Raw genomic sequence first — 142,617 nt, 5'->3', positions numbered from 1 at the left:
GATGGAGAAGTAAGCAATACATGGATCACTCTAAGTTCCACATTAATTACAAATAGAGGAGATACATTTGCCTTTACAAGAAGTAAAGGCAGTGAGTAAAATGAAACATGGCTCCACATGGATAAGCACAGCCTAATGCCAGCACAAAAAGCAGTGAAGCACATCCTCTTCTGTGCTGTATGCATAGGGAGGGCACTCTCACCAACATTTATTTTCGTTCCTAGGTAGTTAGTGAAGGGTAGGAAAAAAATCAACAGCAATAAATGAGTTGTTGCAACCTGCCCTTTCTGCTCCAGCGATTTCCTGTTTTTGTAAACAGGAAACGCTGCACAACTTGGCGAGGACTCAATGTGATAACGCTGAAGAGTGATCAGACAGTCAACTATGAAACCGCGGCGGCGGCTGCTGAGGAAAACCCACAAGCTGTCAAGAAAGCTGCGGGATGTTTTGCGACACAATCTATCAGCTATCCAAGGTGAATGCCTTTATTTATAGATGGATTTCTTTTCCTGTTGTAATTCCATGCCTTCTCAGTCTTACAGTAAGCCACCTGGCCAGTGTGAATATGCACGTTAATTTCAAGGTAATATATTATTCTGTATAATAAAAACAAGTTGTCTGGCTGTTTTTAGTGGAGTTGTCTAAGCCTGTTCCCATGGGCTTCCAACCTCCCAGGGAGAACTTGCAATCTGCTCTGTTTCATCATCACTTTTGTGTCATTTCCTACTGAGATGAGTGGCACCAAGACAATTTCCAGACGTGGTTATTTGTTCTCCTTGACCTGAGTGACTGCTGTTTTCTAAGTCATTTGCAGTGTCAGTCCTGGGATTTGACACTTGGTCTTCTCCAGTTGGGGATTATAATGCTGTATCTTTCATTCAAGCTCCTTATTAATTTTGAGAAGGCAGTTACAATGGAGCTGTTCCAAAATTTTTTTCCTTGACAATACTTAATTCTGCAAATCAGGCCAATTTTACCAATTTCACATAACTTGATAATTCAGTTTATACCAAGTAAAAAACTTTTCCCTGGACCAGCAACCCTTATTCTATACAGTGTTCAACAACAATGGCTACTTGTAAGTTTGTTTTTTCACCCACACCTAAGGAAGCTTTAGCACACTCTGTTCCCGACTGTGCCTATAACCTGCAGAGATAGACTGAGAGCAGCTTACAACTCCAAATATTTCCCTCCTTTGAATTCTGTCCATTGTTTCCTTGTTGGTTCCCCTCTCAAAGTAAACAGTTCCATGAAAATTTAAGCAATCTTGAATGAGGTCTTTGCAGTGACCTTATGGTTTAGAAGCAGATGAACCCAGAGCTCATTGGGCAATAATTTCCTATTGTTCATATACAATCTCAGCCTGAAAATGGGATGTGTGTCCCTAAAGCCAGCTTCTACTGTGGTTGAGCAATGTCTTGTCAGGCCCCTCTTTCAGCAGCTGTCATCTGTAAATTCACGCATAAACTCAGATGACCTGAGCAGTTCAGCTCTTCTGGGTTACCAGAAGAGTCCCACAGCCTAAGTGAGGCACCACAAAAATGTCTGAAAGTGAGTCTAGAGATATTTTGAAGTCTTGCACCTGGAAGGCTGTTGATCCATTCTTGCTCTCTGTGGAAATTTGCATTTCCACGTGCCTGGTTACATTGCAACCCAGCCTCTAAAATTCTGGATAAAAGCCCTTCAACCAACAGATAAGGTGCTCCTCTTGTATCACTATTTCCCCACTGATGACTCTGTAGGGATGTACCTCATGGAAGAACTACTCCTTTAATCCATCCTTTGCAGAGGCAACTTTTGGGTGGAGAAGATTAGGACTCAGCCCCTGAAGGCACAGTGTCCTGAATCAGAGTCAGTGTTCTGTTATGTTGAGTCAGTGATTAAAAAGCATTTTTCCCAAAGGCAAAACAATGCTCTGAAAAGAGCATCAGGAGAGCAGTGGTCTTTCCACCACCTTCATCTCTCAGTTTCTTCCAGAGATATTGTCCCACTTCATCAAGGCCACAGCAGAGGAGCAGATTAAAACATGGAAACCTGTTGTTGCCAGCACGAAAATTCCAGCCAGCGCCCTTATGTCACCACTTCCTCCCTAATCCCCACATTTCTCCTCTCCTCTGCTCTTGAGGAGGCAATCTTGTGCTTGCAGATGCCAAGGAGCCTCAAAGGAAGGAACAATAACAAGCACATCTCTTCATGCCAGCAGCCTCTGGAGGCAGCCTGCATCCCTTGGCAGGGCAGGGCTGGCCCGTGGTGAGCCCAGAGCAAACATCTCGGCGCTGCAGCGTGTTGAGCTGGGAGGCGTTTGGCTCCCAGTCAGGAGGCGAGGCTTCCCAGCACTGCCTGGACAAACACACCTGCTCAGCCAGGCTGCCAGGCGTGCTCCCTCACGAAGGCTTCCGCTGGATGCAGCCGCCAGCCCCGGCTGGACTGACAGCACCCTGGTGGGGCTGGATGTGGCTGATAAAGATCTCCAGGCGTCCCACCAAAGCATCAGGAACAAGCCCAAGTGAGTCAGCAGAAAGGTTTGATTCCACACGGGACCTCTGGCCATGATTTGTTGGACTCTCACCCACCGAGAGAGTAGGAGTGTAATCTTATTGTTTCTAATGAGTTTGGGATCAAGGTTTTGTCGCAAGGAAAAGAAAATAAATAATGTCGGTTACAAAACGCTCTCCTCCCCTAGCTTCATTTTTTAACATGATTTAAGAGCACCCAAGGAAAAACATTTAATCCCAAACCCATTTTGGATTTGTATTTTAGGAACATGCAGGAAAGATGTGTGAGTGGCATGTATTGAGCTCCTAGCAATTCAAAGGCAGAATTTCAAAGGTGGAGTGAGGACAGCCACATGAATTCCTTTAGCCAGAGCAGGAGAAATACCTGCATATCCCATGCACCTCTACATAGAGTCAACAGGATGTAAGAGAATGTAAAGCTTTTTTTCCGTAGTATGAATGAGAATACACAGCACAGATTTATCAATGGCAATTACTTAATTTGTTGGAAGTTAAGTCAGACAAATTTCAACACAGGAGTGTCAAGGATGGGGATATGAAAATCATCATACTTCCCAAGAAGCTGTAATGTAATTGCAATTTCAGTCCACCCAAACTGATTGATATAAATAAATTTCAAATGTAGCCATCTGGTTTGATGGTAGAGCCTAATTAATTGACTTGGTGCGCTCCCAAAACATCAGGATCAGCAGCCTGTTGGGTGCTGCAAAGTTTTATGATGTAAAGAAAATTGAAAACAAAAGCACACTGGAGATGAAAGATGACCCCAAGGCTGATGGACTGTAGCATCCATACAAAAGAGGACTCCAAAGGAGCCAGAGGGGTCATCTGGTCCATCTGCCTTTTCCAGGACAGGGTCTGACTCCCTTGCACTGTCCTGCAAAGGCTGCAGAGAAGAAACCCCTTGAAACACTATGCAAGTGTTCAGTCACAAAGAGCTCTCTTTTCCTCAGTTAGCTTACTTCAAGGGAATACAACACTCCCTACCCAGAATTCCTGCCTGCACGCGCAAAAATGAATCTTTGTGAGGGGAGGAGGTTGCCACACTCTCATTGCTCATCCAGCCCATCTGCTTCAGGAGTGCAATCACTTTTGCCTCCAACAACACAGGAGACAGAAGGGAACCCCCAGCAGTGACCCCAGGGCAGGGGGGAAGGATCAAGTGAGGTAAGCAGATGAGATAACCAATACTGATCTCTACATTGAGATGTTACTGTAATGCACAGTGACAGGGAAAGCAACTGAAACAAAGAGACATTAAATTTTTGATGGGCCCAAATTAAAGCCCAGTGTTGTGGATAAGGAATTCTGCTGCTGCTCTCAGCTGGGTTTGGATGAAGCATCCCAGTCTCAGATTAACATGGGGAGGTTCAGCTGCACAAGACTGAGATCAGTATGGTAAAAAATTGTTCGTGATAGTGTGTCACATCTTTCCCATCCTGAACTTCAGTGGTTCTGGCCTCCCTAACGCTCTGTGGAGAACAAGCTAAAAATAATTGTATATCAGCACAATTTTAGCAACACACTTCATGTGATGATCCTTTGGCAGAAGCAGAGCAAATGAAAACCTCACTGAAACCAGGGACAAAGACCCTATTGACTTCCCCATCATCTGCCTGAGACCACGATTCATCCCCAGCTATGGGATTCCACAGCACCTCCTGGATAAATGCAGATAATCCCCTCTTATAATTCTTATTATTTCTGATGTTTTTCTTCCACACTGACACATGCTATATTGACAAAGGAAAAAAAGCTAAAGAGTGTATATTTTTAAATGCCCTATAGGGAGAGGCTGTATTTTTTATGTGGAGTTTATGTGGTTTGGATCAAAAATCAATGAGGCAAGTGGTTTTGAAATCAGAAAAATTACTATGTTGCCTTAAAAATTATATCTTTCCCATCTTTAAAAATGTGCTTGTTTCTCTTTATCGTTTTCCAGTTTTTCTCTTCTGAGAGTGTAAGAAAAATTGACATGAGATTTCTGGCCAATATAAAGATATATTGTCCCAGAAGGACACTATTTTCTTTGTTTTTTAACTTGGTCTATATTTATCTCTTTGGTCAATATGGGTGAGCACTGAACTCAACCACAAGTCAGTACAGGTTTATGCTGGCAACTCAGTGTAACATGCTTTGAATTAAGTAACTGAAGGTTTTTTTATTTCCTGCAATGCAGATTCAGGGGGAAGGTATGGTTAAATCATAACAATGGAGTTAGAGTCTGGAACCACTTCAAAAACAAATTAAAATACTTCATGTCAGGAACAACCTCAAATTACTTCACTACCTGCTAACATTTTTGCAAACAGAGATACTATTTTAGGAGGGTGTAATCATAATCCAGCCCAGTAAAGGAAGATATTCCCCATTTCTTAGCATCAGTTACTAACACAGCACAGAATGGCAGGGTGAGGACTCTATCAGGTACAAAGGTGCCCCTTTCCTCTGCAGAGAGGTGGGGCAGAGCTGCAGGTAGAGACCTGACTGCATTGTGGTTGGCATTTTGAAATCAACACTGGGAGAAGACAGCCCATCACAGGAGGAGGACAGCAGTTTACACTGGATGAGGCAGCTGGCATCTGAACAAAAGACCTCACATTTTGTGGCTGGTGGGAGGAGCATCGGTGTGGATGTGGTGACTCCAAAAGCTGAGACAGCTGCCTGCACAGGACCATATAGACCCTCTAAGTCCTCCTCTGGTCCAGAGCCACCATCAGTGCATCAGGATGCACCATCACAACCCACGATTTGTGTTTCACAGCTCTTATGGTGTAATCTGCATCACAAGGAGCCCTCAGGATGTTTACCATCAGGTGCTCCATATCAGTGAATCAAGTAAGAGCAGATTTAGATTGGGTATTTGGAATAAATTCTTTAATGTAAAAATGTTGAGGCCCTGGCACAGGTTGCCCAGAGAACCTGTGGCTGCCCCACCCCTGAAAATGCCCAAGGCCAGATTGGATGAGGTCTGAGCAACCTGAGTTAGTAAAAGATATCCCTGCCCATGGCAGGGGAACTGCAACTAGATGATATTTAAGGACCCTTCCAACCCAAACCATTCTAGGATTCTATGACTCTGTGATTTATTTTTTTTTTTTAATATCGGCTCTTTTGGCTTATGCCTTTGGGCAATTTTTAGTTATTTTTTTCAGTGAAGGTTGAGCTTTTCATGTAATTGATTACCTGTCATTCCTCAAGTTTTAAAGGAAACACTGAATGTTGCATGATTCATAAGAAAGGCACCAGAACTGGCAAACTGATTTCAGACACAAGAGTCACCCTATCAAATGGGATTTATCGGCAGGATCAGAGCGCAACAAGCAGTGACAAACCATAACAAGCAGGAGTTCAGTGTGAAAACGGCTCACAACACAAATTCCAAGGAGAAGAGAAATTATATGATTCAAACACCTCGTTTGTGGTTGTAAACACATGGTAATCACTTCCATTAGCACTGTAACAGTTTCCAGCCCCAGGAGGACAAAGCCCTTGGTAGCTCGATTCATTTCTCCCAAAAAACTTCAGCCTGCCCCTGCCAAAAACCCTTGGCTGTACACGGTCCCTGAACAGATACAATCAGAACAGGCCCTTATTGTATCCCGGGGCTGAAAGGGCAGCTCCTGCTCCAGAGATGAAAAGCAATTAATCTTGAATGCCTGTTTGTACAGTAACTCTCCCCCTTCCCACCTCCTGGCGCTGATAAGTGGCTTTGTATGGAGCGGACAGGAGCACCTTTCACACAGCCCATCAGCCCCAAAGTCCCTCCTGGCAGCCCTTGACCAGGAAAAAGAGTGGTTTGGCATTAACTCTGCTGGGGCATTTCTTTGCCCTGCACAGTGGAAGGAGCAGCGGCATGATGGCCAGGGGATGGTGGCAGGACCTCTGCCACTGCCACAGCATGGCCAGCAAGGCACTGTCACCCAGCAGAGGAAGGCTCCTGGCTCCTTTTCAAGCCCCCGGGGTTGCTAATGGCAATTCAGACACTGGAGTGGTCCCTGACACCAACAGCCAGTGCTCAGATCAGCAGCTTTCCCTCTGTGGGTGTGCAGGTGCATTTATATTTAAATATGAGCTGTGCTCCTTCTCACATGAGGACAAAAGTCCTCCCATGGGCACACAGATACTGAGGGAAGTATATTGCAGTCTCAGGTCTGCAATTTCTATATTTCTCTCCAAAAGCTGATGGATCCTCTGGGTCCCTCATCATCATCATCATCATCATCATCATCATCATCATCATCATCATCACCATCATCATCTGTCTCCTATACTGTGCATGCTGCTGCACGGTTTGTCCAGGGCAATCACCATCAGCCCAGACCTAAGCTACTCTTCAACACTGCTCCAGGACCAAAGGGTGAAATTATTTTTCCTCATATCTCTCTGCATCCACATTACCTTTGTCAGGATCTCAGGTGTTTGGTTTCATAAGGACAAGTCCATCCTAAGGTGTGGCCTCTAGGTATCCAGCAATAGCCTTTCATAAAGCAAGAGAGGGAACCACATTAATAGCATACTTTTTATAGCATACATTTTGGACCTTCATCACTCTAAGGACCTCCAGGAAGAAAGGAGGGTTGGAGCTGGCCTCTCTGTGCCTCACACCTGGGAATGAGAACCACAGTTAGAGCTAGAGATTTCATGATTCAGATATTTCTCATTTCTGAATTCTCTGCATTTTACCCCAGAGATCTAATCTGGGTCACCAAATCTATGTTCCCAAAGTCTCAAACATTTCCACCAATCCCCATGCTGTCGTGATGGGAGGGCACAAAACTCTGCCAGCAGGTCACCCCTCTCCACAGGCAGACAGAGGTTGGACAGGGTGTCTTATTTGGGGGCTACCACATCCATTTCCATGGAGCCAAGACTTGGGAACAGCAAAGCATCAGTTTGGTACCCAGAATTTCCCATGACTTCCACATGTACTTAGTACACATCAGAAAGTGGCCCTCAGATACTCAAAGCAGGTAATTTCTATTGTTTTTACCAGCATTTAAGCAGTATCACAAGTACCCAGAATCAACATCCAGTCCTGAGGACAGAGGACAGTAAAATTAACCAGGGCACAAGCCCCTTAACCCACCAATCAGACTTTCTAAATTATTTAAAAGATAATAAATAATATATATCCTTGCTAGGTGAATTCTGTTTGGCCAATGGAAGGGATGTAAGCAGCATCCTCAGTACAGATTCTGCAAATTCTTCACACTTCAGCGATGATAAATATTGACGGGCATGTGGATTTTGTCACCTTTCTGTTTGCTGATGACAAATTTCTTGAGGAAGGTCATACAGCCACCATCTAGATTCAAAGTGATTTGAGTGTGAAATGGATGAAACTTGCTATTCCTGGGAGTTTACATCTCCAGCTACCATTTGCTTGCCAGATTTCTTGCCCTGATATAAAGGAAAGTCATATATGCAATGGTGAGATGTTCCAGGTGAGACCCTATGGCTTACCTGTCCAGGAAATTACATTTAGAAAGGGGTTTACAGCCAATCATAGATAGGAATTGGTCTGCCTCCAAACTAATTTATTTCCAATCAGTCCTTCAAGCTGTGTGGGAGAGTCCACTGCTGTCTAAAATCACTTATTTTGTGCCTTTAGACTGAGGCCTCGTGAACACCACCAAAGCATGAGCTGTCAGACCTGCACTGCCTCTCCCACAGAGATGGGATACCCCAGATCTCTTGGGCTTTGTGCCTGGAGGTGGCACTGGCCTTAACAAGGGAGTGATCTATGATGAGTCTCATCAGTCCACAGCCTGGGAACCTGAAGTGAAGGTTCTCCTCACCTCTCTGCTGATTTCTGCTGAAGGGTATTAAATACCCATCAAAGAAGCATGACCCCTCCTGCTCTACACCCTCCCTAGCTATGTTTTTTCCAGAGTACACTCACATTTACATTTTTCTTCTGTTTATATCATCTTTGCAGCAAACTAAAGAAACAAAAGATCCAGAAGGTTAAAAAGTCGTGTCTGTAAATCTCCTTTCAGGATCAGATAGCTTCCAGCAACTTTTTCACTCTGACTTTGCTATCTCTGATTCCCAATTCCTGCAGCACTGTTTTAGGATGGGCTTCAGCAGAGTCACTTCCATGACTGGCTGAGAAAACTTAGCTGAAGTCATGGAACCCAAGTAGCCCCAAACCAGAGGAATGGGGGAAATCTGGGGGAAAAGGATTCTGCTTCCCTTAGGAGCTGCACATTTTAGGGGTCAGGTGAACCAGGCTTCCCAAAGCAAGAGATTGTGCATCTCCTATGGGGAGAGAGAGGAAGGTACTTAGGAATTCTACGATGTGAGGGTCTGCCCAGCCAAGAGGGAACTGGCTTCACTAACCATGCAGAGACATTATCACCCACTGTAGGAGGATTATTCCTCAACATGCCTTAGGCAGGTGGACTGGATTCCTCCACTTCAAGTTCTGCACTTCAAATGAATGCAGAATTAATTACATGTGTGGCTCTTTCCAGCCAACAAATATTACCAGGAATCACTGAATCCCATTTTATTTCTGTCCCCAAGATATGAATGGGAATTTTCTACCAGCTTCAACAGATCTTGAGCGTTTTATATCCCCATAACAATCACAGTTGTTTCTCTAAGATTTTGAACTACAACATCACTTGCTGTCAGCTCTCCAAAATTTTACTACCACCTGCAAGCCCCAGCAAATCCCAGCCACAGCAGCCTTTCACAACATCCGTCCACGCATCAGTGAAACCTGCAGCTTGTAAAGAGCAGATGCAGCTCAATACAGGCAGATGAGACATCTGAGCAGTGCCCAGGGGCTCTGCCATTTCCAAAATGCCTGGTTTCCCTTTCCAAGAACTTGTCTCTTCTGCACACTCCCTCTGCGTGGGTCGGCTTGGGATGGACGGCTTCCAGCTCCTGCAGAAAACAAAGGACAGGCACATCTGGCAGAGGAGCTGCCAGACACTCATAAATCATGACTGATCATGGTGTTGCTGTGACGTGCCACAAGAAGCCTTTGAAGAGCTGTACCCAGCTATAAATTGATAAACCCAGCGCTGCTTCTGTCCCTCATGAGCAGAGCAAGGACTGCTTTGGCGCCTCATAAGAGCTGTGCCTTGCACTGAATCATGGAGCTTTCCTCGTCCTCCCTCCCTTCTGATGAACTTCCCACAAGGCAGGAGAGGCATCCTTCCTGCCCACCACCATAAAAACACGTGAGGTATCAAAAGAAATCAAGATGCCAGCCACACCAATAAACACTGGGGCCTTCTGGTGCCTCTGACACTCATTTTTCTGGTGCTCAGGCAGACAAACCACGCTTGCTCACAGGTTGAAAAACAGTGTCCAATTCTGTAAAATGCTGAGAGAGGAATGAAATATGTCAGCAAGACATTTCCACCACAACTTCTGAGCTGGGACTGTCTCTGTAGAGTCTAAAGGGCTGAAGGCGTGAGGTGGCCCATGTTTAGCACAGATCTTCTTCAATTTGATCTACACTACAGAAAGATAAATAAATAAATACACTTGAAGCTTTGCTCTTACAGAAGTATAAAACCCCATCTGCCTGCCTTTTGTAGACTGATATCAAAGATTTCACTTGAAATGGTACTGACATGTCTCTGTCTTCAACCCCAACCACATCCTGTACACGGCTGGTCAAAAATGAGGGGGAATTCAGTAAAAAAAATGCACAGGTTCCTGGGTTTTCTTGGAAGTAAATTCAAAATTTGTGATCAATGTTAACAATATTCTGGAACTGGAAATATTGGAACTAGCTGCCACACCCATAGGTTTTTCTCTGCTTGAAAAGGAATAATTTTTGTTGTGCATAAAGGTGAGAAGAGTGGGTCAATGAAGAGTAAAAAAATGTCGGGAAATAAAAGATAGGTAAATAAAGTTCATTCTCATGATTCAGGCATTGAAATGGAAACCAACAGATGTGAATCAATACCAACTGTACTGAAATCTTACTGGGTAACTGAGGGAAATCATCATCCATTTGCCATCATCCTTTGTAGCCTTTAGAAACACATTTTGTGACCCCATTCCTTACTGAATTGCTCTGTGAATAAAATAATTTATTGATTATAAGATGCACAGGACCTGAAAAATTAAGACATAAATATATCCTAGGGATGGGTGCTGATGTTGACACAATCACGATAGCCATGAAACCAGAACATGCACAAAATTCAAGGCTTTTGGCAAATAAAATACCTTTTCTTTTTTTTTTCTGACCCTGGTGTAGCAAGGTCTGAAGTGGTGTTCTCTCTCAGTGGCTTTATATATATGTTTTCAGTGGTCTATAAAACAGATATGACATTTAAAGTGTCAGTTCCCTTCACCTATACCATGTCTCTGATGATATAACCCTGCTGACTGCAGAAAAGTTTCCCAGAGTTGCATCCAGAGCAGAGAAAACTGGAAATGTCCCACATTTTACATGAAACAAACAGCTGTCATTATTTCTCTTTACAACACTTGTCCTTCTCCGAGAGTAACACTGTGGATGTCATGGGGGGGTGACTCCCAGACCTTCCCTTTACACATGAGCTTCCACCCCATTTAGCTCACTAGGGTGTGTTTTTATTCAGATTCAGTTAAGCAAATATATATGGATAAACCGTATTTTCCTCTGCACCAAGTTGTATTTGAGTCATTGGAGTGTTGTACCTTGCCCAAGACAAGGATGTTAAAAATACAGACATGTTAAGAATGGCTGCTCTGTTCTGTGATACTGAATCCCAGCACTGGAGCTTTCCAGGTTTTATAGACCATGTAGGCTGTGGTTAAGATCAAAGATACAGACTTTTTTTCCCCCCACCAGAAAGCCAATAATGGGGGGTTTCCATAGAGAGGTAAGAGAAAGTTCTAATAAAAATTTTAAAAGTGGAAATCCTCCAGGTTGGACCTGACCCTTGCAGTCACTCCTCTACTGCAAAAGAAAAGTTCTACAGCTCGGCTGAGGAACACCAGAGGAACCGCTCAGCCATATGGTCTAATTATAGCTTTTGTGTCTACTTTCTGTGTATAAATGACTTTCAGGATTGCTGTCAGGGACAAGCAGCACACTGCACTGTAGCAGTGCCAGTTCTCATCATTTCATTAAGTTTTGTCACAACTGGCATTCTTCCCAAACATCAGCTCTTTGACTCGGCCGATTAAGCGAGGATCTCGGCTTCCACCAGAAGCTGCACCTCTGGACCCCAGCCTTGCAGATCACAGCTTGCAAGCATGACCTGATCAGAGCTCCAGCGGGCTCAGAAACAGAGACACAAGCACACAGTGAAGTTTTCTGCAGAGTGGCATGTTTCCTGGGCCCATCCCATGGCAGAGGGTGCTGAGGCAGGCAGCGCTGCTGCATGCACATGTACCATGGCAGGAAACACTGCACTGGGGCAGCATGCAAGGCTGCATTGGTGTGCACAAACACACCATCCACACTGCTTCTGCAGCTTCAGTATCCACAGTGCCTGACTTTTCAGCTGCTGGAAACAGCTCTCAATGGCTGACATGGAAGGGGTTTCCATTGGAACATTTTTAATTAAAAGTGCTGATTCCAATCAACCAGCTAATTTGGGACTAATTTTTTTTCCCCAATGTGTTGCTTTCACAAAGCTATTAAAAAACTGGGCTAAACAGAGAAATACTTTATTTTGATGATTTCAAAGGAAACCTTTATAAAGTTTTGCTTTCAATGCTTTGCAACAGATGGGGTGATTTATCCTCAGGAGCTGTCTAACTTTAGATGGAGTATGAAAAGACCTTGTCTTCAAAGTAATTAAGTTAAATTAAATTATTCTCACTTTAAACAGATTAACTGAAATTAAATCATTCTCACTACGTAGCTACATTTAGATAATTCTTAAGACATTTTAAAACCTAAATCATAACACTACATGTAAACCAGGGCAAGTGCTTTGTCACAATATCTTTTGTGAACAAAATGAAAATTTCATTCAAGTCAGTTAAATTAATATCAGTATTTTAGTTTGTCTGCAGAACAGAAGAATCATCTCATCATGCAGCCCCTTTCCTTTAAGGGCTATTGGCTGTGTGCTTCCATGCAACAGAGTAAAAAGGCAAGATTGAAATCCATTTCCTTTAACAGACAAGCCTGACATCTGTTTGTATTTTCCAGAAACTTTTGATCAGCAGGAAAGTAAGTTGGAGAGGCCATCAGTATTCTGAACAACTAAAGGTCTTTCCCACTGTTCAATGTATCTGTAATTATCTCAGAAGACATGTGCTCAGATCTGAGCAGAGATGATGCAGCCAGAAATCTTGCAGGGAACATTCCCCATGCAACAAGATCTGCCATCTAAAGAGAGAATAAAAGTTTGCTGTGAGTGTTGAACTGCAGCAGTTGACCATGGATAGCCACAGGGCACTGGTCACATCCAATACTGCACCCTGTACAGCCAGAGACACCTCCCTGAACAAAACAAAGATTTCTGTGCCTCGACACACAGCATAGACTCAGACATTCTGTTCCTAGAAGTTGCCCTAAATGTTACAGATTCAAATCGTCTGCACTGAATTTCTCTGGAGGCAGAGGTTGCTCCCTGGCCTGGGTACCACTGTCAGTAGAAATTGATCTTATTTAAGAGGCTGACATTTGTCTTCATGCCACATTAAAATACTTCATTTCCACTGCTCAGTAAATGGAGAAATCTTCTTTGGTGGAAGAAATAGCATTTAGGATTGGTTTCACAGTGTCAGTTGGTTGGGATATTTTTTCATTTTCAAGTACATAGCTTTAAATTCCAAACCAAAACATAATTTGTGAACAAAAAAAAAAATCATGTGTTATTCTGTCTCAGGTTCATTTTGAAAATCTGAGAACTTGGTCCTTCCTCCAGCACATGACTTTCAAAATTACTGTGTGCCCTAGTTAAGTACTTACATTGTAACAGGATTTTATTTCTCAATGAGAACACGCTGCTGGCAATTGTCCAGCCAGTTCTAATTACTCCTGCTTCATGTGGCCACGGAGGAATTCAAGTCTGTACATCCTTTCTGTGCTGTGTCATTACCAAAGTTTAATGTCATTTAGCTTTCTATTGTTTTTCACAGCCTATGCTGAATAAATAGCAGTGAACAGACCTGCAGAAGGATCGTGTTTCCACTGGCATTCCTTGGTATGAGTGTTTCGTTGTTCAAAGCTTCTGATGCTGTTCTCACTGTTTGTTCTTTTCCAAACCTGGATTACCTGACAATGATTTCTTCTGCCATGTTTTGGGTATGTCATTACTCCTGGAAAGAAATGCCAGGTTATGAGGTATAAAATAGAAATCCTAATGTTGCCTGTGATACTGCAAAATTCCTCTGCTTTCCTCAGAATTTAAGACTTCTAGGATCCAAGATGGATGGTGTGAAGTTTCCTTTTGCCTTCACCTCCTTGTTAACTTGTGCATGGAAACAACCTTGCTTCCAGTTTCTCTGTGAAATTAAACATTAATCAACACTCCTCAGTTAACAATTTGAAAATTGTTTCTTAACCTTCAGTAAGGTCCAAGCTTGGGTTTAAAGCATAAAGAAAGGGAAAGCAAAACTCAGCTCAATTTCTGCCCAGGATTTGTCCTGTGATGCAGCCCAAGCCTCTGTACCTGTTTCCAAATCTCTGAAGCCCGGATAAGTATTAGATCAAGATCAAAGAAAAGGAAAACATGAAACTGAGCTTTTCCTGGCTCTTTCCAATGCAGAAACATCAACATTTCAGTGAGATGGCAAGGCTTGAAGCACATCTAAGACTCACTGATCTCCTAAGGCTTGGTAAACTTCACCTCACTGATGTTGATATGCTGCTCTATGAGCTGTGAAAGAGCTGTGAAGAGATGTACAGTTCCTTTTCAAGCCACAAACTGATCATAAACAAAAGTTTCACTCTTATAAAAGGTAATTTAAGGATACTGCTTACTGTCTCAAATGCTGTGCAGTAGTTTCTCAAACTGCAAGTCAAGCTTTGGAAGGCTGGAAAAGGAAGGAAAAGCATAGAAAAGGATTAAGAGTTATAACACAGTGGCTTATCTAAATTTTTAAGTATTTAATTATTAGCATGTTAATCATTAAAAAAAAATAATTTTAGGAGAAAAAACCCAAGAAAAATAAACAGTAATAATTCTGACCTCCTGCAGTTCAGAGAAGTGGGGCAACTGAGTTCATCACCTGCTGGTTTCCACAGCTACTGAGTTCCAAGAGACAAATCAGGAGGTGCTGGAAACTTCTAAACTCAAGAGTGACATAGGGAGGCTCCACAATAAGTAGACCCCCTCCTGACAGAAGAACAATTAATGACCACACAAAAATATCAGGTTCTAACAGAAGGAAAGGCTTCTCTGTTAAACATTGGAGCTCCTTGACACTGGGTGCCCTGGATATCAGACATATGTCTGGGCTTAAAGAAGTCACTAGGCAAATTCATGCAAGAGGAAGCAACACAGAGATGTGAAACACAAAAGGTAATTTGTAGTTAAGCTGCAAGTCAGTGATAGGAAGGGAGTCACTTTTGACAAGCAACACTATATTTGCCATTTTCATGTGCTCTTCCCTAGATCAGTAAGACACAGGCTCCCAACCTGAGGATCATCTCCTCCAACAACTTCCATCCTCTTTTTCACAGGAGCCACTCTGTGCTTCCTCAGAGTGGGGGGTGAGAGTTTGCATCTACAGATGGGAATTATCCAGCTCACGTCCTTCACTCTGAGATTATTACACGGACAATTAGAGGTATTTAGCAGTTCTTGGATGGTGTAAAGACTTTCACAGATGTGGAGGAAGCAGCTGTTGCTGCTCTGGAGGGAAGGAGCAAGATGGCAGCAATAGACAGAGGAGCTGCTGTTGCTGACAAGCAGAGGGCACCTGAGTGAAGACACAGCTGAGCTGCATTCAGAAAGGAGTTGAAGGCAGGTGTGTGCTTGGGAGAAGCTGAAGCAGCTCCTGATTGCTAAAACTAAACAACCCACCCACCTTCCCTGTGATGAAGGTATGGTTTCATGGAGGAGTTGTCATGGGGAAGAGGGGAGGTCTCTGTGCAGGGACATGTTTTTATTTGGAAACACATCTACAGAAGCTGCTGATCACTGTGATGTGCCTGAGCTGCTGCACACCCTCACTGGATCAGAATTTAGCACAGCAGTATTTCATTTCTGATTTTAGCATGGTCTCTTGGTCTTGTGTCACTGAGTTGCTTAACATTTTGAGGCTACAATTTTTATGTGAGCAAATCAGTTGGAAAATGTGTGGTGTGGTGTTCTGACTATGAAGGTTGCATGTGCCTTGTACTGAGTTTTGGCTGTCAATCTCTCTCTGCAGTGCCCAGCACAGCAGGGGCTAAACTTTATTTGGCATGGTTTGCCACTGCTGCAGTAAAAAATCAAATTTCCTATGGAGATAGCTTCTCATGGTTGGGGTTTATTTGGGTGATTTTTAATTGCTCCTTTCATTTTATTGTGGAAGACGAATTTTAATTGATTTTTATATGAATGTGGCTGTAAAACCCAACAGCCTAAGGAACAACAGGCAACTTATACCTATTCCTTGTCTATGTTTATAGCATTTCTGTTCCCACTTGACAACCTTTGCAAAACCTTTTCCTCCCACGCAGGAAAGAGTTTTTCAGCTCCTCAGAGGCTCAGGCTTCTCAAGAGCTTTGCACCTGGGTAAGATATAGTTTCCATACAGCACATGTATTTCCAGCATCTCCCAGGACCTTTTCCCTGTGGTCATCAGGGATCTCGTAAGAAATGTACATGTGCATGCTCTGAGCTGCCAACAGACTGAGCACGAGGGGAGAGACTGAAAGAGAAATTAAAGTGTTCCTTCAGGAGACCACAGTCTGACTTTGGATTATGCTGAACTAAATCAGAAGGTGCTCCTGCAAAATCACTCCCTGGGAAATGAATCTACAAATTGGAGAAAAAATGGGCCTCCACAACAGTACAGCCTAATGGATTTAAGAAAAATGCAGTGGAATTGTGTTAATGGCCTGCTTGGGCCTCGTTGCTCTGTATGGGAATTCTCTACAATTCCATCAGTCACACTAATGAAGGCACCAAACCCTTTTGTAGCCAGAGACTTCTGCCAATCAAGTGTTATGCTCATCCTAGAGCTAACTTCATAATGTTTTCTTTTTGTCGTTCGCTTGTTTGTTTGGGTTTTTTCCAGGGAAATTGCCTTGAGCTGATCTGATCCCAATCTCATATTGATACCATTTTCTTTCTTCCAGTAAGGTTACTCCTGATGGGTGTGGGGTGAGGGCATGCCAAACCAGCTCCTACATTGTTTGGGGGAAATTCCAGATTCTTGGCACCAGAGAGATTTAGAATCAAGGGAGGCAAAATGTTAGAAAGGACGTGCTGGAACAAGAAGAAAACATCTTGGATTGTATCCGATCACAAAGATATTAAAGGTATCTGGTCCATCAGAGCTTGGAATCAAGGACAAAAAATGACCCCTAAAGTCCACAAAGTACTGATACTCTTCACCTACTGCCTGAAACAGGAAATTAGTGTTGAGGGAAGTTTGCAAAATCATTAATAATTGGGGGTTTTTTTGGAAAACCTATTGGCTATCTATCCATCTCCCTCGCTGTGTGCTATTCTATGCTTGCATGAAAGCATTCATGCTGTGGTCATGTCAAGAGCTCAGCTCATCTATTCACATCTAGTGCAGGATAAGATGGTCTGGTAGGTACTGGAGGAGAGTAAATATTTTGAAAAAGTAGGTAAATGGCAGCCTGTTCTCCCCACAAGGCTTTCTGTCTGGATTTGCAAACAGACACTGGAGAACAGCTCCAGAAGATGCAGGAAGTTGCCACCTCTGTGTTTCTTTCACAATTGCCATGTCAAGAGCTGGACCTTTCCATCCCTGCTCTTGGAGCTGCCTCTTGCCCTGGGAGCAGTGCCCAAATGTTAGTGGCAATAGTCATGCAGAGAAACAGGGCAACATCTGGCCTTACATGTTACAAGTCGTGTATGTTTTGCATTGCTCAAGCTTTCAGACAGCAGAAGTACTGAGAAATCAGCCTCCTGCAGCCAAAACTCGGCAGTTTCTGTTAAAATGGCTGCATTATAAAAAACACTTGATCATCTCCAAGTAGTCTCTGAGATGTTAATGCTTCATATAGTTACTTGGAGGAGAACAGGGATAAATCTAGTCTTTAGCCTGGGAGGAAACATTAATTGCTATTCCCTGTGGTAAAACCAGCCTGACTAGACCCCAAAAGACTGAGTAACAGAGGAAATATGGATAATAGTTGTATTGGTGAATGGACATGCTGGATGTCATGACATTACCCAAGGCATTCGTTTATCCATATGTAAGTGTAAAACCATCCCCTAGCAAAAAATACCCTTCTTAATATTATTCTGCTTCTTACTCCATAAATATGTTATACGGCTTTTGAATTTGACCTGCAGAGCAGAGCAAACTGGTAGCAAGAGCCCCTGAATAATGGCACATCATAATGCAGACTTTATTTCTGCAAGTATTTTAGACAGGGTTATCATAGCCAGGGAAGTCCAGCTCCATCTCTTCCTTTGGTTACAACTCCAGTGATTTAAAGTCAGCTCTCAGCTCTGGGAAAGTGCCTGCTTTAAATGGGTCTAGCAGAGCTTTATTAACGCTCCATTCATGCTCATTTTCTTCATGCAAGCTGTCACTATTTGTCAGCAACTGCTGCTCGTACAGGACGTTCATCAGGTTCAAGTAGGCAGAAAAAAAATGAGTTTGTTATATCAAACCTGGCTCTTTGAAGCCATGTGAAACGCAGTTGTTGCCACCTCGGGGAGCTTGGAGCAGCCACGTCAACATCCTAAAGCTCAGCCGAGCCTGCCAGAGCCTGGGGACTGCTGCGTGCTGAGGTCCTGCAGGGCCACTGTGCTCCTGGCCACGGCGAGGACACGTCACCTCCTCCAGCCCCACCGTGGTGAGCAGCCACCAGCGCTGCTTCCACAGCTCCTAATCCCTTCCTGGCCCCAGCAGGTCACCTGCAGCCTCTGGGCCAGCGGGCCTGACCCTGTCCCAGCGAGGAGCTGAAATGCCTCGCAGCAGCACTGGCTGCTTCAGCGGCTTTCACAGGGCAGGCTTTCCCCACAGGCAGTGAGAGGCTGCTGAAGTTTGCTGTGTGCATTTACCCAGAGGTGCTGTGGATGCCCTTTCCCTGCAAAGACTCAAGCACAGGCTGAATGGGGCTTTGAACAACCTGCTCTAGTGGGAGGTGTCTGTGCCCATGGCAGGGGGGTGGAATTGGATGATCTTGAAGGTCTCTTCTGACCCAAATAATTCCATGATTCTGTTACTGATCACCAACCCATTCTGACATGCTTCTGCTCCTCCTGCTCATTGGGTGCAGTCAGAGCTCTGCAAACAGCACCACTAAGCCAGGCTTTATCACCAGGGACAAAACCCTCCTACTTTATTCCAAGCCTTTATCTTCTTTGCCCTGATGACAAGGCATACTAATATTACCCTAATAGCTAGTGCTGCCCAAATATAAGTGAGGTTTGCCAGCCAGACAAGGCTAACATCTCTGTCCCTCTCCATTCACCCAGCTGCCCAACTGCTTCAGCAGCAGTTTTAAAGCCCATGTGGAAGCACAAAGATCCCAGCAGCAAGGGGGTATAAGGAACCAGCTTTCATGTGCAGATGCTCACCTCTGCCTGCATCTGTGGAACGTCTCTGGGCCAGGATGGGACAGAGGCACTGTCAGAGGGTCACTGCACTAACTCCTTACAGCACTGATCAGGATAAAAATGAAGTGTGGGATTGATTAGAGTATAAATCTTCCAGCAAAACTGATCAGAATGGGGAGCAATAGTAGATGGGTCCTTAAATTCACTGCTGAATCCCTACAGCTATGCAGAGCTCATCTCTCACTGCTGCCAAGATCCCTGCAGACAGCAGGGGCTGTGCAGACCTTACAGGTGTGTGTCTGTCTGTCTTCCAAAGCTGACAGGACACACTGTGATCTGTACAGCACAAGAGAATGAATCTCACCCACCCATCGTGCACCAGTTGCTCCCCTAATCAAAGCCCTGGGTAGATTCCCAAGGTTAGAGGGGGAGAATTATTTGGATGGGAGTCCCATAGAATAAACCCAGAAAATGTAAAAAATAGCAAGAGAAACTTTGTCCCTGAATTAGTGCTCCTGCAGTTGCCCTGCACAGCATTAACTTGGAGACCAGCAGGCTGCCAGAAGTGACAACTTTCCTAAGAGATTTAAAACCAAAGTTCCCTCTGACAGCTTAATCCCTTGCATGTATATAGCACTTCACATGCCCAAATATTAACTGATTCATGGTTAATTAACTTGTGGCTATAAATTTTCCCTGGCACTTTTTGCAAGACTCAGGATGTAAATGTTAAACCAAGTGTCCCAGGCAAATTGCAGCACTGTAAGGAAAATAATAGGGCAGATCATCACCTGGTCTAGTGCAGTTATGGAGATTTACTAGAGCCCAGGGCCTGACACAATTGCTCTTGAATTCATTACAGCAAACTGCAATGAATGAAGTGCAGAGCTCCATCCTATATTGAGCTCCAGTCATTAATTCCCTGCTAACACGGGGGACATGTTAAAAGAAAGTTCTCTTTATTTACTCAGATGAGTATTATGACACTGTAATGAAGGAGCTGAGGAAGACAAGGTGTTTCAAGGCAGTGGAATTGAGGGAACATTGCAGAAAGCCCTCTGTATGAAAGCTGATGTTCACAGCACAACCTACTGAGCAGCACCCAAAGCAAAGGGAAATTTTACCCAAAAAAACTCTACAGGGTAGCTCTTTCACCTCTGCATTTTTCAGAGCTGGTGAGACATTTCATTAAAGCTCAGGTTGACTCCCCAGTGGCCTCTGGGAGGGAACACATACATCCTTAGCTGCCTCCCTGGGAGGATTGTGAGCAATCCTCCTTCCGCTTCCATCTTGTTCCATGTCAAAGTCTTTGGGGACCCTCAAAAATTTTCCACAGAGCAGCGCTACTCCAGCAAAATCAAAATTGTTCTAAAAGATTCTCAATCCATGATTTTTGACATGGTAAAGAAAGTTTTCAGAAATTAGACAGCTACACACACACACAAAGGTCTCCTCCTAAGTCTCTGTATGCATATCAGCCACATTTTGGCTTACAGCTCTACACTACTAAACCTAGTATTTCATGAACCTTATAAACATTTTGCAGTATTTCAGTGGTTTCCCTTTCAAGAAGAACTCGTGGAGGGCTCTGATTCGTTTCCAGGCATCTAGCTTCTCTGTAGAGTGTTGCTGCACTGAACTTAAAGCCATTTCTCTGTGGAGAAAAAGCATAAAGAAATATGGTACAAAATAATGAATGGTGCAGACACCCTCTCTACAGGTGCAAATGCATGAGAATAAGACAAAACAAAGGCTTTTACAGGAAGAAACCCCTTCTTTTTTCTGTATGGATGTTACTAATCTGAGGAACCTGCTGTGTGATTTTACAAATTAAGGTACAAAGAGATTTGAGGTGAGGAAAAAGGACTCTAATATTTTTATGGCAGGAGGAAGCATCTAGCACTGCTAAGAAATGAAATGGTATTGACTAAGTATCAGCTAAGGTGTGTCAGGAAGAAACACATCCCCAGGGCAGGTTGTTCCATAGGATAGTCCCATTTAAAAGAAAAAGGGTTCTTCTGGGCATGGGGGAAGGGTGAACACTAATAAGACATAAGGAATGGAACTGTCTTCTGCACTTAAACCACCTAATGGAGCATGCTTGTGTGGGTCCTCAAGTGTCTAATGAGGCCTCAGGCCCAATTGCGGCCTATGAGCAAAGGCATTAACAGAACTGCTTTTCTCCAGCCCACAGCTTGTTCACACTTGTAAGGGCTCAATACCTTTGAAATTTCTGCCTTTCAGTTATGTTTAGTTGATGTCAGCTTGTGAGTTCCAAACCAGTTAGGGAACAAACCTGCTAAAACCACATATGTGCAGTACCCAACATGCTGTGTGATGGCACCAGTCTTGTTCTGACACCAGGCTAAGAAGGGGTGTGGGCACAGGAACATCACTCTTTGACCCCTTCCCAAAACTGCGACCCAAATTCACAGCAGCATTTTACACTTGGGTTCCCAGAGGGCATTTGGAGACATGCTTAAACCAGGACCAGGACTAGGACGGTAGGCAGGGCCCAGACAGCTTCTGATGCCCCAAACCACAGGGCTGAGGGCACAAGAGAGACAGGTTCCCTCTCTTCTTTTGCACATGAGTGTTTCTTTAAACTGAACAATCTGAGAGTGAGGGACTTCAGTAACATCTCAGATCCCTGAGAAGAACATTTTGGCCCCGTGTGCTCGGGGGCATGTGCTGGAGGACAGAGATTGTGGTTGCCAAACCCCAGCACCCCTCTTGCCACACTGCACAGACAAACCTCTGAAGCTCCTTCCCCATCGCCCTCCCATCCAGGCTGCCAGCCTCCACCTGATCCACTGGAGCCATCACTCAGTGATTTGTGATGTACTGAAACACAATTTACATTGCAAAAAGCTCTAATACGTCCCTGGAAAGCAATTAAGAGCTGCACACAAGTGTTAAGGGTTTTTTTCCAAGCAGATGTCCTCTTGGCAGATACACCACCGACCTCTCGCTCCAGCAAGCTCTGCTCTACCTCGGAGACGAGGAGAGGGACAGTCCCGCTCCTGAGCGGCCAAGCTGATTTTTATTAGGCCTTCCTCCGGAAATAAGAAGTATGGTGAGGCGAGGTGATCTTCCCCTGCGGCTGCTGGTGTGGATTATGGAGCTGGCAGCAGCAGGAACGCATTAAGGAAAGCTCCCAGCAACGGGTAGGTTTTAAAATGAAAGCTGGCTCAGTGTTAATGCGCAAGTAATGTGTCCCAGCTGCCTTTAATAAAACAGCCAGCTGAAACTCAGCATCATAATAAACGGAGTAGGGATTTCACAAACATCCTGGCTGCTCAGAAAGAGACTGACTTTTCTTCTTCTTTTTTTTTTATTTTTTTTAAGTATTTTTTTCCCCTCAGAGCTTGATTAAACATTTCCTGTTTTCAGCCTTCCAGAAGGGTCCTCATGAGCCTTCCCCTGCTGGCAGCTTCAATTTTCAACGCCTTCTCCTGATACCAGTGTGACACAGAAATGGGAGGATTTGTGTGGACCTGGTACCTGGGCAAGAAATGTCTCTGCTGCAGCTGCATCCCCATCCTGCTTGTTGCAGACACGGGGTGGCACAATGCTGACTGCAGCCCCAACACCTGGTAGGCTCACAAGACCCCAGGGAGGAGCCTTATGACCTGTTGCTTCTTATCTGCAGACAAGGTGAGGAGGAAGTTGTCTACAGCTGGGAAATAAACCTTGGGTTTCTGCTTTTGCTGCTGATTCAGGCAAAATCACCCAAAGGCTGGACCATCAGAGCTGATGGAAGGTCAATAACTCACAGAGGGACAAGCCCCTGAAGCAGAACCTGAGAAAGCAGCTGGTCTGGGTTTCATCCCATTGAACTCAAGTCAGCCTTTTGTCTGTCTCAGCCAGTGGAGAAAAACAGGCACCTTTGGGAACTATTAATTGGTAATAATTTTAGTTTATTTTTAAAATAAAATTTAAAACATCCTACAAACATACAGACATGACAGTGTACCTCTTACATGTCCACAGCCAAACCTTGCATCTAGCCCAAGTCTGGAGGAGGGGAGGAGATTCTTCTGGCCATGCCAGTCCTTTTGATCATCCAGGGGCTCTTTCCATAAACTCCCCTGAATCAGGGAATTGGAAGAAATAACGTGCTTTTTCTCAATAGTTCTCCCCCCCACCACCAGCTCTAAAGACTCATCACAGCGTTTCACCCAAAATGAAGGATGGAGGCAGCACTGAAATTCTCCCATCCTGCCTCTGCCTAGCCAGGGAGCAGGATGGTACTTCTGACCTCCAGCTGAGGTACACCGGCATCTTGCCAGCCTATAAAATCAAGTTTCACCAATTAACTTTCAGTAGTGGAGGGTCTGGCTAGAAGTACTCAGCTCTAATCCCAGATAATGTGTGACAACTTTCAGTGTGCTCATTCCAAGTGTTGAATGGGCTTCAGTGTTTCCTACAGCTCTGTAATATATGCCACAAATATATAAATCTTTTCTGTAGCACAGAAGAGAGAAAATTCTCAAAATGCTGACTGCAGCAGAAATAGAAATATCTCCTCATCATCTCTTGGTTTTAGTGGTTTGTGTCTAAATATCTCTAGAACTCCAGCCTCACCTATTGTTTAGAAATGCCTGTGATTTCTGTGCTGTTTTCTTGACAGACAGCTAGGAATCCCCTTGTGATCTGGAATTTAACTTCATCTCACCTTAACCTTCCCCATCTGACAAAGGTGTTGCCAGGATTAATTAATAGTGTAAGGTGGTGATTAATGAGTAGAAATTACAAAACACAACGTGCCACCGGATGCTGAGGATTTTTGGGGAAGTTTGGAGATCAGCATTCCTAAGGAGCTAGTCTGAGCTTGACCTCTCTCAATTAAAAAATCGTCATACATACTCCACGGAATGGAAATGTTCTCTCATGTTCACTTTTGGTAACAGGCTGGTGAATGGTGAAGGCTTCAGTTGATGCTTCTGGCTACCCATAAATTTCTGCAGGATTTGTAACCTTCTGAGATATGTTCCAAGAAAACAGATTAATTTTCTTTCCCCCGCAGTCTTATTTTACTTTGAATCCTCAGCATTTTCTTTTCCTAAAACAAGGTATCAAAATATCTTGGATGGAATTTTTCAATGCATACTGTGAAACACCTTGCCAAAAAACATTCACTTCAAATGGTATTTGTTTGGAGTACCTGAGTTTTCCTTCAGCCTCAGGAATTCTGCTTAGCACAACTCCGTAATATTTCAAAATGGAAACAAAATAACACTGAAATTTATCAGCCATATGCAAAGCTTTTTTAAACTTCATGCATTGATCTTGGTTAACTGAAAATAAGTTTTTCTGGAGTATTCTCAATTTTTTACTTGTGTTCCTCTTTTTTTCTTATTCTTGATCATCTTGCTTTTATCCTCTTACAAGTTTTCAGAAAGGTTACTTCAGGTTGTGAACAGAGTGTAACACTTGTCTTGCCTACTATCAATATGTCAAAAATAACTGTTAGTGAACTATTTTACATTTTCATGGGTTTTCTTCCAAACACCAGTACAGTCATTCCACAGAGGTAGTTTAGAACAGCTCGTGTTCTTTATGATTCTGTAATCTAAGCAATAGGCCAACCCACAAATGAAGGAGAAAAAGGTATTGCAACAAACTGCCAATTATTTTTTAACATCTCTTTATTTCAAAAATGTAAGATTCTTTAAGAAAAAGGTAAAAAAATAATGAGAAGAAAACCCTCTTTGGAAAATTTTCCCTTTAAAAATTTAAAGACAATATTCTTTCTCACTGTGGGAACCACTTCCATTTGAGAACTAAATGAAATAAATATTTTTCCTGTTGTAAAAATTATGGTGGAGAAAAGAGTGAACTGATTTTTTGTCTCTACCTTAGTGGTCCTCTTACACAAAACCAAAATTAAATACAAAATCAAGAACCAGAACTCATCCTCTCCTTTTCCATTATATCACAAGGTATAGGTTATCTTCCCAATTGGGAGAGAATTTCTCATGAAAATAAGGCCTGGACAAAATTACTTAACCTTAAAATTAAATGTTGTCCCTTAAGGAAAATTAGGTTTTGCTGAGCTAAAACTCTTAGAGATTTGCTAATCAAGCCACTGTTTTGCTCTGCAAATTGCCATTGAACTCACATCTCAGACCTCAGGCAAAACCATCACGGCCATACAGTGCACACCACAAACCCAGCCTTCCCAGAACAGGTGGACAACCTGACCTTTTAAATAGTTGTGTCTTTTCATTTTTTGTTTCTAAAGCCTAGAATTAAATACTGGTCTCAACAAAACAACCTTGAAAGAGGCCTTGGGATAGCACAACCTGTGTCTGCTGCACAGCCATGATGAAAAGGAACAAGCCTCTATTGTGCTTGTTACAGCCCCTTCCCCCAGGATTGCTGTTTTGACACATAAAGCCGGGATAAAGGAAAGGGGCTGTTATTATCCTCTGCCACATCTCCATTTAATGGGCTGAGAACCAGGGCAGGAGGTCCCATGACTTATTCTTGGGCACACACCCAAAGCCTGCCCCAGCAAGAGCATTTAACCCAGCTCTTTGTCCCTGGCCAATGTTTTATCAATAATACCCATTTTTCCCTCCATAGATATTTTTTGTCCAAACAAATACACATGTTTAGGCTACCCCTGCTCTTTTTCCATGGCACATCATCCCAGTAAACCATTCCTTGGCACCTGCCCAACCATCGTGGCCATCGTTTGTTTGTAGCTTCGTCCTTCAGAGCACCATGTCATTGTCACTGTCATTTTCATGTCATTGTCATAGTGCTTCACTGAGATCAAAGGTCCCAACCACAATGGAGGCTTGCTTGTTTTAAACATTACCTAAATTACATTTTGATAAAATCAATCATTTCGTAAAGTGAAAACTCTTCTAATACAGTTGACACATAACCAGATTTAGGTACAGCACGTCCTTGGCCGTGGATGAGCAACTGCTGTTAACACAAGTCATCATTTCTGGGAAGGAGGATACAATTCCCCATGGCACCAAACAGTCATTCTTGGAAAAAAAAGCTATTTGTGATTGGGACAGACAAGTTGCCTTTGCCAGGTTGGGGATGACTGGTATGGGCACAGCCAGCTCATTTAGAGCACCGTGAAGTGTAGCAGAATCAATCTCTAGTGGAGACCTGCTTTGGCAGAGCCAGAGATTAAGTTGATGTCTCCCAACCCTGTAATAAATAAAGGCAGATATGAGTGTTGTGAGTACTTTATCATGTTGACAATTTTAACCAAGTTTTTATTGCAGGAGAGACTGCTGATTTTAACCCCATCCATATTAATTAATGGTCAAACATGTTTTTTTTCCAGATTCCCCAGAAGTCTAAATAGAAAACCTCATATATTTTCAGGAAATTAGGTGATTATTTTGAAAATTCTACATTCATTTGTGTTTCTTGTGAGTTTAGGGACAGAGTATTGGGCTATGGAGGAAAGCCCACCTCCATCAGTAGGGGCGGAAGACATGGAGAAGGCAACGTCCCTTGTGCCACCCAGAGTTAACCCCAGGAGTAAGAGTCATGGCAACCAGCAACATCCATACCAGGGACAGGGTCTGGCTTCAATGTCAAGGATAAAAAGTTTCAAGTAGGTCCTCCTGTTGACTCTCAGGCTGATTTTACCTGATGTATCTAGCCACAAGGCCTTTTATTTCTTTGCACGGTTGTGCACTTCCTAAGAGTTGTGCTAGAAGTGGGAGTAAGGAGACATTACACACAGTGGTGCCCTTAAAGCTCTTCCAGCCATCAGAACAAGGGAGGGTAGGAAATCTAGCCAGAAGCCCAGTTTTTCAGAATGGAAGTGTTTGGATAAATACTGACTGCTTTGAGGTTTAACCACTCTGGAGCAAAATGGAGAAAACAGGGATGGAAACTGCCTCTAAGATCACCCAGGCTCATTTGTCTGCCAGGATAGGGTTATGCTTCTTCTCCACTCTGTCCAGTCCTGGCATAAAATCCCTTGCCAAGGAACCAACCTGCTCATTTTGGTAAGGCAGGAGAAGTCCTCATCCTGTCAGGGAGGGTAGTTGCTCAAAGCAGGGGTTTTATGCCTTTGTGGCAGCAATTAGTGCTGGCAGTGCAACCTCAGAATCACATCACATGGTTATTTTCTTCTAGAAAAGGACTCATGTTTTACTTGTTTTCTCCTGTTCTTCATTTTATACCCAAGTGAAACCAGCACCCATTGAACCAAAATGCCTTTTCTATTACTTCACCATTTCCATCTCTTTTCTTTTCCCTCTGCATGTTGCTGAGAAATCATCATCAGGTCCTCATGGGGAAAGATTAACACCTCACTTTACTAGCAGTGGCCGCAAATTTTCCTTTCTCAGTTTTATCTCATTGCTCCTCCATGTACCTCCACAGCTCCCAAGGGAAGCTGTAAAGAGAGAAACATTCTTTTCCTCCCAGAAAGCAGTCCAAATTAACATTTTCCTTTGTCTACATAATCCATTGTCCAAAATTTAGGTCAGATTCTCAGCCAGTATAAAGCTCACAAATTCATACTCTCTATAATTTTATGGCAGCTGAGAATTGATGTAAAATGTGTCTGAGGAAAGAAATGAGCCTCTGTTTTCAGACTATCCTGGCTTCACAAACCAGTCATTTCCAGTATTGCTGAAAGAAACCATCCCTCAGGTAGGATGGGAAAGGAGACTGTCCAGTGCAGAAAGCAGGTTATTGTATATATTCATATAATCTTTGCACAAATGCAGCAAAACAGGATGCTGCTGTATCCAGGCTAAAAAGCTCTAGGGTTAAAAGCACAAGCAATCAGTCTCTCAGAATTTTTTTTTTATTTATTTTTCATGACAGCTTTTGTGGCCACATTTATCTTTACACACTATAAAGCCATTGACAACTTCCAAAAGCATTTCCTGCTGTGCTGTCTCTAAGCTCACACATTTCTGCCTGCAGTGGAAACCCTGCAATGAACACGTGCATCAACTGTTCTGAGGGCTGCATAAGACATACAAGAAATATGGAAGCCAGGAAATATGATGGATAAAACAGGCCGGATTTTCATCGCTGGTGGCCACAACAACAGCCATAGAAAGTGCAATAAGAGCAGTGTTTCCAAGAGGATGTGAGGTTATGGATCCAGCAATATCGGTAAATGGCATCTGCTCTCCAGTTTGACCACATAATAGCTAAACTGCTGTATTTTCCACACTGCTCAGCTAAACAGCTTAAATTGGACCCTCTCAAAGGCTAAAAGGAATCAATTTCATCCTAAACAATTCCAAGGCCAACCTGAGCAAAGCCTTTGATTCATGCCAGTTAAAGTCAAAGACTTTATGGCACTGGTTATTGTTCAATATTCACCAGCAGAGTGAAGAGCAAGGGCTGCATTCACCTTGTCCTCCCCCTGCAGAGATGACCAGCAGCTGGTAACAGGGATTGCTCAGGAGTGAGGAGCTCCCTGGCTCAGTCCTCTGCTCCCAGCTCCATCTCATTGTACCTTCTCCTTACCTGGAAGCCATTAACTCCCTGGTCTGTGCTCCCCTTCCAGGGGCCACTCTGCAGAGAATATTGCTGACCAGTTCCTGGTATGTTCTTTCATCTGATGAAAGAGCTTATTTAAACAGAAATCCGAACACTACTGCTGCTCTGCCAGGCACTGGCTGAAAATATGTTAGTAGATGCTTTGTCATGAGCAAATCCAGGCCATAGTTTCCTTCTAGGTTCCTCGAGTTCCAGTTATGAGGTCCTCAGTTTTCAGCCAGGTAGGTAAAAATCTTTCACATTTTTACAGATGGGGGAACTGTGGTGGAGCAGAGAGTGAAAGAAACACATCCAAGATCAACAGTGACATTTTTTTGGTGGCAGAGTGAAGAGTGAAGCTCAGATCTCCTGCCATACAGTGGGGGTACTTTCACCACCACACCACACTCCTTCCTTTGCAAGCCTGCTAGAGCTGGGTTAAGGGACAACTCTCCAAACCCAGTGGCACCAGCCATCCCACAGAGAGAAAAACAGCGCCCACGGTCAGCGTCTGGATTGCTAAAATGCAGAAGTAAGACACATCACACACATCTCCTGCAGAAAGGCAAGCACATGGTCATGGCTGGAGTGTCCCACCACCATCTAAGGCACAAAAAGCTAACTTTTGCCTGCAAAGAAAACTACAGGGAGTCATGGAAACCACTTGCAAACAGCCCTGTCATTCAGCTCAGGGCCGGAAAGAACAGACCACAGGAGTTATGGGCAACGTACCTGGTGATCAGTGGGGAAGGAATTAATTTCACCTAATTGAGATGCCTACAAGGTAGAACTGGTCACTGCCAGGTTCGTTGATAAATTGTCTTTAAGGGGACACTTGTCTCACCTACTCTAGAGCTCTGTTTTAAGATAAGTAGAATTATACCCTGGATATTAAAAAAAAATCAGAAAACGTAGCCCCAGAGTCTGGCTTAGATGAAAATATCTGTGTCCATGCATCTACTGTTGATCACACATATGTCACCCAACATGACAAATGGGAATAAACTAAAATTGAAGCAGGATTCTTTCAAAAAGCTGTGAAGTGATGCTTAGTCCAAAGTGGCTTTATTAGATATACATATGTACTTCATGTGTATGCAAATACAAGTGCAATTTGCACTGCAATATTTGGCCATAGCAGAGAGCTGATAGTTCTGATCATGGGAAACGTTTCCATTATAAAAGATGGCAATGAAGCTGAGAATTGAGTGCTTTTGACTCAGTCCTGTTTATCAGCAGAGTAAGGCCATGTTCTTGTTTTTCTCTGGGCATAATGGGAATCAAAAAGTAAAGAGCCTCTCCCTTTCTTCTTGGTCTCTTCTTCTGGTCACATCTACACCCAAAACATCCTCTTTGTGGTCAGCTGGGGTTACATGCACAGCTGATTCTGGCAGCTTGGGGTTTTCTGTTACTATCTCCTCTCTCCTTCTCTGGTGTTCCTGGACATTTGCTTTTACACACTCGGAATTCAACCAAAACAATATCCTGACTCCAGGTTTGCCTTCTGCTGCCAGTGAAACACCACAGGCAGTACATCTGGGTTTCTGAAGGGCCTCGGTACAGCTTCTGCTTTGGTAAACAGCTTCTATTACTTAAACTCAGACCTATCTTTCTGGAGTGGAGAATGGCCATAATAGCCAGAAATTCAGTGACATTCTGCAGAAGTAGCCAGACATGGGTGAAACAAGTAGCAGAGCTTGTCCCTTTCAGCTCAGTCCCCTCCTGAGTGATCTTGGACAGATCCTGCTTTCAATTGCTTCCTATTTTGCCAGATTTAACTGTGTGGGCTGAAATGTTATGCTCTGAATATCTGCTGCACACTAAAAGTTTCAAACCAATTTGAGACAAAACATTTCAGGAGATTTCGTGCACAAGACAAGGGAAAAATACATTCTTTTGCCCACGTTCAGGAAGCTGTTTCATGAACAGTGAGACTGAGGAAATGTGGTTTCACTTCAACACACAGGCAGGTCTGGTAACTCAACTCCTCTGCAACTCCCCTTGTTCCCCCCATGTCCTCCTGCCTGCCCCATGGACAATCAGCAAAACAAACCATGGTTGTCCTGAGCCACCTGCCTATGAGCAGACTGGGCATGACAAAATTCAGCCTCTTCCCACCATTTTCAGAACACTCAAATGCATCTCAATTCTCAGGCATTAAGTTTCAATGAACTTGCAGGAACTATACTGTATTTGGGTTCTCCCTTCTTCCCTAAAAATTGGTTTCCAATTAGCCAAGTGATTAAAAAATGAACACAGACGGGCAGAGGGAATGATCACATCTTTTCACCGTGAATGACCCTTCTTTTCACATAGGTTAATATCTTTATTGGACCTTTACTAGCGGCATGACCAGCTCTGCTTAGAGCCCATTTAATATATGTTCTGTGTATTAATGTGTACCTAAACACTGTGCAGAAATGAAAATTCATAAAGGACCTTATCCAAAGATTTCCAGGCTCCCCTGTGCTGCTAAGGCCAGAAAAAATTCTTCCTCTTCTTCTTTTTCAGTCATCTGGCTGCACCTGATCTTTTTCAGAAGTGCATGAAAATGAAAAAATTCAATGAAAGTCTACTTTCATAATAAGAAATGTTATCTAAAACATGAAATGCCTGGTAGCTTAGGAAAGAGAGGTTAGTGGTCACTGCCCAGATCAGGACAAGTCTTACTGTGTAAAACACCAGCTAAATGATATCTTCAGGGCACTCACAGAGGAGGCACCAGTATGATAAGATTTTTTTTACCATTTTTCTGATGTGACGATTTGGATTTAGTTCAGGTAAATAAAGTGCCATGGAAAAATGTGTATTGGCCACTCTTTCCCTTGCACTATTTGTAAAGGATGTCAAGAAGACAACAAATCCCAGCTAGTCGTCCAAGTAGGCTAATGAGCCACAGACTCACACTATGCAAAACCATTGTTCTGCACACAGTATTTTGGCTGACAAAATACCAGCAAATTAGTACTAAAACTCTTAGAGATCAGAGCTGCAGTGTTATTATCAATTCTTCTTCCACCAGTCCTTCCTCCATGACAAGAAGGAACACACAGGCAGGCCTTTTCATGTGCCCCAAAGTGTCTGAGATGCCCATCAAAATGAACAATTCATTCTCCTGGTGTTGCATGAAGAAGTCCCCTCTCCTTGGTGACTGCAAAAGCTTCCTGAATACAAGAACATGCATGTAATTACCAGCAGCTCTAAGGTTAGCATAAATCAAAGTGAGAAGTCAGCTGCCAGGGGCACTTCAGAAGCAATGCCCACATCTCAAACAGAGCTGAGCTAAAGCAATAACCCCATCCAAGTCCCTGAATGGGCCATGGCTTGTAATGGGCTGGCACAAAGCTACATTATCCCACAAGCTGCACCTGCTCCTGGAGCTGCTGTAGCAGCAGCACATAGAGGTGCCACCTGGCAAGATGGCGTTTCCTGAAGCCTGCAATGATGAGGCAAAAAAAAGCTCCCAACAAACAGATGGTGCCCACAGAAATGGGAGTTATATGGAAACAACAAAGGGCATTGCAGCAGCCACCAACACACTGCTCTCAGCCCTCTCTAAACTGTCACGCACATCCTTAGTGGGTGGTAAAGACAGGCCTAAATTCAGGTGCCTTCTCTCCCAGGAAAAAAGGGATCTTGTTTTTCAAGTTCATTGCTCCTCAAACTGTATGAAAAAGATTAGAATCACAAAGACCCACTGAACAGTGTCTGTCCCTCAGCATAAAGACAGCAAAAAATAAAACCCAGGGACTGACAGTGCTAGGAACAGGCCATCTGCAAAGGGATGTAAATGTGACTGTGCCCCCAAGTCATGTCTTATGGTCTTGGAAAGCTAAAACACGCTGACGGAAAGCACGCAACTAGTGCCAAGAAGAATATAAAGTATGGGAATACAAGGAGTGGGGAGGTGGTCAGATTTGCAAGAGGAAAACAAAAGCTTGTTTATCCCAATGAATTAATTGCAAAACATGGAAGTAACAAACAGAGGTGCCTCTGCCATGGGTTATTGATTCTGACAGTGTCCAGCCCCTGTTGCAGCCACCAGCTATAGAATAAACGGCCTAAAAGGAGAATAACTTCCTGACTCACAATAGTTACACCCTGAAACATAAGAGTTTATGTCTTTCCCATAGCTGTTGTTTATCTAGTCTTTAAAATGTTATTATTATAATGCTGGATAGTCCTGTCATCTGCTGAAATATCTCATCCGTATTTCCATACAGCCAATTTTTTCTTCAGTCACGACCCTCAAGATTTCACAATAGTGTTGAAATAATAACTGTGTTTCAAGGATCTGAAAGAGCTTTGCAAATCATGGACAAGATCCTGTCTCCCTTCTCAGGAGATGCCCCAAGTTCATACTGGAGCCTCCAAAACTGCAGTGCTCTTGGAGACTGAAGTTACCTTTCCATGGGAAGTAAACTTAAAAGTCAATATCAGCTCATAGGTGACAAGATACACCAGAAATCCCTGGACCACCATCCTGAAGAAGCAAACCATTACTTGTTCACTGCTGTTAGTTTCATTTCCCTACAGGGATTCCCTGTCTCACACCAAACACTTGCAGGCTTTGTGTGCCAAAGCAGTGGCAGACACAGCTCAGCATTGTTCACCTCTTGATCCAGTTTCCTGAACTTTGGTAGATCATTTGGGAATATGGCAAAAGGTTACCTTCTTTTTTTGTTTTATGTTTTAGAGAAGAAAAACATCTCAATAGAAAAATCTGCAGCAGCCTGGCCTGTTCCAAAGACTCCAGATCATGTATGAGTGACAGTGTTACCTGTTCAGAGGGGCCACTCTCCCTGCCTCAGGCAGGAGCTCTTTTCTCCCTGATATCCCTTTTGTGCAGCAATTGGAGAGGAGCAAGGAGACCCAGCTCCACTCCCCATGCCACATCTCTTGCATCTTGGAACATTATTTTTTTCCCCAGTTTGCTTCAAGCCCTGAGAAAGGCCAAACAATTGGGAGAAACAATTCCAAAATAAATCTGCAGAATTGTTGGGCTGGATCCAGGTGAGCAGTGCAGGCAGGGTGGTGCTCTGGTGATGGCTCTGTGCTGTGCAGGGAAGGGACAGTAAATCTCCGTGGTCCAGGACTCTGGGGGCACTTTGTGCTGCCCCTCTGTGATCACTCCATTTCCAACCCATTCTGGCCACTGGGCACTCATTTTGGTTGTGTCTTGTCTGGTGTTTGGCTCTGTCCTAACCACAGACACATCTTCCCTGAAACAAACAATAAAAGTGAAACATTTATGCCATCATCTCCACAGGCATTATCTAACCCCATCTCACACTCATCTGGGCAGAAAATCCAACACTGAAGCATTGCTCTTCCCAAAAGGACACCAAAATTCCTCCTGAGGAAGTTTCACATCCTTCCAGAATAAGTGCAGAGTGCTGAAATCTCAGTCTGACCAGCAGGTGAGCAACCTCACCCATGGCTTGATCTTCTCTCCAGGCAAGGCTAAACCTAAAGATAGCCTTTGTCTTCTTTTTTTTCCCCTTTAGAACACGGTGTCCCACTGTTGCTGTGTTTTAACTGCAGAAGGTTCAGCCATCAGTACCTGTTGTGAGACCAGAGTGGGTGACATAGCTGAAGTTAACAAAAAAGAGAAGCAGAAAGATGCACAAGTGGAAAGATGAAGATGAAAACAAAACAATTCAAACAAGAAACACGTGAAATGACAAAAAAAAAAAAAAAAAATTAATCCATGCCTGTAGGGGGAAAAAAATAAGATTTGAAGACAGAAAATTTGGCACAAGGGCAAACACAGAATTATCACATTCCCAAAAATGGATCCAGCCATAATGCCAGATGCAATGCAAAAATAGTTCAGATCCAGAACATAGCTTTCCAGTGCCTATCTATTTCTGGGATAATCAGTACCACGGGGGAAAGGGAAATAGAAACACTATAAAGTTTATCTAAGGGATGGAAACACACCCAGCATTTGATGTAAGAAAAGAAAATGTGCTATTATCTAGCATGTGTGCTGCAGGAATGTACTACACTGCATGTGTACTGGGCTGGGGTCAAGGTCTATGGAGCTGAGCTGCCCAAGCACACACGGAGGCTGAAGTGAAAATACTCCCTCACCATCTGCTCTGACATCATCTGAGCAGAACATGTAAAGACTGATGGTTTAGGGTTTATCTCAGACAACCCAGAAATTAACAAAAAGCCTCCTATAATCCATAAAACAAAACTTAGCAACCATTTTTGTGTTTTGCCATCTTTCGCGGAAGTACATCACAAAAGGTAAAATGCTTCACCCTCAACTGATCTAAAAACTTTTTGAGGTCAGGTGAAATGTTCCTATTTGCCACCACTGGAGAATTTGGTTTCTAAAACTTGTTGATCTGTTCCAAAGATGTTGGAAACAAGAAGTAAAGTGTCTTGTTAGAATTTTGGGGAAAAGCTGCAAGAAAGAAGGGTTTGCGCTTCACATAATCAAAACAACTGAGCCAGAGAGCAAGAGGAGAGAGGAGAAGAGTATCTGAGAGAAAACCAGACAGACCAAGATTTCAGGAGTGGCTAACAATTTCAATTGTCACAGCTTGTGCCAACTCCTGGCTCTGCTGGCTGGGCCTTAATTCACCGCCTCTGCTTTTCACAGCCCAGCTGCTTCGATTATACAGCATCGTGACCTCTTTGGGGAAGGAATTGCCTTCCATTCTGAATGGGACACCTCCTAACTAAATTTAGATCCCAACAACATAAATGTAACTCCAACTTCCCTTGCAGATGATGAAGAGAAAGAGACTTTCTCAGAAGATCAGTTTTATGATGACAAAAAAGGACACCTACTTCATGATGTCCCACTCTACAGAAACTGTATTTTCTGTACTATTTCCATTGTCTACGGCTCTGCTGTGGCACCCACACCTTAACACTAAGCTTCAACACTTGGCCACTTAAATCCCAGCCTGTGTGTCCCTGTCTCTATCTCCAGGAGCCCAGACTCCAGTCATGATCTCAATATACAATAACACAATAATGTTAGATACAACTGAACACACAGACTGGGCTCACAGCCACCAGTTATTTAGGGACTCAGCTCCTAACCTGTGCCACGGCAAGGAAACCACTGGGAGTCAGGGACCTAAATGCCTTGTGGATCAAGATCCAAATTCCAGACTTACTGGAAGTGGAAGGGCAATGAACTTTACTCACCTTTCATGGGCTTCAGCAGAGTTGTTGTGGTTTCATACTCCCTCTAACATCCACTGCTGCTGATCTGCTGACCTCAGGGGTCCTGGGATGCAGCCCACATTTGGGGCAGGATGATAATTGGTCTGTTTCTTGTTCCCAAGAACCAGCCTATAATCAGAAGCTGGCAAGCCTCAGAGAGGCCAGTGTGCCATCCAAAAAGTTCATATGAAACATTAGAGCCAGGAACTGGGATCCAAATCTGCAGAGACCAAATAGGGTTTCTTACCATAGCAGGGCAGAAAGTGCTGGTAACAATAAGCATTTTGTGGTGTTTCACTCTGAGCCCCAACTGGAGCCAAGGAGAGCACACACCATCTGCAGATGTATTTTAGACTGCAATGAACCTTTTTTTTTTTTCCTACATACTGGAGTGGAAAAAAAGGCTGGGAAAAGGCTCTGGATTGTCACTTGCATCTATTCAAATATAGCTAGCCAGTCACTAATGACAACCTACATTGAGACATGTCCAAAACACAAACCAACCCTTTGATGGAGGTTTTTAAAAGTCTGAATAATAGAGGTTGGGGAAGGCGGGGGGTGTTCTTCTCCTGTCTTTCTTTTCCCTTCAGTTCTTCAGGGTCCCCGGATCAGAAGCAGGAGTGCCAAGATACAGGGGGAGCTGCCCATCCTGCCAGGTTCCCTCAAAGCAATGAATGCTGCTATTCTTCCTGTCCCACAGCAGGCTTTCCCCAAGGTCTCTGCCTGCTTTAATTCCCTGCTGTGAGCACGGGCCCCTCCCTGGTAATCAGTGCAAGTCTGCCATGGGTAAACTTCTGACAGGTAAAGCTGGAATTAAACATCAGCTTGCAGAGCACACAGCCCTTCTTGTGCAGCTTACCTGATGTGTTTTGGGGAAATTTATGCCCTTTGGATTTGCTCTGTGTGCCAAAAAAATTGTTGAAATATTTCTATCTAGATAAAGGAATCTAAAAAGTATCTTTTCATTCTATGAACTTGTCTCTTCTTTTGACACCTTGACAATCACCTCTCAAACTTCCAGCACAGAGGGACCTTGATTAAAGCTATTGAGGCACTGCAGGTTTGGACACTGTACTGCATGCAGGATTTTTCTCTCTGCTGACAGATCTTCGGTCCTGTGAGAAAGAACTGGAATGTCTAGAAATACTGAGGATTACTCATTTTGCTTGTCATTCTTTGATGGAGATAAAATTCACGGAAACACAGAATTGCCACGTTTATTAAGAGGGTCCTGGATGTGAGTGGAGCACCGAAGTCGTGATCCCAACAGTGGTTCCACAGGCTCCACTGAAGCCAGGGAAAGCCAAAATCTTCCCCTTTGTGGGTTTCTAGAGAATAAGGATCACCTTCAAATCCTGCCTGAATTTGAAGGTAAAAACTGAGGGGAAGTGTAGGATGGTCTTTGACAGCCAGCTCCTCCTGTGACTGCCCTGCTAGGATCATCTCGGAATTTCCACCGCTCTGGCTGTTTTCTGTAATCGTGTGAGGGAACACAAACAGACACAACAGACATTCTGGGTGGCCTGATAAGATTAAGCAAATGTCTAAACATCATCATTCCAAGAGATACACCAAAATGCCAGAGTTTGTCTTCTTCTTTATACCCCCTCCCTGATTCTGAGTAGGAAAAGCTAAACAGAAAGCCTCTGCTATTTCTAGATATTTCTATTTTAAACTTTTTCACTATACCAGCTAGGAAATGCTGCAAAACTGTCCTACATACTTGGAGATAATTGAGCCATTGAGTGCAGGAGAGTTCATTGAACCACACTGAGCTAAGGAACCAATTACAGTCTGACCTACTGAAGAGTCTTTTCATTTCTATCATTTTAATTCCACTCTTCTTTTTAATTAAACAGTTTATTTTCCAGCATAAAGAGGAAATCCCAAATGCTATTACTTGGGAATTGTCAAGTGATTATTGTCTTGCAAAGTCTATTCCTGGACACTCGAGGATTTATTATAGCTCTATACTAACTAATGAATGCTTGTAGACCCATCTGTAGAACAAATATAAGTTTGTAGGAAGGTCTTATGGGCCTAAAGAAAGGCTTGCATAGACACCAGATCATTTAAAATCAGTAATAAGTGGACTTCAGGCAGATAAGGATTAATCCTACTGGGTTTTTTCCTGAGAGTAGAGAGCTCTTCTCCTTCAGCTTTTCCACACCTGTCAATTTCTCATCAAAGATCTCACATTATCTCAGCACCTAAAATGGTATTTGGGTAACTACAATTAATAACACTAACATAAATCATTCTAGTAGGCATCAAATTACTCACAGACTCATAAAAACCTCTCTCAAGCTGGAAAACAATGTTGCACCAGCCAGGTAAAGACTCAGAAATATTGTCCATCCAGCAGATGTTCATCAATTCTGATCAGCATGGAAAACATGCCTTCTCCTCACATCTGGATATGGGTAATGGCTGTAAGTTCAGACAAGCAGAGCTTTGGTATAAAAAGCCATTGGAGTCTTGACAATTCAATGAGAGGTTTTTCATTCTACTCTCTATTGCTTCTGTGTGTGATGCTCTCCCTACTTAATGGTTAGCACACTTAAAAGAACTGGAGAATAACCTTTGCTTATGCCCACAAAATAAATTCAGAGGAAGTCAAAAGGCTGATGAAGAAAACTGTGCAAGTCTGTGAAGGCAGCAGATCTTGCAAATCAAAATCAAGAATCAAGAAGTTTGTTGGGAACAACAGATGCATGGCATGAATGAACTTCAAATTAAGCATAGAGAGGAACATTTAGGTGTTAGGCACAGAACATACATCATTTTGGTAATCACAAAGGAACTCATGATTACAGATTACATATGGATATATTTCCACCTTCCTCAGCCTACATTATGACAAGAGAGAATAAGACAATCACTGGAACCAGAAGTAGAGAAAAAAATTTCACCCAGCTGAAACTAGGGAAAAAGTCCTTGGTACAAAATCATTGAAAAGGGCTGAAAACACCCCCAGGAGTCATGTACCGCCTTCTGCTAACCCAAGAGAGCCCTCTGGAGAAGGACTTGGGGTGCTGGTGGAGGAGATGCTGGGCATGACCCAGCAATGTGCACTGGAAGCCCAGAAAGCCAAACATGTCCTGGGCTGCACCAAAAGCCCCATGGGCAGCAGGGGAGGGAGGGGATTCTGTCCCTCTGCCCTGCTCTGGTCAGACCCCACCTGCAGTGCTGCATCCAGCTCTGGGTCCTCAGCATAAGAGGTACCTGCTAGAACAGGTCCACAGGAATGCCAGGAAAATTATCAGAGGGCTGGAGCAGCTGTCCTACAAGGAAAGGCTGAAAGTGTTGGGGCTGTTCAGCCTGGAGCAGAGAAGGCTCCAAGGAACCCTTATTGTGCCCTTCCAGTACTTAAAAGCAGCTTATAACAAAGGTGAGGACAGAAGTTTCAGCATGGCCTGTCGCAGTAGTTGAAGAGGTCATGGTTTTAATCTGACAGAGAGCAGCTTTAGACTAGACACAGGGATGACATTTTATACATTGAGGATGGTGAAACACTGGAATGTGTTGCCCACAGAGTCAGCTGATGACCCATTCCTGAAAATATTCAACATCAGATTGAACAGGGGCAATATGATCCAGCTGAAGGTATCCCTGCTCATTGCAGGGGTTTGGACTAGATATCCTTTAAAGGTCCCTACTAACCCAAAGCATTCCATTGTTCTATGAAGACAAAATTTCATCTGTTGCCACAGATCTCCATGGCAGATCCCACAGCCAATGCTGCCACTGCTTCACTGCCTTTTTACAATTCCTAATGTCTATATTGTTTTTCTTCTCTAATTTATGCTCATTGCTTCATGTCTTAGCTTCATATATTGAATATATATAATTAGGAAACCAAACCCTGAGATCTTCATAGTCCTGAATTCTGAATTCTGGAGTACCAGCCAGCCTAGAGCTGATTTTTTTTTTTTTTTGTACCCACAAGTTAAGCTAAACATGGGATCTAAATGTCTCCACTTGCCCTCAAGGGAATGCAGATCCAGGATCTCAGGCTGGGAGGAAGCAGTCAAGCAACAGGGGAAATTTTACTTCTCTTTGTTCTGGCAGGAACCACTGTGGAAACGTGAGTAAATGTCACCCTTGGTTTTATATTGCCTAAGAGAACAAGAAATATAGACTGGCTCAGAAGTAAAATGCTTCAGAGGAATATTGCTGAGCTGTGGGGCAAAGTCCTGAGCAAATATATCCCAGGACCTCAAACAAGAGATTGCTGGCAGGAAGGAGGAGAGGTGGGCAGGAGAGGTGCTGAAGCCTCCTCTATGAGGTCTGGGACTGATGTGGGATTTTGGTCTCTTCAGGGTTGAGCTTTCTTGGGACATTCTTTTACAGGCAGTTTTGCTTATCTTAGTTTTGTGTCAGGAAGAATACTTTAAAGGTTTGTTAGGTTCTTGTTTTTAGTGTTTATTAATATATTATTAAAAGACTTGGCAGGCTTACTTAGATGCTCAAGTTCAACTCACTATTAACTAGCTCAAATTGGCTCAAATGGCACAAAACAGCCTTGAAATGTGCAGCTCTTTTATCTTTATATACATTTTCACTTAATTAACAATAGACACATGTATTGTTTTTATATTTTAACTAATAATTTTTTTATATCTACTTGCGTAACTAAAACTGCAACTAACTTCTAACTAATCACTCTGTGCTCTTAAAAACTGCAGAATTTTGGAGGAGAGGAAAGAAGGAAGAAGTGTTAAGAACCACACCATTTTTCTTTTAACTTTATTCTATTTATAAACACTAAAATTTATATTTTTTATTTCAGTGATATACTCTATACTACTTTCTATCTTTTTTTTTTTTTATATAAATTCTGGTTTACTCAGGTATATTTTGAAGCTTTTCTATCAATGAGAAACAAAATTAATGCTTTTTTTTTTTTTGAGGGTAGGACAAAGAGAAATGTTTCTGTTTCTGGATTCTTACATGGGACTTTTCTCAACTCAGCCAGAGCACCCTTTTGGCAAATATTTCAGGGCCTCAGAAAAGATCAGACACCTGCTTAGCCCTCTATAAATAGAGTGGAGCAAAGAGAGGGAAGAGGGGCTGCTCCATTCAGCTGTGCCTCTTGCAGAGTCCTGGCCTGGCCCTTCTCAGCCTGTTCTATGATTTGGCTCCATGGATGATGACAGTGAATGATATTTTGGAAGCATTCCTAATTTTATCTTCTTTCAGAGGTCCTGTTCAGAAATCTGCCCTTTTGTGGCTTCACCAGTTCAACTCCCCTCTGAACTCTGGCCCCCAAATTGTGAAATCACAGACAATACAAGAGGAAGCTTGGGAACCAGCAGAGGTATTTTGGCTGCCCCAGCAGAGAGCTTTTGGACCAGCAGCTAATCCTTTTAATAATTTCTCACCACCTCATTTACTGACGTGAGCAGAGTGTCTGTCTAATAGCCAGAGCAGGGTCTCTCAGGCTGTGCACTTCCTAGAGCCTGTGAAAACACAGTGGTTCAACCTGCTTAAAACTCCACTCTCAGGCTGAAGAGAGAGACAGAGAGACATCCCATGTCATCATCAGGCCCATCTATATTGAGGGACACAAAGGAGGTGGCTGTGCCTGTCCGGGAAGATTTGGTGATGACTTCTAACTCATGCAAGAACATTCCTCTGTTTGGGGATTGATGCCCAGAACAAAAGTCAAAGCACAGTTTGCTTTGCTAGTGTAATCCAAACTTCTCAATTTCCCCTTGTATTTTGGCCTCTGCTTCATCCTCCAAGCTCAGAATGCTCCTTCAGGAATGCAATAAGGCTTGAAATGGTGACTGTGGCCCCAGGACTGTGAGGCTGTGGCTGTGTTGGTCAGATGGGGTGGGCTCACTCAGCTCTTGGGCTGAAGTCAGCAGTCACAGACAGAGCACGAGTCCCAGCTCAACCTCAGCACATAACCAGGCTGGGAGAAGTGAACTAGGAGGGCTTGGAAAGGAGTAAGTGAAGGATGGAACCAGTTCTTCACCTCTGTTTACAGATGTTGCCACTTCAGTTGATTCATCAGGTACCAGAGTATCTCTCTGGTGTCTGCTCCTCTCACTCCATCACTCTGGACAACTGCATCAGCCAGTTTTTCTCTCCAGCTCCTGCCAGGACTGCTAAAATCAGCAAGATGTCACACCTTTCCACAGTGTCTCAGATATCTCCTCTGGAGAAGTGACAGCACCCTGGGCAGGCATCACTCACAACATTATTGATTCCTCTGCTTCTCTTCCTTTAATACTTCCACCCATGAAACGAGTTTGGACAGGATACAGATTTGGTTTACTGCCCCAGCAGGTGCCTGTCTATCCCCCTGGCCAATCCTGAGAGAGTGATGGGCAATTTGGGGCACTTATTACCCAGATTTTCTGCCCCAGCTGCCTCTACAGAGAAGCTGCTGTGCTGCTTATGCTGCATGCTGAGACTGGGCAGTATGAACATGGCCCTTCACCAACACTGTCTGGAGGATGTGATGCTCCCTTCAGTCTTTGAAATAAGAAAGACATTTTTGAGCTTCTCTACAGTGGTCTGCATACCAACCCACTTCACTCCCAGGGCAGTAAAACAGAGCAATCTGTACCTTTCACCTCAGCCGTCTGCTTTTCATTTTCCCCTTTAATCACAAGCAGATTTTGGCTATCAGTGTGAAAGTTTAGCAGACCCAGAGACCCCTGCAGAGGAGGAGATCCAAACTCAATGCGAAATTCATTTTATGCCTGCTGATATACCTGATCCCTGGTTTGAAAAGGGGGATTTGCTGAATGTTTTACCCCCACAGAGAGAAAGAAAGAGAGAAGATTTACACTCGCAGGAAGGTAGTTAAACAAATACCAGCAGTACTATAGACAGTCTCCCCCTACTTCAGGAACAAAAACCACCTTCCCTGTGATAAAAAGAAACACAAACCACAAAGGAAAATGTGCATGGTGACTGATTCACCCAGCTCAGTGACAGCTGACCTCTGCTCATTCTCTGATGTGTTCTGCATTTTCAAAGTTCCTTGTATTGTGAAAAAAAAATAACTTCAGCTCCCACAAGATGGGTCCAAATAGCTTAAAGCCCACCAGCAGGAGGGATGAGGGAGTAACAGAGATGCACACTGACTGTAGGGGCAGGCATACTCCAAGTGTGGATTCACATGGAGGTTTCTCACTTGGGAAGGATCTCCAGCTGAAGGATGTACATGGATAGTCAGTGAAACCTCCAAGAGGCACTGTGTGGCTTCTCAAAGCCAAATCTACCACAAGGAATGATGCAAAGTGCAGCAGGAGCAGCTCCCCAGGTGGGACAGTCTCTTCTGGAGATGTCTCCATCACCCTGTGGACTGCTCAGCCTGTCAGGCTGGAGTAGGGTAAAGTGCATATGGAGGAACAGGTCGGCTCTGAATCACACACAGAGCACACTGGGAAAGCCAAAGAAACAGGGAGCAAATTCCTCAACACCTGAGGGAGGAACAGCTATAGTAAAAGAAATATTTTTTAAGTTTCTTTCACAGCCATCAGCTTTGCTTTCCCCACTCTTATTTATTTTAGTGGATTTATACAGTTCCAAGCACTCAGTTCAGCTGAGCTTATCCATACACACATTGTGGAGGAACACACATTGTCAAGACTAAGCATTTGAGCACAACCTTTGACATGCACATCCAGTGCCTGTGAGAGTGGGGGGAGCAGAGGGGCTGTCCTGGAGAAGGTTTGTGTGAGCAAGACTTTGGGGGCTCACCGTTCATCTCCCAGCATCTGGTTCCCTTCAGAAAATCTCACAGACAGCAATAGCTGCTACTACTTGTCCCCTCTCTCCATACCTGGCAACATCCCACACATTCACCTTTTGAAGTGTGTTCCCAAGGCTATGTTGGCCATGTCAGTCATCCCCCATCCCTGGGCTCTTTGAATTTGTTGACAAATTTTTTGTGCTTAGCATACCAATATCTCATCACTTGCATCCAGCTAAGAAGCCATCTCTCCATTCCTCTTATTCTTGTAATGTGTATGGTGTTCTGATGGTTGAACTATTTGCTATTTTTGTATCTGGGGAGCACACTGAAACTCAAATTCTAGCAGTCTCAAGACAAACATGAAAACAAATCTCCAGCAGCATTAATGAGTGACTTCTATTAATCTCCTCTGATATGTTTCCCTTCTCTGAACCATTAGTTAATGTTAATTGTCCAGAAGTCAATCAAGATTAGTCTCTTATCATCTTAGATACTGATTCTTGCACAAAGGACAACTAGTTCTTTGCTACAGAATAGAAAAAATGTAGGAAAAAAGGGGAAGTGACTTGAAAGGGGCTTAGCACAACCGCTTTTCTCACTGGCTGCACCATGGCAGCAATGGGCTCAGGATGTGTGTGAAGCTGCTGTCAGCAGACTCAAGTTCCTCAGGGTCACATATTTATCAGATCTACCCTCCTGGCCCTACCACACCTGAGTTGAGGATGAAATCTCCCTATGCACAGGCAATTTTGAAGAAGTTTAATTATTCTATGTAGAAATGTTTGTTATTTTGTGCTTATTCTAGCATTAAGGTACTTTCATACCATAATATTTACAGTGTGGCTACTTAGGCACTGTAGCACATGTTGTATTAAAACAATACCACATGGTGCATTTTAATGGGGATCAAGGCTGAAAAAGGTTTTAATAGTTTGGTAAGTCTATGCCTCATGTTATTTTGCCATGCAGTGAAATAATCCCACATGACTCCATATTTTTTCTGTCTGACATTTCCTACAGTTAAATGGTCCCAAGAACCAAAGGGATTGGAACAGACAGGTATAAGCTCATCCCTGGAGTAGATGGAAAGGATTATTCTAGTAAGCTGAAGTGGTTGGAGGGAGGGGGCATTTCTACTGAACTTGCTGTTCTGGCTAATAAAAGAGCTGAGGCTTCATGTCAATTGTCAAACTTGCACCGTTCCTGTGTGATGTGCAGTTCCCAAGCCAGCACCTCCCCTGCACACAATGGCATTTGTGAAAACTGTGTTTGCCTGCTCTTCTGCAGAGACAAGACAAATGGCTTGTCTGCAGGCAAACAGCTTTGTCACCTGCTGGCAGGATGGTCCAGAGGGGACACTGCTCTCACCACTTCAAGAAAGCAGGCTGCAGTTTGTGGGGACAGGGATGCTGTGGAGACCTGCATGGAAGGCATCACCCTGAGCCACCCAGCCCGGCACTACCAGCAGAGCCCTGGCTTGCAGCAGGTATTGCTCCTCCAAAAGACACTCTGGCTTGTCTCCTTGACCTGGACACATCACCTTCCCAGCTCTTCCCCTAAGTAAGTTGTCATTTCTGTGATCAGTTCCTCAGCAGCCACAGCCACCTGGGGACAGGCTGTTCTCTCTATCAGCCTGCAGAGGAGGGCCCACAAGCAGTTGTACCTTTTGGAGACACCCCAGTCCCTTCTCAGGGCCCACACCCAAAACCACTCACTCAGATTACCACAGTATTGGCCCACAAATCCCAAATTAGATACACAGGAAGCACAGAAATTTTCAAGAGATTCTGCATGTGTGAGTGTATTCAAAGTCACTTGGAAATGTCACCTCTCCAGACTTGTGGTGTGGGGCCAAGCCCCACCAAACACACAAAGATCCTGCAGTTCATGTCCCTCTGTGTCTCCCCACGATCACCTCATTGTAAACACTGTGTTTATACCTGGGATTTTGTTCTGATACATAACATTTTCCTTTCCAAGTACAAACATAATAAACAGGCTTCTAATGTGCTGGAAATGCTAGGGAATAATCTGTGCTCAAGATAGCAGTGCTCTTGTGTTGAGTGCCAGCCATCCTAAATTGTTCCCTTGGCTCCAAGCTGGGAAACACTCACTGGCACTGGATAGCTCCAATCCTGGAAGAGTGGCAAAAGCAGGGAAACTAGGTAGCATCAACCCACCCAAATACCACAGACACCCCCAGATTTACCCCCTTCAGAGGAGCACCTGCACACTCCAAACACAGCAGAGATGCAGAAGTTTGAGTGGGCTATTGAGAGCTGGAGATATCATGGCCCTGTTACACACATGCTATTTGCTGTATGGAGTAAAAGGAGTTTCTTGCTGCTCGGTTTCAGGGGGGTTTAGGGTCCTTGGCTGATGGGAAAGGCATATGCTGGAGCAAAAGGTCACATCTCAACTTACTAATATTTGTAGACATTGAGGCAGAACAAAATTAAAGTTTGGACCTCAAACTGGGAATCTTAGGAGGCAGACAGACTAAACCTGCCAAAAATGCCAGCAGCTCGTAAAGTCCCAGCCTGGTGTTAATCTGTTGCCAAGCAAGGCAGCAATAAATTTACCAGCCACGTTACTGGAGCTGGGCATCAGAGAGGAGAAGGAAGAGAGCCACAGGTGAGTGCCAGGGCTGGCGAGCACCTTGCTGGCCAAAGGCAGCCTTCCCTCAGACCTCATTGAATGTGAATTCTGCCCCTGTGCAAGGCTTGAAATCTGAATGTTTCCTGACGTCCCACGCTCCTATTAAAAATAAACCCAAGAGGTTTCCAACAAAGCACCACATTTTATATATGCCAGGAAGAAAATGAATTAAAAATGCATATCTTTGTTTCTTCCTGACAGTATCACATTGATTCAAAGCAGTGAGCAAAACAGTGAGCAACAATCAGCGCTCTGCAAAGAGGTGCCTGTAACCACAGAAGGAGGAGGTTTTGTTCCCCACCCTTGGACTATGCTCACTAATAATCTGGATTTCCACACACATCTCCCTTCTCACCATGGGGAAATCTCAAGGCCTATTTGTGTGCAATGACTCTTGAAGGAAGAAAGCTCTGTAAACCATCCCTGACACTGTGGAAAAATCAGGAAACTTTAATTAAGGGAGCAAAAACAAAAAACCACCCGCAAGGCATTTCTGTACTTACTTTCACTAAGTGCAAAAACGAACTTCACAGGAATTTCATCCCACAGGAATTTCCAATATTTTAGTATTTGTTTCCGTTATGACTGGGGACAAAATGTTGAAATATCAAAGCATTTTCATAGGATGAAGTGTTCTGGGAAGCAGTGTTTTTTTACGTCATTTTGACGTGTTTCAGACTTGAACTTGCACCTGGCTGAGCTTCCTGGCTGTCCCCATGCAAGTGCCTTGTGGTGCCAGGCTGCTTCTTTGACCAGCTCAGAACATCCAGGACTTCCCACCCAACATTCATCACCAGGTCCCAGGGTACCACACAGAAATCCAAGAAGGCAGAAAGCAGTAGTTCAGCACAGAATTCCTAATCCAGCCAATGGCTTGGTCTGTGTAGGAGAAGGGGCCATCAGGTCTCCATCCTGTGCGGGCTGAGCATACGCAAATGCTCGACACAGCTGAGCCCAAATGTTTCATTTCAGCATTGTTGGCCTTGTTTATTTTTTAGCATAAATGATGGAGAACTTTTAGCCAGCTGTATCAGTTTATTGGTCTGTCAGCACTCCAGGGACATCCTCACCTCGAACTGCACAGCAGGACCATACCCCTGTTGACACAGATGGGCAGGAGAGTGGTGGCCAGTGTTGGGAATGTCTGTCCACATCAGCATGTCCTTGGCCTGGATCCATTCTGGGGGCTGGAGCTGTCCATCTATTCCCTCCATCACCATCTTCAAGACATCAGGCTCTCCCACTGAATCTGTCCTCCTCTTGTGGTCATTTGTTCCAGCCCTGCCCCAAAAACTCCTCATTTTCTCTAGAGGAGAAAACTCCTCTAGAGTTTTCTAGATGAAATCAAGGTCAGGGAGCATTGCAGCAGGTAGGGCCATCAGGAAGAAAGTCATCTTTGGAGGAAAGGGGAAAACCTCCTTCTCAACACAGATCTGTAACAAAAATTCCCAGCAGTACAAGAGCTCCTGTGTCTTTTTCTGCTAGCCAGTCTCAGCATCAGGTTTTACCTCACCTGGCAGAAAAGGATGGCAGAATTGATTGTGAGCCTCAATTTTTGAAACACGTCTGGCTAAAAGACTGCTATTGTACATTTTCCACTTCTGATATTTTCTCACATGTTGTTTTGTGCTCTCCAACCATTGCCTTTCTGGGAATTCAGGTGATGTGTGGCTTTTGCAGGCATTTCTTTGCCTAACTTCATTTTTCCAGACATTTTTGGTATCAAGAAAAATAAGCCCCACTCCACACACACACTTTTTCTTTCAAACCTCAATTTCTCCTGGAGCAAGCATGGATCAGTAGCTGGCCAGGACCACACACAGCTCTTCTAATATCCCAGCCTGATGAACAAGAAGGGGATGGAAGAGACAACCAGCACACTGTGCAAAAGGAAAGAGATGAAATCCAGCCATCAAAAGAAATGGACTGTGAAGCCCTTGCTCAGATCAAAAAGCCTGTGAGCATTTAGTGACTCTTTTGATGGCATAAGGACAGAGGGACATGATCTGCATCTTAGAACTGTGCATGAGAGATGTCTCCAGGCATGAGCCCCATTTTGGGCAGGCTGGCTTGCCCATTGCTTTCTCTCAGATCCATTGAAGGTCTCTCCATGGGCCAGAGTCTTGTGGGCTGACAGGGACAAAGGTGGGCACAAACACACTGTGCATGTTGTGGGCTTAATGAACAAAGAGAATTTGTCATATGTTCCGTCAGATCAAGATATGACAAGGTCCAGACAGTGGAAGATTTTACTTCTGAAAAGACTGGGGCAAGATGTCTGTTGGAGCAAGTATCACCTGATATTGATTGGGAGGAGGCCTTTATCTCTCATAATACTATGCTAATTCAAACCAATTCAGATTTCCTCAGAGACTACAGTGGCAAGCTCAACCTGCCACAAGAACCAGGATTGTTCATAAGACCAGACTCATCTGACAAGACCTAAATCCTAGAAATAATGTAACCTGGTCAGAAAGCACCTGAATTATTGATGGGGAAGTTTACTGATGATCCCACTGCTGTATCATCTGCCATTCAGATGTCTGATCCCAATTCAGTCCAGGACTTCAGCCCTTTTGCTTGCCTCAGTGCCAAGAACCCTGAGTTCTCTGTGCTGGAAAAGCTGAAGCACATGGCTTTGTTTCTAGCCAAGCATCAAGGAAATCACACAATTGTAACTTTACAGTAACCTTAATAATGCATAACTTAAATAAGATGGGACAGATCCTGACATTTTGCATCTTCAAATCCATCTGACAGCTGCCCAGCAGGAGCTAATGAGGAGTCAGTCCAAGTGAGGAATAATTTGCTGGTAAAAGAGAAATCAAATTCTACTTCTGACTCCTCACAAAAAACATACTTGTGGCATCAGGGCCAAGGGGTTTGTCTCAAAAAACCTCACCTCAGTTTATTTGAAGAAGACACCAGAGAGTCAAATAACACTTCTCAGAGTGTATGATTCCTCAGGACTGTAGGAATCAGAATTTCCAGATGCAAAGTGCCATCACAGACTCCAAGAAAAAATGTCCAAACACACTCAGGCAGGGACAACTGCATCCTGAGCCACCCTGTCTGCTGACTGCTGGCCCCAGCTTTAGGGGGGCTGTCCTTCAGTACCCACCCATGCAGAGAAGGGTACCATGCTGACAGATCAGGTAAAATCACTCTTGTGGTCTGCTCCCTAGCTACACTTCTTCAGGGTAATTTTACCTCTCACATTTTTTACCCTATCCATAACTAATTTGTTTTCTACACAGTTGTTTCCTATGTCTGCTCCTAGACCTGACACCACTTCTCCTCCAATGATGCTGATCACCTTCTTTGATACTCCATGCTAAATTAATTCTTGCCCTGGAGACCTAAAGGGCACTAGAAAAAATATTTCCTCATTTTTTTGGGGGGGGATTGCCACTTTTCAGATGTGCTGGCTCCACCACTGTAGGAAAGGTGATCATGGAATGAGGAGCACTTTATTTGCAGAGTTGCTTCTTCCTTCACAGGGAAGAAAGAACAGCATAGATGGGGGATGAATGGGGAGTCCTCACAGAAATGCTGTCTGATGGTTGAAGGTGGTACCAATACCTAAAAGCAGCAACTTGCACAGGTCAATGGCAGCATTTGTAAGAAAACTCTGTTTCCTGTCCTTTTATCACCTCTGGGTCCAGATCTGTAGGAGATGGCCACAGTATTACAGCCAGGCAGAACAGCACATTCTCTAATAAGTTTAAAAGTTGAATCTTTCACTCAAATATCTCTTTATCCTTTATGTCTCCCTATATCATCTGCAAAACTGGAGGTCAGTGTGCAACAGCATCTACTCACAGGTGGGTTCTCTCTCTCTGTATCTTCAATAACAAAAATTTAAAAAAATAAATTCTCAGCACAGGCACAGAAGCACCAGAACTAATTTTCCAACAGATGCAAAAGACCATCAGCTAATGTAGGAAATTAAATGTTTAAGGAAATTATAGAATGAAAATACAAACTCTTGAGCGGGAGCCAAAAAATACAAATTCCATCATTTATCAAAAAAAATCTACAAAATGGGCCTGAAACGGTGTGGGGAAAGCTGAATGAAAGACTATATTCAGGCACAGCACTGTTTAGCTTACTTTTTGGACCTTTTCCCCTTATTGATGCTGTTGGGAGGCGCTCATTCCAAAACCTCTAATGCTGTCGTGTTCTGGGATGAGTTACTAAAAGCAACCATTCTTCCACATATGAAAACATTCGATTATTTGCATGTTTGGCGTCTTTAATGCCTCTTTTGTGCCTCTGTTTTTTTGTGGGGGGAGGCAGATGAGGGATCTTGAATTTCAGCAGTATTCTGATATAAACTTCCTCTGAGAGAGGGAAGGCAAAGAAGAAAAAGTTTTTGCAAGGCTGAAATAGAGTTGAGGCTGGCTGGCTTTCTCGATGTACTTGAAGGTTCTGATGGAGGTGTTATTCAGGACCTGTGCAGTGCTGCCAGCCCTGAAGTAAAGACTCAGCTCTAAAGCTGAAGCATTACCGAGCATTCCTTGAGCCATGTGACAAAAAATGCCCAATCTGAACCATCCCAAATTGTTACTGCATTGGCACAAACCCCAGCACTGTGCACAGGACAGATGAAGGGCCCAGATGCTCCTCAAGCATCTCCACACAGAAAGGGGTGATGGTATGCACTGCCAGGCATGTCTAGGCTGAAAACCTCCTGGCAAGTCACAGCAGTCAAGTCCAAACTCCTGTGTGGCCATCTTGGCTCTCTTTTTGCATGGGCTAGAAGGTTACAGGAAAGCTGGAGGCACCTGGCCAGCCACAGGCATGTTACCAGCATCAGGAAATACTTTAAATACTGCCCAACAGAGCTGTGAAACTCATTGCTACAGGGCTTTACCAGCACTCTGGGAATAAACAGATCATGGCTTGCTCCTTGGCACACTGGATGGCACCAAAACAGTCTGGTGCTGGGGACATCCCACCCTTCTGCAAAGGCAGGTTAGATCTTGGCTAAAACTGCTGCTGAGCTGAGCTGTGCAGAGGGCTAAAAGCTCACCAATGGCTGCTGGCCACAGCTCAGTGGAGAAGTGGTAATTCATTATACCATGATACTTCAACTCCTTGTGATTTTCTTCCCATACACAACAAACCTAGCAGGAATCCAAAAGAGAATGGCTTGCACTTATGGCTAACAAGATGAGCTAGTCACAAGAGCCAGTTTTAAACAAACAAAAAATAAGATGTTTGGACAAAATAAAATTCCCCAGTGTTTAAACCAGTGAATGGGGATTAGGAAGCTATTTCTCTGAAGTTCAGCTATTCCCAAACTCCTGAGCTGTGCTGTATCTCTTCCCAGAGCCTCCAGCCTGTGCCTAGGAGGTACTGGCATGGGCAAAGCACTATCCTGCTTCACCTCAGGCAGGCAGAGCCTGCAGGGGACAGCCAAAGGAGAATGCCCTGATGAATCCCACAGTGGTCCATGATTACTCCACAGTCTCTCTGCATCCCGTTTTTGACTGGCCAGTGTTTGGCGCTGGAGCCAGGGATTTACCTGGAAAGGTGCTCCCGCAGCTCTGAGCCGCCCTGGTTTCCTCAGTCCCTCTGACTTTCCCATTTTACACTGCTTTTATTGGAGCTTTTATTATCGGTGAATAGAGGCCAGCTCCGCTTTCCTGGGACAGCAGCACCATCTAGAGCCTCCTCCGACATGTGCAGTCCCCATCTGCCTGCGGGAACACCTTCCAGCCACGGCTGAGAAAAACAAGAGACAAAAATAATGTGCAGGTGTTAGGGTGGAAAAGAGAATGTGGCAGAGTGAACAGCACCTCTGGGGCCAGTAAAGCTAATGTACAGTCATATACAGCTGGTGTGCTGCACTAAAAGCAGGGAGGTAGGCTTTGTACTGTTGGAGGCAAAAGGGCTGTGATTTGTAGCTGTAATCGTTCTTAGGTAGCTCTGTTATGTATTTGGAGAATAAAAAGCTCTTCTGGAGTGTATGATCCTTGTATACTGCTTCCATGATGTAAAACAGGGGAAACAACTTGGGCAGAGCTGTAAAAGCAGCTGGTGACAGAGCCGGGGCTGCAGCCTGTGGCCACTGCTCACAATTTCCCAGCCAACAGTGGGGACATTGCTGCTTTTCCAAAGGCAAACAAAGAGGGTCACTGCCTCCAGTGTGCTAAAAACACCCAGCCAGTTCAGATGGCAGTTCCTCCATGCACCTGGGCATGCAGCGGTGCTCGGCAGTGCTCCCAAGGGCCACTTCAGGGGACAATTTACATCCTGCAGCAAAACACCTTGGGAAATCACCAGTGGAAGAGAGCCAGAGAAACCCAGGTCTCTGGGCCATTCACTTAAGAGTGGGGCTCGATGATCTTTGTGGATGCCTTCCAACTCAGAATATTCTGTGATTCTGTGAAATTCAATAGGAAGGGATTTGTAAGACAAAGCTCTAAGATAATGCTGGCAAGCAGAGCATGCACCATGAGCACAGAGGAGAGCAAAAGTGAAAAACACCCTTCATACCTCTCTCTTCTGGTCTGGGGGAAACCCCTGCCTCATAACCCTTCCCTTCAAATTCCCTGGGCTGGCCTCTGAAGGACTTAGATGGAGAGGGGACCCGGTACCCTAGGCATGAGTAGGATAGTGTGTCTGGAAATGCCATTTCCTCAAATCTGGGTTAGGCAGACACCGAGGTTTGTACAGGAAAGGACAGTCCTGCCTGGCCTCAGTGCTGAAGCCACCACTGAGGAGGTTACAGCAGCTGTGCACATCTGCACTGCGGTACACACAGAAATGTGGGAGGAAGAGCTGGGTGCACCAAAAAAAAAATAGGAACAAACTGTCCTAACCTATCCTCTCTGTTTTTGCAATAAATCTGTGTTTTGTTTTGCTGCTGCAGGAGCCATGGGGCAGTGAACACAAGGGAACAGACAGATTTCTCCCTCTCCTCTGCAGAGAGCAGGACCTGCGGTGCTGGCAGCAGCTGAGCCAGGCCCCAGCAGCATTCATTAGACAGAGGTCCTGGAGAACAGATTGCACCTTGTGGCTACACCCATTCTAGAATCCTAGGTGGGAAAATACCCTGTCTATGCCCATGGTGTCCTTGGCCTCCCACACCAGTGGGGGAGCTGGGGCACAGCACAGCAGTGTGGGCCAGGAACGGGTTTTCCAATAGGTAATGTGGATGGAAATCTTTGTCCCTCCTGAGGAATTGTTTTAATTACTTTAGGGAAAGTGGTAGTATGCAGTAGGACACCGCAGTTTTGGGTACCAAGGAGCAGATAAACACAAGTCCCAAAGCCACAACTGCAAAAATTCCTGGCAGGAGGGAGCAGAGATTTCCCAGGAGATGCTGAATTGCCAGGACCACGTGTCTTTGATCTTTGATCTTGTTCACTGTCTCGCTGTCTGAGTAACAAGGGACTGTATGGGAATAAATCAGCATATTAATGGGAATGCTAATTGCAGCTGAATCTGGGATGGACTAAAATATACACGTTCCTTTAAATTACGAATTCTACAATCCAGTTTGAACTGCACTTGGAACAGTTAGTGAGAGCAACTATTATTTTAAAGATCAACCACCCTTTCAGTGATTTTGATATTTAGATTAAAATAAAAATTCAGCTAACAGGACAGATCCCCATTTCAACATCGCAGCATAAACCAAACCATCTCACTTACAGTGCAGAGGCCACTCAAAGTAATTGAGGTCAGGATAGAGCTCAGTATTTGAAAGTGTGCCTTTTTAATAAGAGGCAGAAATACACTTCTGTTCCCATTTCTCCCTGGCTGAACAATGCTGCAGGGATGTGTAATTGGCATTTCAATGCCTGTTTGCAGTGACCACATTCTTGAATGTCTGTAACTACAATTCCTACATATCATATATATAAATATATGTACAGATATATGTGCATGTGTGTCTGTGTGTATAGGCTGATTTCCTACCACTCCTCCCTGTGCAGAGGAGTCAAGGTGTTACCTGTTATTCCATTCCAATTTCCCCTGCCCAGGACAGCTTTACAATGGGGTTTAAACATCTTTAGCTCTTTCTTTTCTTTATAGGTGGCTTAATGAAGTCTAAAAGAACTGAAACCTCACCCACAGAGTTATACATGACCCTCAGCCTTGCCTTGCATCTGCCCCCACTGAAGCCAGAGAGAGCCAGTGTCAAAGCCCACTCCCTTGTGGGAGCCTCTCAGGAGGGGATGAGCTACAGGCCCAGTTATGAAGGTTAAATGTGCCTTACAGGACTCTCTTGAGGGCAAGAGGAGAGGTGAGAAACCACGTTCTGGATCCTCCCCACCTGATTCCAAGGTCTGCTCATTATCTGCCTCAGAATAAGTTCCCAGCCCCCACAGTGTCCTGCAGCAGTGAGTTCCAAACACCAAACCAGCACTTGTCACTCAGTTCTCTACTTTGCATGAATTATTCCCAGGCTTTGGTTATCTAATGTAGCCTAGTTGTCCAGTCTGCCTTCTCTTTTCAGGCTATCCTCCTGCCAGGAGGTTTTTCCTCCCCTTTGTTTTATTTATGGCTATGGCTCCAGAGTGAGGGTGTATCCCACTGGAGACCACTCAAGCCATCTTAGTCCCATCTGCATTATGTCACTGTATGATATCAGAATCTGCATTAGCTGAGTATCAGCTAGACATATTTCCAGTGACAGAGAAGCGGTGATAGCCATTGGAAATAATTTTAATTATTCACTATTTCCTATTTTTCTACTTTCTTTCCATTAAACCTTCTGTAGGTCCCAAAAGCACCTCACTCAGGTCATCTTCATCCTTTGGCTGCCTGAGGTCTCAGTCCCAAGATCAGATGCCAACCTCACTGGCACAAGTGCAGCATCCAAAGCTACTCCCTATGACCTCTCCAGAATGCCACTGCTAAGAGGCTCCTCCAAATCCCTCCTTCCCCCACCCACGTGTGGAAGTTTCTTCATGGCTTTCTGTGTTTGTCACAGACACTTAGTACCTTCATCCACCCCAAAATGTTTGCCTGGAAATTAAGACATTTGTCCAGTTTCCCCATTATAGCCTATTCTCATTTCTTTCTATGTCTTTGCTCAGGAGAAAGTGAATCTGTCTTGGGTGACAGCTCAAACCTGAAGATGATTAAATTGTGGCAAAGCCCAGAGCTTTTATAGCATCTTAATCTGGAATACAGCTCTACTCCTAACAGAAAGGCTCAGAGACCAGGTCCAGGAATGCATACACCTCCTTCTATACTAAATTTAACTTATGGTGTGTTGTCATACATAGAGCTGTTAACTGGAGTGATTATCTTCTTTAAGGGGGAGCTGCAGTAACACTGGGATATGAAGAGGCTGCTGCACATGAACCACCGAAGTCAGATCTCTGCAAGAGAGCCAGGGAAATTATAGCACTGCTGATGTCAGTGTATGAAAATATATTGATTTCTGATTATTCTGAATATCCTGATATTTCTGTTTATCTATGCATGCATATAAAAATTTGCACTGCAGATTCACGTTATACAGGTATAGGCAGAGACTGTGTTTGTTTCTTTTGCAGAAACCTTGTGGCAGGCTGAAACACCCAGGTGGGAGCAGAGTCCCCAAGGCCCCAGGGGCAGTGGTCCTCGGTGACACTGGTGCAGTCCCTGGCACACAGCCCCACAGGGATGTAAGAAGGAAAAAGCCAGAGGATAAGTGGTGCTGGGATGACTCTGGATTTACCACCACCAGCCTAACCTCCTTAAAGAACTCCTTGTGGGGATATTACAGACAATTATAGAAGTTAGCCCTGCCTTACAGCATGGGAATGCAAAAATCAGCTTTGAGTCCCCCCTCAGCCCTTCTGGGGATTTGATCCATCCCAGCCTAAAGAAGGATGCTGAGAAGGTTGAATCCCCCTCTGAAAATGCCTTTCCCTCCCCAGTGACCAGACAAAGGGCAAGACAACAAACTCATGTCAAGCACATATCCCCACTTTTAAAGAGCTACATCCATCAAGAATAAACCCCCTCTCATCCTCTGTGAGTGTGAAAGGACCCTCTAGGAGAGATTTCAGAGGAGGGGGAATATGCCAAATTGTAGGTGAGGACAAAAGCCCACAGAGGGTTTTCAGCACCAGGAAGGGTCTCCAGCTGTAAACTCCAGGCCCAACAGTCCCCACTTGGCTGTGGGAAGATGCACACACACTGCTAGAGTTTAGCAGGCATCTCCAAGCTTCAACTTCACCATGGGCTGAAGCACATCTGGTTCTGAATAGCTCACCAAATAAAAATTTCAACTGCTAAAAAAAATTAAGAAGAAGGACTTCACCTCTGACCATGGCTTCACAAGCTTGTACTGCCACAGGCACGGCTGGAGTGAGTGGCCAGTGGTTTAACTGGGCAGACGTGCTGTAAAGTAAATACAAAAGGGGTCAAAAGTAAATAGTATGTTTTATAGCTGTTGTACTTATTCTGTTGAGGTGTTTTGATACCAGATCCAGGGAGAAGAGGGTAGAAGTTTGATTCACTTAATGGGAACTGGCTCCAATATAAATATCCTTTCAAGATTTGTCAGGCACTGCTATAAAAGGGGATGGCAGGGTGGGTAAACAGACCAGCTCTTTAGTCCTGCACATTTATGTTCAGTTTCACAGCCACACACTGATTCCAGCTCTCTCTAGATCAACATGCTCTTGGTGAGAGGCATTGCTTCTGAAGCTGCAAACCCTGCAGTCGAGTGCACAGGTGAGGTTCTCAGCTCCTGACAAAGAGCATAAGCTCTCCCTCTGTTCATAAGACATCACAATAGGGCATAAACACTAAAAAAAATGCACAGTAAGGAAGAACACTGAGATTGGAAAAGGCCTCTAAGACCATCAAGTCAAACCAGTATCTTGATACTGCCAAGTCCACCACTAAGCCATGTCCCCAAGTGCCACATCCACACATTTTTTTGGACAGTTCCAGGGACACTTCCAGGTCACTCCAATGCTTCCCTAGGCAGCCCATTTCAATGCTTGACCACCCTCCCAGTGAAGGATTTTTTTCTTAATACCCAGTCTAAACCTCCCCTACCACAACTGGAGGCCATTTCAAATACTAACATGCAAAAATATTGTTATATAAACCATTGCTGCTGAAGCTTTCCTCATGACTATTGACATTTCTGCAGTAGAGAACACCAGAAATACAAACAGGCACCCATTTAATTTTCTGCAAAAGCAGAGCTTTTAACAAATGGTACTATGCAGCATACAAAAAACCTCAAAAGAGCTGAAGATCCTAAAAAAATTTAGCCAGATCCAAGCCTACACAGCAAAGCACCATGGGATTTTAGTTCCATAAAAACCTTTACCAATAGAACCAAGTGCCTAAATTATAGCACAGGCCAAGAGAAATATGGCAAAAATATGTGAAAGTCAATGGAAATGCACTGTGAATTGGAGGGCTCATTGGCTGCTCCCTAAGAAATGGTTTCTTGTGTTTTCAAACGTGCTAAAGAAGCAGCCAAAGAAAACCTGTGGGTTTTCATAAAGAAAACCAATGAGAGTAAATGTCTCTCCTTGGTGCTCTCGCACAAGAATTTCAATTCAATGCCTTGGGATAAATTTTACACATCAGGTGTGCCCTTCACCCTTTGGCTGGCAGATGTCCAGCCAGGCTGCCCACAGCAACTGGCCAGACCCTGATGCCAGGCTGTGTCTAAACAATTCCTAGGTGAAGGTTTTAAAGAAGATGCTGCTGGGCACAGGAGCAATGGGTCTCCACTGAGCCATAAACTACTCAGCCCAGTTCCTCTGCTCCTGGGCAGGTTCAGTGGAGGCACCACGGGCTATCCTGGAGCTGTGCAGACACTGATGGCCTTGCTGGCAGCTCTCACTCCACTCATGTGGACATTGGGCGTTCCCTGACGTCTCCCAGGTGCATCAGCCTATGTGTCTGTGAGATATAACGATGTGGGGCAGAGCAGAGCTGCTCTGGAGCAGTGTTGGCAACAAAGCAAACCAGTACCAGAGCTTCTGGGAGTGATGGATTTCTAGAGAAAAAACAAACCAAACAACTTTCAGACCAATGTGGAAGCAAGCAGTGTGTGTAATGGGCTGATGATGGGATAAAGAGGAGCAAACAAAAATGCAATGAATTTTACTGCCTCGTTGTGATTAAAGCATATGAATTGAAGCATTTGAGAATGATGGCCCCAGGAATGCAAAAGCTAAAGAGTCATTTGATGAACAATGAGACTCCATCAATAAAGAAAAAAAACACAATTATTTGGAGTTTGGTTTTTGTTGTTGGGGCTTAGGTTTTTGTGGATTTTTTTCACTTGAAACCAAGGAATGGAGGACAGAATAGAGATTTCTGCTCCACAGCTGAGAACTTTGGCATCTACATACAAACCAGGAAGCATGAATTCTTCCTGACTCAAGAGAGAGCTATGTGAGACCCAAGATTTTCAGGGGGAATTACTGCAGGCAAAAGGCTAGACCTGTAAACAGGAAGGCCATTAGAAATGTCCAGGGAGAGGATGTGATCAACAAACACTGGAGCTGAGCAAGGACACAGCTTCAAGTGAAGAGAGGCTGGAAATAGAGAAATCATCTGTTGCAGGGTAGTGCAGGGATGTAGAAAAGTAAAAATGTACTTACAGATTAGACACCAGAGCAGGGGGAAAGTGTTGTACTTCCCTAGCTAGTCCTACTTGCTAGAAGTCAGGCAAGGAAAAAGCAGATTTTGTGAGTCTTTGGAACCCTCCAGTACAATGGCAGCTGTTTAAGCAGGTCTCAAGGCTGGGTGGAATTAGACAGGATTAGAAGATTTTACCCTCCAGTCCTCTCCCCTCCATGTAAAAATGCTTTTATTCCAGGACAGGATAAGTCAGGAGAGAGGCTGTCCTGAACTGTGGCTCTGAAAATGTGCTACCTTCCCCAAGGAGGAGAGCACAGCAGGACAGGCTGAGCTGTCCCTGGCATCCCAGGCACTGAGAGAAGAGCCTGCACCCTAAAGAAAATGTGAAGCACCTGACAGCTCTCTGAACATATCCTCAGAGGTAAATCTCAAAGAGGTGTCACAGAGACAGTCCAGACCCAGCCAAGGATGTGCTAAGCAGGAAGCCAGCCCTAAACTACAGAAACAGTGCCGAGCAACCATGGGCCAGAGTGGGGAAAAGGCATAAGGACAGCACAGCCAGCAGCCCCCATGGACTCAGGTGTGGGTCAAACCCATGAATGGATCCAGTCCTTTGGCTCCATGAATGTGGATCCATCATAACTCCTCACCATGCCTAACTCCAGTGGTGAGCCTGTCCAACACAAGTAGCCCAAAGTCCCAGGAGCTGCTCCTCAAGTCCCCTCCTCCCCTTTCCAGAGGTGTCTTCTCCAGGAGCCCTCCCAGACCCACATTTCACAGCACACAAGCCCAGGTAGTAATTTCCCAGGTGCCCCAGGCTGAGCAGCAGCGCTGCTGTGCTTGTCCTGCAGCAGGAGCATGGCTGTGCCCGCACCATTTGCTCCTCATGGCACACGTCAGCCCCAGCACCGTGGCCCTGGCATTGCTCAGCCACTCGCTGGCAAACCTAAGGCAGCCCCTGGTTGGATGGCTCGGAGTATTTTAAAGCATATTCAGCTTTTATATTTGACAGCGGCTCGCTATGCACATTACAGTACAAAAGATTTTATTTGCTCCCATTGTTGCAATGTTTATCCCCCAAACTCTTTTAATAGTGGGTTTTTGACAAAGTGTTTCCCCAGCAGTGGGAACGACATACACAGCCCAAAGCAAACACTTGCAAGATAAACATCCTTCACATCCCAGGCTGGTCCTAACCCCTTGGAGCTTGCCATTACCTCCCTTGGAGCAATTCAGCACAACTTAATCAAAGTTAAAAATGATATTGTGTGATTTTATTTTTTGTACTTGCTCAGCGAGCTTTTATTGGCAGCTGCTGCCAGGATCTGGGACTCTGCCAAATTCCCTGGTTATATTGCTCCAGTGTGGACAAACAAAGAAGGCCTATTTAAAAGTATCTTGGACACAAATAAAGTAAAAACAACAAAATAAAAAACAATGTGCAATTATTTGTTTCCTTTATGAAGGGCCTCCTTCAGAGTCCTTTGAAATTGATTCTGATTTCCACCTACTAAAGTCACCCAAGTGATTTATTTAATATTAATAGACATTCCTGAACCAGAATGTTACAACCAGAGGCACAAAATCCAAGAAAAAAAGTCAATCTACCTCTTCCTTTCATATTACTCTTCCTGAGCCAAAATTCCAACTTTAGCTCCTTGTCTTTCCCAGTAACATTTGACATTTCTAAATACAACTCAAAACACTTTTTAACTTTGTATTTAAATTATTTAAGTATCATTATATTAATTCAGAATTTTATAGTAATTAAATATTAAGGCCCCTGTCAACAACACATGCCTTTGAGAGCCTGGATTGATCTCCCCACCTCTGACATTTCTGCATGAGTGCTGCCACTTTCTCGTGTCCTTTTGCAGGTAATGAGCACTCACTCTTGTGAGTGACACTGTGGGTCCTGTCACCTTGTTACGGTCACTGCCATGGCACTGGCTCCTTCAGCAGTTAAAATGTCAGAAACACAAAGGCACTGCTGAATCCACAGCCTGAAATTCATCACTTTGCACAGCACAGCCCCTCACCCCGCATCCTCTACAAGAGGAAGGGGTGCAGAGAGAACAGGAGAGAGGGAGAAGAGGGGAGAGGGATAGAGAGAGAGGAGAGAAAGAGAAAAGAGAGAAAAAAATATCTCCATTTGACAAGGCTATTTGGCAGTATTTTGGAGCCAGAATACCTCCTGTCAACAACACACACAATGTGCCTCTGAAAAAACAGAGATGTACATGTAGTTCCTTGGCAATTGGAAATAATAGTCAATATACAGACAAACAGATTTTGGAGCATATGTTTTTGAACTCCCTAGAAACTGCTGATTTTCCATTTTTTTTTCCAGGTCACCTCCAATTTATTATGCAATGGCAGTCACTTGCTAGTGTGCACAGTCCTGAGTCACAATAAAGAATAAGGGAAAAAACGCCCTCTCTACCAGCAGAAAAGTCTGACAGCAAAAGAGGGCTTAAAAAACAAGCTTCTTGTTTCTTCACCAGTGGTTTCAAAAAGGAGATTAGGGAGTAAATAAAACCCCTGTTTTGCTTCTCTCTCTCACTCAGCAAGTTTGTTTCTGAGAGAGCCTCTTAGAACTCATTTAAATTCTAAGTATGAAAATTTGAAGTCTAAGTAAAATTCAGGTCATTTGCAAGAATTTTTTGGTCTCTGGAAACATCTGAATTCCCACCTGTAATAGAAAAAAGGGGATGAGGTGTCTGCCTTCTGTGCTAGACCATCTTCCCCACCTTGACTCCACCCAGGCTCAGCAGGTCCACCTGCACCAGGGCTTGTGTTACCTGTGGACATCAGAGAGGTCAGCCTGCTCCCAGCTGGGAGCTGCCAGAAACTGCTTTTGCCCCTGGACACACTGCACTTTGGGCAGCCTCAGGGACATGGCACAAGGGCTGGAAACCCTTCCTGCAGCAATTCCACTTCCTCCACTCCTGGAGACAGAGACACCCCCGTACCTGCAGTGTCTGTGCCAGGGACATGTGCCAGAACACACGTGGACTTGTTCTGTGCCTCACAAAGATGCTGCTGTCTTATTCTAGCAAGGTGGGTTTAATTCTCCTTACTTCTGTGCAAGATGTTGGCTCTTCATCATTTTTGTCAGGATGGATGTGACTTGGACTAGGGTAGAGGGGAAGAATTGAGACTTCACCTCACAGAGCTCATTATTATTGAAATGTTGATTTCTGTTGGTGCTAACCCAGTCCCCCAAGTTTTGCAGTAGGAATAAAGCAAGTTGACAGTGCATAGTTTGACAGTCAAGGCAAAACTCCCTAACTCCTTCACACAGCCAGCTGCAGATGGTGTGGAAATGCTGCCTTCTGCTTTACTCTGCCTTATCCTGATTGTCACAAATTCCCAGTTCAGATCCCTCTCTGCAATCTTGTGTGGACCTGGGTACACACTCGCTGCTAATCCAGGGACCCACAGCCCTGCCTGAGCCACATCAGAGAACCAGAACTCAAAATGGCCCATCCAGTTAATTTCTCCTGCTATCTTTATAATCTTTTAAAGCCCTTACCTTTATATACTACTTATTGTTAATCAAACCAAAACACAAGCAGTTGGTTTTGCTTGCAAGATTGCTATTGTAAATCTCTTTTATCCACTTCTTTAACATCTTCTGGATTTCACAGCCACAAATCACAGCAAAATCCAATTGAAAGATGCAGTCTGAAGTAATTACTTTGTTAGTTGCCAGGAGGATAAAGTTCCTATAAATAATATTCTTTACAATGCTGAGAAACTGAACTTACTGTGAGTACAGCAAGTAATTAAGCACACAGTAATGTCACACTTGGATAGGCAGTACAGCCAGCCTTGTTTAGAGCAATCATCCTGCTTTGCTCCCTGTCCATCCATGCAAATCAGCTAAAAAACACCTGGCACACATGCAAAATGCTTTCCTGTCAGTAGATCAGGAGTTCTGGTTACCTGTGTGTGCTGGTTTTGGCTAGGATAGAGTCAATTTTCTTCATAGAATCTGCTATGGGGCCATGTTTGGTGCTGGAAGCAGTGCTGATATCCCAGGGGTGTTTTTGTTATTGCTGAGCAGGACTCACACACAGCCAAGGCCTTTTCTGCTCCTCACCCCACCCCAGCAGCGAGGAGGCTGGGGGTGCACAAGGAGTTGGGAGGGGACACAGCTGGGGCAGCTGACCCCAAATGACCCAGGGATATTCCATACCATATATATGGCATCATGCTCAGTACATAAAGCTGGGGGAAGGAGGAGGAAGGGGGGTTGTTTGGAGTGGTGGCGTTTGCCTTCCCAAGTCACAGTTAGGTGTGGTGGAGCCCGGCTGTCCTGGGGATGGCTGAACACCTGCCTGGGCAAGTGCTGAGTTATTCCTTGTTCTGCTTTGTTGCATGCACAGCTTTTGCTTTACTCATTTAAACTGGCAGTATCCCAGCCTATGAATTGTCTCACTTTCATTCTTCTGCCCCCAAATCCACTGAAGGGGTGAGGGAACAGCTGCCAAAGGCTAAGCAGCCTTATGGGGTTAAACATCACAGCAGGATGTTTCTGGGAGCTGGTGAGCCCCAGTGGGGCTGTGAGGGGCATTTCACATCCCTGGCAGTGCAGGGCATGGGGGCACTGAGACCAGACTGCCTGACAAGACCACTGCTATTTTGTAGTGGGACCTCTCAGATAGACTCATTATCACCTGCCTGTGAACCTCTCTCCTCTGGAACACACAAAGATTTTGGGATATCACTTATAGGGTCAAGAGCCTTGGCTATTTGTATTCAGGAGACAAGTGGACCCTGACTAAAAATTTCACACATTTTTTTGCAGAAGGCTTTGAAACTCTCTTCTTGTGCAAGGGGGGAGCAACCAATTCTCTGCAGCCAGGCTCAACCCCAGAGATCCCTAACACCAACACCAGCGACCAGCAGCTCCAGCTCTGATTACACTTGCTACAAGTGGCATCTTGCCCAGCCAGAATTGGGAAGAAAATGAATAGATTTTAAAAACATGCTTAACTTCCTAGCAGACAGATGCATACATCATCTGCTTTTGATATCCTAGGAAGCTTTGGTAAGACAGCAAGGAGTGAAACCTACAGATATATGCATATACATACAGACAAATATGATGCAAATATTTCCAGCTGCAGTTCTTTTCCTGACCAGGTTATCATAGATGCTTAGATTAGATCTAATCCTGGAAATCAGGATTAGGTACTCCTAACTCCAAAGGTCTTTGGGGGATTCATTTCTTTCCAGATGGGACTCTTCCTCTCTCAGAAGCCAGCCAAACACAGCCAGTGTTTACTCTCAAGTGTATACAGATACTTCCTAATTTTTTTTTTTTTTGTGTGTGTGGTCTGAATGGACATAATCTTCTAAATCCATACCGAGGCCAGCTCATGGTACATTCACACCTGGTACAGCTACTTATCAGTCATACACATTTCTCCATCACCTCATTCCACATCTCCAGCTGGTGTCACCACCAGCATCCTCCTTCTGCCTCCGAGCTCTGTCGTTATCCAAGTGCTTTCCCAGGGTTCCTCAAATGGACTTCATGGTAAAACAGGACAACAGCTCTTGGAAGGATGAATTACAGACCCCTGCCAGACAAGCAGACTCCAGGCTGCACTTTGCATAATTGTCACTGCAGGGACCTCAGGCTCCAGAAGGAGGTTAATAACTCTCACTGCTTGTGAAGAGTCACTCCAAGCACTGAAATATCCTGAGCTGGAGTGATGGATTTGTCAGTACCAGCTGCTCCAGGCTCTGCAAAAGGAAGCCCATGAGGTGCTTCTGCCTTGCTCAGGGTCCTAAGAGCAGCTACACATTAAAAACTCTTTACTTAAAAACACTCATTTTACAGAAAATATGGAGCTGTTTCCACTTTTATTTTGAAACATCACATTTTTCTCATTATAAATATGTGATGTTTTACCACATGCTCTAATAACAGACAGCTGCTACACTGCTTGTCATAGGTAATGCAAAAAGCACCCAAAATTTTTAGATCAGGTTTCTCTTTGGAAGGGGGAGTTATGAGCATCACCTACATTAAAGAGTTAAATCCACAGCAAATCTACCAGTCCTGCTGTCCCAGATTCCAGTGATACTAGATCTGGTCTGGAGACTTCAGATTTGAGACCCAGATATGAGTTCTATTGTTTGGAAACCAACTGCTGATCAAAACACTGTTTTGGAAATGATTTTATTTACTTACAGAAATCTCCATAGAAACTACTGCAGAGATTTTTCAAACAGATGTGATGCTTCATTGTTAATTAGTTCATCTATTGGAACAACAGCTTTCCTACCATGAGATCTGCGCAGCTAAAATTTGAAGTGCTAGCTCCAGGCTGCCCCTCAGATGGAAAATATTAGCAACACACTCAGATTTTGGAACTGAAAACCTCAAGTGTGTGGTGTAAAAGTAGTAGACACTGTTAATCCCCAGATACCTCCAAGGAAAAGAGAGGTGCAGAGCACTGAAGTGGTCTGTCCAAGAGCATGTTACTACTCAGCCCTCAGATCCCTGTGCTCAAATTCACTTCGTATCACCTAGCTCATTACACCCTGAAATGAACTAAACCCCATCATTACTGCAACATCCAATAAACAACATTATTTATTGATACTATAGATCATATGCTGTGGCTTTCTGCATCTAAACACTGGGGGCCAGGGTGAATACCAGGAAAAAATCAGAGAAGCAGCAAGCAGATGATGCTGTGATTGGGAAAACAAAGCAGCCATTGCATCCAAGTCTCCTCAGTTTAGGAGCCAGGCTGGATGTATTTTTAGACCAACATTTACCTCTCTTCCAACCCAAACATAGTTCTCCCATATAACACCAACAATGCCTTCAAACAGAACAGTGAAGCATGGTGCCATGATCACAAATAAAATTATCAGCTGTCAGGCACAGGCTCTCACAAAACTCCTCAGTGTAAGCCGGAGTAGCACTTGTCACTTGCCTCCCAAGCACAGGCCAGTTGGCTTTGCTAATGGAAAGAAAGGCAGGGAATGGTGTTTAAAATGCCAAGACACAGACAACCAATGGAACTTCTTGCATATTGAAATGTTGCATAACTAACTTTCCCAAAAAAGTTCAGTTCCTGGATCTACCATCCATTGCTGTTTTGTTTCATTGTATTTGTTTCTTTAATGTTACCTGTTAAATTGGAGACAAATCCCACACATGAAATTAATGGGAAACATTTGGATTTCCTCTGCACCTGGGTTTGACTGGCACCTTCCTGAGCTCCAGGAAGCACAGCCTGTTCATACTGACTGATAGGGGCTGCTTGACCCCCACCCCAAAGCTTTCAGTTAGCTTTGTTCTTTTTTTAGCTGGTGCATTCCCAAGAGGAAATAATGGATAACTTATTTGAAGAACTTATTCAAAAGGAAATGGGTTCATTGAATTTGACACACACATTTAACTTGTGTTGGGCGGGTGGTGATATTGGTTCTTGATTTAGAGAAAAAAATTATATGGCACTGGAGAGAAGGTATTAGAAAAAATGAAAAAGTAAAAAGTAGTTGGCTGGGCTCCAGGATGCAATGTTGCTTAGCAAATTTGGAAAACAGAGATAAAAGAAAAAAATTAAATGATTCATTAGCTAATTCACTGTCATCCTGCACCATTTCCTGCAGAAGAGTCTGAAGCCCTGGCATTGTACAAAAGTTATCAAGTTTTGGGCTGAGATGATATAGAAAATGGTATTGGAAGGGTGCAAAGATCTTCCCCACATAGTCTTGTGCTGCAAGTCTAAGTGGATTTAAAGAGTCCCAGGTGGCTCTTTCCTCAAGCCAAACAAGCCAATCGACACCAGTGGGCACACTTGGTGCCACAACACGTGTCAGCCCTGCTGAACAGCCACAGCTGCTTCTGAGCCACTGAGGCCCATCACACACACAGTCAGGCAAGCTGGTCCAGCAGCTCCTGTAGTGGTCTCCCCAAGGGAATGTCCTCTTATACACTCAGAACCAGGAGAGACTCCATGGAGATGAATAAAGTTACACCACAAACCTCTTGAGGACAGCAGAACTTCATTGTGAGACCCTCTCACAAGGAGAGAAAAGAAAATAATCAGGGTTTGACACAGGTTCTGTCTGCAAACTACAAGAGAGACTTTCAAACAGCAAAGACATCACCAGCAAAAATCTGGTAGCAAGAGCTGAAAAGCAAATAGCTGATGTACATTGCAGTTAATTTTACATGCACTATCACCAAAAATAGGAGAAAACTCATTTTTCCTTCCCCTTTCCAAGGAGGAATTTCCTTCCCCTTGACCAATACAAAGGATTTAGTTTGTCTGTATTAGATGTGCTGGAGAGGAAATCTGTAAGGAAGTAGATGCTGTGACTGATCCATTTGTCAAAGTCAAGCCACACAGATCTTTCAGAACCATAAAAGGATTAGTCATGTCATGATCTAATGACTTTTAAAGAAATGGAGACCTCCTCATACAGCCAAAGAAATTGCTGAAATTAAATGTTTTTACCATTTGTTTTCTAATGGAAAATTAGTACTAATTACCCTTTTCTGCTTTAAGTTATTCCTGTAGGCTTTTGTTCAGGTAATAAATCCATCCTCCAAACTGAGTAAAAAAGGGGGACTGTTCATTATTTCTCTGCTTTTCTTCTGTTTTAATTTTTACAAAAGGGAGGAGAAAAATACTTGTTTTGGAGCTGTAACTTGAAACCTAAGAAGTAAAGCTGTTTAGAAGTCCAGCTGAGGTCAGAGTTTGATTCAGCCCTTGCCTGGTTTTAATTTCACACCAAGGTGACTCCTGAAATTCCCTGTCAAACTGAGACATTTTTTCACGTACTCTGTGCTGTCAAAGCTTTACAGTAGGACTGGAAAATTGGTCAACATGCAACCCACTAACTCTAGAATCAATCTGGAGAGATTCCCTGACTCCAAAGAGGTTTAAAGCCACAATGTCAGAACAGCAGTCTTTAACCATGCAGGAGACTAAAGTCTGTGCTTGGACAATGATGAATGCTCTGTTGAAAATTGGTTTTGGTGGAACAGGAGTGAAAATGGCTGTGAAAAAGGTTCAGTACCTTTGCTCTACCTTAATCAGCTCTGAGATAAAACACATCCTTCCCAAGTACTTCATCTGGAAACAGGTTGTCTGGAGAAGGAAGTATCATCCTCTGTTTGTACAGCACCTGACAATTTTTCATATAAGTAAAAAATAAAAGGCACCAAGTAGTATCACTTTTCCATCCTATAGCCTGCTTGCAGAACAGGCAGTTCACATCAGTAAGTAAATGGCAATAATGCAAAAAACAAGACAGCATAATTTTTAGTAAGCAAACACTAATCCTACTGAAACTCGTGTATTTTTCTACACAACAGCTCACACAAATTGACTAATATGTATTTAGGCACCTCCACTGTAAAGCTGAGTTCTGAGGGGACTGTCCAGCATTAGGATAGTCACAGGAACAATTCTTTAAATAAGGCAGGCAACACTTAAATGATGCTTTCAGCTAGGAATTACAAAATACCAAATTCTTACAGATGGTGTGACTGTTAATTTGGAGGTACAGATTGCACCTGCAGAGAAAAATCATCCAGCCTTTCTGAGCATTTTAAAATACAGAGGCCTTCCTTGCCACCTAGCCTTTGGTAAGGAAAATAGTTATCAAAGGTTATATCCAAGTTAGCCACTGAGGTTAAGCCTCAGGGACTCATACATAGAAAAGTTGCTCACTCTTCCCTGCTCAGTGCCCTGGCATTTTATAGCCATCTCCATTCAAGCACTGGTTTCCATGTACTGTCAGTTTTCTTGCAGGTATTGACACAAGCAGCAAACAAGAGAGCCCTGGGCAGATTTCCCATGGCAGGGGTCACAGATTACAGTAGGAATGTGGCAATTTCCAGTATTTAACATCAACAGGCAATAACTGGACACACAAGGAGTGATTCTTAACAAAATTTTTCATATCAGACAAAAATTTTCAGGCATCAACACAACCCTTGCACCTGTATCTGGCATGCCAGTCTCTACTGGTGTTTGTATTCACCTCTGTCAACACACTGGGAGTGGTGGTGTCTGTACAGCCACTGCATTCAAGAAACAACAAAATACATTTTAAGTCTCCTCACGTCACCTAGCAAACTAGACCAGAGATATTCTGCATCAATAATTGAAAGCCAGGGGAAGAATACAAAGTCATTTTAGCCTGAAAAACACAAGGAGGAAAGGAAGAGCCCAGTGCTCCCTGATGCAGCAGTTTCCCTAAAGGTGCACACAAGCGGTGCAATGCTTTAGCACCTGTAGCACAAAACATTGCCCTATTTATTGTCACTATTTACAGTTCACTATTTATCATACACTGTGCAGTTCTTTATCCATTCCAACAGAAATCCATAAAAACAATTGTCTTACTAGCATTAAGCACAACTCGAGAAGAGACAGCCTCCAGCACTGCAACGTGAAGCAGCACCCCATAAAGCCCCTATTTCAAAGGGCAGCAGCTACACCTTGTGGAAGTATTTAGGATTGCAGGCTAATAAATATCCCTTTATCCCTGAAACACTCTGCCCTTTGCTACCCCTCTTTTTATGCACAAAGTGAACCTGTATAACACAGTGATCTATTGTAAAACAGCAGCTTCAACCAGTCACTGCTCTTTCCCCCAGACCAGTCTGGCTCATCACACCACAGCAATGATCCAACACCAGGGAGCAAAGCACAGCTCTGGCCTCTGGGACTGAAGGCTGAGCCCTTGCTAATTGCAGCCTAATAGCAGCAACTTCCATGCCAAGCTCGTGTCTTGCCCAGAGAATCTGTGGATAACCCACCCTGGGAAGTGTTCAAGGCCAGGCTGGATGGGGCTCCAAGCAACCTGGTCTCATGCTCCCTGCCCATGACGGGGGGGGCTGGAATGAGAGGATCTTTGATGTCCCTTTCAAACCATTTTATTGCAAATCTAATAAAAATTTGTTTCCATAACTATGACGTTTCCCAAATTAGACAAAGTATAAGATTTCTCATCAGTATGGCTGTCTATTTAAAAAGGAACATCCCAAGGGAATCCTACAACCTGAAGCTGAAGCAAAGGATAGTGAGTTTTGGTTTTGTACACTCTTCTACAGCTATTTCTTCTCTTCCATCTGCCACTTTCCTAAGCCACAAGTTAAAAAGTACAGCACAACTTCTACAAGAGCCAGGCATTTAACATCACTGCCACTGCTGTCACTCTCTCACCTTAGTGCAGAAATCACAAAAACCCCGCAAATCACAAACCTGAAGCACATTGATTAACTGACTTTGATCTACAGGGTGCTCCTGCTACCTACACTGAGCAGTAGCTGCCTCACAGAGGAGCTGACTCTGGACTTCAAGGCATTGCTGCTCATTTTTCCACCTGCCCAGGCAGACTACATTGATTTAAGGGAAGGGCTCCAAGTGCAGCTCAGCACACTCAGCAACAACAGCACTTCTGAAGAAGATGCATCTACAAGTCAGGGAAGTGAGGAAATAAACTCCCATGTAATTTTATAAATCTAAAGTTATAGCTTGCACTGAGACAATCCTGCTGCTGTCTGTCAGGTAATAACAGCTTATCCAAGATGTCAGCTATTGCCTAGGGCTGACTTCATCGCAACCTGTGACCTGCAGCCCACAGCTCTCAAGACTTTCCATTACAGGCAGGACCAGTGAGATTGACTGGAGATTTTGTAGTCAATAGTGTCAGACAGACTAATGACATGGAAAATCCCAGAGAAGGAGAGCAGCAATCAGTCCTGCCATTAAAACCTCTGCTTGGCTTATCTGCAAAAACAAAATCACTCCAGCGCATCTTAATAATAATAAAAAAACCCAAACCCACAAATCAAAGCCAAAGTTTAGTTCCAAGTCTTTTTAAATTATTAAATACTTTATAGCATTTGTGCAGACTCAGTTTTACTTCAGTCTTGTAACTTTGGAATGCCTTGATTTAAGTGATAAAGCAGCAAGTTCAAAACAGAGACAATGCTCATGGCAACCTTCCCCAGCAAAGCCAGGTCAAGAGTATAGAGCTTTAGAGTTCTTACACAAGGTACACTCACTAAACTTTTTTTCCTTTGAGCAATGTGTGAAAATGCTTTCAAAGACATCATTACTTACTGGAAACAGCAGTTGAATTTAAGTTAATAGATATTTCCTAGAAAAGATACAGCCAATAATATAGAAGATAAATGTGAATCAAGAATTTTTATTTTTTCCCCACATACATAAAAAGTGAGTGAACACACAAGACAACAATTTAGAGAAAATAAACATATTTACAAGACAGTTAAGATATCAATTTTTTTCCATCTTCAAGATCAAGTCATCACAGATTTTCGTTAATTCATCATTTTCTTTAGTCTGTGGAAGAAAAAAGGCAAGTTTCAGGTATGTCCAAACTATGTTACAAGCTTGTAGTGAGCTGAATTGCAGTAAGTCCTGTTTGCTAATAAATGCAACATAAAGTCCATTTACATGATGGTGGCTCATGCAAATTTCATGTAAAGGACAGTCTACTATGCCAAAGGTCACAACATGGCCTCCTTAGGAGACTCAGGAAATGAGCCAGAATCCACTATACTGTTTCTGCTTCTTCCACAGACATTCCCATAATACATGGAGACCTACTAATCCAGGGAAACAAGGCTTTTGGGACTCAGCCTTTGTAAGGGACACCAAAATTCAAGATATGGACAGTTTTAGATTTTAATCTTCACAAGACAGACTCTGTAAAATGATGCCTTGATACTTCTACTGATATGTGGCAATTTCCTGTTTGTAGAATTCTTTATAATCTTCTCACACAGGAGCCCAGATTGGTTTGGAAACAAACCCTGTGCTCCAAAAAAATCTGAACATAGAGGCAAGTCCTGACATGAGAGTTGTGCCTTATGTCTCAATGCTAATTTCCCAAAGTCTGCCAGGACAGCAGCCATCCAAACCACCACGGTTAGCAAGGTATCTCCTAGCCCTGGTACAAAGCAGTTCCTGACCTAGTCTAAGGCAATAGCTTGAAGAGACTCACCCATGGCATTGTGACTGACCTTTTGCTCAAGGCTTTTCTCTAAAGACTGGATCCTCATCTGTTCTTTGCGCAGAGTGGCTTGAAGTGCTGCAGTCTCTGATTTTGCTTTGCTGCGAACCTGAGCAATTTCCTCATTGGCTCTGAAACAGATGTAAGATGGTGTTTAGATCCCCTCCAGACCGCACAGCAAAGCTCTCACAGAATCTCACTAGATGCTTGTACTTTGGATTAATCACCAAATGAAATATTTAATTTAAATTTAAGCCAAGTTTTGGCGCTATTAAACCACATTCTGCAGCAACTGTGAAAACTATGTATGTCACTCCTGCTACCTGGCTTCTTGACATGGTACTTACTGCTTCAGCTTTTCTTCAGCATGTGCTTTGAGTGCCTGGTATCTCTGCTCCTCTTTCTTAATTCTAGCCAAGTAATCTTCTGCACATTTCTTCAGAACTTCTTCATTCTGTCCCAAAACCCCAAGAAGTTCAGTTAGCTGTTTAAGCTAGTAGATGGAACAGTCTCCCCACTTGACAAATGGGTTATTTGACTACACCTCAGTGACAGGACTGACTGGAATAACAGGAACTACTGTGAAATCTGACAGGCCTATATGGACTAAACTGCCTCCTTTCAACTACCTTAACTTTGCAAACATTCATTCACCATATTTCCCCCCAATACATTATTTAGTAACAAACTCTACTAAAGAAGGTCACTAAAATAACAGTCACTATTTGGTTTTGTTTGTTTTGCTCCTATTTTTTTTTTAAATCAGCTTTGTATTAAGTTACAATTGTCACAAGAATAGCTAGAAATCCAACTTCTCCATAGAACCCATGGAAAGATTCAGGCTTTGGACCCTGATGTAAACAAATCCAACACTAATAGCAAGAAAATTACCTTGGTAGTCACACTATGAACACATTTTATTAACTATTGTAGGAAGTTGGAACTGTTTGAAACAATTACTAAGACTCTACTAATTGTAGATCTTGAATTTAGTAACTGTGTTTCCTAGTTGTGTTTATCGCTATGCTAAGGAAAGGGCCTCTGGATTTAGGGTGGAGATGGAAAGGACACAAGATGAAGGAAGACTGACATGATAGCAAAGAAGAAACTGAAGTTGTTACAGACACTATGCCTGTTTCTAAAACTTAGACTTATTATGAAAAGTCTAAAGGGCTAGTTTTTGAGTTTTAGTAAACAGGAACATTAAAGGAAAACTGAATAAAAAAACCTGAAAGTACTTCTTTTACACACCAATCAAATCAATTTTTATGCATTTCATAGAGTCAGAAACCATAGCTTATACTCCTCATTAGCTTCCTTCCTCTAGCCTCTGAAGAAGCTGCAGAACAAAGGCTTGACTTTAGCTTTAGAAAAACCCCACAAGCATTTTAGTAGGGAGAACCTAATAACCTATTATTCTGACTTGTAATTGCACATCCTCTTGATTATCCATTAAATATGTAGGGGAAACAAACTGCTCTTATGCAGCAGTTGCCACATAAGAGTAAGATTAACAAAAAAGATGTGTTGCAGCAAGAAACAGCTCACTTCTGTCTGAAGAAACTTTGACTTGAAGTAAGATGATATCTTAGAAAGCAGACACTAAATACAACAAATTAGTAGTTTTTTATAATCTTTAAATAAACAACTTAGCACCTGGTTTTACAGGTAGTCCCTATACTATCTAATTAATGGCTACTCCAGAAAGTTCACTACTTCCTCACCACTAAATCTCCTTTATTTTGGAAGGATATTATTAGCATTCAATCATCTTACTTTATGGTAACCCTCTAATGCATCTTTCTGTTTTTCAAGTCGCTTGAAGAGCTCAGAGAAGGACTTCTCCATAGAATTCAGATCTGAAATAGCTTGCTGCTTCTCTTCCATCAGCTTCTGTATTTCTTTCCTTGAGATTTCCTTCTGCTTCTGAGCATCCTCTAGAGAAAGTGGAGTTAACCCATGATAGTTATTGCTTTAGCACAAGACCAGTTCCATAGTACAGACAAACAACTCCCCCACCTTCAATTCTTCCCCTTACAAAGGTCTCATAACACAGCCTCACCTGTAAAGACACTATGTCTCTGCTTTTAAGAAGTCTTTGTATCTTTGTTATATATTTCCTCACACCAAACACCATGACAATGCTTGCCAAAAGCATTTTTTCTCCTACACTGTAGTCAAAATACTCCACTCAAGTTTACCCTAACAGGAGCCCTGAATGCTGTGATAGGAGCAAGGAATCCAAAAATATTTTTCATTAAACATACACAACAGCTGGAAGATCTGGAGGAGACTAGGATAACAAGTCAGACTAGCACAGCAAACTTTCAGAAGAGGCTTGGGTTAGCACACCCAAGTTATGTTTTCCATGGCCTTAGAGGAGGAGCACAAAAGAGCTGGCACAGATGTGCCTATTTCAGCTTTGAGCTAACAAAATGTAACTGTATAACAAGAGCTTCACTGGATGTCTTTCCTAGTTTCAAAGCCACAAACTTGACTAAAGCAAAAGGCCAGATCTGTCCAGCAAGAACTTCTAGTGATACCTTGCCATTTAAATGATGTCAAATTATAAACAAACACAAAGTACTGACAACTGGATCTGCCAGTTATAATAAACTAACAGCTCACACTCCAGTGGAGAATAAGAAAAAGTTGTGTTCATGCTTGATTCAAAAAGTTACCATTACCTGTCAAGTGATATCATATCTGTATGAATATGCATAAAATTGTTAGTCTGCTTTGTCTTAAACCTTACACTTACCCCAGAAACACTTGAAATGCTAATGTCAGAGATGAAAGACTACTAACCTCCTTTAGTAACTCTGGGCTAAGCATGCCCCAGCCCCCCAAGGCACTCAAAGTGTAAATATGGAACTTACCCATAATTTGTGTTATTGTCTGTTCAAATTCAGCAACTATTTTCCTAAAAACCATGAAAAAGAAAAGTTGAACATAAGTAAGAAAAAGCATCTGGAAAAACTAAGTAGCTATAAAAGTCAGGACAGATTCATACCCCATTTCCTTGTATTCCATGTGAAGCTTATCATACTTCTGACTCCATTTCTGAATCTCCAGCTCTTTCTCTTGAACCTTTGAGGGTGAAAAGGTAAGCCTTTACTTTTTGACAAAAATAGATAAAAGATTTAATACTAAAAACAGTCTGAAGATCAGCTTTTAACTTAATAGAGAGAAAAAAAATTAAGTTCTTATTCTTAATAGAATCAAAATTGTTTAATTACAAACTTGACTGAAATAAAATTTATATATTTTGCATATATGATTCCCAGCACATTGCCAGTATCTCTTCAAGTGGCAAAATCAGAGCCAACTCAGCCCAATCTACCTCTTGGCTACTCTTACTCAGTATCTGTGTAAATAACTACAACTTCTGAGAGAACACAATGGGCCAAAGAACATTCTCTCAAGTGACACACATTTCTCTCATCTACAGCACAAACAAAAAAAAGCACTCCACAAACCTGCTGATATTAACATGAGAGAACAAATACCAGAAGCCTGTTCAAGATCAAATTGCTATTTGCAGTAACTTATACTCAACACGAAATTAGGGAATGTGGAAGGGGGAGAATTAAAAGATGCCTCAGTTCATTTGAGAATAATGATACCTACTTCATATCAGCTAAACTAAAGCAGAGCTTACAGTAACAAAATTAAGCAGCACAAATATTCTTTGCTAAACACTTTGTGCAAACTCCATAACAAAGACCTCAAGACAAAGTTATGTTTAAAAACTAACACAGAGCTGACTGCACCGTGGGAGGCCTTCAAAGACAAGAGGCTGAAAATACATAGAATAACCTGGAATTTAAAGAAAAAGAAAAAGCTTGTAATTACTGTTAGTTTTGTCACAAAACTACATAGTAACTATACTACACTGATTTTTCAATATTTATTTTAGAGCAATCTAATTTTAAATATATTGTAATATTTCAGGTGACAGGAAGCAGGACACTAGTGAAAAAAATGTACAAACTATTAAGAGAATTAGTAATACTTAAGCTAGAAAAAAAATTACAAAAGTAAAAGTATGTGAAGATAGAAACAAGTTAGAAACTTGCACTTGCAAGCTCAAAAAGGGTTCAGTAGACCCCAAAAAGCAAGTGCTCCTAAGTGCTGCATTTCATCAGAAGGAAAAAAGTGAAAACTTTCCTCATATTCCTGAGTTGTTTCACAGAAAAAAAAAAATTTAGTCTGTCTTCCTTTCCAGTTGATACTGTAATTCCAGACCTTTTTATTTCAGTGACACAGCTGGAGTCATCCAGTCATACCGGCAACAATGTTTGCAGGTTTAAAGTAGTTTTTGCAACATGAAAGAGCAGCACTTTTAAGATATTGCAAGCTTTACCCCTTGCTATTATATAGATTCTTTGTTTTAGATCAATACACTAAAATCTGTCCCCTGTCAAAGCCACATTTACTTTCTTGCACTAGACAATATGCTGGGTGAAAGTCACCTCCTAAAAGACAGAAAGTAAAAGTTATTCATAAAAAAGCCACTATCTCCGTGCTCTAAAACAAAAGAATAACTTAAGCAGCAAATAATCACAGGTCATCTTTGTTTGGTGTCCCTAGTGCCACTGACTACAGTAGAGCAGTCAGGAAATTTGAAAACTCCAATTTTTGCTGAAGTAATACAATTAGCTTTAAGGACATTTATGCTTAAATAGTCCTCTTACATTATTTAGTGTTTGTAAGGTTATATACCTCAGAAGTCATAATGAATCAAGTACTCAAATTTTAGAAATGAGTGGATATAAAAGTCTTCTTCCATCAGTCAGAAGATTGGCTTTTAAAGGCAATTTCTGTAATTACAGAACAGGCTTAAAATCTTTCCAACTACTTCCCTCCTTCACTAACATCCTTCTTCTCTGGAGTGAGCTCCAGATCTCACCTTCACAGCTGGACACAGCTTCACAGCTGAACAGACTATTATGCTTTCACATCCCACAAGAAAAGAATTCATCACAGCACTGAACTGGCACGAGAGTTTTAGCTTGTTTTAGGGAAATTACATAAGTCACTCCCTTCCATTAGTATGAAAATGTATTTCCTGCCTCTTGAAAAAGTATCCAGGTCACTGATATTAAGCCTAACCCATCTCATAACATGTGCCTTTTAAAAGTGACCAGATCTAAGGCAGAACCTGACTAATAATGAAGTTTGTCCTATTCCTTTAAGTGTTAGCTCTAAAGAGTCCTATGCCTACAGCACCCATCAAGTCCACAGAAAGCTTTTCATAACGAGATACTTCTGTCAAGTATGATGAAAAAAAACCTGTAAAGTAGGGTTTTTTAAAGTAAAGTAGAGATTTATCCAAGACAATCCAAAAAAGAAGGACCTTTCAAGGCTATGGCAAGTTCTGCTTCAGAAGGGCTCCCATACCTCTCTCTTGACCAGTTCAACAGCTGCATCCATGTCTTTTTGGCTGTATTTTAGCACATCTATAATAGCATCCACTGCAGTGTTTGTAGAAGCGGCAAAAGGGACTGGAGGAACATCACTACTCAGGGAGTCTGGAATTAGGGGAGCAGCATCCTGAAAAGAAAAATGCAAGGTTTCAACAGATTCCTACTGTCATACATTAACTAGGTGTACACATGTTATTTGATGCCAAGTCAACGTATCTCACTTGAACACACAAGATACCTCCAGAATTTAGTTAGCATAAAACTTTCTTACTTTGGAGTTGACCAGCTCTTAAGAAATACGTACAAGGTAGAAGCAGAACTGCTATCCACCAATTCCAGCTATCAGAAACAAAGCAGATGATACCATGCTGCTCCACACAAGTGAAAGAGAGACCATTTCAGGATGAGCTGCTGTGGGCAGATCTGTTCAAACTATAAACCACAGCTGCAAAAGCATCCAGTTTAACCTAAGTGCTTTTCATCCCACCAATGCAATTACAATACAAAGCTTGCCTTTTGTAGCTTGACTTACATTTAAAAAAAGATTACTTGACTAGACCACTCTTAAAAACAGCTCAAATTCCCTCAGATCCTGTGCAATGGCATCAGTTTCCACAAAAAATACTTTTAATACTTAAGAAAATGTTCATCACAAAGTTCAACTTTGATATAAATGAGTATCCAACCTGGTTTAAAACAACAGTTTAAATAAACATTCATCACATTCTGCAATCCCTAAAGTATCTACATAATTCTTAAATCCAGAACCTAGGCTACCCCCTTCCCAAACTATCAACATAAAAGCTGATAGCATTCCAGACACCCTTACAGAAGTTGTAAATGTTCCCAGAAGATCTAGTCCTTTTGGTTTTTCTTCACTCTGAAGACTCACTAGAGGCTTTCCAGCTTCCTCACACAAGTTACTTAAATCAGCAACAGGACTGAAAATGAACAAATGTAACACCATTACATTCAAGTACTGTTTGTCTTTGCAAAGCTCTTGTACCAGCTCAGTCTGTCCAGCCAGGCCAGGGCAGTGATTGTCCCCCTGTACCCAGCACTGGTTAAGCCACACCTTGAATCCTGTGTTCAGTTTTAGGCATCTCACTAGAAGGACATTAAGGTGCTAGAGCATGTCCAGAGAAGGGCACAGAGCTGGGGAAGGGTCTGGAGCACAACTCTGATGAGGGGCAATTGAGGGGGCTCAGCCTGGAGAAAAGAAGGCTCAGGGGGACCTTCTCACTCTCTAAAGCAACCTGAGGGGAGTTTGTAATGATGTGGGAATTGGGCTCCCAAGGAACAAGTCTAGATGAAACAGCCTCAAATTTCACCAGGGGTGGCTTATATTGGACATTAGGTGAAACTTCTTCACTGAAAGGGTGGTCAAGCATTGCAACAGGGAAGTCACCAGACCTGGAGGTATTTAAAAGATATGTGGATGTGGTACTTGGGGACATGGTTTAGTGGTGGACTCCCCAGTGCTGGATTAACTGTTGAACTTGACAATCTGAAAGGTCTTTTCCAAGCTAAACAACTCTGATTTTCTGAACTAAGTCAATACCTACCCAGGCTGAGATGGAGCTGTCATGATGCTCTCATTTGATTCAAAAGTACCACAAACTGGCTTTCTTGGACTGTCTCTCAACAGAGGGTCAAACTTCAAATACAGTGACTGTTTTCTCAAGGCTGATTCTTTGAACTGAAGGGAGAGAGGCATAAACTGGCAGATCTGCTGCTTCAGAGCACAACACACATCCCACCCACACACAAATAATCCTCTGAAGAGTGGGTGAGCCTATTCTTCAGTGGCCAGAGCACTGTTCTCAGGAGGAAAATTACATAAGAGAACTCTGTGCCCACATGCTTAAGTCCTTATGTAATATCAAGAGACCTCAATCTGCACACAGACAGAACCAAAAGGGTAAACATTAGCGAACTATTCCAAACCAGAAGAACACTGAGAAAAAAGCATAGTATTGTAAGCTGGAAAAGCAGTGTATGCCATTTTCTCTTTGCTCATAAAACAATAACAAACACAGCAAAACCAAAACAATTTTAATTCAGTGCATTCACTGTTCAGAGATACTCCTATTCTGGACCCAAGCAGAAGAAAGAATAACTAAGCTGAACAGATTAAAACATGACAAGCCCCACTTAGAGACAGATTTCCTGAAACTGGCCATAAAGCAAAAGAGCTTAGGAAAAATGTTTTTGAAACAATGATCCTGCACTTTTAAAGCATTATGTTCTAGCAGTTTTGGCCAGAAGTGAAATATCATTCACCTCAGTTCCACTGCTATTAAAGAAAAATAGCACCTTTGCACACTGACAGCCAGAGACCTTAGGTTTTTAGCTGAATTGCTTATAACTACATTTCCTTGCACCATCACCCCCTACCCAGCCTTGTCATCACATTTTTTGGGAATAAATGACAATTTCTAAGGACAATTCAAAGCAAAGTTAATTCATGAAAACATTTAAGGCTTGACACTTTCACCTTTGCTTTCTCCTCCACACTGCCAGGAAGGCAAACAAAATACTTAATGTCATACTTACTGATGAAGACCCAAACTGTTCCAGATAGTCTATGCCCATTCCAAAAACTGGAAAAGGAGGGAACAATACAATGAAGATGCAATACTGCCAAACTGTCCTACCACAGACAGAAACAAATACATGTGTGTATAAAACAAATAAATTCCTGCTCTCATTCTCATAACTTAGAGCTCTTCATTTGTTCAAAATACTGTCTTTTTATCCAGACCTGAAAAAAGCAAGGATTTCTGAGCTATGCAAACTTATAACTTCCATTTGTTCCCAAATACTTGTAAGAATATATAGGATTTAACATACAGCTGAAGAACTTCTGATGTTCTATGGTTAAAGTGACAAGCACACTCAGATATTACTATACACAATGTCCCATGAAAGAGCAAGATTGTCAATCTCACCATTAAAATTAGCACACAGCTCAGATTTGAAGTATGAAGTTCAAAGATCCCAATTCAGTGATTCCACTCCAATATGAAGGTAAGTGACAAACTGCACTGCAGTCAAACCATTTGCTCATCCTTCCACATAATGCTCCTACCAGGAATAACCCTTCCAAGTGTTAAGTCACAGCTGTATAAGAAGCTCTCAAAACAAGCATGCTTGTCAGGAAGATCATTCACACTGCAATACCACACTAGTGCTAAGGCCTGCAACAACCTACAAGACTCAAACACACACCTGTACAGCTCTTGAGCTCTCAATTTACAAAGTCTGCAACACCAGAAATAATTTTAGTGGAGCAAATTTTCAGCACAGAAACTGCCACTGAAACTCTAAACAGACAGAATTTATGCTGGTACAGAAACTATCCCCACAGGCTGCTGAATTCTGATAGCCAGCTTTTTGAATTTAGCTTAAACCAGAAGTTAGAAATAGGCTTAGATACATTTCCCAGTACTGCTAGTCATTGTGGGTTCTGGAGTCCTTTCAGAAGGGCAGAATGAGAGAAAAACCAGAATCCATAATAAAACTTAAGTAGAAATGTATATTCACATTATTGAAACAATACATTTTCTGTCTGTTAAAAAGAAATGCCCTTACCTTCTGATGATGGTCTGAAGAGCTCTTCAGGTTCAGCATTAGCTGTCTCAACCGCTGTTACTTCAGTTCTGGGGGAACTAGGTTTAATTTCTTCTGCAGCCATTGACTTTTTTCTACTGTCAGTAGAAACCAAATTATCTTGAGAGGGGGCAACATTAGCTGGAGACATTTTAGATGGGCTCATTTGCTTCTCCTGATGAGAAAAACAAAATCCTTTTAATTGTCAAAATAATTATTTTAAAATGCAATGAAAATAATTTTAATGATCAAATTGGTTTGTCATAAACTGGGCAGCCAATATAATAGAACAAGTATACACAGGCATAAAAACTAAACTATCAACACTGAGCACAGCTCAGGAGTCACTTTTTTATAGTCTACACCCTTATATACAATTCCTGATCAAAAAAGATACTAAATATCAAGGTACCAAATTGATGTTACTTTCAGAACACAGGTCTGCACAGCTGACACACCCTCTACAGCTGCTGAAGATGCATAAACCCTAATTCTTAGACAAAATATCAAAAATAGGTTTCACAAGATTAAGTCATTAAGTCAGAACTCTGTTTTCTGGAACAACTTGGTAAGAACTGGCTATCCTTCCTATACCTTACCACTTCTCCTTTTCCTGGAAGTTCAGCTTCCACTTGAACTCCTGGCTTCATTTCTTCAGTTTTTGGCATGTCTTCTACCACATTCTGCTCAACAATTTCCCTAAAGAAAATAAACAGAATAAAAGAGGAAAACAAAAAATCAGTATTTATGTCACACAGTTTGAATTCTGTACTACCAGATGAACAGAAGAAAAGAGAGAAGAGAGAAAAACTCTCTTATTTGAGAGTTTCTACTGCCACAGCACAGGAAGCTTTACAGAGGGTGTGGATGTAAATTTACTGTCTCACCTGGTGACAACTTATGTGACACAAAGCTCTCCCTCCATCAGAAGCAGTAAGTCAGAACAGCATCACTTATTCATATTCATTTAACACTGCTCTTATTTCCATTTTTAGGCTCATTGCTTTTTTTTAAGTTAAAGATAGGCTCTTTGTTTAATTAGGAACAGAATTACATTCAGTCTGTTCCTCTTTCCAAGGCAATGCTGTGATTATTGGTGTGAACTTCATTAGAGAAGTCCAATACTCTACTTGTGTTGTCAGCAGTAAGTAAACTTTTCACCTTGGTAAACAGTAACCGATCATGTTACACAAGGAGCAAAAGTGCAAACATTTCTGTCAAACAAACAATTTGTGCCAGTCTAGTTCTGGCAAGCACCTGACTGTCTATAGTAACATTAATAACTAGACTTTCTAGGAAAGATAACATATTCCATCCTCAAATAAAAAGCCTGTGTGCTGTCAAAAAAAATGCAGCTTCAGACAGGTTTTTTTATTGGAGATAGCATTTAGATACCAAGAACATTTGGGGAAGAAACAGCACGTCAGAGTTTAGCAGGGAACAAAATTGCCTGATCCCTTCCCATGCTGCACTATGTGCAGCACTGCTGCCTACTTCCCTGTTTTATTTAAAGACAGTAACAGTCACCTGATTCTCCACACTTTAATCTTGGAGGAGTGGGGAAAGCACCACTTGAACAATGCTCTTTCCATCTAAGCCTATTCTCTCCTATTCTCCCAGACTTCAGAACACCTTTTGCCTAAAGCTAGTCATTTCAGGAATTTCCCCAGTTAAGGTCTTTGCTGTTGCAACATAATTGTGTTATAGATTACAACAGACTCTGCCAACCTGGGAGGGATGCAGTCTAAGAAGTAGGAATGGACTAGTCTGAGATACTGTCTAACTTTTCTCATGAATTCAAAGTGCTTCTGCATTCAGCTACAGATTCACTTACAGATTTTTGGGTTCTTCTTTCTCAAGAGTTTCACAGGTACTTGACCTGTTATCCTGCTCCACTGGAAGAGGTTCCCTTCTTGGTGAGGTACTCTCCTGTTCTTCTGGTAGGTGAGCTTTCTGAGAGCTGGGTTTAGAACACTCGGGTGAGGTGGAAATTTTAGAGCCTCCTCCAAACGGATTAAAGTTTGGATCATCAAGTTTATCCCAGTCAAATTTATAAGATCCTTTAGGAAGAGGGATTTCATCTTCCACATGACTTTTATTTTGCACTTCAGTATTCTCCGGTTTTGTTTTGGTAATAGGAATCTTTTTGGAAGGTGGCTTAATTCCAGGTCTTTTACCTAGTTTCTTAGGAGGTGGTTTTCTAGCAGTGGTATTATCAAAGTCAAATTCCAGTTTTACTGGTCCAGGCTTGGTAACATCAGGCTTTTCTGCAGGTTTCCCTTTGGAGACACCCAGCTCTTCATCAGGCTTTGAGTCTCCTGCAGAGGCTTTATCTGCTGCTGAAACATTCTGAAGCTTTGATTCTCTAGTTTTAAGAGAGTTACTTGCATCAGAACTGCTGGGACCTAAGTTACCAGGTGACTGTACAGGAGGTGTAGGTGCCTCTGCTAATACCACTGAATTATCAGTTTGGCTTGCATCTGTGGAAGCAGACTTCACACCCTGCTCAGAGTCACCAGTTGTTTGCTTAGGGGACAGCTTGGATTTGCTAGACTCCAGCTCGCTCAGTGCAGATTCTTTTTCAGAGATGAGAACCTTGTCTTCACCTAAACAATCTGTAGTTGCTGTGGTTGAAGCAAAAGGAACTGCATCACCCTGCACAAGAGAATCATTACTTTTTTCAATAGTTTTCTCAGGGCTGCTGGACACTTTTACAGGAGACTTTTGCAGATTTCCAGGAGAATGAGGCAACTGTACTGAACTTTGAAAAGGATTGATGTCATTTAAGTTATCAAAATCAAGACTGTAAGAACCTCGACTCCTCACTGGCATCTCATCATCCGGGTAAGGAGCCACGCTGACCTTCTCTGGCATTTGCGTATTGCTTGTTTCAGCTTCAGTCTTTTGTTGACATGTGCTGCTTTTAAAAAAAAAAAAAAAGAAAGATGACATAGTAATTTTGCAGGCATAGTTTGAAATTATCTTTAGAAAGATTTGCAGAAGTAGCTTTGCATGGTCTTGTCACCTAAACAGTCAAGGCTTATGATCTCTGGTAGACGTGAAACATAGGGAGATCAACCCCTGAAGTTCGTCAGTGTTCTTAAGCTACCTGCTCTACACAGCCTTGCCACATTATGCCAGTCATCCCTGGAGACTGCTCCACTCACCACAGCATTTGGACATTGCCATTTGGACACTGCTCTTTCACTAGGCACCGAAACACATTGCTGAAACAGCAGCGCAAACACAAGCACATCTTGCAGTACCACCTTCATGCAGATTCATCTGAGTCATGACAAACGAGTCTGGGACCAAACCAAGTCATGATTCAGGTACTCCCACACTAATTATTACTTTGTCTGAGCATTCTGGCAAATATTTTTCCCCCCACTGAAAGTATTCATCAGCATTTGATTTTCGAGGGCCTACATACAAAAAGGGAACCTGGGTTTCAGGCACTCTAAATTCTGTACAACAGCAGATCTGAAGAGCAGAGTGATATACAACAAAACACTTCTCCAGTAAGAGAAAAGTAAGATTTTCTAGTAAAAGACACAGGTTAAACAGTTTGTGTACTCGTTCTTGCTGAGTATTCTACAAGTTATTGCTCTCCACTTTATTTCCCCAAACTCTACACAACTTCTGAAAGCTCAGCCTCAGACTACAGAGAGTTAAGCCATTACTTCCTGAAAGAGGATTTCCTCCCATTGTTTTCTCCCTCCATAAAGTTATTTCTATGTGCCATCCTTATCTGCTGCAGAACAGAACATGATTAAAAGCCACTCACTAAAAACTCCACTTTGATAAACTTGAAAGCAGAGGCGGGAGATAAGAGCTGAAGAAGTTCTTCTCACCCGGTTTGAGCACCTCTTCCCGGCAATAGCTCAGCCCCAGGCTGCGACTACTCAGGTCCCTCCCACTCTGCTTGACTGTTTAACCTAATAAATGCCAGTCAGGAGGGAGATACCTGCTTAGAAGGTCAATCACTTGTGACGAGTCAAAAGCGACCCCGTACAGCAACACGGAGCCCTTTCCATTATTTGCTACAAACAAATCCTCGCATTTTAAAACTAGAGAGGACACGTTAAGTACAAGCAGTGCATTGATACAATCATGCCCTAACTGAAATAATTCAGTGCTGATCCTTTAAACTCACTTGAACCCTATAAGTACTAAATCTTTGTTTATTTGTGCAAGCAATGAGTTTGGGGCATAAATACCATTACATTATTTAATTGTGGTGGTTAGTACAGAAATAGCTTTCTGAACTAGTTTGTACATGGAAATGAACAGTTGAAGCAAATATATACACTTAAAGAACATTTAAGTGTTGCCACCTTTTCTACTTTCTCTCCCTCCCAACAACAAAAACAAGGATCAAATGAAAGTATGGGGTAGTTAAAAACAAACAAAAGGGTGTATTTGTTTGCAGAAGGCAAAACTGAGACCTGAGACTTCTTGCTGGTGGGATTACAGGTGTTAGATGTCTATAGTAGTTTAAAGCGGGGGGGGGGTTACAAGTCAGTAACAAAAATTTGCATTTAATATTGTCACAAGACCCCCAAACTGAAACATTACAGAATTCATGCTCTTCTCCAAACAGCTACTATGAGCCACTTTGAGACTCAGGCTGCTAGACTATAGACGCACATAAACATGTTTACACTTGTGACTGATGTTATATTCACTTTGTGTTGCTTGATTAAAGGAAATCTAAATACTCCCCGACTCAAGGTGTCAATTCAAGCTAACCCTTCAGAAGATTTATCTCTTTAGATTTTACTCCTCAAGATACAACAGCACTTAACACATAAGATATTTTAAGGCTTAGCTTTAAGTCTTTAGCTTCAGAATAGTTTTACTCTCACACAAAAAACTTTACGTCAAACAAAGATTACAAAACTGTTTCTTACAGTATCTCTCCTCAAGGTATTTATCCATACCATAAGTTACCTTAATGAAACCAGTTACAGAGGAGTTAGAAATAAAGTTCAATAATTAATATTAAAATCAAAGTAAAATTTTCTTAAAAGTAATAAGTTACCTTGAAAAAGTTCATGAATTGGTCAGTATTAATTTTGGTCTTCTTGCACAATTTATATCTTGTTATAGAATAGAAAATTATTTTTTTAACTATACAGGTTTAAAATAGGCAAAATTAACTTGAGCATGTCCCACATGGGTAACATAGCAAGCAGCGGATTCACTACTCACTCAGAATAAGAGAGTGCAACTAAAACATCATCTGCCACATCTTCACGGCAATCGTCAAGTGCAAAAGCAGTCTGAAGTTTATCTGTCATAGTAGGACTCAGGATTTTTCGAGTGTGAGGATCTCTTTGAGGAGTTTGAAAGGTTACCTTAAGAAAAGGGTGGGAGAAAAAAAAAGGGAAAAACATTAGCACAGTATTTTTCAAGCACCAAATAGCACATGCATTCAGTAGAAGAGATCATAGAAGGAGAAAGAATAAAAAAAATACAAAACCAAAAGTTTACCTTCATCACTTTTCCCACACTTTTTGGTGGCAAGTTTTCTTTCTGGGACAGGCGAAGAATAGAAGGTCTCCCCGTAGGTTCCGGCGGCGCAAAGAAAAAGCCACAGTCTTCCACTGTTAAATCATCCTTAATGCTTCCTCCATTTTCTGCATTTTCTGCATTTAAAATCTGCAGACTCATTCTAGAACATCAACACACACAGCACCGCAGCATGAATGAGAGGGTGTGGTCAGCCAGATGCACTTCGAGATAATGGAAGAAGTTGGCAGTCTGGGATTGACTATCCAAGACTAACAGCTTCAAAGTGAAAGTTGGAAGCATTTCCTGGAAAGTCTTCACAGGGCCTTTCTCTGAGGTATTTAAAAGCAGCAGTGCAAAGCCCCACTGCTTTTGGTAGGGGCTTGAGAAGCTAATTGTTGACATTATACCTTCCACAGCTCACATTCTAGCCTTACTAATTAAGCTGCCTTACTAATTTTAAAGGGAGCTCAATGTTTCCCCATTCCCAACCCCTTCAGCCAGTGAGGTACAGCCACATCTCTTGTAGCAGGGCATCCAGCTAAGCAGCACAACTGCTTCTGCAAGGGGCAGATGAGACAGATGACAATCATCTGTTTACTCACATGGTCTCATTACTACATTGTACACCAGCAAACCACAGAAACAAATTTGGCTAGTTAGGGTGTGTTTGGGATCAGAGCCCTGAATTAAATTAGCCTTCTCCTGCACTGTCTGAGCATATGCTGCTCTTGTAAAGCACATAATACTTAGGAATCCTTTGCAGCACAGACATCACTGGTATGCAAATCTGAGAAAAATCATCATTAGAAAGGTATTTCTGAAATATTGTTTTTATAATGGACATGCACAAGCTTTGGTAGATTGTTAAATACTGATCTAGTTATACTAGTGTGAAGAAACTTGAAACTAAAGCCTTGGCTGCAACTAAGATTAAGGATGAAAATAAATTAAAAAAAAATACAAAGCAGCCTTAAAATCCACCAGGCAAGCCACCATGCTGTATGTACTTGAACTCTGCCTGCTTTTTATTCCCACTGGAGCCTCTGCTGTTCTTAAAAGTTAACACTAACACTCAGTGATGCACAGCTGCTTTTGAAAAAAAAAAAGCAACAGACAGAAGGTAAGGTAAGGCAAGGAAGATCTAAGCATAACCACTGTCTGTGAAGGATGACACCTGAGAAGTGCAGTTATTTATCGGAAAAACTGCTATCAAAGCGATTTATTTCATAAGAGTTGATGTATTCTCTTATCATGTGCAAGATTACCAGTATCAAGTGAAGAGACACTGGCTTTCTGCAATGTGTAACCATTCTAAGTGATCTCAAATGCTTGATTTGACCAAACATGTCATGACCTTAGCCTATTTTTCCATCATATATTCAGGATTAATCTAGAAAATCAGCTGAGGAAGACTACATATGATTGTTTTCAGTGTCATACAGAGGTAACAAGAACATTTCGACTGAAAATTTTAAGTCATGTTTTCAACCTCCTTTTCCCCTGTGTATTTAAATTTCTGTACATAATCCTTCAAACATTTCTCCACTCCTACATTAATCCTTACAGGAAAATTTGTTTCATACTCTCCACAGAACTCAGCTGCTTTGTCTGCAAGCCTGACAGCAGCACTTTCAATCAGCAATGGAATGCAAACAATAGCTGCAGAAGCAATGGCATGCAAAGCACGCCATTATTAGCTATATCTTCATTCCTTCTTTATTCATCATATTAATGTTTCAGGTTATTTTTTGTATTAAGTATTTTTACATTAATCACTTGTAGATCTTGAAGTGAACATCATTGCTTTCCTTTATTCCAAACTAAAATTGAGACAACAGATGAAGTGAATCTTTACAAACCTAATTTTTTACTGTAATTATTTTAGAAACAAGCCTAGGACACAGAAAATTTTTCAATGCCTTCTAAAACAAGCTCCATAAGCAGGTGAAGTTTGTTTGGAGACTTTTTCAGCTTTGTCATTGAGCTACTTGCACATCCCTGCTAAACCAAATAAACTGACAGCATATACATCTACCACTTTAGATATTAAATCTAAAAATCAAGTTTCTTTCTAGGATTGAAATATTAAAAGTAATTAATTTTATTTTAAAAATTTGCAGTCAAGATTTGATCTAAATTGTATTCCACAAGTTCATTAGCTAGTAGGTGTGATAAAGTAAAAGGGAAGCCTTATTCATATCTGTGTTTAAAGTGGTCAGCATCCAAGGCACACAAGTATTATGAAAGGCAGCAGGTTTTCTCACTATAGCACAGCAAAGTTCAAGGCCAGATGGGGCTTGGAGCAACCTGGTCTATTGGAAGGTGTCCATGTCCCTGAGAGGGTTCCCTCCCTGCGAGGGAGGTTAGAACCAGATGATATTCAAGGTCCCTTTCAACCCAAACTTTTCCATGGAGCTATCAAAGTTCACAAAAATGAAAACGCTCCTTGTTTTAGAAGAATAATTATGTGGGCACATGCAGGAAACCTACCATTCTACAATTAAGAATCAACATAAATTCAATGACATGACATCAGATAATTAATCCTCAGTCATCTATCATTTGTAAAGTGCTTCAAGCAACCTGTTGTTTAACAAAAAATGGAACCCAATATCCAAAATACCAACATGGTCTCAAATGTCTGAAAAGCCGCTGAACATGCAGGGCAGAGAGGGAATTTTTCTACTTAATTATCCTTCTGAACTCCTCCAGCACCCAAGATGCAGAGCACTCACTCATGGCAAAACATGTTGGTACGTGCAGTGAATATTTCCATACAAACTAACACAGAGCTGACTGATATATATTTATTTTCGTGCAAATATCTCACGTCAGAACAAATAAATACTCTCCCGAGAAGCAAGTCTATCCTAATCACCTTTTCCTGACTGCAAGGGAGGAGCAGCAAGGGCAGGGAGGGCTTTTCAGGAGTTCCATCCCTGCCCATCAAGGCTCCGAGACGTGTTTTAAATAAAAAAAAAAAAAAAAACAAACAAAAAAAACCTCAAAGAAAAACCCGCAAAAACCCAACCACAACCCTGCTCCAGTTCCTGACTCACCCCGGGTTACCCATCAACCCCGTATCATCCTCAAAACACACAGAGATGCTCCCAAGACCCTCACCTCACCCCCAACTTCAGTGGGGCGGAGCACCTGAGCTCCGGCCATTACCCCCAAGCTCCTGCCTTCGCTTCATCCTTAAACTGACAGAAATAACCCCCAAATATCTTAATCTGAAGCTCACAGAAGTGCTCCTGACACCCCAGACAAGGAGACACCCCCGGTCCCACAGCACCCCAAGCACGAATTTCGCTAAAATCCCCAAGCATCACACCACCCCAAGCACGAATTTCGCTAAAATCCCCAAGCATCACACCACCCCAAGCTTACTCTGGGGTCCTCAGTCCCCTCATCAAACTCAAACCACCTCAAGCTTAGAGGGGTCACCAAGCCTCCCCCCAAACTCACAGGGTAACCCCAGAGCTCCCCTACCCCAGTACTCCAGAGTCACAGAAAGGCCCTAAACCCTCTCCCAACCCCAAGCTCCCAGAGCGGTCCCCGAGCGGTCCAATCTAACCAAGAGGCCCCGACACAGCCCCTCCCAGTCCCACACTGCCTCAAGCTTACAGAGCCCGAACTTCTCTGAGCCTTCCCCCGCATCGCTCACAGAAGAGTCACCGAGCCCCCTGCAGCACCCAATCTCACAAAGGGATACCTAAACACTTCGCCCCAGCCTCTCACCGCCTTACAGCGGGGTCCCCAAGCCCCGCGTACCTGCCGGCAGTTCCCGGGACGAGGCCTCAGGGCGCTCAGCTGAGGCGGCGCACGCTACACCCACCACCGGCCGCAACCCCTGCGCCGCCGCCACACGATTTCAAACCCAACGGAAGCCCCGGCCCGCCAATGAGGGAGCGGCGTCCGGGGAGCGCCCGCCAATCAGAAGAGCGTCCTGAGGGAGAGGGGCGGGGACAGCGCCACGCGTGACCGTTACGGCCCCCCCCACACACCCCCCCCAGCGTGCGCCCCCGCGCGGGGCAGAGCGGGCAGTGCAGGCGCGGCTCCGCCCGGGACAAACTCCCCGCGCTGCACAAATGTCCCCGTGTCCCCCTGTCCCTGTGTCACCGTGTCCCCGTGTCATCGTGTCCCTGTGTCACCGTGTCCTCGTATCCCCGAGCACGGCCCCGTGCCTGGCAGCCCTCAGGGCCAGGCTGGATGGGGCTCTGAGAAACCTAGGCTAATGGAAGGTATCCCTGCCCATCAAAGTGGGTTGGAATGAGATGAGTTTTAAGGCTCTTTCCAACCCAAACGTTTCTATTCTACAGTCTCAGCTGTTCTGCTTCGACATGCTTTTGCATGAAATCACAGAAAGAAAACTTGCTGTTCCACAACCCGTTTTTTATTACTGAACTTCATAGTCCATTCAGCACATTAAAACAGTCCTTACTGATGAGTCACCAGACAGCAACAACGAAATGATTGTTAAAACAATGAACTCGTTAACAAGGACATCTTTTAGAATGAAGTAAGATGCACAGAAAATCCATGCACGATTTTACTCAAGAGTCACTAAACCACCATGAATTCCCGATCTCCATCACAGCAGTAACACACATCCATCTGCCAGCGTTAGGATTTCACACTCCAAGGGTGGCATTTACTGGGTGGCATTTACTATTGTCTTGGGTTTTCCATCAGCAGTAGTATATATAAAGCATCGCATGCTGCTTTCTTTGCCGTGTTTTTCCAGTTATAGTTATTCCCCTTTCTCTAAAAGAAATAGAAGTTGTGGTTATAACGGGGTGCGAGCAGGGGATTTCCGACATTTTGTAAGAAACAGCAAATCTTGAAGCTATTATCTATTATTTGTACTTCAACAGTAACAAGATATTCCAGCCAGGCCTCTCCCTTTAGTGGGTTCGGGGGTGTACGAAGATACATTGAATCATGCCTCTCTTTAAGGCATTTTAAGATCCTACATCCCTTACGAGAAAATATTAAAAACACTACATAAAATGCACAAAGCGAAACAAGGTTTCTTTTTTTCTTTTTTCGACGCTTAAGTAAAACAGGCCTTTTCCCCGCTTCAGAAAGACGCTGCCATCATCCAACAGAGCTCTTTTACGTTCACAAAGAACTGGAATCGGTTCCTTCTGCCAGCCCTGTGGAGCATGACCTGGGGCGCGGACAGTGTGGGAGGCCACGGGCAGGGGCTGCGCGTCCCGGCCGGGCGGGGCGGGCGTGCGGGCGAGGCCCGGCTCAGCGCTGGAACGGGGACGCGGCTCGGGGGTCGCGGCCGGACGGGCGGGGATGGGCGGAGGCGAGGGAGGGGACGGGTGGAGGGCAGGGCGGAGATGGATGGAGGGGCGGGGACCATCAGTAAGAAGCGTCCCCGCCAGCCCGGCAGCGCCCGCGCCGCGCATCCGGGGGTGCGGCGGGAACTACCGCTGGAACATCCGGGGCTAGGCGGGGAACTGCCGCTGGAACATCCGGGGCTAGGCGGGGAACTGCCGCTGGAACATCCGGGGCTAGGCGGGGAACTGCCGCTGGAACATCCGGGGCTAGGCGGGGAACTGCCGCTGGAACATCCGGGGCTAGGCGGGGAACTGCCGCTGGAACATCCGGGGCTAGGCGGGGAACTGCCGCTGGAACATCCGGGGCTAGGCGGGGAACTGCCGCTGGAACATCCGGGGCTAGGCGGGGAACTAGCGCTGGGGCGGCGGGAAGCAGCGCTCCCCGCTGGAGCATCCGGGGCTGCGGCGGGGATTACCGCTCCCGGGGACCCCGGCGCCCCACGGGGCGCAGCATGGAGAGCCCCGCGGTGACCTTCACGCTGGCCTACCTGGTGTTCGCCGTGTGCTTCGTGTTCCCGCCCGACGAGGTGCGCTCGGCGGGGCTGACGGTGCAGAGCCTGCTGTCGGGCTGGCTGGGCAGCGAGGACGCGGCCTTCGTGCAGTACCACCTGCGGCGCAGCACCGGCACGCTGCTGGCGCACTCCCTGCTGCCCCTGGGTGAGTATGGAACGAGCGGCCCGAGCTCTGTAACCAGCGCGCTGCACCGCAGCACATGCACTCACCGGGGAGCTGCAGTTAAAGCACGGACTGCGGAGTGAGATGCTGGAGAGCAGGGCCATGGAAAGGGACCCGGGGACCCTGCTCAGGGGCAAGTTAACTGAGCCAGCAGTGCCCTGGCAGCCAGGAGGGACATCCCTATGCTGGGGACATCAGGCACAGCAGCACAGCCGGGCAAGGCAGGGATTGTCCCGCTCTGCTCTGGGCTGGGGCGGCCTCACCTCCAGTGCTGGGGGCAGCTTTGGGTGCCACAATAAAAGAAAAACATTAAACTATTAGAGAGTGTCCAAAGGAGAGCAACAAAGATGGTGAAGGGCCTTGAGGAGAAGCCGTGTGAGGAGAGGCTGAGGGCATTTGGTCTGTTCAGCCTGGAGGGGACTGAGGGGAGACCTCAGTGCAGTTACAGATTCCTCGAGAGGGGAAGAGGAGGGACAGACACTGATCTCTTCTCTCTGGTGGCAGTGACAGGACCTGATGTTATGTCAGGGGAGATTTAGGTTCAATATTAGAAAAATGTCCTTTCCCCAGAGGGTGGTTGGGCACTGGAACAGGCTCCCCAGGGCAGGAGCCACAGCATTAAGCCTGATGGAGTTTGAGGATGCTCACACACGTGGTGTGACTCTTGGGGTGTCCTATGCAGGACTGAGTGTTGGACTTGATGATCCTTGTGACTCTCTTCCAGCTCATCATCTTCTGTGATCTGTGATATAACCAAGGAATGTAAATCAGCTTCCTTTAGCCATATAATTCTACTAAAACTAAACGGCATCTTGCAGGTAATTTTTTTCAGCAACCAAATTCAGATCACTTTCCTTTAGGTATAAAATTCTGGTAAGAATCGGTGATGCCTAAGAATTTATCTCAGCTTGCTTAAGACAGGAAGCTTGAATTTGAAGTCATCCAGAAGTACAGTACTTCTCTTGGAGGTGAGCTCACTGGTTAGATAACCATATGATTCAGGGTATCTGTATTTTCAGGTACTTAATTGTCTTCTGAAAGTAAGTTTTTTTCCTTGCAGGTTATTACCTTGGTATGTGCTTTGCTGCACCTGAAAAACATCTTTGTTTTTTCTACCTGGCTTCAAAAGAGTGGAAAACTTTCTTCTTCTTCGCCATTCTCCTCCCAGCAGTCACCAGTGCCCTGGCATATTACTGGTCACGGAAAGGCTGGAATAATCACCCGCTAGCCCGGACACTCGCTGTTCACGCTCTCCCGCAGTCGGGTTGGAGGGCAGTAGCTTCTTCCATCAACACAGAATTTAGGAGAATCGATAAATTCGCTACCGGAGCTCCAGGAGCGAGGGTGATCGTTACGGACACGTGGGTGATTAAAGTGACCACCTACTGTTTACATGTTGCCCAGCAGCAGGACATTCACCTGACGGTGACAGATTCCAGACAGCACGAGCTCACCCCAGACTCCAACGTGCCTGTGCAATTCCTCACCATCCGAGTTGCCAGTGTTAATCCCTACATCAAGGCATTCGATATCAGGTAAAACAACTGCTAAACCTGTTATGTTACCTGTGTGCTGTTTGACGGTGCTGAGGGAGCACTTCTGTGCCCAACCTGCAGACTCCCTGGTCTCATCCCTTCCTTTCTGGTCCCTGCCTGCTGTGGTCAGGGCTTTTGTATGTGCAGTTCTGCCATGCAGTGCAGGTTGTTTAGCTTCATACACATGCAACACTGAATACAAAATGGATAAACAAAGGGATTGGCCTCTTTGATCCATTCTTAGGGAGAGGATTGTACTGGATGCAAAAAGAAGTAGCTGGATAAAATTAGGTGAGAGATGGAGAACAGGAACGAAAGGTAGAATTTTTGATCTTCTGAATTTTGGGTGAGGAGAAATAGTTATTTGTCTAAAACTGTCTGCTGTTCATCCACAACTTTGGATTTTCCTCATGCTTAAGGCTGATAATTTTGTCACTGCTCAGAAGAGTTCTCACTGAGCTATTGCAAGCCAACTGCCCCTATAACAAGGAAAAAATTTTGGTCCTTTTCTGATTTATGTGTTCTCATAGCAGTAAATCATAACAATTGTGAATGTTAGGGCTTGTTTTGCAAGGGCCTGTGCTGTTTATCTCAGCAGTCTCTGTGTAACCAGGCTAAAGTACAAGCAGAAACCTCTTTCTTGTTGTATTATTAAGAACCATGTTAGTGCTCCTAAAACTATATTTGAAAAGGTATTTGACTGTCTTCTTGCTATAAATTTGTATGTCAGGAGCATTTATTAGGTAATTAAAAGGAGGCACATCACCGGACTTGTATGTGTGCAGTGGGGCAAGCATGAGGAAGGGAAAGAAGTGATTATGGTAGAAATCCAGCTGAACAGAACTCAGAACAAGAGGTTGGTTAAGGTAAGCATGACAGTGCTAAGAAAAGATACTTTTATAGACCTGTGACAGTGGTGACCAAATTAGTATTAAACAACTAATGATTCTGCAAGCACTTCAATGCCAGAGTGGTAAAACTATATCCCCAGCTGAGAAAATTGTGATTTGTTTGACAACTCCTTTTAGGGAAAAAAGTCCTAAGTCCAAAATGCATTTTGTGACTAAACAGAATAGCATCAAGAACAGTGTTTAAAAGCTGTTTTAATAAGATGTCAGTAATAGTAAATCTCTGCTAGAATGTAGAAGAATCATACAGGATCATTGTATATATCCAGAATCAGAATCAAATACAGTGAGATGTTTTTGGAGGAAAAATGCTTCTGTGCAGGTGGGCCACGGTTCCCCTGCATGTTCAGTGTGAGTTGTTCCTCTGTGTATAAATGTCTCTGTGATTTGCATGGATAGCATCTGTTAAATTACATTATCCCATAGCAGTAAAAAGAATGGAGACCGCTGAGAGCTAGAGCTAAGCCAGCCTTGCATTGTGCTGGTCTTTGGGAACTCAGTGAGTGATGGGAAAATGAGGGCAGTCTTCCCAGGACTTCTCCATGAAAGCTGTTTAATGAGTGGAAGCATTGAGCTGGAGAGTTCTGACACTACAGTTCAGAACTCTTATGGTAAAAAGGGATGACAACAGGGAAGTGTCACTGTCATCTGTGTGAGGTCGCAGGTGCCACTTGCAGGCATCACTTTAATTTACAGAAGCAACTTGTGTGAAACAAAGCTTGCTGCAGCCTGAAATCAGCAGTGGTTTGTGACCTTTGTGAAATTTCTGGGATTATGTTATGATACAATCTAAAATTGTATCATAAAATTACAGAACCTGATAGATTGACACTTTAGCTATTTATGTAGTACTATATCACCTTGTGGTGCCTGCTGCATGATACAACTAATTTCTCTTAACTAAACTCCTCAGGAGTTTATAATTGAGAATTTAAATAACATTGAAGTAAATAGGCATTAAAAAGGTGACAGAAATGGTGCAAACAGCACTTTGCAGTTAATGCATGATTTATGTACCTATATTGCTTTTGTTCATGCCGATTACTTCAAGAGCTCTTATTTTTGTATAATGTTTTAGCTGATCTCTGACATACCCTGCTGTCAGTCTTACACAGATATGAATGAGGACAGCATGTTCTGCTGATGAAGTTGTGCCAAAACAAATAGCTGAACAGCAGAAGAAAACAAGAAAACACAATGTTGTGTATTTATTCTGACCAATAAGTACCAGCTTTTCTGTGGATTTGCTTCATTGATGTTAACCTCTGCAAGGTACTATCAAGGTATTTGTGTGGATAATCATAGTAATATTTTTCTCCATCTTTTCTTCTTCAGGTTGAACTCCACAGAGTATGGGGAGCTCCGGGAGAAGCTCCGTGCTCCTATCAGCAATGCAGCTAATGTTGTGATCCATCAAAGCCTTAGTGATTTATTTTTAGAAACCTTTACATCTCTGGTGGAAATAAACCAGACATACCATGTTCCAAGTACTCAGGTGAAACTTTCTATCTGTGTGACACTGTAACAATTTTACTTTCAATGTGGATGTGCCTGTGATTACTGTGTAAATGATAAATGTTTACCTAGGGCTATCTCAGGTGAATTACTAAGAGAATTCATTGTTGTGAGATTAACAAAAAGGTTTAAGTAAAAATGTGGATTAAATGACAAATTATTATTATGTTATTACTGCTTAATAATCCTCATTTAATAATTAAACAGTATTCAGTCAGTAATTAAATAGTAAGTGAACAGCAGTTAAACACCCTATTACTCATTACACTTCTAATAAATCAGCTAGCTTGCATTCAATATGTATTACATCAAATATAAACTATTACTTACCTTGCTGTAGATAACAGATACCAAGTAAGGGACCTCTTGATCTCAAGAGGTCCTTTGAGAGATCTCCTACCTATCTGAGGCTGCCCTACAGGAGAGTTCCATGGGCTTGGGGGATGCAGTCCCTTACTTATGACTGGTGGTTAGAGTGCCCCTTGGTGTGGGTGTACAGCTGTAGGACTTACCGCTTCCTCTCGTTGGCCCCTGATAAGACATGGCCTAGATTCCTTAACTTCCTGAGAAGATGCAGCCAAGCACAACTTCTTAGGGTCTGCACAGCCAAGGCTGACTCCAGTCAGGCCTCCCTGGTCAGTGATGCCAGAAACCCAAGTGCTCTTTGCTCATTCAGGGTGATCCTTCCCTCACAAATGCTCACCTGCTGTGTCAGTAAACTCATCATACACATAACTCTGGCTGCTGCTTCTGTTCCTGCTACAAGGAACACACTGTATTGTTAGCATTACAGTTTTGAGACATGAGAAATAACATAGTGAAATAAAGTCTCCTGTAATAATGTCTACAAAAATATTACATGAATGCATTTGGAAATTATGACATTGCACTTGCAGAAAGTTTATGGGGAGCCAGAGCCACAGCTGCTGTTGCTGTTCTTTAGGCAGTTTGCTCCAATACAGCTGGCTTTTCTAGACAGCCAGGTTTTGTTGGATCTTCTGCTGAAATAAACTAATGATTCTTAATTGGGGTTCGCTTTAGTTATTATGGCTATTATATGGTGTTAATTATAACAGCACAGAGTCCTACCTTCATTAATACTCACAGAGACCTGGTCATTATTCTACTTGTGCAGCAGTTGGAGGTGTGACTGGAGCACTGTCCAGTGTACCAGAGGGAGCCAATTAAAGCAGTACTGGTGGCCCTGCAGGGAGTCTGAGTCCAGTGGTTCAGCTGATGGAGTGAGTGGTATCTGTGGTAGTGTTGCACAGCTTATATAGTTTATGAACTAGCTAAAATAAAACTGGATCAGGTGTGTCTGCACATTATGTTGTATGTTCTCATGGCACTTCCAGCAAAAAGGGCTAGTCACAATAAATAGAAGATATTAAAGCTGATTTCTTGCAAAGCATTTAATTTGTGACACATTTAATTGGCAGCTGAACTTCTGGACTCGGGTTTGACATTGAGTGATAAATGACATCACTGATGATGTCAAAAATACCACATTGATTTTTTTGCTATTCTGAAGCTCCATTAATATGTTGAAAAAGTTAGTTATTCTTTCTATGCTAGAATTTTTCCTGCTTAAAAGCTAAGACCTAATATGACAAGTTAAAGCTGAGTGGCTTGTGTTCATCTGGATCTGCTCCACAGCCCAGCTGAACAGACAGTTGAGCTGTCAAAGGAAGAGTCACTGGAGATGGGAACTAGAGACCATGGAAAGCGCTGTTTTTTGTTCCACCAGGAGCATTTTTTTGAACAAATTCAGGTCTCTGTGCCTATTCAGTGTGTTGTCTTTTGAGCTTTGTCAAGTTCTTGAGCAGCTGGAAAACATGTGGGAAATGCTAATTATTTTTTATTAATTGTAAAACACTTCATAGCAAGAAGTTCCCATATGCAACTGCAAGTTCATGTGGCATAATTAACTATGGGAAAAATCAGTTATTCCAGTTTTATCCAAGAAAAATAAAGTTTCAGGGCCCTCAGGATGAGCGTCCTTTGCTGAGTCCAGTCCTGGTTTCCTCGTTTATGTCTCTTAGAAAGATGGAAGATAGGAACAGATGTTTGGTATTTTAGGTGGTAAGAACTGTTTGCTTGGTTTGTTTTCCTTCTTTTATACTAGTATGTTTTTTGAAAAATAGTTTGAATGACAAAGCTGGCTACTTGCTTACCTTGCTGTGGCTGCTGGAAGCTCTTCAGAGAGTGAATGAATGTTTATTTTTCAGTCATTTTTGTTTAATCATTAGTCTCATGCAGCAGTTCTGGGTTTTCTGTTCAAAGAGAAGCTTTGCTGTCATTCATTACAGTGTTCTAATAAAACCATTTGATTCCCTCTGGTGGGGCAGTTCTGCCTTGATTATTCTGCCACAGATGATTTTCTAAAAGCCTTTGAAAAGCAGTAACAGGAGCAATTCTGTGCAGTTCACAATTCTGATGGTTTTTCTCCTCCCTCAGGAGCTGGAGCCATGCATAGGGTGTATGCAGACTATTGCCAACATCAAGCTCATCAAGAACTGCCAGGAGCCAAACGAGGGGGAATGCCAGCAGTGCTACTGCCGGCCCATGTGGTGCCTCACCTGCATGGGCAAGTGGTTTGCCAGCAGACAGGACCAGCAGCACCCAGAGACCTGGCTGTCGAGCCAAGTGCCTTGCCCAACTTGCCGAGCCAAATTTTGCATTCTAGATGTTTGCCTAATACGATGAGTAGTAACTTGGGTATGTTTTTACTTTTTTAATTTGACTATTTCATAATGGGTTTGGTTAAAGGCCTGCTAGATCTCTTTCTGAGACTTCATGTTCTACCAGGGTACAAACTCTAAAAGTTTCTTTTACAGTGTTAAAAACAGATGTAAATCTTTTCAGTTCCTTTCCACTTTTACCTGTAACTGTGGATTTTACTCACCTGATGTCAGCTTCTGGATTTTAATTTTGTTTAAACCCCTGTTTTCTTTTCTTACATTTTGGATGGAATAAGGTTATCCTTCTATATTTGCAGTACTGTTGTTTTTTCAGGTTTTAACGTAGGTTAAATTCTTTACATTTTTAAATTTATCTTGGGTTTTGATTCTTTAATAAAGGGCTAACTGAGAAAATTGTTTTGATTATACTTCATTGATGCTTTTGTTATTCTTTAATCCAGTTGTAAAGTTAAATTCTCAAAATAATCTGACATGCCTCCAGTGTTTGTGAGCTTCTTAAATACTGTGTTAGAGAAACAAGTTGTTAAAAATTCTTATGAACATGAAAATAATAGGGTACAAAAATAGACATTTGTCTTTGTGATAGCTTCAGGTTATCATCCAAAGAGCTACATGCACATGTATGGTCACTTCTAGAGAAGATCCTCTCTGTTTGCAGTACAGAACACACCACTGCCTCCCACACAATCTTGATGCATTTCTTAAACAAGAGGATAGGGTTTAGAATAAGTTTTCTTACAGCATTTTGTGAAAACAAAACAACAAACCAACAGAAAAAAAAAAACCCAAGTAATGCAAGTGGCTAGACTATTTACTGAACTTTTTTTTTATTATTGTGTGTAAATCACAAATAGTGATTTAGTTTTGCATTTCCAGCTGTGTGTATGCTTTTCCACATCACTGACTTGTGGGTGGGCAGTGCTAGTAATCTGAGGTATATTATATACATGTGATGTCATTAAACTAAAGACAGTCTGTGGGTGGACTGTGTTAGTTTAAGTACTCCATAGGAGTGTATCATGTATAGCCCAAATTTCCCAGTGTGGTGCAGGTCAACAGGTCTTTCAGAACATGAGTCACACCTATATTATTTATTTCTCCAGCTGTATTAGTTCTGTAATTGCAGTGTTCCAGAAGATACTGGGGAAAATGTTATCTGTTGTTTTTTTTAGGTTAACATAATTTGTCAACCCAAAAAAGACTTTTTTCCAAGCAGGAGATATTTTTAATCCTTTACATGAATACAGTTTTTCTACCATGAGGTTTGTCATAGCTTGAAACCAAAATACAAAGTTATAATGTGATCTCTGCAGTGTGACTGTTTTTATTGTGTTGAAACTGGACCAAGTTGCCCAGAAAAGTGGCTGCCTCATTCTTGGAAGTGCTAAAGGGATTGAACAGGACTTTGAGCAACCTGATCTGGTGGAAAGTGTCCCTGCCCATGGCAGAGTTAGAACTGGATGATCTTTAAGGGCCTTTCCAACTCAAACCTTTCTCTGATATTGCTAAACTGCAGCTAAGCACCATTCCAGTCAGGACAAACCTCAGTAAGACTGAGGTTCTCAGTGCCATTTTTAAAGAAATGTTTGTTGACTTTGAGCTGTTTAAGGACTTGAGATATAAATACTCAAGCTTATACACAAATTACAAAACATTTTCTCCCAAAGACATACTGCAGGATTTCTTATTTGTGGTTTTTGGGGTTGGTGGATTTTGTTTGGTTTTTTTTTGCTAGACAGCTTACCTGTTTAAAATGAACAGTTTTATTTGGATAGCCCTTAAGGAAAAGGCTTAATGAATACATGCAGTTATTCTTAAAACTCTCTGAAGAGCTTAATAAAAATACAGTAGATTCTTTGTAAGACTTCTGGTTTTAATTTTAAAGTTATGTTTACCAGGTAAAACTTTGTATGGGTGGAAATCGGTCTGGCTTATCTGTATGCAGTGTCTTACCTGAGAACATGAGAATAAATACAAATAGGGCTTAAATTCTCCTGAAGGTGTACATGGTAAGTCCTCCTTGGATGGATTTTCCTACTACAGCCTGAATGCAGAGGATTGCATAAATGGATGAAGGTGTGTATGAAATCTCTGTAAGAACTTCAGGGGAAAAAAGGCCTCCAGATACTTTTTACAACTATCAGATGGGAAGGAGTGACACTGGATGTCATGAAATCAGCAGGGGCAATGACAAAAAATTTGTCTTTCCAAGGAAGCACTGGCATGTAGCAATGTTGTGTCCTATAGAAAACATTTATTTAATTGTGACCTTGCTCAGATTTATTACCAAACACCAGTAATAAAGAATCTATCACATTCCTATATCACATTCCTGTAGTAGAGGACCTACTGGAGTGCGTCCAGAGGACAGCCATGAAGACATTTAGAGGACTGGAGCACCACTGCTATGGAGACAGGCTGAGAGAGCAAGAGGCACTCAGGCTGGAGAAGAGAAGGCTCCGGGGAGACCTTGCAGCACCTTCCAGTACCTAAAGGGTCTCCGAGAGAGCTGGAGAGGAACTTTTGACAAGGCCATGGCATGATAAGAGAAGGGAGAATGGCTTTAAACTAAAAGGGAATAGTAGGTTCAGATTAGGTAGAGGGGAAGAAATTCTTCACTCTGAGGGTGGTGAGGCACCAGGGTGGAGAGGCTGACCAGAGAAGCTGTGGATGTCCCAACCCTGGAAGGGATCCTGTTCAAGGCCAGGCTGGATGGGGCTCTGAGCATCCTGCTCTAGGGGAAGGTGTCCCTGCCCATGGCAGGAGTTTTAAGTAAATGGTCTTCAGCATCCCTTCCCACCCAAACTATTCTGTCATTTTATGAAACTGGCTAGCCTACGGCTAAGTACCATTGCAGTCAGGATAACCTCAGTAAGACTAAAGTTCTGAGTGCCTTTCTTAAGAAATGTTTGTTGACTTTGAGCTATTTAAGGAGTTGAGATCTAAATATTGGAGCAAGTTATCTTTAAGATTCTTTTCAAGCCAAACTGTTCTACGATTCCATTAATGGTATGAAATGTGGTACACATTCCTGTAGCGTGTATATTGAGGTGGCCACCAACCCCTCACGACGTTGACCCAAAACAAATCCTTGGCTATTGCGTGAGGCACCACCGTGATGTGCGAGCTGGATTTTCCCTGCATTTGCGAGGGGAGTGGGCTGGGCGATGCAGCCGGACGGAGATGGTGTGAGGGTGTCCTCGGTGTGAGGGAAGCTGCGGCCGGCCCCCCAGAGGGGCGGAGGACACATTGCTCCAGTCTGACGGAGCAGCACTCCCGCAGGAACAGCACCGTCCCGGGCCCTCCCGGCCGCGGCACCGCCCGGGCCGCGCCTGCGCTCCCCGCGGGAGGCCGGGCCGCGCCTGCGCTGCGCCCGGGCCGGGCCGGGCCGGGGCCATGTTCGGCCGGGCCGCCGCCCGACCCAGCCATGTCCAGCGCGCCGCGCCGGCCGGGCGCAGCGGAACCGGCCGGGCTGCGCAGGTGGGAGCGGCCGCGGGGGGACTGGGAACGGGGCGGGCAGCGCTGGGAGGGCGGGGATGCGGCGCTGTCTGTCCCGGGGCGGCTCCGGAGGCAGCTGCTGGCTGTGCCGCCCGTGCTCCTCCGGCGAGCAGCCCCTTCTCCCTTCTCACCCCCCGTGCAGGGGCTCCTTCGGCCTCCTCTGTCGGTGGCGACTGAAGGACCAGCAGCCCGGGCAGGGCGTGTGGGCTCGGCGGGACGCCTCAGCCCGGCTGGGAGCGCTGGGGCTTGGTATCAGGCTGGAGTGGGCGGGGTGCAAAGCAAATACTGGAGTGTTTCTAAAAGACGTAATTTTCATTTATCGTTTCCCCTTAGATTTTAAAACAGTGTCTGCTTACGGCATGTGTTGTAGTGTACCTAAGCCGGTTTTAAAAATGTTTCTTTCAAGTCGTTAAACCGAGTAATTGTTTAAGATGGTTAGAGAAGGGTTTTATCTGTTCATTGCCGTAGCGAAAACTGACGGATTTGGAAGCAGACCTTTTTGCCTGAGTCTGTGATTCAGAGCGAGCTGTTTACTGTCTGTTGTTGGTAACTTCGAGCCCTCTGGGAGCAGGAAACTCCCAAAGCCAGACAGGGTGGAGGAGGTAGGGAAAGAAAACACGGGTGGTTAACACGGGAGTAAAATACCAAAATTCCTTCCTTCTCCCTTGTTGAGCTAAGGGAGAGACCTGGCACGTACAGAGCAGTGTGTTTGCTGTTACACATACAAAACACGGTATATTTACAGTGCAGAGGCTGCGGTACCTGATCGTTCTCTGGCAGGGGTGGCAGTGGATCTGCAGGTGTGGTCCTTAGCCCAGAAGCCCGGTTGGGTGTTAATAGATGCTACGATTGTGTTTTGTTTAGTAACCTGTCATTTAAGATGTCAAAGCTGTCAGAACCGAGGAGGAGAATGTAGAGAAGTCAACCCTTAAGCAATCCCTGGCTGACTAGCCAGTGTGTCATAAGCACTACAGTCTGCTCCTTGTCCCAGGCCTCCTTGTGAGGGCTCTGCAACCACATCTGGTCAAGAATTTCCTGTGTGAAAGTATTTCCACATAAACATTTGACCTACTTCTCTTTAGTCATTGCATGGAAGTGTAGTTTCTGGACTTTTCTTTGAGTTTACTACTGGATGGGGCAGTAAATAAGTGTCAAATAATGCACTGCTGACAGAGCATGGTCTGTGGATGTTGGCACATGCCCACAAGTCCATAAATATTGATGGCAGTCTTCCACACCATTATTTTTGCAAAAAGAGTATTTTTTTTGTTACCTAAATATTAACTGTTTATTTGAAAATTTTGATGTCTTAATTGCATTAGTCAAAGATATTTTCTCAGCAATTGCACCAACACCATTGTTAAGTACATGTTGCGTGAATAAGTTGATATAAGTCACATATCTGTATGCCAAATCAGATTGTCCATATTTGATTTTTATAGACCATGTTCAATGACTGCCAGCAACTTGATTTCAACATGAAAATTCTTGTTTTCTAGTTCGGTGCAACATCCACACCGCTGGCATCAAGAGCAGGAACGTAGAAGCTGCAATGATTCAGATTCTCTCATGGTTGAGGAATATCAATGTGGTCATTCAGACCACTGGTTGGAGAGGTAAGGAATAAGTGTAATTTTTTTTTAAATCTCCCCTTTGCTGCATTCTTCTTTAGGACTCCAAGAAAAGCTTGGACATGTTTAGGTTGAGTGTTTTCTTATAATAGAGTAGCACAGAGTTAGGAGATGATACCTGCATCATGCCAAAAGAAGACCATCAAGTTTGTCTCATTGAAATACATGCCATAGTATTAGCAAGTATTCAAAATGAAAGGGTGAAAGGCTATGTACTGAAGCAGTAGTTTAAGCCCTGTATTGCTGAAGTCTTCAATATTTGTATAAAACTCCCAATAAAGCCATTTGCTGTTATTTTCATACTTTCCTTATGCATCTTTATGTGTAAATGTGGGTAGACCATCTTTGTCTCTTCACAGTCCACTTGGTATATTCAGCTGTACTGCGGCTTTTAGTGAGCACCCTGTATTTCCTACAGTCCCTTACTGAGGACAATTTGAGATGAGGTAGAGTTTTATACTTAGGTAATTCTGTGAATATTTTGTTTGGTTTTTGGATAGTCTAGACTGAAGACCCAAGGTTGAGGAAGTGGTTGAGACTGGTATCTTAGAGTCTGATAGCAAGGGTGAAAAGTGGTGAATGCTGAGATATGTTCAGAAAACTGAACAGAATGTAAGAGGAAATGTTTTACTGAGTGTACAGGAAAATATTTTTTTATGTAATTCATACATTTGAGTATTCCACTGTATGAAGGTGATTTTTATTTTTGATGGAATGTTTAATATTGCTTCATTAATGAATGAGTCTTTTGAAGAGTTTAGGAAAGGCCTTGTATTCTGAATATTTTCTATGTCTTTGATGTGGTCATAAAAAATACTAACAGTAAGGCATGAATGTGAGACTTAAGTGGATGTACTAGCAGTGTTTTGTGTTTCTCTTTCACTGAGTGGATATGTTCCTTTTCAGTATGGAATCTTTGTCTCCTGTGTTACAAATGACATTGTCAGCTTGGATGGTAATTTCATCTGTTGATGTGAAGCCATTTAGGGAAAGTAAGACTGTCAGCGAAATCCGCTTCTGTATTACTTCCATGACTTGCTAAATGTTGAGGCATTAACAGAAGAGGGCAGGCTGAAGGTGACTTAGAACTGAGCTAGAGGAGGAACATGTCTTTAGTTTTACAGTTAGAGAGATGGTTTTGTCCATTGTTGCTGTTTCTGTTGATTAAATGTGTTGCAAGCAGCAAACATTCATGTGGAATTCCCATTATTTTCTAGCTCTACAACATCAGAACACTCTAAGCAGCTTTCCAGTTGCTCCCGCTGGGAAGGTAGAATTGAAGAAGCCAAAACAATGAGGACATCAGATAAAAAAATGACAAAGTAGGTCTTGAACTATTATTGTTTCTTGTTGCATTGGTTTTAGCAATAACCATCTGATGATCTTTGACTCCTTTACTGTGGAGGCTCGTGATTCAGCCAACAATGTAACCACTCTCACCTTAAGAAAAAGCCCTTAGGCTCCAGTTTGCCATGCTCCTCCTGGGGGAGAAACCCTAGCTGATAGCCTCCAGTTGTGATGAGCAAAAAGGAGTTGCCCCCCCCAAGCATGCCTTGTAGGCCATGCAAATTTTGTGTACCCCATGCGGATTCTATGTATCCCATTGGTCCTTCCCCTTTGCTCTGCCCCTGAACCCTCTGTGGACTAGTCCTGATCCTCCTGTATGAACCCCTGCTCCCTCTGACTTGCTGGTTCTTCATCCCTGGACACTTCTGAAGAAGGAGCTGAATAAAACCTCCCGAAGAATTCCGTACGAAGGCTCCGTCTCTTTCCTGCCGCGCCACCTGAAGAGCTGCATTCACTCAACAGCCCTTTTCAGGGCTCAGAGCTGTAATCACAGAGCAGCTGCAGAAGTGCCTGTGCCTCCAGGACATCCTTTTAGGGACACTTCTCTAGGAAGGTCTTGGCATTCTTACCATCACTGCCCACCACAACAAGTGGCACCCGAACAGGGACCACAGCCAGTGGTTCCCTGGAGAAGCGTCTCCTGCGGCATCAGCTGCCGGAATTAAGTCACTCTCGGGTTTTGTCTCTTCCCTGAGGAGAACCCCTTGTGTTTTAGCAAGGGCTATCTGAAGGGTGACCGGGACACTCCGAGCATCATCTGGGGATTGAAAGAGACTCCCCGAGGACCGGTCTATGGGTGACCACCCACCCAACAGGTTTCTGTTCGCCCTGTGGGCTTTCCTTGCCCGAAGAAAAAATGTGAGTTTCATTGAATTAGCACTTTTTTGTTTTGCTGCTGAGTGTGGGAGAAGAGTGAGGATGGGCAACAAACTAAGTCGTCCAAAGCTCAGCCTTCCTCAAAGAGATGTTTATCTCCAAGTTGTGGGTGCCCTTGTTGCGAGGAGATTTAAGTTTTCTAAAGGGGAATTGAAATGTTTTGTTCATTGGGTTTTTAAGTATTTCCCAAATGCAACACAGGATTCTCTTTGTTTAAATTCTTTTTGGGATGCCGTGGGGTAAAAGTTGTACTTAGTTTTAGCAGATGGGGATCTTTCAGTTTCCAAGTTTTTATCTGTGTTCCGTCTCATTGTTAAGACAGTGGTTGGCTTGGGGAATGTTTCAGGGAATGTGTTGGGAGAAGTTTCGGGTCCCCAGCTGAAATCCCCTTTCCCTCCTTCCTCTCCTCATGTTCCCAAACCTCTTCCCTGCCTGAGGGGCAATCTGAAGGTGGTCATTGCCATATGGTGCAGGGCCAACTCCCTGACATCTCCCAAACTTCTTTCTACCTCCGCTAGCAAGGGCCCTGCTGCCCTGGACCTTTCCCTCAGCCTCCTTCCAATGCCCTTGTACTGGCTTTCTCCTTCATCTAGTTTTGCTCCACAAAATGGCACCGGCAACATGGTCAGCCCTGTCGTGTCTCCTTCTTGTGCAAGTTTTCCCAGCCTCGCTACATGAAATGGCCACTTTCCCGCCTCTCCTCCACTTTTTCCCATGCTTTCCATCACACCTGGCTCCTCCTGTCCCCCTGCGTCGATGGATGTAACCGCCTTGGGACCCCCCCATTCCATCAGTATCACCCCCTCCATCCCTTCCAGCCTTGGCTCCTCTCCAGTGGTCCAACTCCCTCTCGGTTCCCACGCCACCGGGACTGGAAGCGGAAATGACGGTGACTGGAAGGAGGCCATATTGGCCTCCTCTTCCACCCATCACTTGGCAGCTCCAGTTGGCCTGAAAAAGCCCCACGCTGCTATCTGGCACCTTCCATCCTCCTCGGAGGATGAGAGCAGCGACGCTTCAGACTCTGATTCTCAGTCTGAAGATCGCTGGGCCAAGGCCCAAAGGAAGGCCACCAGGGAGGGGGATTGGGAATTGGCTAATAGGATCTCTGCCCAAAAGCTGGGAGCTGCTTCCCAACTAAAAGAACTATGTAAGGCAGCAAAGGAACACAGGCAGGAATCACATTTCTTTAAGAATCTAGTAGAAGCTACCTTCTCTGTGCACACATTAGTGCTGCATGACATCAAAAACATCATGAACTGCCTCATTTCCCCAGCAGAATATATGCTGTGGGAAAGGCACTGGAAGAAAAATCTAAAAACATTAGCTGACAACTATGCCAAAGATGTAAATCAGCCCAACTTAACAATTGAGCAAATGGCCAGAAAAGGTAACTTTTTAAAACCCACTGATCAGGCCAGAGACCTGCCTGAAGCTGTTCTGCATGACGTTGCTGCTGCTGCCAAAACATCACTGTCCCTCACCTCTGATGACTCTACCCCCACACCAAGTTTAACAACCATCAAGCAGGGGTTCAATGAGAGTTTTACTAAATTTGTTGACAGACTAAAAGTTGTGCTGGAAAAACAGACTGAGAGCCTAGAAGGGCAGAAAGAAGTATTAAATAAAATGGCTATAGCTAATGCAAATGCCCAGTGCAAGGGAATTTTAAGAGCTCTTCCCGTTGACCCTGAACCCTCCATTGAACAAATGGTTGAAGCCTGCGCCTGATACACATCACCAGAAAACACTGTGGTGCAGGCTGTGACTAAGGGGATTGTGGGTGGAGTGACTGGGCCATTCACAGCAGTAGCTGAGGACAATAAAAGATGTTTTAATTGTGGAAAGACTGGACGTTTCTTTAAGGATTGTCACAACAAAATACATGAATTGACTACCGCAAGTACCATCCATGGCCACAACAATGCCTGCCTTACCGACGGCGCCTGAGAAACTTCCAACAGTGCACAGAACAGCCCTGCACGATGACACAAAATCAGAAGCCATTCTTCCCTGCTCTACCATCCCAGAGCAGATGGGAGACCAGACACCAGCTCCAAGAGCTTGGCAATTGCCAGTGCATCAGAGCGGTTCAGGTGGGAACCTGGTGCCAGCTTGTAAGCGACCTATCAATTAACTTAATTGATGAGTGCTTCCACAAGAGTCCACCTGGAAAATATGGACCAGAAGACAGTCCTTGGGACATTTAAATTATTGGTGACCTGCTCAACTCACCTGAACAAATGTATGTAATTCCTGAGGTGCAGACAATATACCCAGGGGACAAAATTTTTGTCTCCCTTATGTGCACTGATGCACCATACTATTTATTCCAAGGAGCACCAATTGCACAGGCCTTTTTACTGCCACCTGTTTGGAAGAGGTTTCCCTCAAGCCTACAGCCATGTGGATGCAGACTGTGGGTTCAAATAAACCCATTATAGAGTGTGACCTGTTCTGCAGAGGGAAGAAGATCTGCTGCCCAGGCACGCTGGACACTGGAGCAGATGTTACCATCATTGCCCATTTTGAGCAGCCAGAAAACTGGGAACTGCAGCCTGTGGCAAGGATGATCTCAGGGATTGGAGGTGTGGCACTTTCATATAGAAAAGAAATATTGTTGTAGAAGTTCTGGAGGGGGCAGGGACCTATTGTCCCAATGGGGGCCCTCTCTATCAGTCCCCAGTAGGAATTTTTAGTTGGGGACGCTGTGGAGTGTGGAACACCCTCCATTCCTCGACTCACCTGGAAACAAGGTCATCCAGTGGCCCCTTTCCAACCAGAAATTGTGTGCTTTGGAAGCCCTCGTGGAAGAGCAACTCTCCAAGGACCACCATGTTGAGACCAATAGCCCTCAGAACTCTCCTGCCTTTCTTCTAAAAAAGCCTGGCAAAGACAGGAGGAGGCTCTTCCATGACCTCAGAAAGATCAATGAGGTCATTGAGAGCACGGGTTCCCTGCAGCCCGGTTTGCCCTCACCATTGATGCTACCGTGGGATTGGAAACTTTTCATCATCGATACTAAAGACCGGTTTTTTAATATCCCACTCCACCTCCAGGACGTGCCTGGATTTGCGTTCTCTCTCCCCTCCCCTAACAGACAAGCCCCTCTAAAACAGTACCACTGGCTTGTCCTCCTGCAAGGGAAGAAGAATTCACCAGCGACATGCCAGTAGTACATGGCACACATTCTGTCCCCCGTCAGGAACCTGCTCCCTGAGGCAGTCATCCTCCACTACATGGACAGTATTTTGGTCTGTGCTCCCACTGATGCTTACCTGGACATGACTTTAAAAAAAAACCATAAAAGCTACTGAAAGAGAAGGCTTTGAGATCTGGGAAGACAAGATCCAACTAGCCAACCCCTGGACCTACCTCAGACTTCATATATGTGAGCAGACCATTGTGCCCCAGCAACTGATCATCTGGGACGACCTGAAGACCCTGCAGGACCTCCATCGGCTCTGCTGATGCATCAACTGGATATGTGCCCTGCTGGGGATAACAATAGAGCACCTCAAACCACTTTTCAATCTCCTCAGAGGCAATGAGGATCTGGACTCACTGCGTACCCTCATGCCCGAGGCCTGAGGCTCCATCACCAAGGTCCAGGAGGCCCTGTCCTCTCGATAAACCCACCAGTATGAACCTAGCCTGCCCTTCAACATGGCCATTTTAGGTAAGGCCCCCTGTTTCATGGCCTTATCTTCCAATGGGACACTCACTCAAGGGACCCCCTAATCATCCTTGAGTGGGTGTTCCCCCATCACCAGTCGACTAAAACAATTACCACCACACAAGAATTAATGGCAGTATTGGTAAGGAAGGCCCGAGCTCGTCTCCACTCTCTTGTAGAGTGTGATTTCAATGCATTCACCTACCATTGGCCACTGCTGGGGATTTGGAGCGTTTGCTCCAATTCAAGGAGTCTTCAGTTTGCCCTGGATAGCTACCCAGGCCACATTTCAATCCATTATCTCAAACATAAATTGCTCAATTGGGCTTTTAATTTAGTCCCCAAATATCTCCAAAGTAAAACCCCTCTCAAGGTTCTAACCATTTTTACTGACAGCTCAGGGTCCTCTCACAAGTCAGTAATGACCTGGAAGGATCCCAGGACACAGAGGTGGAGTCTGACGTCCAAGTGGTAGAAGGGTCACCACAGCTTGCTGAGTTCGCAGCCGTTGTCAGAGCATTTGAGAAGTTTCAAGAGCCTATAAATGTGGTCACTGATTCACTGATTCACTGATTCAGCATATATGAGGGCAGAACATTCCTTGTTAAAAGGAATCTCCAACCCAAATTTATACCAGATGCTTTCCAAACTGATTCATCTTATCTCCCACAGTAAGCATCCGTTTCATATAATGCATATGAGGTCACACACCAACCTCCTGGGTGCCATCATGGAGGGAAACAGGAGAGCAGACACACTGCCATGACAGCTGGGATGGTGAACGTGCCGGACATCTTTGCCCACACCTTTTTCCGCTAGAACGTCCCAAGCCCTCATGTGTATGTTTCATCTCTCGGGAGATCAAGCAAGAGCTATCATGGCCACTTGCCAGAACTGTCAGTCCTTTCAGTTGCCATCCTTAGGCTCTGGAGTCAACCCCAGAGGCTTCAACAGCTGCCAGGTTTGGCAAACAGATGTAACCCAGTTCCCATCCTTTGGAAGAATTTGGAAGGTGTCAGTAGACACCTTCTCAGGAGCAGTGTTTGCCCCAGCCCACGTGGAAGAAGATGCAACACATATCATCAAGCATCTTCTGGCGTTTGCCACCCTAGGAGTCCCCAAGGAAATAAAAACTGACAGTGGGCCTGCTTACACCTCCCTCAAATTAAATGCCTTTTCCAATCAGAGGGGGGTGAAGCACACCACAGGCATTCCTCATAATCCCACAGGCCAGTCAATAGTGGAATGGACCCATGGTACCATCACGCAAGTCCTTAGCAGTGGGGAGGGACAGAGACAATGTCTCCCACTGAGAGACTATGTAAAGCTCTCTATGTGATTTAATTTCCTAAACTGCTCGTTTTCAGAGCCAACCCCAACCCCCTCCCCTCCATACCCTGGCACCTCTCAAATTTGGCCCAAGCTAAGCTGGACAAGAAGCCTCCAGTGCTGATTAAGGATCCTGAGACCTGACAAATAGCAGGGCCTTTCCCATTGATTACCTGGGGGAGGGAATATGCCTGTGTGTCAGCTCCACCTGGCCCAAAATGGCTCCCAGAGAAATACATCAAACCTTATTTAGGGCCAACCAACACTGCCCCTGACAAAAATATCAAGGATTCCTCCAAGTCTACCACAGAACCACAGGATCAAATATCAACTGCCTGGAGATGGAAATGCTATAAGACACGGCTTCTACAAAGACTACATCACCCCATCACCAGGTCCCAGACCAAACACAACACCGGAAACAATGCCAAAAGCTGGGCACATCCTAGCAAATTTACTGCTACCCCCAGTTGTCCCTTGACCCTCACTTCCCTTTAGACTTACCTCCCCCATGCTTACCTTCCCGCTACAGCCCTCTTCCCAACACCACCTATACCTTCATTCTTTTAGTCATATTAAGGAAAGGGAGGATGAAGAAGGGGGATGAAGAGTAGAGGGGAAAATCAAAGTGTATGAAGATATTCCCTCCTCTTCCCCCAAAGGTCTAATAATGTATGTTTATACACCAAACAGAAGCTCTTTTTCCAGCCAAAGATTAAAAACACCTATCTTAACACCCACCTCAACACCACCAGGATGATCATCTGGATGCCCCTGATGGCTTAGCATGTCCTTGGCTGGATGGTCAGCCAACCCAACCATAATGTGTGGGTCACCCTGGCCAGTACACTCCAGCAGAACAGTATGTGCCTGCCCATGGGCTCAGTCCATAACTCACTACAGTCACGTCTGCTGGGATTCCCCTCAGGCCCAGTGAACACCCCTTTGCGGGGAGACGGCCCAACCCAATAGAGAGCACTATGGAGGGATGGAACTGGTGGATAGAGAAGTTTCCTAAGGCACCGGAGGAACCTAGAGAATTAGACTTGTTGGGGTCATCCAAAGCCAGTTTTTGCTTTAACTTTTATTTCCTTAACCCTTCAGTTAGTTACACTAAGGATGTAGCCCCAACCAAAAAAATTTACAATTCAGCCGAGTGGTGCAACTACACAGTTGAGACATCATTTGACTCCTCCAGTTCTGTCTCTCCCAGAGTGCTCCTCCCGGCTGTGTTTCTTCTCTGTGGAGAAGGGCCTGGGGTGAAGTTCCCTCATGTCTCAGAGGAGGTCCCTGCATTTTTGGCCAACTTAGTACCCTCACCCCAAACATCACCCTGTTACAAGATTGGAGACAGAAAAACAAATTGGCATGCCAAAAATGTACTCTCATCGGATCTGATGAAAATAGTGATTCTAAATTTACTGATTGGACAAAGAATTAACGGGTCTCAGTGTCCATCTTCCTCCCGTGGGTGGCCGCTGCAGAAGACCTGGGCAAAATTTCGCATTTGGGGTGTTGGCTTACTAAACAGGCCAACAGAACATCTAAGGCACTCAGCACACTTGTCAAAGATGAAGAGATGACCAGACATGCCCCCTTGCAAAAAGCATGCAGTGATTGACTATCTCCTGTTAGTCCATGGACTCATCTGACAGAACTTTGAGGGCCTCTGCTGCTTTATCCTGTCAGATCACAGCCAGTCCATATCCAGGAGCATCCAGCTGCTCAGAGAAAATGCCAAAGAGCTTCAGATGGAGAAAGGCCCCAAGTGGTTTACGAACTGCTTTAGACATTATAGACTGAGAGGCTGGGTTGTCTCTTCCTTTAATAATGTGTTGTAGATTCTTTAGGTTATTGTGTTTATGTTTTCATATTTTTACATTTCTTAAAAAAAGCTATAGGGGAGGCATTCTTAATAAAGAAGGAGGGAGTTGTGGAGACTGGTAATTCAGCCAACAATGTAACCTCTCTCACCTTAAGAAAAAGCCCTTAGGCTCCAGCTTGCCTTGCTCCCCCTGGGGGAGAAACCCTAGCTGATAGCCTGCAGTTGTGATGAGCAAAAAGGAGTTGTCTCTCCAGTACAGGCCATGCAAATAATGTGTACCCCATGCAGATTCTATGTATCCTACTGCTCTTTCCCCTTTGCTCTGCCCCTGAACCCTCTGTGGACTAGTCCTGATCCTCCTGTATGAACCCCTGCTCCCTCTGACTTGCTGGTTCTTCATCCCTGGACACTTCTGAAGAAGGAGCTGAATAAAACCTCCCGAAGAATTCCGTACGAAGGCTCCGTCTCTTTCCTGCCGCGCCACCTGAAGAGCTGCATTCACTCAACAGCCCTTTTCAGGGCTCAGAGCTGTAATCACAGAGCAGCTGCAGAAGTGCCTGTGCCTCCAGGACATCCTTTTAGGGACACTTCTCTAGGAAGGTCTTGGCATTCTTACCATCACTGCCCGCTGTGACATTTTATATGCATTAATGAAGATTTGAAACCATGGACGGGCTGTTTTATGTCAAGTGTGAAGAAACACTTAAGTAGGGAGTAGCACTGAGAAAACTTATCTCAAAAGCTACTTCAGTGTATTTTTTTGATACACAGATTTGATTAGCACAGCTTTCACCTCTGTGAACTACTGAAGCAAAAGTTATGCTCACTGTCTTATCAGTAAGAATACAAGACAGTTCTAGAATGTGTGTTCATCTAACTTCTTATAAAGCTATTAAGGTTCTTTTTAACTGAATTCTTACTTTCCTTTTCAAGTTCTGTTTCAAGCAACACTGGTAATTCAGTTGAAAGAGAAACTGATGAAGTGGTCCTGAGGAGGAGACAAAAACAGATCAATTTTGGAAAGAATACCCTTGCATATGACAGATACATTAAAGAAGTCCCAAAGTAAGTGGCACTGTGTTGCAGATTTCCAAACATACTCTTATTTCTTCCTGGTGTGTGTGGGTGTGTGTTCGTGTGTGTGTGGATGTGTATGAGCATAGAATAGCACACAGCCTTAGTTCTCTTCAAATTCTTCCTGAGGTTTTTATTGCTGAGTGTGATATTATGTGATGTGTGATATCTCTGGGTAATTTGAGTCAGCTGTCCCACCACTTTTCCCTCTCAACTTAGTGTCCACTCTCACCTTAGTGTCTGTGGGGAGGAGAAAGGCAAATGCCTTGAAGCTGTGCAAGCACTGTTCAGTAATGCCCAAAAATCAGTGTGGTTATCAGCACTGTTTCAGCAATCAGTGCAAAACACAGCACTACAGGGACTGCTGTGGGGGCAGGTAACTACATCTTCAACAGGCTCAGTACAGTACTAAACAAAAGAAGCTGCAATTTGTCAATTGCAAAAGTAAAGTGGATGGAGCTGGAGGTTAGGATAATGTTGAAGCAGTATGAGTTATGCTTCTGTTTTGTCTTTGTTCATGGGCAATAAGGATCGACTTTTGGCAGCTGTCAGAGTGCTGGACTGGATGAGCCTCCAGTCTGACTCAGCACATTAGTTGTTCCTCTTGTGATCTATTTTTGATAATGTCTTATACACATTTCTGTGAAGTGTTTCAAAATATAAACATTTTATTCATTAGATCACCGATGCTTGTGTGACCCTGATGGGCTAAGGATTCTTTTTAAGGAAAAAGCTCCTTATGTTCTGAAACATTAAATGTTACTGTGTATTGCCAGGAACCAGCGAATTCCGGGAGTTCACCCTAGAACTCCCAACAAGTTTAAGAAGTACAGCCGTAGGTCCTGGGACCGGCAGATCAAGCTGTGGAAGATAGCCCTGCATGCCTGGGATCCTCCTGCTGAAGAAACCTGGGATCTGCAGCCCGTGTATGTTACATGGGTGAATTAAGTCAGGGCTTAAGAGATTTAAGGAGGGCTCTGTAGTTCATTTAGAGCATTTCTGACTGGGAGAAAAAAGATCAGACTCAAACATGGGAGTCTTCTTGAATTCATTGTTTTCCACTGGAATTCTCAGTCTCCAAGGCATTCCAGTTATTTAGTCCAAGTTAATGTGCAGTCAGCTGTTATGGGGAGAAAGGCATTTGTTCTGCCTGCAGCAGTACATTCCCTCCCGCTTTGTATTTGCACTGTTGGGCAAAAGGTAACATTACTGTTCCCAAAACTGAGAGACAAAAGCAGAAATTTGCGATTACTGGTCCTTGACTTTGATAACTTTCCTTTTCCTGATGTCAGTGGAACCACATGTCTCCTAGAGTGACAATATGTTAGAGGATTTGTGTTTAGGAAGATGAGAGAGAGAGATTTCTGTGCTCTCTGTAGGATGGTGGCAACTGTGTTAAGAAGGAAATATTTCTGTTTTCACAGCTTTGAATTTCTGTAACAGGGCTGGCTCTGCTGCTTAATGCCACCTCACGCTTTACAAGATTTGGACTAGTAAAGTGGGAAAAGAGTGAATGGAATTCTTAGCTGTTTAAATAGTTTTACCTAAGTTGTAATTGACCAGTGCTAGATGTGGACCTGTTTTTCTGAGAGAGTTTCCAGCCTGTCAGAGGATGTTCCAAGGGAAAGTCTCTTGAGAAACTTTCTCACTCAAGGATAATTTTGTAAATAATTTATAGTTCTCAAAACAATATTGTACAGCTGTGATGAGTGTATTTTCACTTCTTCCACCAATGAGACAAGATAGGTGTTGTTACCTTTACCAATCATGTTAAACCTGTATCATAAAACCCTATCAAGGAGCTGAAACGTTCTGAAATAAAACCTTCAGATGATCCTCTTTATTCCTGTTGCATTAAATCCACACTCCTTATTTGTGTCCAACAGCGACAGGTAGAAGTTGCAGTTTTTATACCATTTGGGTGTCATATGAGATGAACTGTTAATTATTGTTGCAGCTTAACTGTTTCCTGTTTGGAGCAGAAAACCATATGAGTAGTTTTTGAAAGCTTTTCTTTTTCCTCCTGTGTTTAGTAGTACAGAACCTTCAGGTACTTCCCAGGAATGGCTCTGCAAAGATGAGGATGTTTCTGGCTCCTTTGTGAAGAAGAGAAATGAGTGTGAAGATGAATGTAGACAGACTGCCTACTACACACCTGAGAGGTATGAGAGGAAACTTCTGTGCTTAACTTAGGGAAAGAATTCAGTACATGTCAGTGCCGTCAGGTTGTTGTAGGAAATGTTTAGTGTGGAAGGGCAGTTCATACTCAGCTTTGGAGTTTGACATTTTTGCTGTTGATCGCAATCCATCGGTGGTACAGAGCACTGAATATGGAAAAAGAAAAACAGCATTGAGGAATTACAAGATTTAGCAGAAGGAAATGCAGTGTTTTTTCAGCTTCACAGTTTATACAGCAGAGTACTGAGATTTCTTTAACCACTGCTGGAATGTTCTGAAAGTAGGGGAGCTTTTTCAGAAGCAGGAGTCCCCATCTTAGTCATATTGTGCCTGTCTGCAGAACAGCAGGGAGACTGACTGTGACATGCACTTCCCTGTTTACTGAAATATCTTGTCCTGGGGGAACATGTGTGGAGCTCAAAATGGTTTGGCTTCCAAAATGTGAGCGCTTTGCTCAGTGTTCCTCTGTGTACCTGAAGAATCATAGCTCAAAAGAAAACTTCCTCTGTAACATGTGCTATTATTTAGCAGAACATTGTTAAATGTTTAAACATAGATAAAAAATGTCATGTGTCTAAAATCTATTTTTGCAGTTCCTGTTCTCCCGATTCTTCTCCAGTATGGAAACGCAGAAAAATAAACAATTCTGACTCCTCTGTGGTGTCAGAGAGCAAAAACCATTATCTCCAGATGTACCAAACACTGGAAAGGTATGAAATGATTCTCCATGTGGGAATTCATTGATATGATGAACTGGCTTCAGCAATATGACTGTTATTTTCCCCTCCCTTTGTTAATAGCTTTGATTTTATTTAAATGTGTGCAAATTAATGAGGAAGGAAAATCATGTTTGAATAACTGTGCTGTATGATAGCAAATATTTACAGTGCTCCATTGCAAAGTGTCAGAAGACACAGCACAGGTTGTATTTTGTGTGTGTAGATTCAGGCAACACTAAGGGTTTTGGCAGTTTAGTAGACATTTCACATTAACCTTAGTAAAAATGTTCATATAGGTATGGTTTCTTCTCTCTGCTTAGCCCCCCTCTGAACAATTAATAGGAAATGTGTTACCACAGTGCATGGATTCAGACATTTTTGTTTTCTTTCCAGCCTCACTGACTTAGGACATCAGGGGTCTTATTCAAAGTGCTCAGATTGGGAAGCCTTTGGTGAAAAAGATGAAGTAATGACAGTACAACAAAGCATAGAAATAACGAGGTGAGTACCCCAGTGATTATGTTGTTGTTTCTGTTTATTGCTTATGCTGTAAAGATGTCCTTTTCTATTCTTTTTAATATTTTTAATCTTTTCTATCACTTGCTACTTCTTTTTTTTTATCATTATTTTTGCCTTCTTCCATTTCCTCCAGCACATGGCATGGTTGTTATTTCTGTTCTTTGAGTTGGCTTTTTCCAGTCTGACTCTCCATCTCTTACTTTCTGCTGTCTCTGCCATCCCAGGTAATGCTGGAAAATGATCAGCCCCTTTCATACTCTGTCTTGTGGAAAGAATTGGAAGTTTGCCTCTCACTTCTTTGGTCTAAGAGCTGGAAGCTTCCTCTCTGTCTCTCCAGAGATTAAGTTGTTTTGGAGTGACGACAGTGATAGTTGTTTGTTTTTATGCAGTGACCCGATTCCAGCCAGCTGTTCTTCGGGATGGAACACTCCAAGTCAGAAGCTATCCAGCTTCTTTCTGCCTGACAGCAAGCCCTGCAGAGATGCAGACTGCAGGCTGGAGAGGTATCAAATGCTGCTCATCAGATGGGGATTCATGCCTATAGTTTGACAGTTATGGAGCTGGTTTTCTCCATTACTGATGTTTCTGTTGATTAAATATGTTACAAGCAGCAAGCTTTCATGTTGAATTCCCATTTGTTTCTAGCTCTACAACATCAGAACATTCTAAGCCGCTTTCCAGTTGCCCCAGCTGGGAAGGTACAATTGAAGAAGACAAAACAATGACGACATCAAACAAAAATATGACTGAGTAGGTCTTGAACTATTACTGCTTTTTTTTCCATTGGTTTTAATAATAATCATCTGATGATCTTTGACTCCTTTGCATGCATTAATGAAGATTTGAAACCAGCCACAGGCTGTTTCATGTCAAGCCTGAAGAAAGACTTAAGGAGGGAGTAGCGCTGAGAAAATTTGTCTCAAAAGCTACTTCAGTGTATTTTTTTGATACACAGATTTGATTAGCACAACTTTCACCTCTGTGAACCACTGAGGCAAAAGTTATGCTCACTGTCTTATCAGTAAGAATACAGGACAGTTCTAGAATGTGTGTTCATCTAACTTCTTATAAAGCTATTAAGGTTCTTTTTAACTGAATTCTTACTTTCCTTTTCAAGTTCTGTTTCAAGCAACACTGGTAATCCAGCTGAAAGAGAAACTGATGAAGTGGTCCTGAGGAGGAGACAAAAACAGATCAATTTTGGAAAGAATACCCTTGCATATGACAGATACATTAAAGAAGTCCCAAAGTAAGTGGCACTGTGTTGCAGATTTCCAAACATACTCTTATTTCTTCCTGGTGTGTGTGGGTGTGTGTTCGTGTGTGTGTGGATGTGTGTTTGCATAGAATAGCACACAGCCTTAGTTCTCTTCAAATTCTTCCTGAGGTTTTTATTGCTGAGTGTGATATTATGTGATGTGTGATATCTCTGGGTAATTTGAGTCAGCTGTCCCACCACTTTTCCCTCTCAACTTAGTGTCCACTCTCACCTTAGTGTCTGTGGGGAGGAGAAAGGAGAGTGCCTTGAAGCTGTGCAAGCACTGTTCAGTAATGCCCAAAAATCAGTGTGGTTATCAGCACTGTTTCAGCAATCAGTGCAAAACACAGCACTACAGGGAGTGCTGTGGGGGCAGGTAACTCCAACTTCAACAGGCTCAGTACAGTACTAAACAAAAGAAGCTGCAATTTGTCAATTGCAAAAGTAAAGTGGATGGAGCTGGAGGTTAGGATAATGTTGAAGCAGTATGAGTTATGCTTCTGTTTTGTCTTTGTTCATGGGCAATAAGGATTGACTTTTGGCAGCTGTCAGAGTGCTGGACTGGGTGAGCCTCCAGTCTGACTCAGCACATTAGTTGTTGCTCTTGTGATCTATTTTTGATAATGTCTTATACACATTTCTGTGAAGTGTTTCAAAATATAAACTTTTTTTTTTATTAGATCACCGATGCTTGTGTGACCCTGATGGGCTAAGGATTCTTTTTAAGGAAAAAGCTCCTTATGTTCTGAAACATTAAATGTTACTGTGTATTGCCAGGAACCAGCGAATTCCAGGAGTTCACCCTAGAACTCCCAACAAGTTTAAGAAGTACAGCCGTAGGTCCTGGGACCGGCAGATCAAGCTGTGGAAGATAGCCCTGCATGCCTGGGATCCTCCTGCTGAAGAAACCTGGGATCTGCAGCCCGTGTATGTTACATGGGTGAATTAAGTCAGGGCTTAAGAGATTTAAGGAGGGCTCTGTAGTTCATTTAGAGCATTTCTGACTGGGAGAAAAAAGATCAGACTCAAACATGGGAGTCTTCTTGAATTCATTGTTTTCCACTGGAATTCTCAGTCTCCAAGGCATTCCAGTTATTTAGTCCAAGTTAATGTGCAGTCAGCTGTTATGGGGAGAAAGGCATTTGTTCTGCCTGCAGCAGTACATTCCCTCCCGCTTTGTATTTGCACTGGTGGGCACAAGGTAACATTACTGTTCCCAAACTGAGAGACAAAAGCAGAAATTTGCGATTACTGGTCCTTGACTTTGATAACTTTCCCTCTTTCCTTTTCCTGATGTCAGTGGAACCACATGTCTCCTAGAGTGACAATATGTTAGAGGATTTGTGGTGTTTAGGAAGATGAGGGAGATATTTCTGTGCTCTCTGTAGGATGGTGGCAACTGTGTTCAAGAAAGAAATATTTCTGTTTTCACAGCTTTGAATTTCTGTAACAGGGCTGGCTCTGCTGCTTAATGCCACCTCATGCTTTACAAGATTTGGACTAGTAAATTGGGAAAAGAGTGAATGGAATTCACTTCGCTGTTTAAATAGTTTTACCTGAGTTGTAATTGACCTGTGGTAGAAGTTACAGTTTTTACACCATTTGGGTGTCATATGAAATGAACTGTTAATTATTGCTGCAGCTTAACTGTTTTCAGTTTGGAAAAGTAAACTATATTTTTTGAAAGCTTTTTTTTTTCCTCCTGTGTTTAGCAGTACAGAACCTTCAGGTACTTCCCAGGAATGGTTCTGCCAAGATGAGGATGTTTCTGGCTCCTTTGTGTTTGACAAAAAACAGAAGAGAAATGAGTGTGAAGATGAATGTAGACAGACTGCCTACTACACACCTGAGAGGTATGAGAGGAAACTTCTGTGCTTAACTTAGGGAAAGAATTCAGTACATGTCAGTGCCGTCAGGTTGTTGTAGGAAATGTTTAGTGTGGAAGGGCAGTTCATACTCAGCTTTGGAGTTTGACATTTTTGCTGTTGATCGCAATCCATCGGTGGTACAGAGCACTGAATATGGAAAAAGAAAAACAGCATTGAGGAATTACATGATTTAGCAGAAGGAAATGAAGTGTTTCGTCAGCTTCACAGTTTATACAGTGGAGTTTTACTGAGGTTTCTTTAACCACTGCTGGAATGTTCTGAAAGTAGGGGAGCTTTTTCAGAAGCAGGAGTCCCCATCTTAGTCATATTGTGCCTGTCTGCAGAACAGCAGGGAGACTGACTGTGACATGCACTTCCCTGTTTACTGAAATATCTTGTCCTGGGGGAACATGTGTGGAGCTCAAAATGGTTTGGCTTCCAAAATGTGAGCGCTTTGCTCAGTGTTCCTCTGTGTGCCTGAAGAATCATAGCTCAAAAGAAAACTTCCTCTGTAGCACGTGCTATTATTTAGCAGAACATTGTTAAATGTTTAAACATAGATAAAAAATGTCATGTGTCTAAAATCTATTTTTGCAGTTCCTGTTCTCCTGATTCTTCTCCAGTATGGAAACGCAGAAAAATAAACAATTCTGACTCCTCTGTGGTGTCAGAGAGCAAAAACCATTATCTCCAGATGTACCAAACACTGGAAAGGTATGAAATGATTCTCCATGTGGGAATTCATTGATATGATGAACTGGCTTCAGCAATATGACTGTTATTTTCCCCTCCCTTTGTTAATAGCTTTGATTTTATTTAAACGTGTGCAAATTAATGAGGAAAGAAAATCATGTTTGAATAACTGTGCTGTATGATAGCAAATATTTACAGTGCTCCATTGCAAAGTGTCAGAAGACACAGCACAGGTTGTATTTTGTGTGTGTAGATTCAGGCAGCACTAAGGGTTTTGGCAGTTTAGTAGACATTTCACATTAACCTTAGTAAAAATGTTCATATAGGTATGGTTTCTTCTCTCTACTTAGTCCCCCTCTGAACAATTAATAGGAAATGTGTTACCACAGTGCATGGATTCAGACATTTTCATTTTCTTTCCAGCCTCACTGACTTAGGACATCAGGGGTCTTATTCAAAGTGCTCAGATTGGGAAGCCTTTGGTGAAAAAGATGAAGTAATGACAGTAGAACAAAGCATAGAAATAACAAGGTGAGTACCCCAGTGATTATGTTGTTGTTTCTGTTTATTGCTTATGCTGTAAAGATGTCCTTTTCTGTTCTTTTTAATATTTTTAATCTTTTCTATCACTTACTACTTCTTTTTTTTTTATCATTATTTTTGCCTTCTTCCATTTCCTCCAGCACATGGCATGGTTGTTATTTCTGTTCTTTGAGTTGGCTTTTTCCAGTCTGACTCTCCATCTCTTGCTTTCTGCTGTCTCTGCCATCCCAGGTAATGCTGGAAAATGATGAGCCCCTTTCATACTCTGTCTTGTGGAAAGAATTGGAAGTTTGCCTCTCACTTCTTTGGTCTAAGAGCTGGAAGCTTCCTCTCTGTCTCTCCAGAGATTAAGTTGTTTTGGAGTGACGACAGTGATAGTTGTTTGTTTTTATGCAGTGACCCGATTCCAGCCAGCTGTTCTTCGGGATGGAACACTCCAAGTCAGAAGCTATCCAGCTTCTTTCTGCCTGACAGCAAGCCCTGCAGAGATGCAGACTGCAGGCTGGAGAGGTATCAAATGCTGCTCATCAGTTGGAGTTCAGGGATATTTTTTTGCATGTTATTTTAGCAGCTTAATTGCTTTTTGCTGTAATTCAATCCAAGCATTTATTATAAACATTTGATTTTTAATTTTTATTTAGCTATTTTTACTATTTGTCTTTGAGATGTGTTGATACCTATGTTTAAACATAGAAATAGCATAGAAATAAGGAACATCTAAATTATATGAATATGTAGTATTTATTTGTTGTGTGATAAAATTCTGTCCTTCGCTTTTCATGTTACAGTCTGTGTTAAGTTAAATGGATTGTAACTGTATTTAGTATTGAAAAGTTACCATAGTAAAGCCACGTAGTCTCTGTGTTCTGGTTTTATTTTTTGTAGGCTTAAACTTTGTAGCAGTTTACTGGAAGGACATCAGTCAGAATACCCTAACAGAGGGTGGGAAAGTGCAAATGCTGAAGATACAATATTGAGGAGAAAAATCTAAATAACAAGGTGAGTTTTTGCTGTTCTGTTTAAGTAGCCCATCGACAATATCGTTCTACAGAATCCAGCTGTTAAATCAGTTTATGTTTTATTTTATTAGTGTTTTATCCCATCCTCTTGCACTTAATACAGCATCTTAACTTAAAACATCTTATGCTTCAGACACACTTAATTGAAATTGCTACCTGTCAGCCAGAAAATGTGTTTTTATCTCTCAAATTAAAAGTGACAGGTTTTTTAAGTATTTCAGTAGCACCTTTTCTGCCTCTTAATGTTTTTGTGATGAAGTCACGACTTAGAATTTGCAGCAGTCGATTTTATTGAAATTTTTTTCTTGGACTGTAGTTTCCCATGGTGCATTAATAGGATGGGTGGGATTCTGGGTCAAACAGATTTTATTAGCAGTTAGTCTTTTGTGTAATTAGATTGTCTTTGATCTGCATTTGATGCAGGCTCAGAAACATGGACTAGGATATAAATGTCTGTTAAACAGTGATCTTTGAATATTTTGCCTTTTAAAACTCATTAAGAATATGGCCAAAAGTAGTTCTACACTTATATTTTGAATTATAGCAATGTAAGGAAAAGGCAGCTAGAGCTTTTAAAAAATTATGCTGATGGCATTTTTCTTTTTACTTTATTGATTTTTAATTTCAATTCTTTGAGCGTGAATAAGATTTAACGTGCATTCACTTTTCTAAAGAGCTAATTCAATATTTGAAAATATGTAGTTTCTCTTTGTATATAGAAGTATTGAAGAAGGAAATTCTCCTGTGACAGAAAAAGACTTGAAGAATAGGGATGTAGTCTGAGATCAGCAGATCAAGTCTTGGAAAACTGGTGCTGTCATGCTGGATCTGCACTGAAAGAGGAAGAGATTTACAGTCAGCATATGTGCAATCAACATAAAGTGAAATTATTCAGGTAAAAGAAGCATCTCTACATCACAGTTAAGAGCTTTTCTGGTTTCCACATAGTTGATATTTAGCTTTTTTGCAGCAGTCTTTGTTGTAAATAGGGCTGTATTAAGGAGTGTATATATTCAGTGGGTTTGTAATCACTTGTTCTGATTGAGAAAAACGTTCTGTTAGATGTAGAATATGCAAAGTGAATTAAGCACCTTCTCTGTGGAGCAACACATTGGTTTTCTGGGATGGAAAGGTCAGTATTTAGAACAACATTGCCTTTAACCTTGTCTTTTAGGTGTGATGAGCTCTAACTCTTTAGCGTTGTGAACTTTATCTGTGGAAGTTTAATCTTGCTTGAAAACCAGATTGTGGTTTACATGGTAGAATTCCACACTATATTCCCTTTTGCTAAAAGAAAATCTTAAACAGGAATAAATGTGAATGTATCTCATTTTTTTCTAGGGAAAAACCTTAGTCAATAGGATACTTAAGATATGGCAGAAATTTGTTAATCAGGATTGAGATAAAAGACTGTTTTATGAATTAATAATGACATTTAGATGAAAAAGAAGCAAGAGGTTGGGAAAAATAGGCTCAGCTGCTTCTTTTTCTCTCTGACAAATACTCTAGGAATGTAGAAAAAATGTATTTTTTCAGTGATTTATGTTCTCAAAATGTTCATACTAGCTGTAACACTTTTTTTAGTATGGACAATATGGGTTTCTCCTTTATACTGCACTGTAAGTTCACCAAATGCAGTGCTTTGTTCCATTTACTGCTACTGTGACACTACAGCTTAAAAGAGGAAATATTTTGCTGTAAATGCCTGGAAATAGCACATTTATAAAATGCTGTTACATGCTTTTTTTGTTTAGGTTTCTCCAGATCTTTATAAGGATAGATTGTTTTCTGCAAGCTGTGCCTCAAGTGTAAAATTTCAGATTTCATGAAGTCTGTGCTGCAATGACAATGGATGTTCCTTAAAGCTTTTGTGAGGACATTCCTGCTGTGCCTGCATTGGCAGGTGACATGTGCTTTATATTTCAAAGACTGCTTCAGTTTATGGATCCTAGCATCATTCCCTCTGGAGATCTTGTACCTCAGAGTGTGCTGATGTTTCACCAGTGAATTGGTCCAGTGTCAAATCAGACTGAAGAAAGCAACCTCTCCAACCAAGGAACCTCCTCTTCTCCACTGGACCAGAATTGGACACCCAGCCTGAAGAACTGCTTCAAAAGAATGTAGATAATTTCAGCCTTCCTCCAGTCATTAATGACAAGTTGTTCATAACTTTTGGATTGGGTGATCACCCATTTGGCCTACTTATTGTTCTCTGAGATGTATTAAGCTGGCATTTGTCTAAGCCAGGTGAGAGAAGAGAAAGGAAAGGTAGATGGTTTATCAAAATCAGATTCTTTTCTTGAAGGGGCTGAGTGTCTGTTTTTTTTTGATTTTGCTTTTACATGTCTTGCAGCCTGACCCAAAGAGCCAGTCTACAGTTAAAGAGTAGAAGAGGATGTATTCAGTGCCTGTTGTTCCTACACTATTGGGGATGAATAGCAGTATTTGCAGGTGTGGAGCTGCTCTTATCCAGGCTAAGGGTTGTGATGGTATTGGGATAGGCTCTCCCTTTTTTTACTCTGCTAGCGCTGTATGCAGAGCAGAAGTTTGAAGTGAGAGCTGTAGCTACAGTGGTTTAGATTAAATTTGTGTGCCAGTTATAAGAATTTTACAGCTCTTGTGTAGCATGTACTGAGATACCAATGTCTGCTAGAGCTGAGAGTTGTCTCTGCAGGAGTTTGGTTTTGCCTTCTGTTGCTGTGGGGCTGGCAGTATCCAGGGCCAAGAGCCCATTGTGCTGCTGATTTGGAAGTAAGCTGCTTCCCCAGAAACTACTCTCACTCCCAAAATGTTATTTCCAGGCATGCTCAGGCATTTTTCTCAGCACAAGGGTGTATCAGTCACGCACCACAGAGCGCCGAGCGTGTGTGTACAAGGCACGCATCTGTACAGCACTTTTCTAAGAGGTAATATTTAGAACCTTATTAGTCCAGTCTGCATGTTTTCTTGTGATTTATGATGATTGTAAATAAGGGAATGTGTTACATTTTTGTCAATTTGCCTTTATGCAGAAGAATTAAAGACTTTAAATTTAAAAATCCTTGTTAGTCTGCTTTTGCAGTTGTGTTGTCAATTTGATTATAAAAGGAATGTGTAGGTTCAGTAGTCCTTTATTGTTTGTTTTAGGGTGTTTGGTTTGGTTTGGGTAGTGATTGTGGATTTTTAGCCCTTGCTAAAGGGAAAAAGAGGAGTCTTCAGAGATTAAAATTAAGGCAGTTTACAATGTTTTGTCCAGCCCCTCAGTTTGTTCAGGGCATTGTAACTTAGTGGAAGGGAGCAGCTGAAGTCCCAGCACCCATTCTGCCATGGAAAGGTGTCCTGATGGAGAAGATGGAACTGCTAGGTGAGAGTAATTGGCTGTTGAGAAATACTTCAACTCATCTTAAGAATTTCGTGAGTATTAAGAGTCCTTAAGCTTTTGCTTATGATTGACAGGGCCTGCAGTGGATTTTGGGAGACATCTGCAGGATTTGTAATTCAGCAATTGCAATTCAGTCCTTAAAAGATCTTTCTATTTTTTGAAGCTACTAGACTAGACATAGCATAACCAATCTGCCTGTGGCAGTTAAACTTTGGGCAGATTTATTCCCTAATCCAGATTTTGTTGAACATAGCTTGAACAAGCTGTAGTAGCACAAGGGAAGGAATGAAACAGCAGATGAAGTTTGAGGTCTACTAAAGTCATTTCATGCAGTGCTGCCGCTGGATGTAGAATTATCCTGTGTTCTAATTAGTAACCTCATTAGTCTAAACAGAACAGTCAAAACTGGAATGCAGCCTGTCCATGTACTTGTTTACCTACCCAAGGCTGTCTGACGCAGAGTTTACAACTGAGGTAAGCGAAACAGAAGTCTGGCACTCCACCTCCAGTTCTTCCTTTAATTTTACCCAACTTAATTAAATCTCCTCTGCATAAATCTGTGCTCAGTTTGTAATTAAGCCAAAATGTACCCTGAACTTCAGCAGACAGGTTTCAGTTTCTCCCTAGAAGTGGCAAGTATCCTCTATTGGCATGCTGCCACTGAGAGAATCTCCTTACAGATGATACATTGTGTTTCTGGAAACCATCCTTCACTGCCAGTCCTGAAATGCTGCGGGTTTTGTGTGTACTTTGTTTTGTTTGTAAACTCCTTTGGGGTCACAGCTGAGGAAATCTCCTCTCCTTAAATTCCCACCATGGTGTGAAACTACTTTTCTGAAGGATTTTTGTTGCTGTCAAGGACAGAAAGATGCAGTGCAGCTGTAATCCCTGAGCTGTGTCCCAGCAGATAGTTCTGCCAGAAAAACTGAATTTAATTTGTGTATAGTGTTGTGCTAAAAGTACTGTGAGCTGCCACGCTGGAGCTGTCCTCTGTCTGCCTTGCTTGGCTGTGTTCAGGTAAACATGCTGTTCTAGCTTAAGTCAGAGCCAGGCTGAAGGGAAGGAAGTTTGTTTGTGCATGTTTTGAACCTCTGCTGAACTTCAAGCATGACCTTGGTTCAGATCTGTTTTCCAGAATAGTGTGTGTGGGAAAGGAGAGGTGGTACCAGCAAAGCACACTTTATGTAAGAATGTGGATGCTCATGCAGATGCCACACAGAAGATGTGTGAGTTTGTACAAAATTTACCATAGTACGGCCAGGCAACAGGAATGGGGTTTTCAAAGTAAATCCCTTCATGAAGGCTGAAGAGTATCTATTTAAAAAAAGAAGAAATCAAAACCAAACACCACTTGTTATTGTATACTCAGAAAGTTTCTCCAAAACCATTGCTGCACTTCGATAGTTGCCTTTGTGTTTCAAGCTGATTAGAAAAACCCACCAAACAAATTTTTGTTTGCTATTTCTGCCATCTGTTTAACCAGATGTGGTATCTGGGGACACTTAGCAGTGCCTCGTTAATAATGGTTGTATTTGATGGTCCTAGAGGGCTCTTCCAACCTTGCTGAACCTGTTTTTGTAAGGCTTTTTCAACCTTAGTAATCCTGGGATTGTAAGGCTGACATCCCTCTGAAGTGTCCCACCAATCTTAAGGCTGCAAATGTATTATTGTTTAAAACTGTTTGTGTTCTGCTGGAGTTCTTCAGGTTGTTTCTAAATTACTGTTCTAAAATGTGTGTGCCCCATAGCACGGACAGGATCTCACCATGCATGCATGTGCAAGTGAAAACCTCAGAAAGGCCCAAGAACCTAAAGGCATGGCCACCTCGTGTCATGACCCAACCTTCTTCACTGTAGATACGGAATTTAATGCCGTGTCATTGTGAAGCTTATGTGGTAACCGTCTGGGCTGGGGTTTGAAATACCCTGTGCGCTTTATCGACTGTAGAGCCGTGCCGAGGAACCGTCATCCTTAATATTTAAATCGCGGGAATTTGTGTTTTTCTTTTTGTTTGGGATGGTTTTTTTTTTTTCCCGCTTCACGTGAGTCCCGCCGCAACCGCGCGCCAAAACCGCGCGCCGCCGCGCTCGATTCTCCCGCCAACACGCCCCGGGGGCGGGGCCAGGGGAGCGGGCTGAGCCATTACCTCGGCGGGGGGGGTGGGGATGTGTGTGAGCGTTTAAGGGCGCTGCACTTTCGGGCTCGTCCCCCCCCTCCGCACCTGTCCCGGTGGAGGCGCCCCGCGGGGAGGCGGAGCGGGCGGTGTCGCTCAGCACCGGCGGGAGATGCGAAGGGGCTGAGCGGGAAGGCGGCAACGCTCTCTCGGCTCTGCCTCAGCGCCTGCCCATCCCACCGCCCTGCTCTCCTTCACCGCCCGCCTCATCCCCGTGCGCCCGGCTCTGCCTCCAGCCCTCCCTCCCGAGGATACCCCGCGCCATGTCCTTCCGCCAGAGGAGCCCGCACGGCAGCACGAAGAGCAGGTAGGGCCGCCGGGCCGAGGCGGGGGGGTGGTGGCGGCGCCGGGCCCCGTGTCCCGCGGCCCTCGCTCCCCGCCATCCGCAGGCGCAGTTCTCTGAGGGGGTGTGGGGGGGCAGAGCCCCCTCAGAGGGCTCGCGGCGAGTGGCGTCGCCTCTCTGCGTTGGCGGGGGTGCAATCGGTAAATAACCGCGGGCCCTGAAGGAGGTTAAAGCGCTAAAGCCCAGCTGGGTGCTCGTGTGTCGTTTGTCCCCAGCCCGCAGCACCCCCCGCGCTGGGCCCAGGCACGGAAACGCGGCGCCGATGGGAAGCGGCGGAGGCAGAACGAGCCCGAATCTTCCGTGTTTGAGGCAAACGAGCCCAGGCCTGAGGACAGCCGGCTGGACAGGTGAGCAGTGGTGACAATGGCAGCGACTCCATGCTCTTTTGTTCACCAGGAGCTGTTAAACTGACCCTTCTACTCAGTTTTCCAAGCCCTGCCCGTTTATCAGTCGCTCATCAGCTGCTAATAGCTGGTCGTAAAGGAGGGAAAAGGATTGAGTGCAGTGCTCTTATCTTAGAGTCAGTTCTTAAGAGTCAACATTTTTCATTCTTAATTCTTGAAATGTGTTCTTGAAAATTTATGTCCTATTTCATGCTGGTTTACTGCCATTTATCAAAAACTAATACTTTCTTTGTAAATACAAGCTGTACAAACAATTGTGGCAAAACTAAAGAAATTACAAAAATTTAGTTCTTAGAAATCATATTTTATGTTTCTGAAGGGAGTACAGACCACCCTGAGAAGTTGTGTTATATTTCAGCACAGGGGGATCCAGCTTTGAGGTCACCCCATAATGCTGCCTTCTGTGTTTCCCAGCACAACTAGACTTAAGTATATATTTTTCCCCATCACATTTGCAGTCTGAGCTATTCATGCCATGCTCTCTTTAGTTACTTTGATCTGTGGATGGGAGTTGTGGGCACAGCCCAGCTGATTAAATCAAGGTTTCTAATCTGAAACAATGTAGGTTCTGCCCACCCATTTTCCTTTCCCGACAATAAGCACAGAACACGATGGTCAGTGGTTCAAGTTACACTCTTTAAAGTAATTCCAGGAAGCATGGTGGAACAGCAGTCGAAAGGATGAAACTTTACAGATAGTTTCAATGTAAATAATCAACACTTGTGTGTCTTCCAGTACTGTGCAGGCATACTTCCTGGTTTCAGTTTGGGTTGACCTATGACTGAAATTGTTCTCTTTCTCTGCCAAAACTACTTTTTGTTTATGCCAATCCAACCATGTCAAATTAAAATTCTCAAAAGTAAAGAAGAGCAGGCTGGAGGCTGGGTCATCTCAATAATCACAGCACAGGTGCAGAATCAAGCAAGTATAAAAAAGTACATCACAGGGTTGAGGAAAAAGCTCAGGAGTTGGAACTAACTTGGATTCTGCTATTTGTTCTCTATCACAGGAGACCAATAACTGAATGTGCCTGTATTCTCTGCAAATCTAGAAATTGGTATAAGCAAAAGTTAAAAATCCTTGGAGTTTGAACAGATCTTTGCAGAGGGACCTGTACTATTTGCTATGGATTTTTAATTTTGCTAAGTTGGTAACTGGGTTTCATCTAAAAAGAACTTTTAGTTTGAATTTAACAAAATGTTCAAAGTTGTGCAAACCAATTTGGGAGCAGGGAGGGAGCTGGAGCTGGTTTTAGTGCAAATGGATCTAATTCCCTGACTCCAAGCGACTTGTTTGCACAGAATCCTGCAAAGTCTCCAGAGCATTTCCAGATCTACTGAAAAAGCTCTACTCTGTAAGATACAGTTTTGAGTTTTACTTTGGGAAAATTGATCATCAGGAAGACAGATGGGGGGAACATTGAATAATCTGAATGCATGCAGCAATAGGTGGTTGTAAAAGGATACGAGCTTATTCCCCTGTAAGTGTCTGAACCTGCTTGTGATGCTAATGGCTGTAGTAAAGTTGTTAAATCAATTTGCAAAGTCATAGCAAATCTCAGTTTCCTAGCTAAAACAGGATGTTTTTGTGCCTTTGCCTTCTCTATTAGGCATATATTTATGTGGAGCAACTCCTGGTGCTAACATGTAATTTTAATTAATTAGCTTTGCAACTTAATTTTGTGTTCCAGTTTTTATCTCTTATATAGCTAATGAGTCTGCAGTTATGGAAGAATAAATAATTGCTAAGTCATTTAGTGGAGTAAAAATAAGTGAGTAAATGAATAAAGTTGATATTTCATGTACCATTTTCTGAAGAACATGAGCTGGAAGTTACTGAAAGCATGGGCTGGGTTATCAAGCTGCAGTGATATGTTTCTATAGATACCTTCATAAACTTTAAGAAAACCCAACACAAGCCACACAGCCTCAAGGTGGAACTCACAACTGATGCTTAATATTAGTGATAAAACTTGAATAGAAATCAAGTTTTTCACAGCCATTTTGAGTACTGTAAATAACTATGTTTAAGGGATCAAGCTGTGAGTAGGGGAGGTAAATATAATAAGCCAGATTTTTAACACAGAGCCTTAATTTGTTTTTCTATCTAGTTTTACAACACCAGAAGGTCCTGGACCCCTTCCCCGATGTCTAGACTGGGGAACTGCAGTGGAAGAAGATGAAATGAGGACCAATGTTAACAAAGAAATTGCAAGGTACCCCTGGATGTTTAAGATCAAGTGGTGAAAGGAAAGGAAATGGAAGCTGTCTTATAGGATCTGTTTCAACTTGTATTTTTAACTTCACCATTGTAGTAATATCTTGCCAACCTTAGCCTCTTGTCTGCTGCTTTTAGATCAGCTTTGGGTTAAGTCATGGAGGAATATCATGGGATATTCTGGAGATTGGATGTGTATCCCTAAATATCTCCCTTTTGGAAGAAACTTTTCCTGAATCTCTTAGATTGAAAGTCTTACTGATGACTTCTTTTTTGTATTATTGCTACAAGAAGTTGCTTTAGGGAAAATAGTTAGGAAAATAAAGTCCTTGTTTTTTTCTTGTTTTTTTTTAATGGAAAACTGAAATGTCCATTTCATAGCAAAAAGGCTTTTGCAGTATCTGGGGTGCTGCTGCTTTTCTGAGAAGTTAATTCAACTGAGAGCTGTAACATTGCAGCCTTCATATTCCTCTTTGTGTATATAATTTCTTAAAACTGTTTTGAATTCTTACAGACACAGAAGAAAGCTCCTGATAAATGAATTTTCAAGAGAAAGGAAGTCCTCCTCAGGAAGGTAGGTTAAATTTCTAGCTTAGCTGAGAAAAATCTTGAAAGTATAATTTTCATTGTAAAATGTTGTTTCTTAAAACACAGTTTAAAATAGTTCATCTCAAGTCTCTTCCAACACCATGGTTTAGTAACACCCTGACCATTTGTTTGAAAATTTTTAACATGTTTATTTATCACCTTTTACAAGTGGGTTTGTGTTTGAGTTTTGTTCTGGGTGGGTTTGTTCTGGTTTTCTAGTAGTTCCAAACCTATAATGCTTTTTTCTTCTTCAGTTCCGACTCAAAGGAGTCCACGGTGACAGCAGAACTTGAGACAGATGAGGTGGTTTTGATGAGAAGACAAAAACAGATAAACTATGGAAAAAACACAATTGCATATGATAGATACATTAAAGAAGTTCCTAGGTAAGCTGCTTGACTTTCTAGAAAATTAAATGTCCACCTGCAAATCATACCTGTTATTTTTAAGTACATTAATGTACTAAACTTGGTATCCAATACACATTCAAATAGAAGGCATCTACAAATTAAACTTTTAAGACATTTTTGAACTGGTAGATCACATTAGCAAACAACTGAGATGTGGTTTGAGGTTTTATTTTAATGAGTCAGTATATAAGAAATACCTCATGCTGCTGAAATGGAAATGAAAGTTCTTTTGGATGTGCTTGTCAATTAGAGGAAATGAAACTGTGTTTTGCAGTCAGATTTCTCATGAGTTAACTACAAGAAAAAATGGGCTACAATTGCAACTGAGCTTGGAATGTGGTTTTCAGACCTGTGAATGATAATTATTATTATCATTGTGAATGGTAATTATTATTATTATTATTATTTCATTTGACTTGAAGTCAGAAAAACTAAGAAGTTGGTATGGAGCTGGCAAATCTTTGTTTGAGTGCTGGAATTGCACATTGGTTTTTCACATAAATAATACCATCAGTTAACATTTAGAGCTATGTTATGTATGTGAATAAAGCACTGATGAATTTTTCATGTCTAATGTCTGAACAGATGCCATCGTATACCAGGAGTTCATCCCAGAACTCCAAACAAATTTAAGAAGTACAGCCGTAGGTCATGGGACCAGCAGATTAAACTGTGGAAAGTGGCACTGCATTCCTGGGATCCACCAACTGAAGGAGGATGTGATCTGCAGGAAATGTATGTACAGAGTATTCAAGATGCTTTTATAGAAATTATGGTGTGAAGTCTCATGTTTAAGAAATAAACACCACTCCCAGCATAGATTTTTTTTAGACAAGTCAGTGAGTGCTGAATGTTTTCACTAATTATTTACCCACAGTTAATGCTGTTCAGTTCCTTCTCAGTCAAAATATCCAATTGCTTCCTGGTTCGTGCCCAATGTCCTTGGAAGGGCATACATACATATCCCTCACTTTTTTAGTGGTGAAATCAGAGCCAGTTCTGCACTGCTCTATAAAACAATCACCACGCTATTGACATGAGCCAGTTCTTTCAGAGCAGTCTTCAAATTATCTGGTAGGAGCAGTGCTGCAGAGTTCTCACTAATGGCAGATGTCCTGAATACTGAGCTTGGACCAGTCCCCCATGTACAAGAACCTGCCTCACCCTTCTCACCTGCTAGTTCAAAAACAGTGGTATAAAAGATTTCTTGACCAGAGAGGGAGAATTGTGAACTCATCCCAAGATACTACCAAGCTCAAAGCATGGTCACAAGTGTTCATAGTCCAGGCTCTACAAGATGTAGAGTACCCTAATTATTATATATAACCTGTATTATTATATTAACCTGTAGATACCCTAATTATTTTCCTCTGTAGAAAGCAATAGAGTTGATCAGCAACATGTGACATAAAACTGGCACTAGAGAATGAAGGGAACAAAGAGAGCTTAATTCCTCAGCAAGCAGTTCTGTGTTAATAAAGTAGTGATTTTCCTTAATGGAATGCTGATTTTAAAACTAGTGCAGAGCAATAGGATTTAAAAGCAAAGCTTCATTTTAAGCTTCCCTTTACTTGCCATCAGTGTGAGTGAAGTTGGTACTTCATCCACAACCCTGCTATGTGCACTGGTGTTGGAATACTACCTTCAGATGCTGAGGTCTGTATATAATGGATATTAAATCTTTGCAAAACAGATGAATACCTTGTCTGAGGAAAAAATAATCCTTCCTCTTCTGTAACATTTGCACTGAGGCGTTGCTTGAGCACTGGCCTTTTGTCTTTAACAAGTTGCAGTATTCAGTCTCAAGACTTTTAATTCAGTCCTTGGCTATTTTGGCAGTACTGAGCTGTCCTGCAGTTCTGTCTGTCCTCCCTAGTTTACCACTGCTGTCCCTGTGATTTCTCTAGGTCTCTTTGCTCTCCTTTGGCCACTGTTTTTTCCCAAAGTGCATAACAACATGCATCTTAACACTAAAAGATCAATTTGTTTTATGCTGTATTCTTCTAAATAATTTTACAGTTGTCCTGTTGTCCTTGGTGAGATGGAGACAGAATCTGTTGGAAGCAATTCTACTGAATCTCAAAGAAGCTGTCAGGATGATGTAAGCTTATCTGTCATTTGCGTAAATATTTGTTGATAATTGGTTCATTGCTTAGAATGGTATCCAGAGTAGCCTGAATACCTCACAGATCCCATCATCTACTTTGTTTAGGGACTGTTTATAAAGCTGAGCAATCTTGAAATTCAGGTATTTTCCAGCTATAGCCATTATCTGTCTGTAGTCTTTGGTTTAGAAAATTAGAACTGAAATTCTCATCTCAAAAATATCCCATTTTTTTCATAGCCTACAAAAGAAAATCTATTTGTTGAAAGCAAACCAGTAATGAACTGTAATGTACAGTTGAAATATGACTTTTGATTGCAATATTGAATGTTAAAATAGGGTAGAATTTCCTTGTCACACAGAAGTTGGCTCCTTTTATGTCCTGAAAGCACTTGGTATATTAAATCTGTATGATGTTTTAACGTTTGCATATATAGGTCCTTAGAGCACTTGCAAGGTATCTTCAAATGTGCTTGGGTGGGCAGAAGCCTACATCTCTTTAATCTTAAGACTAGCATTAAGTTTTTATGGCATTTGTTAGCATTTGTTCTAAGGTGGTCTAAATGAATTACAGAAGTTAATTGAATTCCCTGTACTAACAACCTCTACTTTACTAGTAATTACTAATTGCCTTTCTTTTCCAGGATACCTGTTCTGGCACCCCCACCAAAGTTAGACATGTTGATTATCAAGCAGAAGGAGAATTTGACTTGGAAGTGTGTTTGAGTGAGCCACTGAAAGAATTTGATACTGTGAGTTAAATAGTCCTGTGCAAACTGTTTAAGAGAAAGTTTCTTTCAAATTTGCAAGGTTAGCTTGATCCATAACCTGTTAATAGTAAGAAAGCTTAGGCAAAGTTGAAGATTGTCTCAAAGCTGTGATTGGTCTAGATATTCTCCTGACCAGACTTCTGTAAAATTGCAATTAAGTTGTGTGACTTCTTGTTAACTTTTAATTTATGTATATCAGATTTTTTTTTATAAAACTTTTTAATAGAAAAACTAGCCAAAGGCAGCGCTATCCTCTAGTAATTATAAATAGCACAGCAAGATCTTACCAATTTCCCCCCACTCCCTCCCCCACTGTAAACATGATTTTAGTCCACCTGCAGATCAAGAGCCAAGCAGGGAGATTTTTTTGTTGTTACCTTGTTTCTACATCTGGCTCTTGTAGAACACCTGACCTAAGTAATGCACCTGGTGCTGAACCATGTGGCTGATTCGTACTAGTAAACCCATCTACTGCAAGATTACTGTAAGATCAACTACCTTACCTTGAAAAAACCTTCTTTTGCAAAACTGTTTCAGAAACAATTGGTAGTTTAATACCCTCAAGAAATTGGAGGTCAGCATGGTAAAATCTATGCAATAATATTTTGGGTTTTTTAGAAGCAGTAGCCTTAACTTGAAATTTGTAAACTGTCATTTATTAATGCAGTCAAGAAAACAGTGTCCAGGGATAGTGCTTGATTCTTTCAGTTCTCTGGTTTTAAATGTAAAACTGTTGTAAATGTTAACAACTATACAGATTTTCTGCTGAGAGCAGTTCATGTTTCTGTTGCTTTTGCGTGGGATGTTGCTGGAAAATAAACAGAACTGCGTTTACTTTCACATACGACTCTTCATTTCCTATTAGCAGTGCTCTATAGATAATAAAAAGCAGAGAAATACTGAAAGCCAAGTGTCTGATATTGGTACTAAGCCAGAATATATCTGTGTTAGTACCATCCTGTGACTTTGAGGAGACCTTAAAATCTATTTACTTGGCCACCAGAGTGAATTTGAGACAATTTGGTTTAGTAGATGTCCATTAGCTGGTTGCCAAGTTCTGTTCTCTAGGAAAAACTGTTAGAAGATCTGGGTGAACACTTCAATCTTCTTTACTAACAGGATGTCTTTTACAGTCACCTCACCTGGTTTTATCTCTTAAAATGGAATTTCTGGGTGTTGATGTTATGCCCCTTAAACTCATCAGCTCAAGGTAGTATCTTAGCTAGTAAAATTGCTTACAGCTGTCTAATTTGTTAGGCACTTTTGAAGTCAGGTAGCTTGATATGATGAGGAAACTTTCAAGAGGAAGCAGTGGCTTTGGGATAAGGTTGGTGCTAAGCTCTGATGTTAAGGAGACAGCCTTCCTAACATGTATTTTTTCCAGAGAAGGCAACAAAATGGTAGTTGCTTTCAACATGGACTGAGCACCCTCTGTTCTTCCCACATTGCTTTTCTCACGTCACATTTTCTGGCCACACTGTTCCTGGTTGTTCTTACGTATTTTTGGTGTGTCAGTCTATACCTGAGTATCAGAACTTCCAGTAGGATTTGTTTTCTTTAAAGAAGTTTTCCTATCCTACTGTAGCTACCCAAACGGGTTGGATCAGTGGGATATTCAAAAGATTGTTTAGAGGCTTCTGAGAAGGGTAAGGTTACTTACACCTGGTTTTGAAATAAGGAAGCACATGGGTTGGGACAATTTTTAGAGCACAAATACAGGCTGGGGTATGAACAGATGGAGAGCTGCCCTGAGGGGAAGGACTTGGGGATGTTGGTGGGTGGATGAGAAACTTGAAGTGACTCAGCCATGTGCACTCAGCTCAGAAAACCAGTTGTGTCCTGAGCTGCACCAGGAGCAGCGTGAGCACCAGGGCAGGGGAGGGGACTCTGCCCCTCTGTTCTGCTTTTGTGAGACCCCACCTTGAGTGCTGCATCCAGCTCTGGGGTAGAATGTGGGGACAACATTGGGAAGAACACAAATCCCTAGGCAATGTTCAGGCAAACAACTGGGATGCACTTCTCTGTTATAATGGAGCACACAACAAATAATTCTCCTTTGGCTAATGTCTTGAGATGCTCTTAAATTTCTGCAGAGTAACTTCTCAGTGGTTAGTTCATAACCTGGTATATAATTTGAGATTAATCCAACTAACCTGCCTACTACTCAGACAAGGTTCTCAGCACAGGCCTTGGGATATGACCCTCTTGCATTGCCTGTCCCCTGCCCCTGAGCTGTGCCCTCCTGTACATGACCCTGCCCTTCTGAGATGGGTGTTGCTTCTCACTGTGCTCACTCACTCTTCCATTTCTGCTCTATCATGTCACCTTTCAGTGTGCTCTGTCGCTTCTGCTTCAGACTGTAAGGTTCTATGTCACTGTTTCTTGGGGGTTTTTTTTGGCTAGTTTATCCCTTGTTTTCTTTTCCTGTGGTGTGCTCCAGCTTGCTCACAGATCTTAATTCTGTTGATCTCATTAAAAGCAATCTGAGGTGCTGTTCAGCTTTCAGTTCTGCGCAGCACACTCACCCAGGAAGGAACCAGGTGGGTATGATCCAGACTAGAAATGTAACTGTGTTCAGTAGCTGTTTGTGAAACAGGCTTAGATTTGTTACTTTTTTTCTGAAGGAGCTGGCCATCCACAGTAATGTCTTCACTACAACACTTGCCCTTTGTCTCAGTTACTTAGATCAATTAGTTTTTATGGTTGGTACTTAGCATTCAGTTTGGATGTTTTTCCAAAGGTACTGAACACCAAATTGGGAAAAAAACCTGAGCTTTTTGTGATAGTTAAGCCCTCTAGTGGTTAAATATGGGCTAACCCCATCCATTTAGGGCAGTATCTAGTAATAGAGGAATCTTATGGAAAAACAATATTCATATGTTCAGTTGTGCATAGTTGCATGCAGTGGAGTTAGCTTCAGATGGAGAACAAGCAAGTACTGCTGCTAAATTTTAGCCTTATTAGGTTAAATTCCTCTAAAAATAAAACTGAGCAGGTTGCTCTGTAGGCAGGAGAACCTGTCAACCCTGCTTTTTATAGACCTCTGCCTTCTGCTTTGTGTTTCTCTTACTCCCTTCACACCAAGCCCTGTCCCCTTTCAGCATCCTCATGCCATGCCTGGCTGACAGCAGTCATGGCTGTGGCTAATTTAAAGCTCCATCTGTTTTGGCTGGGCCATTGGTACACGTGTGTGGGTAGGGTGGCAAGCAGAACATTGAAGAGCTGAGTTGTCCCAACTTGTCCTTCACTTGGACATTAATTGGGTCTTCATTCATTAGTCAGCTGTTGTCACATAAACCGCAAGGGAACATATTTACCTTTCTGTCCAGTACCTGGACAGCCAGTTGAAAAAATTAGAAGTGACAGGACAGATATTTTGGAAAAGACTTGCCAGTACAACAATTTGATGCTCTTAGGAAGCCAAGCTAAAACCAGCTTTCTTCCACAAATCCGTTTTTAAGTCCAAAATACCATTCAAACAACTTTCTGTTCATGCAAGTATTTACTGAAGTTGTTTTCAGGATTATCTGTTTTATTGTGCTCCTAATGTAATTAAGAACATATGGAGAGCACCTACATCTGCTTGAGGATGGATCTGTGGAAACCTGGGGGATCAGGCATTTCTTTATCAAAACTGGGCTAGTAAAAGCCCACTTTTAAAAGAATTTCGATGTTCTTAGAAGTTCTTGCTCTTCTGTGTTTTCTTCTGTTTGGTTTCTCATAATGTGAGAAGATTGGCTGCTAGCTATTGAATACCTTAGTATTCAATATTTGTGCTTCCTGACAACTAGGGATAAATTTGCCAAGATATTATATAAATAGTTAAGAGATTGAAATTACTTCGTGAAGTGTCAAAAATCCATTTTACTTTCAAGGAAAACAATGTTGTTACAATGTAATATATACACTTTGGTTAGATAAAATGGTAATGCTGAGCAGAATTTACTCCAGTTGTGCACTCTTTAGTTTTGTGGCACCTGGGTAATCCCTGAACATGAAGTGTGCAAGGAACTGAGATTTAGCATCTGCCTCTGCTGGCCCCCGCTGTATTTTTTGATTACCAGTCCTGTTCACTCTGAGCTTGTCACTTCTCTCTTGGATTGTGTTCAAGCACACGAGAAAACTAATTTATCCAAAAAATGCTGATTTATACACTCAACAGATAACTTCACTTTGAGTGGAAATTTGGAACTTGTTTTGTGGGTTAAAGTGGGGTGCAGCTGTCTGTGTTGGGACCTTTCTATTTATCTGTCTATTGAGAAAGTTTCTGGGAGGTACAAGAGTGGCTCTAATTATTAGCAAAAACAACATTCCCTTTTGTATTTCTTTAGAAAGGGGTTATTCTGTTTCTGCTGAGAAATACTTTGTTTTCAGAAATATGAGTGCCATATAGAGATGAAGATTTGGGCCTGCTCTTTCATTCCACTTTCATGTGCTGGAATCAAAGATACTTTGGAGCACTGCAGAGGGCAGTAAAAGTGCATGTTTAATTACAGGCACACAAAAGGGAGCTCTGAGTTGCTTTACATTTGTTGTAAATGCCAGGAATCTAATTATACTTACTGATTCTGACCTCAGGAGCAACCCGTAGTCCCAATAAAGCCCCTTCAAGTCTGTCATCTTTCACTGTTCTTTCCATTTCCAGTTTCACTTGATCTTAAGCCCATTATTACAAGGAATGGAAGATAATAGTAACTTAAAGCAGACAGAGGAAAAATGGACTTCAGGGGGGAGAAAAAGTCCTCCTGACAGACAGTACGAGCCTGCCTGCATTTAAAATCCTTAGTGATCTACAGTGCAAGTATCTGAAAATACTTATTTAAGTTGTTTGAACTTCACTTTTGTGAAGAACAGAAAACTGTTTTTTCCTGAGTAGTTGAGATTTCCCAGGGAAAATTAATTTCAGGATTTTAGCCACAGCTGACTGGTTTCAGAGTATTCCTGGACATTGAATCCCATATTCCTTGACCTGTGTTAGAAAGTGTTTGTCTCATACACCTACCAAGGCCCTCACTGCTCTGAAAGTATTGCTGTCTGAGCTAAAATCACACCTTGCAGCTGGAGTGTTGGATGTGAAATCATAGCAGGGAATTAGCAGCAACTGAAAGGAGCCACGTTGGTGAGGTTACCATGTGTGTGCATAGAGGAAAGAACACCAGAAAAAGGAATAGAGAGTCAGTCCCACCTAGGGACTGTTCATAGCCTGAGTAGCTGAATATTGTATTGCAAGGATATGACAAAGCTAGAATTGATAGGTATATCAGGAATAAAATGTTTTGGTGGGTCCCTGCACTAGAGCACTTATCTTGAAATAAAAAAGACAAAAAAATAAAGCCAGCCAGGCTTATCTGGAAGCAGACTCATGCTTCAATATGCTGCTAGAATTTCTGGAACAATGTATTATGATGATAAGACTAGTAAGAAATGTGCACTATTGATTAACAGAGGGGCTGATAGTGCTTAGAAGAATTTGATACTAAGTCCAGTGACCTGTCAACTTACCAAAATAATAAATTACTATTTTTTTTGACATTTGAGAATAAAACTCCTTCTCGTTCTTACTAGAGAAACTAAACTGGCAGCAACAATCTTGATGCTAGATCATATGTAAGGCACAGAGGTGAGGCTTTACCTGATCCTTAATCTATTTTCAGTGGATTCTGGCCATTCTTTAGAATACTTTAGAATGTAAAAAAATGTTTGGTCATGTTCTCTTCCCAATAGTAAATTTAGATAATTAAATTATTAGAATTAAAATTTATTTATATATATATTTATAAAAAAGATTTTTAAAAACCTTATTAATTGCTGACAGAAGTGCTTCTAGTATGAGTGGATCCCATTATTTCTCTGAATTATAATAATTCCGTAGACTAAGTGAGACCTGGTGCAGTTTTACTGTTTGAACTAAAGGGAGGGAGGGAGGGATGGATGGATGGATGGATTGGGAGGAATTGCAGGTTTTGTAAATCATAATCCAGTCTGGTTGAAGTAGTTGTGTTCAAGCAGATGGTGAGCTCCTCAGAAAGTGTCTACAACTGGGCAGGGACAAGCTTCTCATGGTGAAAAAAATATCTACAGACAAAACTTCTGTTTTAAATGAAAAAAGCAAAACTGTCACTGGGGAAGTTGAATCCAGATCCTTGATGTGCCTGTTGTGGGAAGGCAGCTACACCAGGGACTCACTTCCCTGCAGGCTCTTAGCTGGGGACCAGGGTCTCTTCATGGTCAGAAAATATTCCCAAAGAACCTGCCTGTAAAAACATCACAAAGTCTATGTTTTTACATCAGTTAATAAATTATTTCTGCCAAGATATTCCCCTAAAAAAACCTCCACAGCAAATCTGAGGTGAATTTTCAAGTTCTAATTTGAAGAGGTAAAGTAGATTTGGGTAGCATGGAAGAAGATAACATTTTGTGTGCCAGCACAAATCTGTTTCACTGGATCCACAGTTAGTTAGGCTGTTTGCTGGAATTCAGCATAAAGAGGTTTGTTTGTTTTTTATATTAATGCAGTATTTTAAGATGTTATGAAAACTCATGTCTGTAAGAACACCAAGAAAATGTGACTTCTTTCATTGAAGAATGTGGTTTTTCTTGCTTTTATAGCCTTTCTTGGTTTGGCTGTGATGCATTCATAAGGGAACAATACCAGCAACTGTGAAAAAATGTGTTTTACAAATCAAAATGAGTATAGATGAGGGGAAAAAACCCACGTTCTTGCTGGTCAAATAAGTATGTCTGACTTAACAAAGTAGAGCCCCTGCATGAACTTTGTTGTAAATCAAGTAATAGTATATTAAAGCTAAGAACAGTATTTTGCTTTCAGAATCTTGCTGCTGTGAGTTCTGCTTTTCACGAGGATGCAGATGAAAAAGGGATGATCCCTTTAAGAGTTTGATAGGTTAAGTCACGAAATTCATATCTCACACACCAGGCAAAAAAATATGCCAGCAACTGCTGGGAAAATGACAACTGCAGTGTCTGATTGCTTGTCAAATCAATGAGGCTTTTCTCTCCTTTTGGTGAGAATTTATTTGCAGGGGTTGGTGAGCTGAGAAAATAAGATTCCTGACCTAATGGTCACCCCCATTGGTATCTCATTGTGGAAAATACTCTCTGCTGCAGTCCATTCAAGTGATTGGCAATGACAGC

The 142,617-nt window shown here is 42.9% G+C and overlaps 4 protein-coding genes and 4 long non-coding RNA genes across 28 annotated transcripts; 4 read left to right on the top strand and 4 right to left on the bottom strand.

Moving 5' to 3' along the window:
- Positions 1–12,133: 12,133 nt before the first annotated feature.
- LOC147652908 (uncharacterized) lies at positions 12,134–15,202 on the bottom strand. The gene is made up of 3 exons (XR_015286783.1): positions 15,077–15,202; positions 14,627–14,773; positions 12,134–13,754 (listed from the first exon to the last, which is right to left on the bottom strand). It is a non-coding gene; the product is annotated as an uncharacterized LOC147652908 (long non-coding RNA).
- Positions 15,203–15,474: 272 nt separating this feature from the next.
- Positions 15,475–19,385, top strand: LOC147652907 (uncharacterized). Its single transcript, XR_015286782.1, has 2 exons — positions 15,475–15,715; positions 16,105–19,385. It is a non-coding gene; the product is annotated as an uncharacterized LOC147652907 (long non-coding RNA).
- Positions 19,386–23,035: 3,650 nt separating this feature from the next.
- On the bottom strand, positions 23,036–56,545 carry LOC111928417 (uncharacterized). The gene is made up of 3 exons (XR_002864107.2): positions 56,464–56,545; positions 51,721–51,920; positions 23,036–26,311 (listed from the first exon to the last, which is right to left on the bottom strand). It is a non-coding gene; the product is annotated as an uncharacterized LOC111928417 (long non-coding RNA).
- Positions 56,546–70,949: 14,404 nt separating this feature from the next.
- TACC3 (transforming acidic coiled-coil containing protein 3) lies at positions 70,950–90,211 on the bottom strand. 11 transcript variants are annotated; one of them, XM_086888735.1, is made up of 17 exons: positions 90,069–90,211; positions 89,232–89,292; positions 86,333–86,513; positions 86,051–86,196; positions 82,671–83,756; positions 81,436–81,535; positions 80,819–81,011; positions 79,781–79,827; positions 78,790–78,923; positions 78,054–78,165; positions 77,199–77,351; positions 74,809–74,885; positions 74,675–74,718; positions 73,572–73,732; positions 72,143–72,249; positions 71,806–71,926; positions 70,950–71,122 (listed from the first exon to the last, which is right to left on the bottom strand). In XM_086888735.1, the coding sequence occupies exons 2-17, from the start codon at positions 89,288–89,290 to the stop codon at positions 71,057–71,059; spliced, it is 2,787 nt and encodes a 928-aa protein (XP_086744861.1). In that variant the 5' UTR covers positions 89,291–89,292; positions 90,069–90,211; the 3' UTR covers positions 70,950–71,056. The 11 variants fall into 11 exon arrangements, with proteins under 11 accessions (XP_086744861.1, XP_086744863.1, XP_086744862.1 ...); XM_086888737.1 differs by having other exon boundaries at positions 82,671–83,753; XM_086888736.1 differs by lacking the exon at positions 90,069–90,211 and adding an exon at positions 89,981–90,026 and having other exon boundaries at positions 82,671–83,753.
- Positions 90,212–90,727: 516 nt separating this feature from the next.
- LOC111928418 (uncharacterized) lies at positions 90,728–92,268 on the bottom strand. Its single transcript, XR_015286781.1, has 2 exons — positions 92,193–92,268; positions 90,728–91,120 (listed from the first exon to the last, which is right to left on the bottom strand). It is a non-coding gene; the product is annotated as an uncharacterized LOC111928418 (long non-coding RNA).
- TMEM129 (transmembrane protein 129, E3 ubiquitin ligase) lies at positions 91,809–100,343 on the top strand. The gene is made up of 4 exons (XM_023924640.2): positions 91,809–92,361; positions 93,440–93,914; positions 96,158–96,317; positions 98,795–100,343. The coding sequence occupies exons 1-4, from the start codon at positions 92,157–92,159 to the stop codon at positions 99,041–99,043; spliced, it is 1,089 nt and encodes a 362-aa protein (XP_023780408.2). The 5' UTR covers positions 91,809–92,156; the 3' UTR covers positions 99,044–100,343.
- Positions 100,344–102,398: 2,055 nt separating this feature from the next.
- On the top strand, positions 102,399–126,130 carry LOC111928272 (uncharacterized). Of its 11 annotated transcripts, none has more exons than XM_086888725.1 (20): positions 102,399–102,519; positions 104,037–104,153; positions 105,386–105,490; positions 114,155–114,286; positions 115,072–115,221; positions 116,329–116,457; positions 117,067–117,183; positions 117,586–117,693; positions 118,101–118,214; positions 118,357–118,461; positions 118,829–118,960; positions 119,747–119,896; positions 120,682–120,822; positions 121,435–121,551; positions 121,954–122,061; positions 122,470–122,583; positions 122,959–123,072; positions 123,812–123,987; positions 124,847–125,339; positions 125,446–126,130. In XM_086888725.1, the coding sequence occupies exons 1-17, from the start codon at positions 102,467–102,469 to the stop codon at positions 123,062–123,064; spliced, it is 1,998 nt and encodes a 665-aa protein (XP_086744851.1). In that variant the 5' UTR covers positions 102,399–102,466; the 3' UTR covers positions 123,065–123,072; positions 123,812–123,987; positions 124,847–125,339; positions 125,446–126,130. The 11 variants fall into 11 exon arrangements, with proteins under 11 accessions (XP_086744851.1, XP_086744849.1, XP_086744856.1 ...); XM_086888723.1 differs by having other exon boundaries at positions 123,795–123,987; XM_086888730.1 differs by having other exon boundaries at positions 116,332–116,457; positions 120,685–120,822; positions 123,795–123,987; positions 124,847–126,130.
- Positions 126,131–128,564: 2,434 nt separating this feature from the next.
- On the top strand, positions 128,565–136,302 carry LOC111928273 (histone RNA hairpin-binding protein-like). The gene is made up of 8 exons (XM_023925664.2): positions 128,565–128,933; positions 129,185–129,316; positions 131,484–131,588; positions 132,105–132,164; positions 132,433–132,564; positions 133,174–133,323; positions 134,608–134,689; positions 135,337–136,302. Exons 1-8 carry the CDS (start codon positions 128,890–128,892, stop codon positions 135,451–135,453), a joined length of 822 nt encoding a protein of 273 aa, XP_023781432.1. The 5' UTR covers positions 128,565–128,889; the 3' UTR covers positions 135,454–136,302.
- The last annotated feature ends 6,315 nt before the right edge of the window (positions 136,303–142,617 follow it).

This window comes from Cyanistes caeruleus, chromosome 5 (assembly GCF_971803275.1).
Source record: "Cyanistes caeruleus chromosome 5, bCyaCae1.hap1.1, whole genome shotgun sequence".
In the NCBI taxonomy this organism is placed as follows: Eukaryota; Metazoa; Chordata; class Aves; order Passeriformes; family Paridae; genus Cyanistes; species Cyanistes caeruleus.
This window is presented reverse-complemented; position numbering and strand designations above follow the sequence as displayed.

Coding starts and splice junctions, on each gene's coding strand:
- TACC3 (XM_086888735.1), bottom strand. CDS start 89,290: ATGGAACTCCTGAAAAGCCCTCCCTGCCCTTGCTGCTCCTCCCTTGCA. Junction 81,536..82,670: donor AAAGAAGAACCCAAAAATCT/GTAAGTGAATCT, acceptor TATTTTCTTTAG/GGAAATTGTTGAGCAGAATG. Junction 78,924..79,780: donor AACAGTTTGGGTCTTCATCA/GTAAGTATGACA, acceptor CTCTCCCTTCAG/TTCAAAGAATCAGCCTTGAG.
- LOC111928272 (XM_086888725.1), top strand. CDS start 102,467: ATGTCCAGCGCGCCGCGCCGGCCGGGCGCAGCGGAACCGGCCGGGCTG. Junction 104,154..105,385: donor TCAGACCACTGGTTGGAGAG/GTAAGGAATAAG, acceptor ATTATTTTCTAG/CTCTACAACATCAGAACACT. Junction 122,584..122,958: donor GCAGACTGCAGGCTGGAGAG/GTATCAAATGCT, acceptor TATTTTTTGTAG/GCTTAAACTTTGTAGCAGTT.
- TMEM129 (XM_023924640.2), top strand. CDS start 92,157: ATGGAGAGCCCCGCGGTGACCTTCACGCTGGCCTACCTGGTGTTCGCC. Junction 92,362..93,439: donor GCACTCCCTGCTGCCCCTGG/GTGAGTATGGAA, acceptor TTTTCCTTGCAG/GTTATTACCTTGGTATGTGC. Junction 96,318..98,794: donor ACCATGTTCCAAGTACTCAG/GTGAAACTTTCT, acceptor CTCCTCCCTCAG/GAGCTGGAGCCATGCATAGG.
- LOC111928273 (XM_023925664.2), top strand. CDS start 128,890: ATGTCCTTCCGCCAGAGGAGCCCGCACGGCAGCACGAAGAGCAG. Junction 133,324..134,607: donor GGATGTGATCTGCAGGAAAT/GTATGTACAGAG, acceptor ATAATTTTACAG/TTGTCCTGTTGTCCTTGGTG. Junction 134,690..135,336: donor AAAGAAGCTGTCAGGATGAT/GTAAGCTTATCT, acceptor TTTCTTTTCCAG/GATACCTGTTCTGGCACCCC.